At 31.8% G+C, this 144,179-nt stretch overlaps 1 protein-coding gene across 3 annotated transcripts; it reads right to left on the bottom strand.

Moving 5' to 3' along the window:
* Positions 1-28,339: 28,339 nt before the first annotated feature.
* LOC132723765 (neuronal acetylcholine receptor subunit alpha-10-like) lies at positions 28,340-96,390 on the bottom strand. Of its 3 annotated transcripts, none has more exons than XM_060708542.1 (8): positions 96,258-96,390; positions 95,365-95,667; positions 51,673-51,899; positions 44,256-44,365; positions 43,098-43,555; positions 38,893-38,979; positions 31,642-31,760; positions 28,340-29,795 (listed from the first exon to the last, which is right to left on the bottom strand). In XM_060708542.1, exons 2-8 carry the CDS (start codon positions 95,429-95,431, stop codon positions 29,352-29,354), a joined length of 1,512 nt encoding a protein of 503 aa, XP_060564525.1. In that variant the 5' UTR covers positions 95,432-95,667; positions 96,258-96,390; the 3' UTR covers positions 28,340-29,351. The 3 variants fall into 3 exon arrangements, with proteins under 3 accessions (XP_060564525.1, XP_060564526.1, XP_060564524.1); XM_060708543.1 differs by lacking the exon at positions 43,098-43,555 and adding an exon at positions 41,343-41,800; XM_060708541.1 differs by lacking the exon at positions 43,098-43,555 and adding an exon at positions 39,954-40,411.
* Positions 96,391-144,179: the final 47,789 nt, after the last annotated feature.

Below are 144,179 nucleotides of genomic sequence, written 5' to 3'. Positions count from 1 at the left end.
GGGTCATAACCTCTTTTAATAAAACGTTTAATAATTTTAGTAAAAACAGCAGAAAAATTACCATGACCCAAAATCATGAAAACACATACATATTCTGAATTCTAAAACCCCATTCGGGAGATACTGGGTTGTTGGCAAAACATTCAGGTCATTTCCACACCAATAAAGCGACATACGGGGTTCTTAGTGAAACATTTGAAGCAAAATTGACTAAGTGTAATAATTTTCGGCTAGAAACAAAGCAACAATTCAAGTAAAAAAATATAATTAACTCCTACTGTTTAAATTATTACACGTCTGTTTGAAAATCAATGTTACTATCAAATGATATCTAGACATCAATTTTTCAAAAGTATGCACTTGTTATGTTACATGTTCATCAACCGTTGGTATCCGACAATACGTTTCTGTCACATACCTATGTTGCTATAATTTTTCAATTTTTGATTTAGAGTGTACATCAAGTAGATGCTTTTCGTGCTTTAGAAAAGAGCGTTGAATCTGAAACATTTTGTCCTGATAGCATCTAGATGTAAACAAAGTGGTATTTTGTCTTCCATTCAAGAATATCTAATAACTATAACTTATAAACTAATTTCCCTAATTCAGAAAACTTTTGCACGGGAAAAAGTTACCTTTCTAGCATGTAATTCTAACAAAGCTTTTTTTACTAATGGTATTGTTAAACATTATACTATGTGGACCTGTGACGAAGTTTGTAGAGCACTCTCTTTTCTTTTGGACAATATTTATGTCAGGTTTGGTAATACCCTATTTAAACAGATCATAGGAATTCCTATGGGTACTAATTGTGCACCCCTGGTCGCCGATTTGTTTTTGTACTGCTATGAAAGAGACTTTATGTTGAGTCTCTCTGAAGATAAACAACAAGATGTTATAGTCCGCATTTAATAATACTTCCAGATACCTTGATGATATTTTTGATTTAGATAATCCTTATTTTGATCAAATGGTGTCTGACATTTATCGACATGAACTACAACTTAATAAAACGAACTCTTGTATTTTAGTATACATCATTTTTGGATCTTCATATTACTATCAACAAACAATTCTATTCACACGAAAAATCTATGATAAAAGAGATGACTTTGACTTTTGTACAGTTAATTATCCACATTTAGATGGAGACGTACCCCATGCAACATCTTACGGGTTTATGTTTCTCAGTTAATTTTAGATTCGCTAGAGCTTGTAGCAACGTAAAGGATTTTAACGAGCGGAATATTTTTATTACCAACAAGCTTTCTAAAACAGGGCTACCGCTATCATAAATTACGGAAATATTATACTAAATTTTACAATCGTAAATTTGATTTAATTTCTAAATTCAATAGTGATTTAAAAACTCTTCTGCGACAAGGGATAAGCCAGCCTGGTTTTTATGGCGATGTGATTTACAAACTTCGTAAGATTTTGGGTCATGGTAATTTTTCTGCTGTTTTTTACTAAAATCATTAAACGTTTTATTAAAAGAGGTTATGACCCTACTATTTTAAGACATACTGCATGTTTAGTGTTCAAACCCCTTTTACAGTTGGACACTAACGCTTTCCTCTTTTGATTACATCTGACGGACCAAGTGGGAAGACTCTATGATGGATATGTTCGTAAAGCCCCTTTGGGACTGAATTGTCTTAATGTTCGTCTTCTGCCTTGCTTCGTCGGGCCCTTGTAGGTGATTTTCTTGTTGCTCTGTCTTCCTTTAGGACATTGAGTACTTTTGTTATGGTCATTGGGTTTACTTTTATATGTTTCTACATGATCATTTTAGTGTTTTACTTACTTAACCTTTTGTAACCATGACAACTGTTAGAATTTCACTTGGCGGGGATTCATTTTATTTACACTGTCTCGTTTATAGGAACATGGTGGGGCTAAGAGCGAGGTTTGGTTCCAATATTCCTACTTGAATAATGTTGAATCACCCTTAGGATATGTTGCCTGCTTTTTAAATTTGTCTTTTGACGTCTTATCTGTGATACGCAGGCTTCATAACCTCTGATCCCCTTTCAAAATTCCATTTTATTTGGTTCCGCCCATTGTTTTCTCGTTTAGGGCACACGCTTTTTATTACTTGGGGACCATACGCCGCTTTTCATGGAATGGCACGGAAGTGTCACATTGAAGGTTTCCATGATAACCGCCGTATGAACACATTCTGCGGAATGTTTCTAAATTCAAGATTTTTACTAATTTCACGTTTAAATGTTGAATTCTGCTTAAGCCGGTGCTAGGGGGCGTGGACGGTAACTTGCACTTTCCAGTACCGTCCATGAACAGGCCTCAAATCAAACGAGCCTGCAACATTTTCAATTTTGCCGTGTTTGGCTTTCTTTATGGATTCTGTATTTATCTATTTGGTGCACCATTAACCGGTTTAAACTCCCCAGCAGTCATTATTATGCTGCTGACCGTTCCAAGGCGGCGCCCCTCTGTGTTCCTCAGATGTATGTCTATGTCGTTTCTTACTGTTTTGGTGACACTTTGCTTGTGTCCCTTGTTGTTTTCTCGTCCAGGGTAAGTATCTTCCCCATTGCCTCTAGTTTTTATTTCTTTGGTTAACGCCCCCCCCCCACCTCCCCGGTCTTCTGTCCCCATCCCTTTGTGGGGCATAATATTCTTTTCTTTTAATTCCTAATCAGTTACAAATTATTTATCATTTAATGATTAACCCGTCCGTGCTCTGTCTTTGCCCTGTCCTGTTTTTGTTTGGGGTCCGCCTGGGCTCCTTGCCACTGGTTCTTGTTGCTGGGTCATATGGGGGTTGCGTTCATTGAACGCCGCCTTTCCTTGTTGATCTTGTTTATCATATTTCATGGATGATCAAAATGCAAATGGAAAAAAAATGGGTCAGCTATAAAGCCAATGAGTACCCTTTCAAAACGTGTACTAACTTGAAAATAAGAAGCTTTCGGGAAACAAAAAAATTTATAGAACTCATCGAGGCCATCTGAAACGGTAATCATCCGAATAAATGTAGTATTTACATATTTATCTATTCAAGACATTTACTTTATAAGTCAAAATGTTGCTAGAGCTATAAAAACTAAATCATCAATATATGTATATTACAGTCAGGTAATATAATATAATTATCTTTAAATAAATCACTAAAGGTTTTTCAAATATTTGGCTATGATAAAGTAGGCAGCCATTACAGATGTGTCATGTATCACGTGGTACAAAATCAGAATGTTTGATTGGACGAGAAGTTACTGGAGTCAAGAATTTAAGTTTGATGTAAATAGCGAGTTACGGGTTTGTGGAATTGGAAATAACATATTTAGGTTAGTTCTACAACTACATAAATATGTTCACTGTGAAGAGCTCACTGAGACGAAAAAAATGATATAAAAATCTCAATTTTGCCAAAAATCGAGTTACGGGGTTGTAGAATTAACCCGACGAGTTGATTGCAGTAATTTAAATGTAGATTTGTTTAGAAACTATTTACGTCAAAATCCATTCTGTGACTGTGGTAGTGGAATAGAAGATGCTGAGCACTATTTTTTCAAATGTAAACAGTTTACCGAACAAAGACGCATCTTATTTTTAGGTATTAGACCTTTTCACCCCTTAAAATGCAGAAAAAAATATTTAGAAACTCATTACTTACTGCTGTCGAAATTGAATTTATATTTTGTGAAGTACATAAATTGATTAAACTTTCTTTAAGATTTAGATATAAGTAATACTTATATATCAAAATAGCCTAAATTAGCATCATACAAGTAACAACCAGATCAGGACTTGAATGTTGAATACTTCACAACAGCAGGTGTCAAGTGCTGTGTGGCAGCCGTAAAAAGTGCCCCGTACTTCAGTTCAGTGTTGTTATATTTTTCTGGTCCTTCGGGATCATTGATACCAGCACTATTAAGTGTTGAGAATTGTGTACCGCTCAAGCCGGTGCTAGGGGGCATGAGGGATGTTGCACTTATTCATTATCCCTCATGTACAGACTCAATCAAACCGAGTCTGCTATTCTTATGTAATTTTGTTGTGATTAATGCTTCCGAGGGATCACTTTGTTTCCAGATTTTTATACTTCACAACAGCAAGTGTCAAGTGTTGTGTGGCAGCCATAAAAAGTTGCCCCGTACTTCACTTCAGTGTTGTTATATTTTTCTGGTCCTTCGGGATCATTGATACCAGCACTATTAAGTGTTGAGAATTGAGTACCGCTCAACCCGGTGCTAGGGGGCGTGAGGGATGTTGCATTATTCATTATCCCTCATGTACAGACTCAATCAAACCGAGTCTGCAATTCTAATGTAATTTTGTTGTGATTAATGCTTCCGAGGGATCACTTTGTTTCCAGATTTTTGAACCACCTGAGACCTTCCTATAACCATGTCTATACAAAATAGACAAATACAGAATCCCTAAAGAGAGCCCAACACGACAAATATGAAAATGTTGCAGGCTCGGTTTGATTAAGCCTGTTCATGGACGGTACTGGAAAGTGCAAATTACCGTCCACGCCCCCTAACACCGGCTTAAGCAGAATTCAACATTTAAACATGAAGTCTAGGCTGCTCTACCGGCTGAGCTATCTGGTAAACTTGTTATTTGTAATTTTTATATGATATATATATTTTTTTACATAAATATATTACTTTTTCCTTTAATTTTCCTTTTCTGTATAATTGTTTTCCAGGTCAAATGTACTTCAACCCATTTTAAAATTTCATATTTTAAAGTGGAGCTGATAATTACTGTATACATGTAGATACTTTACTTACTTCCATTGATTGCTGTTTGCATCTGTCAATGAATATTAAAATACAAAAACACTGTGTAGAACTTTATAAAAGTTCTAACGTTTGAGATGAAAATGTCACTTCCTTGTTGACACATGTTTCCTAAAATGGGTATACGTCGTAAAAATAGTTGCATAATTCAACTTCAAAGTATTGCTGTCGACTCTATCTCTTTTTTTTTACTTGTTTGCAATTCAAGTTCAGGGGACAGGCAACGTAGGGAAACTTTTTATTTTTTATTTTTTTTTAATTTGAGTTTTTATATGTATTTATTTTTCTTGTTTGTTTAGATTTCTTTCTCCTTTTCTAACTTCCACTGTAAATTAGTTATTTGTAACTATTCTCAGGAAACTATCCGGAAAATAATTATATTGTTACAGTTAGACTTTGTGGGAAGGGCTTTGTGCCAACTAAACACTTGATATTAAGCATTTTTATAGTATCATTGAGGTGAAACAAGTTACATTATAAAGTGCACCACTGATCACAACCGCTCCTGGTAGACTTGATCTCATCAGCTGAAGCATTTTGCGAGTTTTAAGTGCTTCTGGATGAGCATAGATTAAATGGTAACAGCCATGTTTAAAATCATCTATACAAACTTCTTTTGGTAGTAGAATACTTCCTCTTTCTACAAATGTATAAGTGATATTATTACTTATATTTTACTTTATTTAGCATGTCAGTTTGTAAATCTATATGCCTCTAACAAAAAATTATCTTGAGAAACAGCATATACAAGTAAGTCTAGGAAAGACGTATATTTATAAATTATCTAGAAATTTATGGATAATATTAAACTTTACAGATTTTTCAATCTATATATTTATAGATTATGAAGATAAAGACAGATAAAAAAACAAGTTTGTCTTAAGAATCGCATGTTTAATTCAAATCTTTCTTTTTGGATAAATTAAGGTTATTTGTGAGTTTCAGCTATTAATGTGATGTTGATTTTTCAAGAAGTTGTTCACCTAAAACTTATATTTTTTATGAAATAAATTACCTTTATTTATATGTGCTGCATCTAATCAAATATATTTTATTGTGCGAGAACAATAAAGCAAATTCTATAGTTTGCATCCTCTCAATCTATACATGTAAATTTACACATTATCTATAACTTTATAGATAATCTATGAATATACAACTTTCCTAGACCTGTACAAGTACATATTTCATATGATCCAGCAAGTTGACAACTGTGCCCAACATACTGAAATGCTAAATATGTCTTGCAAAAGAATGTTGACTAAGGCCAAAAAAATAATATCTGTGGTTTAGGGGACACAGGGTTTCCATGGAATCCTGAGGGAAATTTTGACCAGTATCAACATTTTTTTTTGCCAATTTTAAGGCCAGATCCCCATGATTTTACCAGATTTGACCCATCAATAAAAACATGATGTCTTTTAGAAATATGAAGGCCCAATCAAACACCTTGGGACATGGCTTGAAAATAGGGAGGGTAGTTTTTTTTTTAATTTTCTTACTACTTAACAATAATATTGTAGAAATTTTAACATTTTATTGTAGGCATTAGACATTTAAAACAGCTAGCTATAAAGATACTATCAATTAAATGAAAACAAACACCTTATTGCTGTGTCATATTTACGGAAGAGCATTAGTGCCAGGTGTATGTTTTTTATTAACTCGAAATTTCGAGTTACTAACTCGAAATTTCGACATACTAACTCGAAATTTCGACTAAGTAACTCGAAATCTCGAAATTTCGAGTTACTTATCTCCAAATTTCGAGTTACTAACTCGAAATTTCGACATACTAACTCGAAATTTCGAGTTACTTATCTCGAAATTTCGACTTAGTAACTCGAAATTATTTCGACTTACATTGCACGACTTTCATTGGTTGCCGGTGAAAGCAAGGATTGAATTCAAGATACTTTCTTTCGGGTGTAGCTGTTGCACATTGACAGATGACCTTTAACATTTATTTAACAGAACAATTTAATAGGGTCAAATTGTCCTCACATACTGAACATATCCTTCGCTTTTTTGTGGAGGGGGTGTAAAATAACACTTTCCACATTTCCCTGTTAAGCGGATGTTTCTTTTTCTTAAGCACACATACAACCATCATGTGGAGAAACAACAAGTCCAAAACCCACCCTATTGTAAACTGTGCAATATCATGTGTTAAATAAGTTTTAAATTGCGTGTACGCCAGTTAGTCTGTCACGTTTCAGCACGCCCTATTTTAGCCACGCCGCGATATTTTTCTGAGATGTCCCACACGTGAAGTATAGGATCGTTTTATTCACAGGGATGAGAAGAATGTGATTAGTGAAAAGATATGTTTGAACAGGTGGGATACAATACAACGTCTGAACGTACAAATTAAAGGAAGCCTTGTGTTTTTAGGCCGGGTGTGTACGTATAAGTTAAATTTCAATTGTTTGGCCAGGCACCCGTTTCTCCATCTCCATCGTTCAACAACACCCCCTACTATATCTAATATCATCTAACTAATAACTTTGGCCATTCTTGTAATGTTGATAAGTCGAAATTTCGAGTTACTAAGTCGAAATTTCGAGTTACTAAGTCGAAATTTCGAGATAAGTAACTCGAAATTTCGAGTTAGTATGTCGAAATTTCGAGTTAGTAAGTCGAAATTTCGAGATAAGTAACTCGAAATTTCGAGTTAATATGTCGAAATTTTGAGTTACTAAGTCGAAATTTCGAGTAAGTATGTCAAAATTTCGAGTAAGTAAGTCGAAATTTCGAGATAAGTAAGTCGAAATTTCGAGTTAATAAAAAACATACATCTGGCACTAATGCTCTTCCGTACATATTAGATAGATTTTTATTTAAAGACATTTTTTATAGATCTTTATTCTTTTTTTAACCAGGTTTTCAACGAAAACCGGGTTATTGTAATGCCGAAGTCGGCGGGCGGGCAGGCGGGCGGGCGGGCGTCAACTTTTGGTTTCCGCTCAATAACTTTAGTTTGCTTTGGCCTATTGACACCAAACTTGGTGTGTAGGTAGCTTATATCAAGAGGCAGCTTGGGATTGCTACCCAGGTGTCTGTGATCAAGGTCAAGGTCACTGTTACTAAAAATAGAAATTCAGTTTCAGAAATTCAGTTTCCGCTCAATAATTTGAGTTTGCTTTGGCCTATTGACACCAAACTTGGTGTATGGATAGCTTATATCAAGAGGCAGCTTGGGATTGCTACCCAGGTGTCTGTGATCAAGGTCACTGTTACTAAAAATAGAAATTCAGTTTCCGCTCAATAACTTTAGTTTGCTTTGGCCTATTGGCACCAAACTTGGTGTGTAGGTAGCTTATATCAAGAGGCAGCTTGGGATTGCTACCAAGGTGTCTGTGATCAAGGTCAAGGTCACTGTTACTAAAAATAGAAATTCAGTTTCCGCTCAATTACTTGAGTTTGCTTTGGCCTATTGACACCAAACTTGGTGTATTGATTGCTTATATCAAGAGGCAGCTTGGGATTGCTACCCAGATGTCTGTGACCAAGGTCAAGGTCACTGTTACTAAAAATAGAAATTCAGTTTCCACACAATAACTTGAGTTTGCTTTGTCCTATTGACACCTAACTTTGTGTATGGATAGCTTATATCAAGAGGCAGCTTGGGACTGCTACCCAGGTGTCTGTTATCAAGGTCAAGGTCTCTGTTTGTTACTAAAAATAGAAATTCAGTTTCTGCGCAATAACTTGAGTTTGCTTTCGCCTATTGACACCAAACTTGATGAATGGGTAGCTTATATCAAAAGGCAGCTTGGGATTGCTACCCAGGTGTCTCTGATCAAGATTAATGTATTTAGTTTTCATGTTATAACTTGAGTTTGCTTTGACCTTTTGACACCAAACTTGCTGAGTGGCACCTTTGGATTACCACTTAGATATCTGGGAGCAAGTTCAAGTTCATTTGCTTACAATAAAATTTTCAGCTTCTACTCAATTACTTCAGTGCACTTTGATCTATTGATTGCTGTTACATCAAAACTTGGTCGTTGAAAACCTGGTTTTCGTCGCATTGCGGCGCTTCTTGTTTTTAATTTAAACTCACCAACCTTGAGTTTGATAGTCGTCACCACTGCTGTCACTCCCACTAAAAAAATCTTCAAAGCTCGAAACAGTTGCATTAGAGCTAAAAGACTGAATCTGATCTTCCATTATAGAATTCAATGGAGCTACAACAAAAACTATCATAGGGTCATTGACTCCATGCTTCATCTGCATCATGCATGGCAACAACTGGTAAATAATGCTTTTCCCAAAGCCCGTTGGTAAAATACAGATTGTGACCACTAAATTGAAAATATTTCTTAGCGCTTCTTCTTGTTCATGCTTTAGATTAAAATCTATTTTCATTTCTTTCAACATATATAACAAGCACTGATTAAAGTCCGCCATCTTTGTTTAGATCAATAAATAAAAACGGTGCTTCGCCGGGCCGTATAACAATTTGGTGTATTCATACACTTACATACGAGGTCGATCTCCGAACTTGACGGAGATTGCCGAGTTGTTACGATTGATGTGTTGCATCACAAGTTCAATAGCCCAGAGCATGGAAAATGTGCAATGTCAATACCAATTTTTGATTTTCATTTGTAAAATTGAATTCTGAATGAAAATTGGCATAGGTTTAGGAAAGAAATAATAACCATTGTTTACTTATTTTGCATGAATACTCGGAAGCAAGTCATTTACATGAAAAGAAGAAACAGGGATTTCCGATCATATACTGATTGAAAAGCAAATCATTAAATTTATTGATTTATTCAAGTTTTCTCACTGAAAATGTTTCTGATAAACAATTCTAAGCTCATGCAAAATTTAAAACTAATTCTGTTATACTTTTCTGCCAATATAGAAATCATAGAAAAAGCTTTTAAAAATCACAAAAAAATCTAACAACTCAATGAGCTAATATATTTTATGAAAATATAAGGAATATGTCTTGGAATTCAACAGTGAGTAACACAACAGATCAGATTGTCATGCAAAATTTCTTCATGTTATTACAAGTGTAAATAACTCCAGTCAATGAATAGTAAGTAAAGAAATTGTCTATATATGGGTAATATAAATAATACCATCCTAATTTGTAACCTACTTGTAGAAATCAGTTAATTTTAGATCACTGTCATAATTGCAGCCTTCTGTCACCACTAGTGCCGGAAATACGGTGTGCAAACTTGCATAATTCTCATTACATTGTCATTCCTCATTACATTGTCTGTATGACCCGTTTGACCATTAAGAATATAAAAAATAGTAAGTAAAATAATATACAATGTTGATGGTTTATTGGTGATGCTTAATGTATTTCGTCATTGGTAAAGCCGTTAAACTACTTCTTTTTTATGAATATGAAAGCTAGTTCACATGTATACAATTTTCTAAGAGAACACATGAAATGATTTTAACTAAAAACTGTTCTTGATACGTTTTATGCCTATATTTCAATTCCCTAAAAGTGTTTATCATTTGTATGCACGCTGAATAAAATAATTTCAAAAAATATAGAAAAACAGAATCCCTAAGAAAGCACAACACGACAAAACAAACATTCAGATATATGTCGACCAAACTAATACCTTTAATTGGCGGCATAAAAGCGTCTGAATCAAGATCTTAATCAGTTGTCCTTGGTTTCCTGTGTTTGCATGGGTTCCAGATTGCTTATTGCTTTTTTAAGGTTATTATATGACACAAGTATCCATTTCAAAATGCGTTTATAAAATCAAAATCTAAATAAATCTTTAATCAGCCTTCATGTCTTTTACAATTATGTAGATGATTTGTTTGTAATTTGAGTTTTATAAATGATAGAGTCATGTTTGTTTAGGAATTATATGCCTAAAAAAGCCATCAACGGTACAAAAACTGTCCTGCTCTCAAACTCTTTGATACATTAATACCAACTGTGCTCACTTTATGTTTCCTGAAGGATGATCTATAGATTTTGTTTTGGTTGTTCGTGTGTCTGTATTTTCTGCCCGGTCATTAATTATGTCACCTACGAATGGAGTTTTAACTGTAGCACGTGAAGATGATGTGTCTGTCGTATGCATGCAAAAAATCTTTCTTGTCAAAAATTAAGGTCACAATTACACTTGAAAGGAATTTTCGATTTCAGATTATATTGTCCGGTATACAAATCTGACATTTCTTGATGGATTTTTAAAAGAAAACTTAGTATAAATGGATTGAACATGATGTTGACGTGTCGCACTCAAGAACCAGACACAATAAGGCACTTGAGTACAACTACCAATGTGCCGTAAACTAGCTGAAAAGCTTCCTCACAAAAAAGAGTCCAAAGTTCTTGACAACAAGATTCGAACCCACAGCGGGGAAGGTTAAGTGGTTAGGGACGCCCCTATCAGGTTGTTGCTTAAAGGTCATGGTAACTCTTCACTTGAATGAAAACATGTTCCTGTCCCAATTACGGCTACTAGTACAAATATCTTTTTACAACGTGTCTTGTCTTATATCTTTCTATAAAGTCCTTTTGACGATCAATACACAGAATAGTTATCATTTTTCAAAACATGCCTGGTATAGAAAGCTTTATAAATATCCAGATAACATGCCTTAAGATTTAAATACCATTTTAGTTTAGATTTTTTTCGATATCAGGAATGATGACAGGAATTCTCACGTGGTCTTGTGTAAAGCATTATTTATGATACGTTTGTGTCTCATATTTCTTATTTGGTATCTACTTAGGAGAAAGTATATATGAATACATGCTAGCAAAATGAAAATGTCAGTTGTAAGCTCTTTTATTTAAAATCAAAGTATGATATAAACATTAAATGTAATAGAGGCTGTTTTTACAGATTTGTACTGTGTTTCTCTACCAACAATGTTCTGTGGAGCAGTGACTAAGGTATGTATTTCTCAACCAAGCGGTCGATGGTTTGGATAGAGAAAAAAAAACCTTTTGAACGAATGCACAAGCAGGACTGGACATACATGGGCTAAGCGTTTATTTTGATAGGTATTGATATGCAGATAAGATAGCCTATTTGAGATCATGACGCCCGACAAACAAAACAAAATTAAAACGAAGCATAGTTTGAATATTCTTATTCATACAGAAGTAATTGTATGGGTTCATGTAATATAAGACTTGACCAGATTACAAAATACTGAACTTTGCCTTTCTTATTAGTTAATGGATAAATAAGATTTATCACTAAAAGCAAAAACTCAGAAATACTTATTTTTCTACAAATGTGTATGCTGCTAAAAACGCTTTCATGTATAAAATGAATAAATGAGACATACTTTTATACTGACAAAATCTTGCTCTTTGCCAATTATATTTGGCTGGCTTACAAGTTCTGCATTTTACTTTATCAGCACAAAATGTTTTGCACCTTGTAAATATCCATTACATTAATTGTTTGTACAAATATTTGTTACCAAAGTGGAACCCTTCTCTTGAAATGCACATTTGGATATCAATAATTTTTCATCGTTATGTATGAATATGCTAAAAATGGAAAAGAGGTGATCAATCGGAGGCAAGAAAACAATTTAAAAATAGTGTTATAATAATTATATTATTATAACATTGAAGTTAAGTATGGGGAAACTTTACACAGTTGTCATTAGGCACTTCTAACATCCGCTTTTTGTGAAGTATAAAAATTGAAAGGTGGTAATCCCTCGAACAAGAAAAATAACAACATCATACGAAATTGACGATTTGCTTTGATTGAATCTGTTCATGAGAGATAATGTTAAAAAATATCTAAAGTCCTACTAAAAGATAATTTTGATTTTTTTAATTAACATTTTCAATTGTATTAATGCATTTTTGATGGCTATTTGTGAATTGAATATAAACTATAGATCTAAATGATATAAAATGACAATGTTCAATGAATAAATATGTGTTAGCTTATTTAAATTGTTTAAAGTATCAATAAATAAGTGTATTATTAATTAACGAAATTGATTATATTTTTCAAAAGATATTAAAATGTGTATTTGGAAAGTTCGTAGACTTTTAGTAAAGCGTTATTATTATCTATCACATTACTATTAAACTTAGATTAACGTTGATTAACCATTTTGCACAAGCGTGCATTTGCATAATACATAAATTTTGTATTATTCCCTGAGTAATCAGTTTTCATTGCAACACGCATAGGTGGTCCTGTAACACGTCACAAGTTAGACGTTTTGTCACTTTTTTAAATAGATTTGTATCTTGTTAGAACCTTAATTCATTTATATGATATTTTGATATAAAGAGATTCTTTGTTATTTCATAGCGCCAATCTACAAATATGTTAGTATCACTTACATAATTTCAGAATTGTGCTCCGTTACAATGATTTCACTGTGCAACAAATATTAAATACGCACAAGTATTAGAGTAAATGTAAAGTCACCTTTTCCAACGTGGGTGTTATATTTGCAAATAAAACCTGAAGGATAGAATTATTACCAAAGAATAGAACTTTACATGATTAACAGAAACATTTTAAGCCAAATAAATTTGGGGTTATGTGCCTGTTTTTCGCGTTATCTGTGCTTAAAGCATTTCAATTTATTAATGAAATTGATCGGACCTTATATTAAAGGGACTCCACTGAGGTTTAAAAGCCTAAAAACATAACATTTGAATTTCTTACATGAGTTAGCTGGGGCACTTTAAACAGAAAAACATGCAAAAATAGTTAAGGAATATACTTTAAAATAAATTGAAAATCGTATTTTTATGCTTTTGATTTTGGGTCATTTTTTTACAATTTGAATAATTATTCTGGAAAAACAAAGTGCGTGAATGATCTGAAACTTTGCACAACGATTAGTGGTTTAAACCTACATCAAATGGTAAATTTATCTGGAAAAAATATTTTCAGTCCAAACCTCAGTGAAGTACCTTTAACTAACAAATTATGTTATTTGTGTTTTAGATACGACCATAAAAAGTGATAAATGTTGTAGCCTTGTAATATTGAAATCTTTCTTGTTGCGTAAACAATAGACTTAACTTTAACAATAAAACACAATCATTACTAATGTCAATAAACTAAAATCTCATTTTAATATTTATGTATACACTATTATTAACTTGCGCTTTTTATAATATAATGGAGATTTCGGATCAGCATCAAATGTTTTTAAAACCGTTAGTCAAATAAAATGTATGTTCATTTCTAACCTACACAACAAGTAAATAGTAGAATTTTGCAATGCAAAATTCAAATCCATTCAAACAGAAAAATACTTTGTAGCTAATATTGTTTTCCATAACATTTCATAATATACTGAGAAGAATTGATGCATTGTAAACTGTATGGCTTTAAGTTTTTGCAACTAACATTGCGCTAATCTATTTATTTATCAAATAGCTCTGAATATACCTTTCTTTTAAGTATATTTCTTTCTGTTTGTATTGTACAAACTGAATACTTGGGAAAATTAAAATTCAAAATTTAAGTTTCTAATGCAATGATTTTAGAATTTCATTTACATCAATTGCAATTTTAATGGTTTTATGTAACACAGCTTATTCATAGTTTCTTGAAAAATAATATATGTGATACTCATATCTAATCTAGAATATTAGAAATTTATCATTGTAAATGTGCATACGAATTATTCGTATTATTTCCAACTGTATTCCGAAATTTAGATTAAAATCATTCCAATGACTAAAACATTTGTTAGTTTTAGATATATTGATTAACTCTAAAAATGAAGACTTTCAATATACAGTAAAAAGGAAAATGTGGTTTATTACTGACTGTAATACTATTTTTCTGTTTTCAAATCTTACATATAGGAAATTGGTAGCCATAAATACATGCTTTTGAATCTCCTTTTGTCTGAAATAATGACAATAGAGTGATTTAAATGGAAAGCTATGTAATAAAACGGATTATATTTCCATTTGACGCTCTCATTCATCAGGAAAAAAATATTTGGTCTTTTTTCAACTTCAACTTTGTCGTACAAGAATCTATCATCCTATATTCCTTGCTAAAACATTATCCAGTAAAATCATTTATGAAGCGCACAAAATCGATAGAAGTATAATTAAATTCCGTAAATAAAACGAAAGTTTGTTACTATCGTATATTCAAATAAACTACATGATCATAATATTAATATATGATTGACTGCAAATGATGGCATTACAAAACGATTACCTCTGAACCCCTTTCAAAATTTAATTTAATTTAATTTTACTCATTGTTTTTCTCCATTAGGGCTCACGCATTTTTACTTAGGGACCGTATGCCGCTTTTCATGGAATGACACTTACGTGATAACCACCATATGAACACATTTGCGAATGTTTCAAAAATTTTAATTTTACCAGTTCATGTTGAATTCCGCTAAAGTCTAGGACGTTAAGTTAAACTTCCCAGTGTCATTCATGAACAAGTTCAAACATGCCTTCAACATTTCAATTTTGTCTTTTTGGCGTTCTATAAGGATTATTTTTTATTCTTTTTTTATTAAAATAATTAAACAAACAATGTACTTTTTACAGTATCGTATGATTACGTACTAATATTTTGATGTACAGTATAATTATAGTTTTATAGAAGTTAAGCTACAATACGTTCCATGATAAATAACCATATGTGAGAGTATAATTCAAGTTAATATCTTCAAAATGATACAACAACAGTACATCACTATATCTAACCATCACACTATCATCTACAAATAGGATTGTTTCATTGTATTGGTTGTCAGAGCTAATTCATTTCTTAATTATAGTGTGTGTTACGGTGTTAGATGTTTGACTCATGAGAATTGCGTGCTGTGAAATTACTGACATATGTATGTTATATGAGAATAAGAGCTTAATTCCCACATATATCAAATTCAAAATAGGATGATAAGTTTAAAGGGAGCCAACTATCATGTTCACGTGTACGTTGTATTCTCTTGTACTGTGATGACTCAAGTGGCAAAATGTTTATCATTAAACCATTTAAAAATATGTCTGCGGCTAAAAACTTGAACAGAACTAAGCTATACAACGTATTATATTGTTAAACAGGAATAAAAATGCCCAATATATTGAATTTATATAATTTTAATCACTGCTACAAAAATAGTTAAACACTATAAGTAATAAATTTGACGCTGCCTGTTGCAAATGATACTTTATGATTACTTCTTTATAATGGAAACAGGAGCAATATGAAATAAAATATTGGAACAAACAAAAAAAGGCAGATCGGCATGTATAACAAACAATAGTCACATAGGAACCCTCGGAAAGGCATCCTGCACAGCACAATACATAAAGCAAATGAATACACTAAAGATAGACATAAAAAGAGTGTTTTTAACAGATTATAAAGCAACTAACTTCTAACTAAAGTAATAAGTTCTAAATGGTGTACTTATAAATTAAAGAAATTGGGGGAGGGGCGATCACGGCGAAATGGCCATAATAAGCAAAGATCGCTCACTAGACACTCGTGTCCTATGGGCACATTACTAGTTACAAAATTTTTTTATATAATGAATTATTGACATTGATTTAATGCTTTGAATTTCAATCTGCAAACAACAATATATGGGGGAAATGTTACCTAGGAATATACCTTACTTACATGTATATATTATAAAATTTGGGTCTGAGAGCCAAGCATTTTTATAACTTATGAACACCGTCTAGACCACATAAACCGAAACCCTCTCGAGAGAGAGTCTCGTCTGATGCTTTTATTTGGCTTTACACTGACTAAATGAATACATTGGTTTACACTAATTAGCATTAGGATGGATAAAGCTTTCAGACTTAAACAGACATATAAGATTAAATAACAGAATATTTAAACAGAAGTTGTCTATAAAGCTAAAATTGATATTACACAGTCATTAAAAAACTTTCAAATTGATAAATATAATCGTTAGATCTTGACTGATATCATGTGAGATTAAACTGTTGATGCAGTGTCTGGGGAATTAAAATAAACAGAAGTCGTAAAAACAACTCGCCATTTATACTTTTAAGACATGTTAGAATGAATAATTCTGTTCAAAAAATTAAACCATGATGTTTATATATTTCAGAGATATTGATATTGTTATTGACAAGCACGCCTTGCAGACACGTGAACAGCTTTATAACAGGTATCCTTAAATGTTCAATAGTGATGAACTATTCATTACATAGCGAATTGGTCCTATATATTTATAAGATACTTTATACTTTTTATCTGATCTATACAATGTTCAGTTTCGGAGAATTCTTTGTATCCTGTCACACAAGTTCGAAATACGTTCTAAAAATGTGGCCGAAGAAGCTGTCACGATCGTTGTCGAAATTTTTACGGTTTTCTTACGGATATCATTGACGGATACAGATGAGTTTAATCGGGAATGTTGCTTCAGAACTCTGAGGTTACTCAAAATTATTGGTCCAGCAGTAAGACTGATCTTCAAAGTTTTTAAAGCGTCATGTCTCCAGACGAGTCAAAATATTTCAAGAAAATCAAACTTGAGAAAAATGTACTATGATTTTAAGAAAAGTGAAAAGGTTCGATATTCAAGTATAATCTAATAATTTGCATGTAATGTGCAATCAAGTATTTATCACCATATTTTTACTGGCAATAAAGATTTTTTTTTTGTTTTCTGTCCCCTCTTTTGCCCTTTTTTACCCTTTTGGTAATTTAAGTTAATTATAAGTGTCCTTGCAATGTGTAAATTACTATTTTGTTCACTCTACAATAATCTACTTTTAAAAATATTTTCCAACTTTTCATGAAAATTAGCATGTAGCTACGACATGATGCTTTAAAATGAACCTACTTTGCGATCGAATTTTCTAATTGTTATGCTTCAAAATAAGACGCTATATTCGGATGCGATGTCACGGATAATTTCGCCACGCCCAAGTAATGAATCAACGATCCGTGTATTACAAATCCAATGCTTCCGCTACTGAGCTTAGTGGGCGGACCAAATTGGCTCTTTATTTTTGCTTTTTTGCTTATTATAAAACTGTTTAATGGGTTGCTCTTGAGAATTTTGTGTTGTTAAATTACTTACATATGTATGATTTTGAAGAATTAGAACTGAATTCCCACAGGTATTCGATTCAAAAGAAGATAAGTGCAAAAGCAGCGAAACATCATATTCACATCTATCATGTTCAAATTAGATTTGTATTACGTTAAGTGTAATGTATAGTGCCAAGAGGAACAACCAAATATCTAAATTTCTAAAGTGCAAAGTTTATAAATGCATATTTAGGAACCTGATTGCAGCTTAAACAAATTTGATACGTTCATAGATTTGGTGCTATCTTAGAACTCTGCTGTGGTGTATGGGTTGTGTCGAGACAGCATTCTGTGAACGCCTCATTGCCTTCGTTCTTTTTCTCTCTTTATAACTTTACTGTTTTTTAAAGAAATACAAAGGTATGTAGAATGTGATTTCAATTCGGTAATTTAAAAGATCAATGTCAATTTAGAAAACAACTAGATAAGCCCAAGCCTGCGGCACTGAACATTCAAATAAATACATTGCAAAATGTTTCGCATTGCAGAAATTTCAATATAGACTTACCATTCTATTTAACATAAAACCGAACAATTACAATACTTCAATGGGCCTTATTTAGAATACTCTCACAAATCATACTTTTTTTGTTTGTAATGCACCAAATCTTTCAGATCGACGATATAGCACTAAACCATGTGGTGTTTTATGTCACTTAAAGACGTTGGTTTATTGATAACATTCTCAAAAAGATTTAGAATTCTTATTGAACAGACTATCTATATATGTGCTGAACTGTATGCGAAAAGGAACTTCACAGAATTGAGAATACTAGATCGAGCTAGAAGTGAACACAGACGTAAGGTTTTAATCAAGTTGATTGCTGGATGTTGTAATGAGTGCAGATGACTGTCAGATACCGGCTAATGAACAGTCCCGACGGACAATATTGTATACTATATAAGAACTTCTACATGTCTGTAAGGTCTGTTTTCTAACTATATAAAGTACGAGTATGTGAACCGATAGATTGTAAGTAAGTAAGATTTTCTTCTAGTTTTAAGATATATATGTGTTTATTAGATATAGGTGTTATTCTTACTTGAATAATGTTGAATCACCCTTAGTAGTGTAGGAAACGAGGACCCTACCGGTCTATGTCTAGGAACAGTAAGTTTTATATACCAAAATGTTCACAAGGGTTCGCAGAATACGAGACGGTATTTTGTTTTTACCCAAATGGTCGGATAATCAAGAAATCTAAGCTGGCGTCCAAGATGGCCGCCAAAATTCCGCAAAAACCTTAATTATCATTATTTGGCAATTTTTAAAAAGAATTTCTAAGGCACTTTTGTCTTTAGATATAAATATGATAGAAAATACATGTTTACTGTAAATAAATTGGTTTTTGATCACTTTTATGGGAGAAATGTAAAATATTTGAAAGAATATCATGGAAAATGTATTAAAATGACCTAAAAATAAAATTTTGATATAAATTTTCATTTCCATGACAACACATTTCAATTTTTATTTCCATATTGTACTTTTGTGCAAAAATTCAACTTCAACTCTTGTCATTTATGTCAATTTAAATGTTAATGGACACTTCTCCTATGGACGTATTATGATTTTAAACGGGTGGGTATAATTAAATTCAGCTAAAATTAACATCTCTAAAATTGCGCCTATTTCTGATAATTTATTTTCCAATTTTTTGTATTTGTTCTGTTATTGACTGACTTGTTTTCTAATAGAAAGTGTGATGTTAGCAAATATTGAAATTTTCATCAGTTTTCATAGTTGCCATGGTAAATTTTTATAAAAAGATAACATTTTATAGAAATATAAATCTTACGTTATAGAAATAAAACCTTAAACACATTTAAGCAACATTTTACAAACTAACAATGATTCATAATCACCACATTTTTCAAATTTTCAAATGACCATAGGTGTAATAATAAATTAATTGTCTTCTCTTGACACTTCACGATTTGTAATAATAGGGCTTAAGATCTACTGCAGATTACATTGGTTTGCATAAATATCAGTGAGGCCCCGACTGAGTCTGCCGAAACCACAGAATCTGTATTAAGAGAATTTCTGGTTGAAAAATGAAAATTGCACAAGATTTAGTGACTCAAATGTCTTTTGAAAGAGTTCATCGGATGGGTATCAAAAGAGACGGGCGAATCCGCAACATTGTAGCCAAATTTACAATGTATAAGGAGAAAGAGTTTGTTAGAAAGCAGTGGAAATCATTTTAAGGTACCCCTTATTTTGTGAATGAACAGTTCCCAAAAGAGATTGTTGATAAGAGGAAATCCCTTCTACCTAAAATGAAAGAGGCCAGGCGTGAAGGTAAAACATCATGGATATCTTACGATACACTTTACATCAACGGGAAACCTGTACGAGACTAGGGATACGAGGAGGATGATCTGTCTATATTATCATGGAACATCAATGGATTAAGTAGAACTAAGCGGGACAATTCGGAATTAGTAAACATCTTGGCCCAACATGATATTATATTTCTATATGAAACATGGGCTTATAGTGACAGTAATTTAGAATTAACAGGTTATAATGTTCACAACTTCTACAGAAAATTTCAACACCGAAGAGCAAAGAGAGCCAGCGGAGGGGTTGCATTATATTATAAAACTGACTGGTATTTCAGTGATAAAAAATCAATTCGATACCATAATATGGATTAAATTAGACAAATGTTTTTTTTTTTCATTTTGAAAATGACGTTTATTTATGTGGGGTTTATCTCTGGGGTGATGATTCTCCAGCGTACAATACAGTTAATGTAGACTTATTTGAATGCATTGAAAATGATATAGCATATTTTGAAAGTAGAGGCTCTATTTATCTGATAGGGGATTATAATTCAAGGGTTGGAGTTAAAAGAGATTTTGTTGTACTGGACCGAATTAATGAATGCTTTGATGATTTTGATTACGTTCCGGATAATGACCTTGTGCGGGCCTCAATGGATAAACTATGTAATGCTTTTGGTACAAAACTGCTTGATCTTTGTATATCAAATAATCTACGTATAGTTAACGGTAGATTAGGGAGTGACTTTAATATTGGCTCGTATACTTATGTAACAAATAACGGAGCATCCGTAATAGATTATCTTTTAACTCATGAAAAGAATTTCCCAAATATTTGTAATTTTATTATACATTCTGTAAATGAATGGAGTGACCATAGTCCCGTTAGTTTTTCACTGTTTTGTAACAATATAAAACCGGTGGTGAATGAAAATGTTTTTGTACGCTATAAATGGAATGATAATCATGTAAATACATTTCGAAACAGTCTGATCGCTAAATTTCCAGAATTTAATAGGTTGACCTGCGCTATTGAAAATGGTAATCGTTTATCTATAAATGATGCACTTAATAATTTTACTAGCCTAATAAGAAATGTGGCAGATCCTTTATTCTCAAAAAACATTCCTAATAGAATTAATCATTCATTTTCCGACACGACCCCGGCAAAAGAGGCAGACTGGTTCGACAATGAATGTAAAAGAACAAAAGCGACATATTTAGACGCTTTGCATGCGTTTAATGCATGTAAAACAAGATCAAGTAGAGAATATTTTTGTAGATGTAAACAAGAATATAAGAATATAATAAGAAAAAAGAAAAATATTTACTTAAGAAGTAAATATGCAGATATAGAAAAATTAAGGTTCAGCAAACCGAAACAATTTTGGAAGTACATATGTTAAAAACAAACTTTAGCACAAAACAATGAAATTACAGTAGAAAATTTTTATAGTCATTTTAAACATTTATATAACGACGTCTTTGAATGTAATAATGAAGAAGCAAATGATTTTTGTGAACATAATTTTTATGATTCTTGCTGTGCTTTCGATGAATTGAATATACCAATTACAATTACTGAAATTTTGGAAGCTGTCAAATCTCTTAAAAGGGAAAAATCTGCAGGTCCCGATTTTCTCTTAAATGAATACTTTATATACAATCAATAGATATCTTGGGTTCACATATGTGTGATATATTTAATGCAATTTTTGAGTCTGGGATTTTTCCAGATAAATGGACCGAAGGAATAATTGTTCCTATACATAAAAAGGGCGATGTTAATAATGTACAAAATTATAGAGGAATTACCCTCGTAAGTTGTCTTTCTAAACTTTTTACATCTATTTTAAATAAACGATTAGAAGCATTTTGTGAAAATTATCATGTAATCTCAGATGCTCAATTTGGATTTAGAAAAGGCAGGTCTACTGTTGATGCCATATTTATTTTACATTCAATTATACAACATTATATAAACAACAATAAACGATTATAAAAATTATGTTGGATTTATTGACTTGAAATCTTGTTTTGACAGTATAAATAGAAATTGTCTATGGTTAAAATTATATAAGTGTGGTGTTTAAGGTAAAATCTTGTGTATTATTAAAGATATGTACGATAAAGTTAAATCTTGTGTACGTTCCTGCAGTTCATATTCCGATTTCTTCATGTATGCAGTGGGTCTAAGACAAGGGGAGGTAATTTCACCTCTGATGTTTTCAGTATTTGTTGAAGACTTAGAGTTATATCTTCAAAATGATATCAATGTAGGTTTACAAATTGATGATATAGTTATATTGTTGTTGTTATTTGCTGACGATATGGCAATACTAGGTAAAACACCAGAAGATCTCCAGACAAGTTTAGATAATCTATATGATTACTGCAACTGTTGGGGACTAGAAGTTAATACGTTAAAAACTAAGGTTATGGTTTTTAGGAAAAGAGGTAGGGTACGTGCAAATGAAACATGGTACTACAATGGGCAACAATTAGAAACAGTTGATAATTTTAACTACCTGGGTACTATTTTCAATTATACAGGCAACTTTGCTTTAAACCAGGAACACTTAATTGGCAAAGGCCTTAAGGCATTAAATGTTTTACTATATAATTGTAAAAATATGATATAAAACCTAAACTCAAATGCCAACTGTTCGATTCATTTGTTGGTTCTATCTTAAATTACTCTGCTGAAGTATGGGGACATTCTAAATCTAAAGAAATTGAAGGTATTCACCTTAAATTTTGCAAAAATGTTCTAAATGTCAGAACAAGTACATGTAATGCAGGGGTTTACGGTGAATTAGGAAGATGGCCATTATATATTGCCCGTTTTGTTAAAGTAATCAAGTTTTGGTGTAAAACAATCCAAACTGATAATATAATTATGAAAAAAGTTTATGAACAAAGTGTTATTGATTGTGAACATGGATATAATAACTGGGTCTCAAACGTTAAACGGTTATTGTATACATTTGGCTTTGCTGATTGTTTTATATATAGTGATAATGTTGATGGTAAATTATTTCCTAGAATATTTAAACAAAGACTAATTGATAATTATGTACAAGATTGGCATGGTAATATATTGAAAATAATAATGTTTTAGATCTATATAAAAATTGCAAAACTAATTTATCGTATGAAATTTACCTCGACCTTTTACCACGTAGTTTAAGAATGTATATTTCCAAAATAAGATTATCAGCCCATTCTCTCTGAATACAAACTGGTAGATATAGTAGACATAGATTACCACGAAACGAGAGATATTGTCAGTGCTGTAATACCCTTGATATCGAAGATGAATATCATTTTGTTCTGGTTTGTCCTTGTTATAATAATATTCGTAAGACATATATAAAAAAATATTTTTATGTTAGACCATCGATGTTCAAATTTATTCAGTTATTGCAAACTTCAAGCAAGCTTTTATTGATGAATTTAGCAAGATACATTAAAGAAAGTTTGGCAATCAGAAATACTCTCTTAAATATTTGATTTTTTAACATCCTCTTGGAAAATAATTTTTTTTTACTATTCTCATATATTATAACATCATGTTTTTTTGTGTAATCATGCATTGTTCTTAAATAATAAAGGTATTTTCTCTTATTTGATACATTATCATATGATATTTGTGTGTTAACATGTATAACTTTTAATGATACTGTTCTCTATCTAGAAAGAAACTGCTCAATAAGTATTTAGTTTTGCTGCTGGTTTCGCCTTTACCGGGAGGGAGTTTTACTTTCAGTGGGATGGTTAAACTCACTGGGTAAAATATGGTATACAATATCCTGTGAGGTTGCCAGTAGAATTTCTATTACTGCTATGATTGAGAAAATATTTACTTATTACTCATAACAATGTAAATTCTATTATATATTCTAAGTATCATATTGTACTTTGTGTTACCATGATCACGTGACGTGATAATTGTTTTATTTATCTATATGCATGACGATGTACTATGTACAAGTCTAAATAAAACGTATGTTCTGTTCTGTTAATAAAAAAGATGATGCTGTAAAAAGGTTACATAACATTGTCATAAATCCAAGTAGGTATTATTATTAATGTTGTTTTATCATTATTATATGTATATACAGAAATTAATTGAAGGCTATGTTTAAGATTTAGTAAAGTATCGCATGAATATTAAACAAGTGTCATAGTACTCTGATATGCTTAAATTTGCCACTTGAATTATATGTTTAAAATCAAAATAATACAATGTCTGAACATATAGGAAGGGTTCATAGAAAGTTTTTAAAATGGGTTTTAAATGTAAAAATGACTACATGTAATGCTGCCTTGTACGGTGCAAATTGGTCGTTTTCCGCTTTTTATAATACGGAAAATAAGAATTGTAAAATATTTTTTGAAATTACACTTAGAAAAAAGTAATAATTGTTTGCTAGAAAATGTAATTTTGTCACTTAGATATATTGCTGATAGAGATGCAAATCAAACTAACTGGGCTTCTAAAGTTAAGCAATTGTTACAAGGAACAGGATTTAATGATGTTTGGTTATTTCCTGAATCTGTCAATGTTGATATTTTTATTCCAATACTTAGAGACTTATAGATATTTATATCAGTAACTGGAGACAAGATGTAAATAATAAAAGCTCACTCTCTTTGTTTAAAGAATTAAAAAATAACTTTGAATTATCAAATTATTTAAATAAAATGTTTTGCACAAAATTGAGAAATACAATAGCTAAACTAAGATTGTCTTCGCACCGTTTAAATATAGAGACTGGTAGACATAGAAACATTGTGAGATCGGAAAGAAAATGTACATTTTGCAACCTAAACGACAATGAAGACGAATATCATTTTTTTTTTAATTTGTCCTACTTATTCAGATTTAAGAAAATTGTATATACCACGTTATTACTATAGGCATCCCAGTATGGTTAAATTTATTGATCTGTTAAATACATGTAATACAAATACTTTAAATAGATCAGCAATATTTTGTAATAAAGCATTTAGTATTAGAAATGAAAATATGAATAATGTATATGACTAGTATGATAATATCAAATATTAAATTTGTATGTTTGTGTTTCACTCTCGCTGTATTTAATGTATGCTGTATATTTGTGTAATGACGAGGAACTGTTATGTTCAAGTCATATTGAATAATAAAATCTGTTCTGTTCTGATATTACCACACGGATGATAATATTGACACTGAGAACAGACACACCCTTAATTTTTGTCCTCGTACCTTGCATACCTTATCTATTACAATATAACAAAAAATGAAAAAAGTCTATTAATTTTTTTTTAATATATGGATATAATATTACATGAATAACAAGATTAAAGTTATTTTAGGTCACCTAGGTGCGACTAGCACCTTTGGTTGAAAATATATAATCTTATTCTCAATATGACACGCTGTTCAGAACCGACTATATTATTTTTTTTGTAAATAAAAATCTGTTTTAGTTTTCCGTTATCTAATTTATCATTATCACGATATCATTGCAATGTTTGGTTTTGGAACTATTTGAGAAAGTATTTGAAAGATTTGTTCTATGGATACATTGAGCACATTTCTCATGTCCCCCGCCGCTGAATTAAGTGATACTCATGTAGGAGTGAAAATATTACCGGGAATGTGTTATTTTAGATAATGTGTAGTGACACGCTACTTGTATATAGCAGAAAGAATCTGTTTCAAACGGATAAAATCACCATTTAATCAATCGTAACTGTTTTGCATTATTCAGAAGATGCTTACCTCTCGTGCAAAGAAAACCACTGTTTTTCGGTCATTATATTGTTCTACTTGAGTGTAGTGTCATTTGTATTATGGTGTCATTAAGTCCTCTAAAAGGAGTTCGGGGGATATTGCTTTCTTCCTGAGTCATTTATTATTTAACCACCTAATTTTGTTACCTTTTGCGAGGAACTATTTACACTCCGAATACTACTAAATGTAGTTTATTTGTCCTACCAAAAAAACACAGCTCTCAAGTAACTTCTTTATATTCTGAAAATGTACCGTTTTTCTCCTTTCGTGATTTATTGGACATTTTTAGATTATGTATGGAACTTTTCATATTAAATAAATGCAAATTCATTGCTTATATTTAGCTGGCTAAATTTTGAAATCAAAAATACTTTAAACAATTATCAACAAGATTATCTATTCCATATTTTCTTTAGTTCACGCGTTACACAGATAAAGGATCACCTAAACAAAATTCTAATATAATATATGACAAACATCAAATGATAGAGCTGTGTTATAAACATATCCAATTGGTTTTTCTAAACGATTGTTTCATCTAAATCAACAACAAACACATTGGTAAGCAGCTAAAATTTTATTTGTGTGATACCCGATATTCATTTTACATTATACCAGATTCAACTTACAACATAAAAATTAATAACATTCAATACAAAACATTAAATAGTTGCATAAGTATTGTCTTCCAAATATTATGATTCTTGTATCATATTACAAATACTAATATTGCTTATAATAATTATAGGGTTACTGAGGGTTACTGGGACATATTTTACTATGCTAACACAAATATATTTCGGTCATTATTTCATCTTTTGGATAACATTTAAAGTGAATTTTCGAATATTGTTAACTGTGACTCGCGTGCCTTAGCTGCCATCATGTTTTTGAATTTATTGATTTGTATTGAAGTATTTTTCATTGTTTAAGCAGGACTTTTGGACAATAAATACCAAATATTTAATTTAAGCAATGTATGTATAACAGGTTCATTGTACATTTGCAGTCAAACATAAAAAAGTACTTTGTTTTCGACTACAAAAGCAGATTAAATTAAATTCAGAGATTGTTACAATATTTACAGCTTCGTTTCTTAAAAAAACGTGAAATGGATAAATGTAATTTGATTGATGTATATTTCAAGTTGTTTATATCTGATAACAAATGACAGCATTATGGTTGCATCTGTGTCATATCGTCATATCATATTGTTAATATACTACAAAGCAAAATTCAGGTATATGATCAAACTGACAATTTTCTAATGCATGCACATGTTGTTAGATGAAATATATTACAATTAAAACAAAAACTACAATTTTATGATTCAATTAGAAGTTCAGCAAAAGGTGTTCTATTAAAATATTTTCTGTAGATAAACTAGACTTACATGTATTTAAGCTAAATTCCAGCATGCAAATGCAAGAAATAATTCAAATGTATATGAGATTTTTCAATAATTTCATGCTGTATTTATTAAATATATACCCGTGTTTCATCTATTTAACCGTTAACTTATATTCATTTAATTTTGGTGAGTATCATTTCAGTCCACCACGGGAACGCCCCAGCGACACATCTCATAAAACGCGACGTAATTTAAAACTTTATAAACAATTAAAGTGCCTGAATACAAACATGGTTCTAGTCAAAAATAAACCGGAACCGCATGTAAAACTCGGTGCTACAATATTACGCCATTTAAGCGTTCAATTATTGTGTAATAATGTTAAAACGATTTGTAGATACGACAATGTCGTAATTGAAGCATTCAGAAAATGGCGCCATGATAACCGTTTGTCAACAGTTCGAAAAGTATTCTTCTGGAAAGCAATAATATGATCAAAGAAACCCCACAGAAGTATTAAGTTAGTGGCACAAACGTTTATGAGTGGCAAAGACGTGTTTTAGACAGTTGAATATAAAGGTCGTTGGCGGGGTAGAATAATTAATATTTCTAAGCTCAGGGTATTTCTAGATTATCCGTCGTACATTGACGAAAATAGAAAATAGTCTGTATGTCATGTTAAAACAGCAGAACCGGTTCCATTTACAATGTTACACAAATGATTCAAACAAAAGGACCGAAAATTAGAAATATGGCACATTTTTTAAGTCAATGTATTATTGATAACGCACAAATTCCAAAAATAACACAAGTCTTGCTTTAATTACCAAAATAAACTTAAGTACTGTTATTAAAATCGGTTTTATTGAACATAGAATGTACAAACAAGAAACACTCAGATGTGTCTTTTCCTAATATCTACAACCGAGAATGAAGTCAAAATGAACTCGTGAAGTAAAAGGTGATACCTTTAGCGTCACTTAAATTGTGGCGGTCATTTGCTTAAAAAACATTATAAGCATAACAAGATTTAGAGCATTTATTCAAAATTAAGGTGTGAGAATACTAAAAAATTAACCTTGTAAACGAGTTCAAATATAAGTGATTTACATTCGTTTTCACTATTTTCATTGAAGTATCAAGCTAAATAAAATCCATTTACCAAACATTACAAGCACAATATCTATTGCCATATTAAAATGTAAAGATAATCTTGAAATGAACAATGTTTATGAAATGGCTCTATTGCATATATCGTTTCCGAACAAACAGCTCTATGAAAAATGTGTAATTCTGTTTCTACTTCCATTTATATTCAGTTTAATTTCTTAAAAAAACTTATTTTGATTTATTTGTGAACTCATGCGCTCATTTATTAATATATATCCCTTGCATTACTGGTGAATTTTGAAATATATCATTTCTATGCGATAAAGCAGTTTGTCAAATAAAGCTAAATTATACAATTTCCAAAAAAAGACTCTTTCAAAATCTTTCTGCAAACAATTATTCAAGTACAAAAATAATTTTGGCAGCATTATACATTACCTGCAGAAAAGGCGGCAACTTATATATATTATTATGTGATTAGCTCATCGGCCATCAATTATATTCGAACGTATAGTATTTTTTTCTTCAACGTTTTATTTTTTTCCTGGATATATTAGTATATATTGTTTTCCTTAGTTAACAACAATAATTACACAATATCTGCAGCTACAGTTTGGAAGCTTTAGTACCGTCGTTTCACCATCAGAAGATCAGAAACCAGTAGTATATCGTCATCCTGCACATTTTTTTAAATAACCAATACTATTAATACTGATATCTTAAGTAAGAAATATTTGTCCACTGTTTCTCTGTTGTTGTTGTTTATTACAAATTCCATATATTTCAATGCCTAATTTTGATAATTAACGAATCCAGTTGTGGTCAGAAACATTGTGATATTTTCATGTATAATGAACATTGTGCAAGAGTTTCTCAATAGTTAAAGGTGTATATTTCGTTCTAAATTAAAGTACATTTAAAACAAAAAAAGAGTACTTATATAAAGTGTGCATTGTGTGGATAATTACTCAAGATGGATCAGGCTGTCCAAAGAAGATAACGACGATACCGACGATATTGACCAACAGGTATGATATAAAGAACAGCCTGTCAGTGACACAACAGATCACCTTCCACTCCCGCAGGCATTTCTCCTTTAATTCAGCTTTCGCTTTCTTCTCCTTGAACTGTTCCAAGATCTCTCTTATGGTGCGAATATCGTCTGCAAACGACGTATTTAAACACAAATCTCCTAACTGATTGTTATGGACATTGTTATGCTCTACTTCATTGTAGTTTGTGTTTACACCTCTACTCTCTTGACGGCCGTTGTCAAGGAGACGAACTTTGGCATACCGTGCTTCGGCATCGGCATACTGACTTCTTTTGTAGTTGCACATATCTGTTTGGTAGTCTGGTTCTAGCAGTTGGCTCCTGAGACACAGTACTGTCGCTATACCATCTATCATCAACTGTTGAATAATCCAAATATGTTAAAGTATAATGAGTTTTGAAGCTATCTGAACGATACGAAATGTCTAAAAGAAAAAAAAAGAGTTGAGAGCAATGACCCCGGACACGTTGATTTAATATCAATTTCTTATATACACAATCATTCTTTGTCGTGTTTATCAGCTCAGTATCTTATTTTTTTCATACGACGTTGTTGTGTAAATGATCTTTGCCTTTTCGTGAAAAAGATAAACAAATGGCTTTAATGTGTGTTCGGATAATAACGTTTATTTTTGTGAATTTATAGTCTTATTTAAGGTATTTAATTATTTCAATACTTATTTCAGGTAGAAAACAACATTTTGCGAATTTTCGAGTAGCGTCTTGAAAATTGGGCCGATAGAGTTGTAATACTTATAGCAGTTCCCAATGATACGCAACGACGCCATGTTTCAAAACGGGCTTTGGTTTTCAAGTTAGAAGTCATGTGTACAATATTTGGCTGAAAAACGAAATGTAATCTGAAATACGGTCAACTTTTTAGACACAAATTTTCAAGACTCTACTGGAAAGTTCTCAAAGTGTCGCGTTCTACCTTAAAAAAGGTATTGAAATAAGGTTTTTAACTATCGAAGATATTTGTTTTTGATGTACTGGTGGACATTTAAACAGAACGTTTGATAAATGCGCCAATGAATTAGATCACATTATTTCACACATTTTAAAGCACGCGAATAAATAACAATAACGTTAACAAGTAAGTATTATTATATATTTTCAAAATCGATTTCGTAGTTATAACCTAAACCGCACGGTTAAGATATGATTTTCTCAGTTTTGGTTCTGATTTCTATGTTAAGTTTCAAAGTATTTGTATTTTTTGCAGTTTATCAGATTATAAACAGTGTGGTATATTGGGATGTTGTACTTTTATTACAAAATATGAGTACTCATGATTTCTTTTTTAAACGATGCTCAATCTTTTAAATACACAGACGCATTATCAAAATACATAGACGCATTATCATATCAAGGTACTATTTAATCAAGAAAATGGTACTTTGTGTGACACTGATAAGAAATGAAACAAATAACGTACATAATACAGCCAAATTTAGAAAAGAATATCCGTTAAAGTAATCATACTAGGAGAGCTTGCCGCGCTACTTTATTTGTAATATGTCAGCAATGTGTGATTTGCCCGTAGCGTCAGCTACCAATATTTGTAATAGGATGCGCCGATATCCTGACCATATCCTTGATTAATTTACTTATCAGGCTCTATCAGAGACAAAAAACTTCCATTTATGTGATAGGCCTATCACTTACAAAGAAGCAATTACATAAAGAAGGAATTGCCTCTCCAAACTAAGCATATTGAAGAAATAATATATTGCTTGTTTGATAATCCGAATAAATCCTGCATTGTATAACAATCACGCCGTCGTGCAATAAATTACTAGTTTGTCAAATTAATCTGTCAAAAATGAAATAGGAAAATATAAAAGAGATTTTAGTTTATCAAATTGAGCTTTAGTTTTGTATTTCATATAAGAGATTCTTATCGATGTGGAACAATGTTTTCATAAGTGAAACGCATTCGTTACACTATCTGTTTGAATTAATGGTCCTCATACACCAGTGTACAAGACAAATAATTTATCAGATGTTATAAAATTTCTAAAATGTCAAGGTTGCAAGACAATGCATCTTTAAGTATAATGTATCAATATAGTAATTGTTTTTTCTCATGTTTTGGGATCAGAAAACGAGTAAATAAAATCAAGATATAACTGACAATAATTGCAGGTCATCTAGATCTATTTTGTGCAGACAATTTAATATTTTAAAAGTAATAACTGTTACCGCTCTAAGCCAACGTGGCGCCCTGTTGATACGCACTCCTCGGAAGAACATGTTGGCAATTACTGTCGACAAAACAGTAGACATAGTGATCATCACCATGGATAAACAAAAATACGCCCCTGAAAAATATAGCAGAATATGAGCTTATATACTAAGATATTGAATTACCAATTAAATGACTGTATAACTTTGATATCTCGATTTTGTTTGGTCTACTTTGGTTAGTTTAAACAATATTTATTTCAATTTATACAACATAAATTTGAATATTTGTATATGCTTGTATATGCTTACTGTAAGCACATACAATCACACTGATAGATATCGTGGATTGAAAATTCCTTTCCACACATAAGGTACTTGCAATAAAAAATATGCACATATATGGTTAGAATAATACAGAAAACAGAAAAAAGCAAATCGGATATATAATTAAAATGAATTAGAACATTATTGTTTAGAGTTTTTGATTAAGAAAAAATATGTTTCAAGATTATTTCATAATATTGAGAGATTACTCCACAAAATAAAATATTGTTTTAACTAGTATTCAATTTAAATTAATCATTTTAGATGGTTTTATGCAGAACGTTTCGAAGAAAAAGAGACAAAAAATATTTAAACAAAGCTTTAAATTAAGATATATAAGTCTGCACATAATATTATCGGGACATGATGTGCAGAAAAAAGTTGATATTAGTTGGTAAAACGTTTGGAAGCTAAGATAAACTGTTGAACTTTAAGACTGATTTTTTCGTTCAGGTTAAAGCTCAGACTACCTTGCCGATAAAAGGCAAGTTTTGTCTTCCCGTGCTGTTAAAATAAATGTAAATGTTTGAAATATATTGGCCATCTTTAACCAACAAACAATCTTATAATATCTTTCGGTTATACAGTATTTCGTTTACTGATGCTTTAAATGCTCATCACAGACGCGGAAAATTGTCAATTTAGAAAAGTCAATGAGTCTGAAATTGAAGTTTTTTGCAACAGACCATACTTGATCATATAACAAAAAAGTTTTACCTCCTGTATACCTTTTATTACGGCTCAATTATTATCATAAAAGCTGGTTAATGTTGTTGGTTATAAGGTCCAATTTTCGAAGGAAAAGTTGAGCTTTTGTCATGACCGGACTTACCGGGAGCTATTATCGTGACCCGACTTGCTGTTAGTGGGTCGATTGATTCTCTCAAAAACTATCAAAGTTATTCTTTTAAAACTTGATATACATGTCCATTGTAAAAATATAATACCATTTCAGATAATACCTACAATTCTTTTTTACGCTATGCCATGCCCCTTTTTACTTCTTTTCTTTTCTTTATTTTTCAAAGCTTATTACTTCTAATATGCAATACTTCAATTTTAAAATTGAAAAGCATTTTTGAATTGCAGAAAACTTTATAATTTATTTTTGTCAGGTATGCCTCTTTTTGGCTGTAACCTTTTTGTTAAAGGACACCCCTAATGGGTACTATAAGGAACTGTTAAATTGACAACATAGGACAGTTATATGCCTTATAAGAAATATGTATACAAAATTTAACGTATGGTTAATGAGTTATTGGCATTTTTTGTTACTTAAACTTGGCTATTAGAACAGCTCTTTTTCAGAAAGAAGGGAACTCCAAATAATCTACAATATCATCATTATGAAAAATGTTTTCCTATTGATCATTGTTAAGAAATAAATACATTGTAATAGCATTCAGGTAACAAATGAGCAAAATGATTGTATCTACACAAAATGTTGTTACTGTTTATAAATATGTTACTCCATCCCACTTACTTTAAACACTTATTTGACCATTTCCCTATTTAGGGCGGTTTTCAAAGTTTGCCTTTGTTTTCTTAAAGTATATTTGATGATCTTGAGAAATACTTTGACCGTGTAGTTTTTATTTTAGTAGACTTTGAAAATATCTGGTATCGTATTTGCTATTAAATTTGGCATTATTTAGCTTATAAGTAACTATAATAAAATTGTATGATTATAATCAAACACTTTTTTTCCATAAGAATCTGAGATAAACATAAATTATGTTGAAAAGAATAAAAGAAAGAAAAAAAAATTGCCCCTTCTAGGGTTTTAACCCACTCCCCTCAGTTTCAATGCTGTTGACAGTAATTATAGTCTCAAAGCGGAGGTAATGCATCAGGGGTATACTCCTTAAGATTCATTTCTATAAACTATCGAATATTTTCACTTGACAGTTGAAGTTCTTGTTTACTTCCAACTTTCTTATGCATTTCTAAGGGGCAGATAATCTTGGTGGCCATGTTTGCAGAATAATTCTTTGTTTGATACAGAACATTTGTCATTTTCTTTATAACTTTTAAGACATTCACTTCAAATCTGAAATATGTGTTCACTATCAATGGTAGGAAAATCTTAACAGTTCTGCAGATTTATGCTTTTTTTTTCTATGCTTCGTTTTTTAAAACAACTGAGAACTGAGAAAAAATGTAGAACGATGTAGAAGAAAGCATAAATAGAAAAATTTCTCATGTGGAAACATTTTGTTAGATATTTAAACTTAATTCAGTTTCTCCTTCTTCGAATAAAAACATTCCAACACATATTCATCGCATTTTTTGTGTTTTTTTATTTCAAATGTACATCTTTTACTGTAAGAATAGTCCTAGGTTAAATATAGCCTCGAAATATTTTCCTTTGCTTTATGTGTGAACTCGTTTGCTATAGGGATTACAAGCATATACATACTTGTTTTTTTCTGTCTGTTATTTATGTCAATATGTCTGTTCTTTTGATACGGGAAATATTTTCTTTTATTTCAGGAGACGTTTAAAAAAGTGTCAATTATCCCGTATCATGACTGAGGCAGTTTTTTCATCTTGGGAACATTTAGCACTTTTTCTTTTCGTCTGATAAATGTATCAAGTCTAACTGGTGACGTACTCCGAAAATCGGGACAATGTAACAAAAATGTCGACCATCTTCTTGTCCCAAAAGATATATTAATGTGTCAAAGAAAAAGATGAATGTTTCCGGAAGAAAATGGTTCTGACAAATATTTGTTTCTTTTTAATTATTTTTTCATCGTTTCTGAAACTCAATATCAAGAACATGCAATTTATTGTTAATATAACACATTATTAAATTGATGTAAACATTTGACTCTATAAGATCTTAGATGGAAAAGATTTCTCTGGAGCTCAAAATTGAAACATAAATTAACGCCATATAACGTGCAGTGGAATTGAAACACTTAAAATGAAATAAAAGATCAGATTGAATTTATTTAAAAGTATTATTTATTGTCTTGTCTTTCTGACTGATTTATGAAAACGCTCACCACCTTTATAAGCAGTTTGTTTCGTTCAATAAAGAATGTTTATGTTATTTTGTATTTACACGTAGTTGCATTAAACGATGGAATTACTCTGACATTGTCTTTCAGAAGTTATGCTGGTATAAAAATATACCATCATTGATCATTCGTCTGCTGTTTAAATACATGAAGCGGGCTTTAGATATTGTTACCATAATATATCTTCAATGTTTTAGAGTTTTAGCGCAGCAATAATTTGATGCGAAAAACATTTTTTTAAAAATCATTTTTGACTGAGAGACGGTACCGTTTGATAGATGGTTTTGACAACCTTTAAATCAAATTATGTTTTAATGAAATGAGAAGTCATTGAAGACAATAGTATACTTAATCGTAATAAATGTAAATTACAGACCAGTGTCAGTCTAAACTTGCTTACTTGAAGATCACAATTTACATTATCTTAAAAAATATGCTTAATACTGAATAAATTTGAAAAAAAATAATTTGTTATAATAAGAAGATAACAATGCTAAATTATTTAATGTGGGCATGATTTGTCATTGTTTTAATGCATTTTGAGTGTTCATGTTAAAAAAATCAAACTTAAAGAACAATAAAGAACAACGAATTGTGCTTTGTTTTTTTTAACAAATAAAAGATTAAAAAAAAATGTTTAAAATGTTAAATCATTAACCTGCTATAAGGGAGAATGATTAGATTTGCCATCAGTATAGAGCCAAGCCAGCCTGCACTTGTTATATCTTGTTTGGCTGTATACTGATGGTGTTTTGTTGATATTTTTTTTTAATCCCTTAAACATTGAATGGACTATTCCAAATTCAAAACACGACAAATTCATTTAAAAAACATAACAGGATAATGATAAAACTGATAGTTTGATGTAAGTTTGAGAACACAGTCAATAAACAGGAACTATCGAAGAACTTCTCTTCAAAGCTTACAAATGCCATATAATTTCGCTACATTTACACAACCTATTTATGATTACACTATATTATCAAATGGTTTTGTTTAAATACACAATCTTCTCTGAAAAGAGGAAAATAATGCCTGACAAATTGCGATTTTTTGAGAGCAGGGCAATGCTTCTGCTTTTTAGAGAAACTAAAAGTTTACATATAATAATAAAATTATGAATGTAATAATGATAATTATAATAATAATTATAATTAGAATAACAATGAATCTTTACAACTAAAATATCAATAATAATTATTCTCTTACAATAACATTTTGATTGATATGTTTATCAGTGTCATCAAATTTGTTATTCATCTTTTTGCGGAAATTAATTTCGTGATTTCGTTTTAAAATAAACGTTAAAGAATATAAAAAATGCTATGCATTCTTTGATTTTCATCCCGAATATTTTCAATCAAGCATCGTTAACTGTAGTTTTCATTCTCTTTTTGTAGTCGACCATTTTCATGTTTCGTTTCAATTTGATTAATGTTTGTATTTTGAATAGACAAAGGTTGTTTATGTTCTACTTTCAATACCATCTACCCTGTCAGATATAAATCTCATCAGACTGTAGCATGTCCTTGTGCAGTAATCAAACGTGAATTAAATATTTATATAACGTGAGAATGTAGACGCCGAATTGTAATTGAAGAGAATAATAGCACGGTCAATTTTCTGACTATACGCAGTAAGTCTTTGCAATGGAATATAAAGTCATGTTACTCTCATTAAGTATTCATGACGGATGGTACGTAATTGCGCACCTGTGAATACTCACACTGTGGCATCCTAGAGAGCCTCTAAAGCGAATGTCAGCACACACACATTTTATTGTTTCATATGTGTTTTTGGAACATTTTCATATCTCAAGAGTATAGTTCGCCCCAAACGTCTCTCATATCGGTCTGAGTTATCGTATTTTCTGTCATATTTTGGATCAATGCCTTATGTATGTTTATAATGAAGTGAAACTTTGCCACTGGCACATGTTACTACTTGTTTGAAAATCTTATTAATTTCCTAACTATTTGTAAACATTTTGGAACTATTATTTCATTATCTTTATTCATAATTACATTATGGGGGTGTATATACATGGCAGATTGCTAACCTTTGTCACCATAAGAATAACAAATATACATATGGACAAATATAGCATCACGGATTCTAGTGGTGTTTTGATGGTATTGATAACATAGATTTTGTGCATCATTTAGATTTTCATGAATGTACTTATGGCCAACAGGTAAATTAGACTTAGAAAGTTCCATATTGTTATCTTATAAAATTTAAAAAAGACAATGTTAGGAAAGTATATGATTATAATGTTGTTGTGTGCAGTATCAGCAACTTATCTTAAGCATATAATGCTAAAAATACTCGTATATCAATTATATCAAAATTAGACAAATATTTTGACACAAAGAAATTAACGTTGGAACTAGCCATTTGCATGATATCATTGTTTCGGATATTTTGCGACGGGTTACGTCATATTACAAAATATGGCCTAATAGAAAAGAAAAAAACACTCAATCCTAAATTAAACTTATTGTTGAATGGTTAAAATGTTAAATTTCTTTACATTTAATTGTGAGGGATGTTTCGGATATAACTTGGGTAGACGAAGGGTGCATCAGAGGATAAGGTTGGTGCTTAAAGTGCAGCATATAGTGATATAAAGTTTTACACCTGTCGTCTGTCCTTTTGTCTGTTAGCAAATATTCACAGCATTGACTTTAGCGTCCTTTGGTCAATGTCGCGCTTAGTCATTATGAATAATTTTCAAAATTTGTGCCCTCTCTGTTTCCTTTTGAAAAAATTCAGGAAATTATAGTTATTGAGAGAAGAATAAAAATAATAATTAAACGATGTGCAGAACACAGGTTCAGACTTCCTCAGATCAAATGCTCTGCCACAGGGTCACTCATTTAACACAAACTAATTTAAGAAAATACAGATTGAAACTACACTGTACGTGTACAAAAAAACTCAACGCTTATTTGTAGTTTACTTTTGATATTCATTATGTACAGGCCACTTTTCTAGTTGTTTACAGTCAGCATCTATAAATACAAATTCACCACACCCTTAAAATTAGTAATTTTGTGACAAGAGCTAAGGTATATGACAGGTAAATATAAAGACCCGACAAAAGTTACATGAATCAAACTTACAATTGCAGTCACTGATATCTCACTTGGTATCATAAGGATAATTAACATAAATCATGTTCCGAATAAGTTAAATGAATGGGCCTCTCATTTGATTTAAGTTTTTTTTGTATTTAAATAGATTTGTATTGGGGGGAAATATTGCACTATCTTTTAAACGCTTGCATTATAATATTGGAATCACATAATTGAAATTTAGAATGTGTTTTTTACCTGTCACATAGCAAAAGTTAACAGCACATTGGTTCGAGCACGTTTGTCATTATGATTGTTTTTGAATATGAAACAAAATTTTTAATTCCTGGCTTTGATTTTGTCACGTTATTGATGATTATTATTGTATTCAAACAAAGCAAAAAACAAAGAATAATACACATAGTCATACGTTAAATACTAGAGTTTCATAGAATAAGATATTTCGATAGATTTTCCTTGTTTATATTCCATTTATTATGTGCCATTTGGTAGTGTCAACTGATGTTAGAATTCAGTGTCTATTCTAGGAGGGGGATGGGGGTTTCACTCATTCATCCCTTTTATCTCAGAGGCAGGGAAAAACCTTTACATAGAACAAGAAAGAAAGAAAGAAAGAAAGAAAGAAAGAAAGAAAGAAAGAAAAAGATCAACAAATGTAATAAATTCTCACTTTTCGATAAAAATTCCCTGTTTTTGAATCATTTTAAAACTAAATAAAATGCAAGGAAAGCAAATTCCACATCACTGAATATTTCGTAAATAATATTGCATGAACATTGCAGTTCATTCAATCATAGTCTATAAAAAAACCAACTTACCAATAAGAGGGATAGACTCTGCAGCTTTCGGTGTTGATTCGGACAATAACAGCAGCAAGACAAAAAATGCAACAAATATATTCATCCCTGAAATCACACAATTGTTTCAAACATAAACTTATTTCTTTTGAAGATTTAACTATCCTTAGTTTTATATTCAATAATTTTGAAGATATTTTAGTCAAGGTATTTATCATATAACTTTTTTTATTTTGAGACTTTTTACAGATGTTAAACTTGAATATTAAATATCTCGATGTATATTTTGTAATTTTCTTTCAATTTAATAGCAAAATTATTGCAATAATGTAGAAAAGCTGTATCCTATGAGTATTTTTTCACTGTTTTTCCCTCTTTTTTGTCTCAAATTAAAACGAAGTTGTAGTTTTAAATAAAAACATTTAAGTGTTCCCTACATGCCTGAATAATGTACATGCATCGTTTAAATTCCTTTATACAAATATGATTTATCTAATGTATCTACGGCTATATGAAATACATTGATTTTATATATTTAAATATATTGTCTTAGCTGCTTGCCAGAAAGACATGAAAATCTTTGTTGAAAATACTTCCTACACAACATGTTCTATCATTTTTATGGTTAGGTAACACAAAACAAGCTGCAGTTCATTTACCCTGATGCATTTTTTTAAGAAATTCAAATTATTTGAACTATTACAATTTCATTATTATCACAACTATATCATTCATAGATAAAATTGTGTCAATGCAAAAATATACCGTGTTTACACATGATGCATATGTGAAATCATTCTTAAAATAACTAGGCAAACGTCGGGTTTTATAAACAAAATGATTGAAATGTTTCATAACTATCACTACTGTGTTAAACGAATATTTAACTGAAAAGGCAAGCAAAACAATGAATGAAACTGGATTGAATGATATGAATGATCTTAATGTTACATCATCTTATGTCTAATGTGGAGTACCACAGCATGTCATTGCATACTTGAGTCGATATAATTACGTAAACAGGCAGCTTTTGCACGCTGACATTTATATGTTGATATTTTAATGAGCTGATGAGTACTTACCTAGACTTAATTTGGCAGGAGCTTCGGGTGGAACCCAGAATATCACAAGAGTTAAACACGTCAAAAGTGCACAAGGCATAATTAAGATAAATGTATAGAAGGCCACTCTTCGTCTCACAGTAAGATGAAATTTTAAATCAAGGTAAGGCACATCTTTACAACATTCGTATAATTTAACGTTTCTTTCGCCTCTGTTGTCCAGAATATCCCATTCGTTGCTTTTGATATAATCTTCTACCATAAACCGTGATATATTTTGGAAGAACTGTAAGTCTAAGTAGGTACCATCATGTGTCCAAGAACCAAATTGTAGGTAGCATGATTGGGTATCAAACGGAAAAAACTTTGTCTCAAATGCACAAGAACTGCGAAGGATAGCTTGAGGAATCCATAGTATGTCCCCTGTGTATTCTACGTTTACGAGGGCCGGCCGCTGTTCCAGTAATCTATCATCTGCGCTAAATAGCAGGCAGAATAAAACTATTAAGAAAGAGCATGGAAATCACGTCCGCTCTTGCTAACATACGTAAATTCTAAAATAAGCAACATTCAAGACAGAAATATTAAAACAAAGTATAAACAATAAAATGACTACTTTTCCATTCGTTTATTATTTTAAATCTACGCTAAGTGACATGCAAATATATGTTGGCTATCTAAAGAAGGTAAACAAAGGAAACGTTCTGTTACAAACGATTCTGTCTTGAAAGTTGCTTATTAATCTGATATGTGGCTGTTGAAATGATATCTTATATATCGACAAGAAATGACAAAACGTGAATAAACGTGTAGACACGTGACAAACAATAAACACAGATCTGAGACGAAAGCGCTGTTGCATTCTACGTTTAACGGTGATTTCATACTGCGGAAAGTCCATCCCTGTGCATTGAATCGCGGTTGTGTGTCCATTGTCATAATACTTGCTTCGGGTTATCTGTTATCCTACGTAAGTGTTGTATGTTGTTTTTTTTCCAATGTTTTTATGTGACACATATTTTTGTTTCTAATCGTTCCTTTACAAAGCTAGATACATTGTCTTGTAAAGCAAATTAAAAGGTAAAAGACCTCCTTTAAGTGATGAAAATGAATAATAAATAACCATAAGCTTAACAAATGAAGGCATACTAGGGAAATCTTAAAAGATTCAAAAAGCCATGAACATTAAAAACGAACACACTATACATGAAAAAGAGGTGTTTACAACCGTACTTAAAACTGGGATTCGTGCAAGGAAAATAAAACGAAAGAGGTGTTCTCTAAAGGATTGTAGAAAGCTCATTGAAAGTGTAACAAAAGCTGACAAAACCAGAAGAGCGGAGCAGTATCAAAAACTATCAAGCACCTGTATTTAACGTTTTTTATGTGTGATGCAAACTGAAAACTTACCTAATTGTAGTTTAGCAGGTGATTCTGGAGGAACCCAGAATATTGTCAACGTCAAGCATGATAACAAAGCACAAGGCAGTAGTAAAATAAAACTATAGAAAGCTGTCCTGCGTTTCAAACGTATGAAAAACTTTAAGTCTAAGTAAGGAATGCCTTCGCAACATTCATAGAATTCCACATCTCTACGTCCATGATTTCCGTATAATTCCCATTCATTCCCCCTGATGAAGTCTTCTACCATAAACTTCTCCTGTTTGCCAAAAAATTGAAGATCCATTTTTGTGCCATCATGGGTCCATGAGCCAAATTTTAAATGACACTCCGTTTCATCGAAAGGAAAGTAAGTGGTGTTGAACGCGCAGGTACTTCTTAGAATTGCTTGTGGCATCCACAAAATTGTGCCATCATCAAACACATTGACTAGTGCCGGCCTCTGTTCAGTAAGACGGGAGTCAGCGCTATAAGAATAAAGCATGTCAGCATAGCGATAGTGAAGATATGTCATGCAGGCAGTCACAATACTAGTAACGTAGAATGTAATTTTCCGGCAGTTTCAAATTCACCCTTACAAAGAAGGTAATGGCCGTAGCTCTTCTTCGATGTACCTGACATTTGACACCAAAACTTTATTTGATCTATAACTTTGATTACAGTTCTTCACCTGGACAGTTAATATTTGTTAATTGAATCTTGGGACATTCTTTTTAAATTCGTCATGGAATATGTTGAATATAATATGGCCAAGACATTATATTTCCTTTTTGTGTTATAAGATATAAAGGTAAAATATCTTAATCAGCATTAGAAATACCGAATGTAATATATGATACCAAATGTCACCATTAGATTAACAAATTATAAGACTTGACCATCTACTCAATTTCAAATGATAAAATGTTTGACAAGAGAACATATGAAAGACAAAGTAGAATCTAGCTAAGTAGGATTGCTAGCAATGTGTAGTTGTTTCTATTATTATTATTAGTAGTATTATCATTTACATTCTACCCCCAACTTTTTAATTCGTAGACAGGATATATATGTATATGAGCTTGTATTGTTTTTTAAGATTCCATTTTCTATTTAATATGTATTATTCATTGTCAAGTAGTAAGGGCTTCCAGTTTGTCAAATATTAACTTATTGTCTAAACAAAGCATGTGCTACTTTTTAAGTACATTCCGTCAGCACACACGCCATTTCTAATGACACAAATAGATTCATTAGCAGCGTCCAGTTATGTCTATTTTTATAATAAAATAAATACTATACTGTAATCGCTTTTAAAATGATTTTTCTAAACAGTTTATATTATGTCCGTATTATGTGTAAAAACTGTATATAAATATTGTTTTTAATTTCATGGATCAATTCTTTATATTGATTTAAATGATTTTTAAAAATATTGATGTAAAGGTTTTCATGTCTTTCATGTATATTTTGAAGTAAAATGAGTTGAAATGACACTTTTTAACAGAGGTATCTGTTGACTAAAGTATGAGAAATGACTTACACATAGACTAATTGTAAAATATGGCGTGCGCTCAAAGATTGTGAGAATACATATTGTGCCTCATGCCAAGACATTTATTTTTGAGTAGTAACATAATAACTTAAAAAGAGTGTGGACGACAAAAACTAGCATGACATTTTCAAGAAAACATCATGCTTAATCGAAACTGTGCAACTTCTATCACACTTCTACAGATAATGTGAGTTTTAAATTGATTGTTTATAAATGTGCATTATTCTCACCAAGCATAAGTTTTGCGGGCGACTCCGGGGGCACCCAGAAGATGACCAGTGTAAGACAAGAAAGCAAGGTGCATGGTAGGAGCAAGATAAAGCTGTAAAACGCCGTCTTTCTTCTCAGCAAAATATAGAACTTCAGATCTAGGTAAGGCGTGTCCTTGCAACACTCGTAACGTTCTACAAATCTCTGTCCGCGGTTACCCACCAAATCCCATTCATTTCCAGGGATAAAATCATCGACAAGAAATTTGGACTTATTATCAAAGAACTGAAGATCCATCTGGTTACCGTCGTGAGTCCAAGAGCCGAATTTAAGATGACATTCATTCTCATCAAACGGGAAGTATTTAGTGTCGAATGCACAGGTACTTCGGAGAATAGCTTGAGGCATCCAGAGAATTGAGCCATCGTCAAACACGTTAACAAGGGCACTCCGCTGCTCTTTCAGTCGGGAATCAGCGCTAAATAGGGCAAGGGTGAGCAGAAAACAGCTCGGTGTCACATTTTGTACAACATACATTGAACGACACAAACTTATAAACAATTGATTAGTAGACACATACATTAATATTATTTTTAATAAAACGTTTTTCATAAATTACAAAATTAGTGCCAAAATGTGTTCATAAATACTGTATAAAATTATTCAAAGCAATTACAATATCGCTCATGTAAAGCTCATTATTTCAATCGTTGAACTAATTTTTTAATGATTTGTTTATTTTTAGTTTAAACAATGACCTTTAAATCACATGTTTTATTTGCCAATTACAAATATCCATATTTCTTATTTCTACACATTTTACACATATTTATTGTAGAAGCCGCATAACAGTAGTTGTAAGTGTAAAAAATAATGTTCTTTTTGTTTGAACTAATGAATGAGTATTTAATTAGAAAAAAATCCATCATAGATAACGTCTATTTCAGTCACGTGATAAATACAATATATACTTTTGGTATTTATTCATATAGATTTTGTCTAATTCGTCTGAGCGAAAGGCAGGATTCACCAGAGGTTCGCTAAGCATAATTTCTTTTGACTTACTGGGCAATTTATATGTATCAACAACTTGATGCATTTCGTTTATAATATTTTTTAATGAATAATTTTTCGTATTTATTATTTAAAGATGATGAAAAAGATATAAAAGTACTTACAAATTGTAAAGGACAATATCAGGTATCCAAACCTTGTCAGGTGGAACCATTATTTTCTTTAAACCATCAAATTTATCAGGATCCCATTTGAGTAACGCATCTTTCCATTGCTGTAAAAAAAAGAGCATGTGTTAATTGATTTTAAAGTTGAAAAGCCCACAATCTTTCGGATACTTTTTGAATTGATTTTAACATGAAAACTTCAAATGCGCAAATATACATCTTGACATAGATAGATACTTATATGATTCAAAAGTTTTATTTTGGATATGACACAAGAATGTAATCAGACATCTTAAATACAATACGTATATTTACCAGAGAGACTGCAACATATAAATATTGTGATATGCTGTCTAAGAAAATATATTGGCAATTTTCTAGAATTAATAATAGAAGATGACATATCTGAAAGTTAGCACGTTAATCACAAGACAATGGAGCATGGTTCAATCTGATTGGCGACGTTGGAATATGTCTATAACCGAATCACAATGGCATACTATTTGATGAAAGTATATAACGTGAGATACAGATATTATTTTGCATGCTATTTGCGAACTGTAGACGATTGAATTTTATATTTTGAAAGGTATTTGCGTGACTTAAAATACATATCTCAATGTAAAGAATACAAAATAGCTCAATATTTCAACTAACACCTTTCTGTAACATGATTTTATTGGTGTCAAAAGCATTTAAATAAGCATTGCTAAATTTTTAAGAACTTATTTTTATTTCTGATAGATAAACGCAATAAAAGTCGCGTCAAATAAACTTGAGTTGGAAATAAAAGAAATCGGTATTATAAAAAACCCTTCTTTTATTTTCATTACGATTCTGGCAAAGAGTGTTAAAAGCATCCAAAAATAAAATAAAATAAATAGCAGTCCAAGGATTGACACAGCAACAAGGCCAAACAAATATATTGCCTTCCGCAACTTAGCAGCTAATTGCTAAAAAATGTTCGTTAACAGTGAGGATACAGAATTTGCCAGGGGTGTGGGTTCAAACCCCCCTGGAAACAACTTGTTTTGTTCCTTTTTATTTATCTATTTTTGCCCGGTCATGCTTAGGTTTCCTTTTCTTTTTATCTATTTATGGAAAATTCTTGAATTAGGAAATATTTGCAAATTTATGTGTATATTTTTGTTTCAAATGAGTGAATATGTATGACTTATATTTCTAAATCAGGATGATAAAACTTTTTTTCTCGTATGTTTTTCACAAATGTTCGGAATTGTATCTAGATAATCATTATATGAAGATATAAAGATGCCCGTTGACAGATGACAAAAATGATCGGGTTTTTTTTCTGAACACATCTTCTTTCTTTTTTATCAAATCTGACACGTACCTGTTTCATTTAACCCTTTTTTCTTAGACAGATTTTCTTTAGGTTTGTTTCTTTTCATTTTAAAAACTATCAGTGTTTCTTACCACTTCTAAAGTGAGATAAAAATGAGACAAGTAATACTGATTTTAACAGACGAAAACATACATATTGAGGAAACATATATGTTGGAAAAAAACATGTGAGTCCAGTACTTTAAAGCGTTGAGAATTGAGTACTGCTAGAGCCGGTACAGACTCAATCAAACCGGGTCTGCAATTTTCATGTAAATTGTTGTTTTTAATGCCTCCGAGGGATCACTTTTTTCCAGATAATTATTATTGTTGTTGTTATATGTAACTAATAAAAAAGGTACACTTAAATCGTCAAAATAATGAAACAAGACGGTAAACTTGATATATTTTCTATTTCTGTCAAAAATATGATTATGATATGTAAACTTTTCAATAACTTTTATATAAACATCGTCAATTATACATCTCAATCATACATTTTCAATTGAGCCGTTATAACTCTATGCTTAACGACGCCGTAAATGGGCATATTTATTTGAATGACTTTTACAGAAAAGTGAAACCTGCCCTGTGCTTAAACTTTATTTAGTTTATTGTTTATATTTTTTATTGAATTATTTTGATCTTTCAATTACGCTAGCTATTAGACACTGGCCATAAGAAGCTTTGTTACGCTTTGTACAAAAGGGATGCCTAATGGACACTATACTTACAATATCGTAAGCAGGTATCTCTTTAACATTGGCTTTGTATTTATGAGACAGTTGTTCGTTAGTAAATAAATTCAGAAAGTAAAAAAATACAGAAGTGTATATTGAAAAAAGCAAATTGAAAATAAATTGGTTTTATAATTATTGTTCGTTTTCATTTTCAAACGCCAATGTTTAGAAACGTCGGATATACATTGTATTACAATACAAATAAAGTTCTACATCATTATACCCACGTGAAGCATATAACTAATATATAGAGATGTTTTTTATGAACGCTCGTTACTGAGCACACGTGGGTTGAGTGTATTTACGATATCAATAAGTCTCACACGGACATTTAAAAATGTCGGGGAACGTCAATATGTCACTTGTAATGGCCAAGCCCGGACGTTTCTCTCCAAAGCGCTAGAATTAGGTCATAAATGCTTTATATTTCTTGACACTGGATTCATTGTCATGTGGAAATATTTACCACCTTACTTTAAAAGCTGCATCTAGTCGGTTCTTTTTGTTTGTTTCTTTTTTTTCAAACATTTTTGATTGACCTACGCTTTAAAAAAACAACTTGAAAAGCAATCATTCCACCAGCAGTTTGTTCCACGCACATGCACTTTGTCACTTGATAAGGTTTTGAAAATGGTGCTCATCATTAATTTACCTATGTTTTTTCAAACCCTTCTAAATAAATTTAATTTAAACCATACCGATAACATTAAATAAATTCATTACAAAAACTAACTTATAGAACTAGACAGATTATCACATTTTTGCCAATTTAGAGCTCGATCTTAGATATTTTAGCTATCCATTGGTATTAACTTAAAGCCTGTACATATCATAAGTCTCATTAACTTTCAAGACGTTTTTTTTCTATTTTCTTATCATACAATGACAAGTTGCGAAGCACATTTATTGTGTCATTCTAAAAGAATTATTTTATAGTCATTAAAGTTTTAGGAAATACATCATTGCTTACTGATTCGCGTATAAAGATTCCAGTAATGCCATATACAGTATTTGAGCTGCGGCACGACAAAACCAACATGGTGCGTTTGCGACCAGCATGGATCCAGACCAGCATGCGCATCCGCGCAGTCTGAATAGGATCAATTGCTGTTCCAAAATTAACAAAATATACTTAACACAGACCTGAGAGAAACTGCTTTGGTCATACCACGCTGTCCAACATTGATCATTGAGATCTCTAGACGAGTCATTAGTATTTGGATGCGTGAACACGATGCGCTGGCTGTATGACAACGTTGATGTTAACACGCTAATTTGAATGTGTTTTAATCTATTTCTTTTTTTTTTAAACTGATTTATCTAAGTCATAATATATTTTTTAAAACTATGTTCTCTATGTAAAACATTATGATGAAATTATGAAGCAAATTTATTTATGCTCATATATGCACTAGTAATTAAGCATCGTTAGAGCTTTAAAATTTATATACAAAACAGTTTCGTTTGTTATAGAACTATAATAGAATAAAAACTTGTTGTTATTAATCACCATTTTATAAATCAAATCAATTTGTATCTCTTAATAAGTACCGATAATAAATAACAATATTAGATTATACAACATTAAGTTGATTAATATATGGAACAATATTACGTATCTTTATAATATCAATGAAGCATTAAGAATATTTCAACACATATAGAATTGATTATAATTCTACAGAAAATGAGCCAATTGTCACAACCTTTTACCTTTCAAAATTAGATATTGTGTTCAGCATTTTTCAGCACCATAACAATAAACATGCAATTTTTGGTAACATTTGTTGTTGACATAGGATGGTAAATATCCCTAGCTTTTTTATCCTGTTGTGTGTTAGAAGTACATGTAAATAAATTTTATTCATGTCGGTCCCCGGAATGTTATCAAATTTGAAAGAGAACTTGATATTCTCCTTCTACGTCATGCAAGAGTTACAAGAGTAGAAAAGTAATGTACGATATAAATGTAATAACTGTTTACTGACATCTGTTTAGTAATGTCACGTTATTCTAAGATATTTTATACAACGTACAGTAGATCAAATAAAGAAACAAATATATCAGCTATCAAACCTTCAACATCTGAAGGTACTTAAAACTTTATAATTTGGCTGATTTGTATTTTGCTTTTTAACGTTTACATTTTGGTGTAAACATCATAGATCACGTGCAATGACACATGAACTTAATTAACTATTTTTTTATAATACGCTGCGACGAGGTAATGTTATTTTCCGCTGCAGAATATGTAAATTTATACAAACCGACATACTTTTTAATTCACTATCACTATCTTAAAACAAACGGTTTATGTTACCATGTTAAAACATTTTGTTTATTTATTAGAAAAAAAATAACAATATAATGTTGGGCTACAATGTTTGCACTTTGTTGTTCATTAACTTGTTGTTATTAGGGTTATCACGCAAATGTGTATCATTGGTAATACCCTCGAGAACGTCAATGTCATACAAGCAATTAAATGTCAATATTCTTAGCATATCGTATCATCGAGATATAATTGGGACCGTTCTAAAAGAATTTTTTTTCTTCGAAAATGAAAAGAAAATAAAGTTATCAAAAAATCAAACTTCTATCAGATTGCTAAATTGTTTTCAGTTAATCTTAAATAGTTAAGCTTAAACATTTGACATGATTTCCGTTGTTTTACATCCGTACATTTTACATTTTATCAAAATTGTAGCACCAATTAAAGAACGTTTGCTTAAATGATTTAACCGCCATGCTCACGCAAACGTTTGCATTTCATACGTAATAATTATTGCATATACAGTTCAAAGTGATGGAAGAAGCATAACATACAGTTCAGTATGCTTTAATTGATTGCACCGAAATGACAAGGCTAGGAAAAGATATAATTTAGTCTGAACGGTAATTCATTCTATTACAGAAGTATCTGTAAATAAAGAAATTCGCTGCCAACACAAATTTCAATCAGTGGCTGAGACCGACTCCTAGATGGCAGGCTGTAAGTATTATTGTCTTGATTATTTTCATCTAAATTTTAAAGTTTGTCGCATATAGTCTAGTAAACGTTTTAAGATATTTTTTTATCAAATTACGGGAAATGAACTCCCTTTTTAGTACAATTTATCACGTCATTTCCGATCAAATTTTATTCAAGATCGTTTTGTTTCTTAGTGTAGAACTTATAGCTGGAACAAAAATATGATTGCTGTTTTTTAAAAAAAAACATCAATTACGTAAATATTGTTAAAACATTTTAGAAAAATACTCAATAAAAATATGATCTCATTGGGAAACGTTTTACATTTTCTAAAATGTTTTTGAAACATTTCCCATATCATTTATTCAAAGTCCCTTGGGACATTAAGAAAGTAGTAGCCTGGAGCCATTAAAACTCTTGCTTCACTGAATTATTTATATAATGGATCTGGTATAAGCTGGAAAGCCTCTTTCCGACCATCCGCAGTAATTTGATTTCCACACCACCATTGTCATTGTAAGATAAAGCCCGTATTAAATTTGTTTTGACAATTGTATATAATTGAATTCTGCCAAAAGTATAAGCCATTAAATCAAAAAGGAAAATATGTTACAAGAGAAGATAGAAGAGAGGATCAACAATTAAGAAGATTTTAATTATCCATCAATCATTCATAAGGACAGTCCATTTTTTTCTATTTATACAACACAGCGATTTCTTTTTCCCTAAAAACTGAGTATCTTTGGTTTTATTACTAGTTAGTTTGTGCTTTCTTAATAGAAAGTGACGACTAAGGAATTATTTTTGAAGAAATAAAAGACCGTTATTTTTATTTTTGATTTAAGTATTTCCATTCCCTGAACAGATATTCCAGGATCGAATGATTAATTAAGACATCGTGTTTCTACAAACATACTGGAATGTATAGTGTAATAATAAAATCTGCATTTGTAATAACCGTTTTGTTGCAGAGAGTAATGAATTATTTGCACAATCAAACAACATTAACATTAAAAATTTAACGTGACGAATGTTTTTGAAAAACATATGATATAATGCGTAATGCAGTGTGAGATAAAATAGCTTACATATGTACATAGATCAACTTATCTATAAAATAATGTATATATTTTAGACAGAGTACAATATCACATTTCCAAAATAATACTATATCTCTTAAATAAATAAATAAATAAATAAATAAATAAATAAATAAATAAATAAATAAATAAATGTTTAATACATGTATATGAACTATAAGGGTAAAAGTGATTTCATATTAGCCTGCGTTCTAGTTTATTGAACACTTAAATTGTTTTTCATATGTCTTTATATAATTGTTGCGCTGTATTTCTTTCACTTAACAAGCATGATCAATATAAATAGACTTAAAGGACAAAAGCGAAATACATGTTGAAGAAGCTATCCATCAAATACTGTATCTCATGGAAAGTATCTGGCAATATTTTCATATTACAGACTGACTTCATTATCCTTAACGCTAAGAATCTTGGCAAATTTGGCAAAGAAAAAAGTTACTGGAGCATCATGTGTATCGGACATGCCTTCAGTAGCTGTATTAGGACGGAAATTGTCTCTCAGTTTGGAACGCTGACTGCTTATTGAACTGCTCAACCTGTCAAAACCTGATTTTCTTTGTCTGGAAGGTATCTTACTTTTCAGATAAATAATTATCCTAAAATTATGTAAATATGTATCCAAACCTCGCCTTAAATTTAATTAACGTGACAGAATTGTTTCTTTCTCTTCGAGGGTGTGAACTGCTTCGTACTCATGTTCATTTATCAAATGATCAGACAGGCTAAGTATGAGATTTTGAAATTGTCAAGGGTATCATTATATTTCATCAAAGTTTTATACGATACTTCTTAAACAGCTTTGTTTAGAATTAAGTTGTCTTGTGACAAGTAAAATCCATCTGCCATTTATTTTCATTGTAAATGTTAATGTATTAGCTTAGAACCAACGTATGCAATAGAGAAATATAGCATCCCTAAAGAAAGCTCAACACAGCAAAATTGTAAAATGTTGCAGGCTCGGTTTGATTGAGCCTGTTCATGGTCGGTACTGGAAAGTGCAAGTTTCGCAATGAATATTTCTTTAGCGTGTTTCATTGGACATAATTTATATATTTATGTTAAGTGAAATATATTGTTGTTTCTTTTTTTCCTAATCGTGATTTCAAATATCTAATAGACACTGTTCATTGATAATGAAATAAAAACTATGGATTAATTATTCCTTGCGAAGGCAAAAATAATTGTCTATTTTCTTTAGTGGATCTTTATATACCACGCACCCTTATTATCATTGCTATTTGTAAGTTAATAATACTTACATACGTATACCAGACATTTGTCTCGAGAACCTGATTTTTCTCATCCACGTCCATAATTTGAACAAGACTAAGACCGAACTCGACGGTTATCAAATCCGAGGTGTTGGTTACCGGTCGACCGACTGTGGTGTAATTACTGTATCTCTCTAATAGGCATTTGATTAGTGCCTTTTCTTTTGATACCGATTCATACATACTCCAGTCGATGGGACAATCTTGTTCAAACCCTGAAAAGTGAAAAGCTTACAGTAATAAAATCAAATACGCAAATGTGTGCAACCATTATTGATTTAAATTTTAATAAACTATCTACCATAGTAATAATTAACAGTCTATATGACCTACATAAATTCCTGTAAGTATCTTCCAGATTTTTCTTTCATGAAAAGGCGGAGAACCTTTTTTTTATTTTAAGCGGTTTTTATACTTTATTCTAACTGATTGTCAATATTGATTATGTACAATCACCAATTTATCTCAATTCGACAGCGAAAATATTCTGACTTTAATGTCACTAAATTAACAAAGTTGATAAGTTTAAGAGATTTGGTTTGAAAAGCATTATATAGCGAATATGAAATGGTATGAGGAAACTTAGAGCAACACATTCAGTGAAATCAATATCACGCTGAACTGTTTCACTTTATCTCAAGTACTCTATAAATATCACTTCCGGAACTGACTTAGCATTAATAATGTCAATCACTATACCAAAATCTATTTCATCTCCCAGAAAAAAATCTCCGATTATCTCACATCAAATTATAGTGTGATTGTCTTCTAAGCTCATTTGTTTAATTCTTTTCGCAATATTTTCTCATCCAGTTAGTTGCCCTGCATCATTTGCGTTGAGATTGCTAATGGCAAGCCTCTCGACAATAAATAGAATTTTAGCAGATGTAATTATGAAAGTATTGTATATGTCACTATTATCTTGGTAGATGTCAGCCCCAGTGGACCGAATATACACAACAATCCGCGAGAAATTCATAGCCCCGGAAATAATGACACACGGGAATGGTTTACTGTGAACGTCAAGCACATGACTATCATTAATAGACAACATGTGAAGATATATTACAATGAAAAATCGCCTCACTCCGTATCAAATATGCTTTTCATTACTATAAGACTTCATGCAGACATATGAAGAAATACCGTTAATCCCCTATTGATTAGGTCGCAGACAGTAATTTCAGAGTAAAATTGATGTTAAATGAATTTTCTTACCAAACTCCAAATAGAAAACAAACAAACGTCACTTTATATTACCTTTAACGGTGTTAATTTCGAAAGTATGAGAGAAAACATGCGTCTCTGGTATTTATCAGGGAGATTTAAAGTTACTACCTCTCTGATATCTTAACACTTTATACGGCGCACGTAATTACATTTCAACACGCAAAACTTTTATCGCAACTTGCGAGTTTTTCGACAAACTTTGAAACCAGATCAATAGGGAATACGCGAATATCCAATCTAATATAAAGAGGCATTTCTCTTTTTCAATAACATAAATGATAGCATCATGTACTCCCTGATAAACTGAATCTGTGAAATCGAGGTCGTCTTTAACGCTCTCATCAAAGATAGAATGAATGCTTTACAAGACAAAATTAGTTGTTTTTCAGCCTAAACAATTATTTACCTAGTACTATATCGTGTAATTGCATAGACAACAATTACAAAATTAGATATTTGTGATTTAGTTGTTCAATCTGCCATTATCAACTATTGGTCAATCGCCATTATAAAAGCCAAACTTTTGGAAATATATTACTAACTGAACTGAACTTCACATCGAAAAAAATGAGCATAATGTCACTTTAATAATATGTTTCAAAGCTGTTATTTATAGACATAAGCTATTTTCTATTGTATATAAAGTTTAATCAAATAATTAAAAAACCAATGATAAGTAAACTTTTACCTCTAAAAGGTTTAGGAATCGTGACAGGAGGAATTAAAACAAATATTTTCACTCGATTTCCTAGGATATGAATAACTTAAATAAGCTTCAGATATGCGTACACATTTTCCACTGAAGAAATAAAAATGCAAATTTTTCTCTTAAAAATGTTTTAATAATGGAATTAGAGTATGTTTGATGCTCACCATATGAAACTTGTCATGAAAGTAACACTAGGTAAACATATTGTTTTATGTGTTCCTTGTAAAACCTGAATAACTTTACTAAACGCAAAAGATGTTTCAGCTATATGGCCAATGATTAACGTTTGTTAGGGAAGACCAATACTCAAAACTTTTTGTGAATTAGGAATAATTTCATTTTTGGGAATGAACAAACCCTTCATGAATGAATTGTCCATATGATCTAAGTCATTAAATAGACTTTCCTAAAACATTATATATGTTTACTTTATTATACCTAAGGATTTCGAACCAAATGTCGATAAAAGTCAGTAACTACATGTATCATAATAAACTTGAATCCGCTTTCGTTTTCTTTCTTTTCTTATTTGTTTTGTTCTTAACAATTTGTCCTTTTTGGTGTGTATAATTGTATTCTTGTTTTACATAAATAAAGATAACGTTACAAACTTTTTGAACGTATAGGAAGATGGATTATGGTTTAAACAAAAATTCTCAAGAACATCAATCCACATTATATTCCCATTAAAATTTGACAAATGTAGTTCCTTATTTCTTGACAATTTTATATCTCTCTGAATACAAGCTTAAAGAAAACAGATATCTTTTTAAATTAAGAGTGACAACAAGGGCTATACTCTTCTTGTTGATGAAGGGAAACTAGAATTCAAAAAACTGCTTTAAAAGTTAGTTGTTTTGATACAGATGTAAAAGAAACAATAGAAAAATGTTCGTTATATGTCAATTATTTATCTTACATTTATTATATATATTGGTAACTGTCAGATTATATTCAAGGTATTAGACGTTTACTTATATATAAAAAACCTAAAATGTATATAAAACTGAATTTTTGTTTTTGTATTTGGAGAGAAAACGTTTCTGTTTGTTTAGAAGCAACAAAAGATACTCATATCAGTGATCAAATATATAAAGATTATAGACATCACTCTAGCATATAGGAAATAAGGTGACCCAGGAGTTTTAAACTTATGCATAGACTCAACAACAACATGAAGACATCAATTATTGTTTTTGGCTTGGAAGTGAAATGGAGGAAATTTAAATAGTCTCCAGGGAAATTAGAAAGGAGGTGTTGAAGTCATTCAGTTATTGATTGTTTGGAATATCCAATTCGACGAATATTTCGAGAACGTTATGATGGATGTATTTTTAGTCTTATTTAACATTTCAATATCTAAACATGAGATCCTTCGAGAGCCATGAAAATAAAATTCAAAAGGTAAAATTATCAAACTCGGTTGTTTGAGTCTGTTCATGAGAGATAATTTTAGGTGCAACATCTGTCATGCTCTAACACCAGATGGAGCAGTAGGCGATGATGAACAGTAATCAATGAACCAGAGAGTCTAGAAAAATATAACAACATGGAAATGAAGTACGGATATATTTATAATGCATGTTTATATAACTGCGTGAACTAGTTTGAATTCAATATATTTATCCACTTTCAGTGAAAGCAGGAAAACTAGACTTGTTATAATGCTACTATTCGTGTTCACGTGATTGTGATAAATATCATTTAACGACAGTTATTTATAAACAGAATTCCCTACACAAATAAGGTAGGACAAAATAAATAGGAATGTAGTAACAATTTACAACAAGTACACTCCAATCAGAAATATTTGATTGAGTCCGGCACCAGTATGATATATTATTGCTTTGAATCCTGCTTATTTGATATTTGGGAAACATTTATGTAAAATAACATCGGTGTTTGTATTCAACACTGAATGCTGTGTTTATATTGGCCAGACAGATGCCATACATTCAAAAACTGCATCAATCAATTATGCGCCTGATTTTATTAAATATCTATTATAAACTCATTTAGTCTCTTCCCAAGTTTTATCCGAAGCAGTTGCTTTCTGTCCGAATAGTGTATTCTTCAGAACATAATTTCACTGATTACAACCAATAATTCCTTTTACCAATCCCAGATCTTACTTTATTACTAATGTTCAAAGTAGTCGAGTCCCAAAGCTATGTTTTTGCCGTTTCAAAAAAAAATATCATGAACATAAAATGAAACCTTCAAAGATGTTTAATTCACAAGACAGCTAAGTAAAAGGGGTGTCATACTCATTAATATAAGAGGTAAGATAATTTAAAGCAACTATATTATCAAATATCTCTGTTATTCTTGGGCACCTGTCAACGCAACGATTCAAATTTCATCAAGCTGAGATATCGAGTAATTAAGAAAATTTTCTCGACAACTTATCTTTGATCAAGTGTGATATTTACTTTATTCGTGAATTTTCGAAATGAATTATTCAACGTTGTTTTTTACTTCACGAATATAGGTACCTGTATCGCATTAAAATCACGCAAACAATACATTTACGGTGACGTCCACACGCACCATTTCGAGATATGGATCTCATTTTGACGTCTTCAAAACAGTATCTTAACATGATGTGTTATCTAAACGAATGACAGAACGGTATAAAAACGTTAACAGTTGTTAGTTTTTTGTTGTTCTTCTTTTTTTATCCTTTTTTTCCAAACACAGTTTATCTAAAATACTGAATTTATAATAACTGAAATAAAGATATAAATACATTATTTAATGACAGTAGACTTGATAAATATGCACAGTTTACTGTCGAATAACACACACACACACAAAAATGACATATTTATATGACATAAAATGTTGATTGTGCGCATGGCGCTAATTTAATATTACATGATGAACTGCGTGTATGCATAACAGGTTATATAAGAAAGACTGCGTAAATACACCAAGAAAGTCTACTTATCAAACTATGTCATTTCTCGTAACATTTCTGTGGACAATGTTATTTATAACTTAATTTAGTTCGGCAATGCATTTTTAAGTTCTTTATGATATTGTGTAAAATGTCATTATTATAAATGTTACAAATAAAGTTTAAAGGATCTGGTATAGAATTCATCTCAGATTTTGAAATTTTAAACATTTGAGCCGTGTCACGACAAAACCAACATAATGCGTTTGCGACCAGCATGGATCCAGACCAGCCTGCGCATCCGCGCAGTCTGATCAGGATCCATGCTGTTCGCTTACAGACCCTATAACAAGTAAAGAAACTGATAGCGAACAGCATGGATCCGGAAGCATGCTGGTCGCAAACGCACTATGTTGGTTTTGTTGTGACACAGCTCATTTAATGCAAGAAGTTTTTAGACAGTTTTGCTGTTTGACAGGAAGCATCGAGTGATTACAAAGCTTCAGTAAATGTTCATCATTCCAAAATCAATTTAAGACCCTCTAGCATGATTGTTGTAGACATTTCAATTAAAGGAATGCATTTGAACTTGAAATATTGATCGCTGATTTTAGGAATATACATCTAAATCAGCTACAATGTTTGTCTTGCTAACGTTGTTATTGTGGTCCTATAATATCATTTCTATGCTGATTGGTATTGTCCATTATCCATTCTAAATCTCATTTTCACAGTCTGTCTGCTCCTCAACTCCGAAACATTTATATATACGGCTAATTATGTAGACATATCGTCAGGTTATTCGCCAGGGACAACGTTATATTAAATACAGCAAGAAGGAAGTGTTATTACTTTAGATGAGATAAACTAGTAACGAAATTACAAATGATACGAAATATTACGAATCCGGAAACATTGACAACATGTTAGTGAAATTAACAACAGAGCTGAATATTTATTCACATGTAGATCTATAAATGAATTGACACCAATACACTGCCATACGACTAAAAAGTTTGTAACAGTTTTTTCGAGGCAATCACACAAAAGATTTGAAATATCGTCTGCTCATTCCTATTCAGATTGTATTTCTATTTTTACAAAAAATCTTGATATAATTTACTGACTTTCTATAAATATATGTTTCTCTTTTAGTTCAGTATTTGTTGATAATAGCATTTGTAAATTTCATGGTTGAAAGTAGGACCTTATGTAACTAATATCATTTGTTTGTTTGTTTTCTATTTTAAATAGGTCTAAATGCGGCCAAAATAGTTTATTTATTATTCTTTTAAACTTTTTCTCTATCAATTGTTAACATCCAAACGTATGCTTCTTTGTATTCAAGTAAAACGGACGTGAAGATAGAAAGCAAATATAATTTTCATTTTAAATTTGAAAAAAAAGATACATAAAACCATCGATGTTTTCGCGGTTTAAAAGAAAAATATTTGTTTAATTAATTTTTGCAAACCATTGAGGCATTTGTTGTTGCATTCTCAATGCAGCAAGATAATGTAAATGTAATCGTTCAAAAACAATAAAAGTCGTTTGTATCATTCTTGGACAAAAAACCTTATATAAAATCCATTTCATTGCCTACACAAAGAGATAGTTATATAAAGTATTTGATTGACTCGTGCGTGAAATAATGTTTGGATGCATTCACTTGCTCTACCCCTCGTTAACATTAGCAAATAATTATGTCCTTTTTATTTATATGACCACATACGGCGGCCGTTTCAAACTCATCTGCTATTATATGTTTTCTGTTTTTATGATGTAGAAACAAGGATCCTAACTATTTAAATTGAATCAAATTATGATTGAGACACTTAAAAGTATATGCATAGATGTATGCATACCTTCTTTCGAAACATTACTAGTCCAGCTTTATAATTTCACATTGTGTTGTGGCCGCTTTGTTTGGAATCTTAAAAATTGATAAAATAATTATATGGAAATAAGGGATCATTGTGTAAATAAGACTGAAATTCTTCTCGTATTTATACGACAGAGCTAGGATGATTGGGTGTCTAGAAAGAAGAAGTATTACACTTTCCTAATGCATCTTTCTCAGAAATTCTATTTAGATATGTCATAGAATGTTTTATCACATGCAAAGACATGTAAATGATACGTAATTATCTGGAAAGATAAAGTTTTATGTATAATGACCTAGTAATCTCATCAGATACTCCGCTTTAACGAGTAAGGTGGGTCGAATAACAGTAATGTCTACTGGTAGATTAGTAAACACACAATTTATAACACTTTATCAGGTTTGAATGTGATGTATTTCGTACCATCAGTACGCCTGAAACAGGCTAACAAGCCTGCCATTGCAGAAATGGTATGGTAATCAAAGTATGGCGTTATCAATAAGCAAGTGGCTTATTCTCAAGATATAAACGGATAATTGGATTATAACAAATTATGCTCTGGAAAGAGAAGAAAGCAAGAGAGTGATTCAAAAAAGTGTAATTTTCAGATGTTCCGTTCTGTAGTAAAAACGTTATAAAGATGAGTTGATATATTATATGTAAATGTTTGTCGTTTTTATCACATAAAATCGCTTTCTGCTTGACTTTATTCACGCAGGACATCGTGAATATTTTTGTTCAGTTAACACTGAAGATATAAAACATATTTTAGCATTAATGTTTGTGAACATACAAAGTGTTCATCGGATATGGAGATAATAAAGTTATAATAAGATTTGATATGTTATCCCTTATTGAGTTTGTACGGTTATACTTTTCTGTATTTCATGCCAACACGAGTTCATAAATATATTTCATTTCGTAATGAAATTACAGATACAGTGAATGATTACAGTAATAAATGCGATGAATAACTATCTTTAGCATAACGTATATCTCTGAAAGTTTTTATGTAGGTATCAAATGAGCCGCAATATTATGTCAACATAGCTACATTTCTGTAACAAAATATATTCAGTTTGGTTGGAAAAAAACATGTTTATGAAATACCAGTAAATAGATTCTGAAACCATCTGAACGATAGTACCGATATGTTGGGTAATGTGCAATTAAGGCCATTAGTATATTGTCTTTTAAATTCTTACTTTTTAATGTCTTCTTTTTTTCTTCCTTTTTTTTAACAATGCAATTCTCATTGTTATAAAGTATATATCCGGATAGGTTGCCGGAAAGTGTTGCGAGCAGTACATTTTTAGGCATTCATTATTGAAATTTCTAAAACACCTTTAGATATGTACATGACAATGAAAATTGCAAAATTAGAAATTCGAACCTCAAATAATGCATAACTAAAATATTAAAAAACCTTAATACTGTAATGTTATCAATACTGTTTTCTCGACAAAAAGTGCCGCAGATACTATTTTATCGTGACCTGAAATACTAAAGCCGTCGGCGCTGAAACATCTAAAATACAATTACGTTTCTTGAAAATAATTGATAAAGACAGTGTATCACCTTTTCATACGTACGGTGACCCACTTACGAAATTCGTTTAAATTTATTTAAACTAAATTTCTCCAGAGGTAAAAGATATATCGGAAGAAAATGTGAACTTAAACATAGCAGTTGAAAAGAAGTTTTCAGTATATTCAAATAGATATTATATCCTGTAGATTTTAAATATAACGTTCCAGTTTTATATCCTGTACTGAAAGTGAATAACTATATTGTTTACTTGGGGGAAATAAAAACTTTGTATTCTTTCTTAGCTGAATATCATTTCAAGTAAATCTAATTTGCAGATGTGAAAATGAAATGTCTGGTTAATATATTTACCAAACTATAATATCGTATTTTATCGGTGTTTTTATAACCTTTTTGGTGTTTTCATTACCTTTGTGGTGTTTAAAGATTTATCATCCGACGTCTTTTCACTTTTTCTGATAATAATTTCATCACACTAATATTACAATTGTTACATAAATATTTGTTCTGTAAATTGCTTTTTAGATTGTGTCTCGGGTAATGGTATTCGTTTACTTTAGATGAATTCAAAGTCATTCATATCAATATATGGAAACATATAAATATTCATGAAACACGATTTATGCGTTGACACTAAGGGATTTTTATCTAAAAAGAAAACAAATTAAGTTTTTTAGCTTTCTGACACAAGATATTGTGTACCTAATTAATTAGATTTGCATTTTGAATGAGTGTTTCGATTGAATGATGTAAACATAAGCCTTTAAAAAGCTAGAATAAAGAAAGAACTATCACTTATACAGGTTTAACCTTTGCAATGTCAGGTTCTAACAACATTTTCAGTTTTTCAATTTTTTAAAAACATCAAAGTTCAAACGTTAGAAACTATGTAAAGATTATCAACATATAGCTACTATGTTTTATGGCTACATTTATAATACGCTATTACATCTAATTTTTATGCAAAATTTATTTGAGACCAGGACTATTGCAATATTCATGCAATGTTAGTCATTTGCGGCCGGGAAAATGATTCTGATTGGATCCCACCAATGGTTGCTATACACTTAGGGCTGACAGTTTAACTGAATTTACCCATCACAATCCTCACCAAATTCTCGTTGTGATATCTCGAGATATCAACAAGAAATGATTTACAGTAACAGTGACGTTTTTTATTATTCAATTGAAATAATTCATTAAAAAATCTTGAAAACAAAGATTTTTGTCTTTTAGGAATATTCCAAATATTGTAAATGCATGTTCTTATTTATCAAAATCGTTATTGTCTCGATGTAAGATGTATTTTTTCATATTTACCCAAAGCAAACAAGGTACTCTGTGTTAATTTTAAGTCAGATCTTCAACGGCTTGGCGAAAAAATATATTATTTTTACAGCCATTATTCTGGTGTAACTTTTACAATTTTAGTAGAATTCTTAAAATTGGCTGAATTTATAAATGCGCTATAAAGAACAAATGGCAACAATTATTTAATAATAGTTTTATGATCTTAATTCAAAATTGAAAAAAATAACACTTTAAATATTTATTTATGCCCAATTGCCACTTTCAGTAGAAAGACTTGATTCATGTTTAGTCTGTGTGTTAAAGATGAGAAATTCTCAAGAGATCAAAGGTATAAGGACAAATAATCTCGAATACAAATTATCTCAATTTGCGGATGACACAACATTAATACTGGACTGGTCAAGCAATTCCGTAAATCATACTTTCGTTTTTTGTTGTTCTTTTTTTATATATATTGTGATAAGACAAACGATATTTTGACAGGGAAAAGTAATGCTCTTCACGCAATATTAAAATGCAACACAGCTCCCCTTACTTTTGACGATATTTACGTTTCAACTACCAAAAAGTTGAAACATAGAAATTGACAAATCAGTGGAAGAGAAGACTTGTCAATTAAAAATTTTCAAAACATAATTAATATTAGTTTTAAACGACCTCTATAACAGGGAGAAGAGTTATGTTTTTAATTTAGATGTATTTAAAGTTATTGAATAAAAGACAAGCTGGTTCAAAAGAATTATTTGTGATGCCAGTAGGAAGAATATTATTGCCAGTGAAATCTATTGTATATCGAAAATAAACTGAAACAGATATATCAAATACAATTAAAAATAACAAAATATTCTGGATACAATGCTTTAAAATAAGGATTATACACAAAATAATTTGCGCTTACTATTTTTACGTAAGTTTCTGGAATAGATCATTTGTTTATATTTTTATATTTGGTAGAAGACGTCTTTTTCTATTCTGGTGCCATCTTGAACGGCAGAACACATTATAATCTGATTTAGGTAAAAAGATGAATGACGTAGCTAATGTTATATAGAAAATCCAGCATGAAAAAGGTTTTCTGATGAAGAAAAATGGTTGTTACTGTTATATGCCATAAAAAGTTGTACTAGAGATATCGGTAAATTCACTTAAATCGTAGGAAATGTCGGGGGTATTTCGGCAAAGATAGTGGCTATTTGTATTTTTACATGGTATTGATAATAATGTAGATTGACGGGTAAAGTGTATGAGTTTTAAATCATTAATGGAACTTCTGGTTTGATATCAATCTTCCTATTTTGTGTGGATGAATATGAATGCTATTAAATATTACGGATATGTTGCAATTTCAACAATTGAAAAATATCGTTAGCAGCGAGAGCATTCTCTATTGAACATATTGAACATTGTTCTAATTTGTTACCTGTATTATAACAACAGAACTTGTAAACATTTGTATAAGCACATCTCTTGATACGTTACTTTTTTCAGACCAGATTATACATGTATATTCGTCCATTAAAAACCTGTAAAAACAATACATGTGCTACTTGTAGTTTTCAGAATAATCATAAAGTATAAGAGAATATTATGTTTTCTAGATATTTATTGTATCACAATGCTCTAAATAGAATAACAGACAGTACAGACATTCTTTTTAAGACTTTAAGACAGTGATCAGATATGTTATAGATAATATTTTCTTAAACAGACAATACCAGAAATCCTTCTGGCAATTCTTCAACAGTATCATTAAAATATACAAAGATAAATATGATAATGAGTCAGGTAATAACAGAACATAATATAACATAAATACAAATATATAAACTGATATCTAATTGAATTTTCGTTTTCAGGTCTGAAAATATTTTGTAGTAACTTAAAACATCAATCGATTGTTTTTGACAATTAATAGAAATATTTTTCTTTATATAACGATCACAGAATTATCTTGCTTTGAAAATATTGTTATAAAGGTAATTGCTCTGACAACATGTTATTGACTATTCAATACAAAGATCCATGTAACTGCAACAGTATACATTCAAAGTTAACCCGACCTTTATAAGCTTACGCAGAAATCATTGAATATGACTCAAATAAGGAACACCTTTAAAAACCATTTTTAAAGTCTTTATCCTAAGTATTTGAACACTCTTTCATTGTTGTTATTAAAGATATAATTTGTCATTCACAGACGGAACAAGTCCGTGTTTCCATAACTAAACAACTTATTATAAGTTGCATCTATGGAATAGGTAGAAACGAAAAAAAGAAAGTCTTTAAATTTGTTTATTTCTGGTAATCTGTTGTTGCTTTTTTTTCAGTTTTGAACTTACGTACCGAGTTTAGAGTATATTAGATATTTTTCTATTGTAAAAATGCATATGATCTTTTATGAGATTTTTTAAAATATCATTTGAAATCCATATTTCACAATTTAGCATAGTACAGAATATTTGATAATTAACTTTTCAATCTTGAATGTTTCGATTTCAGACTCCGGGTACCATCTGTGAAATTAAATCTTAGAAACTGTACATTTTCTATCAACTCTGCACGCAGTGTTTCCTGATATGAATCTAATTTATACGTCTTTGCAATGTAGCAAGTCAATATGGCAGGTTGCCCAACCTAGAACAATGTGATGTCCCAATTCCCTTTATCAGATTTTATTTCTTTACGTCTTAAATGATTAATAGCCCTAAGACTTGGCTCTTTTAATAAATATAAATCAAACGATGACTTTTTATATTTTGAAAAGTTTATTGCATTTTTCTTAAATTGTTAATTTTTTTTTTTTTTAAATTTGTAAAGCTTATTAAAATTAGATCAACTAGCGAATATGATCACAAGATATATGCAGAGTCCAAAGAAAGAAGAAAAAAAAGATGATATTGTATCTCAATAGGGATAAAGGATCATTGAAAAGAAACTGAAACATTTTTGTAAATATCTGGAAAAAAGTTTTAAATTTCAACAACAACAACATCATCAACAAAAACAACTTCAATATCAACAACGACATTATATTAATATAATCAAAATTCAAACATATTAAGGTATCTGTATATAAATGAAATCAACCCATACCACGTTAAGAACCCTTTATAGATCTTGCAAGTCGGATACAAACCATTTTCAGTGGAAATTTGACTAAATAACAAAGAGTTCAGACGATAATCAGACAAGAGCGACTGATCTTGGTATGCACTGATCGCATAATTATGCCGTCACTACATTAATAATAAAAGGGTTATTACTGCGGCTATTTGAAATTGATGTTTAGTTTTATCAAAAGGAAATGTTTTAATTTTCCTCAGTAGTAGTACTCTCAGTAATTTAACTTTTTCGCTATAATAAATCATGTGCCCCTATTTCCCCTATCTATCATTAATAAAAACAAATTGGGAGTATGGTGGTTATATGGACTATAACCTTTTCCGGTTTTATTTGTTGCTTATTCATAACTTCTATTCCCTTGAGATTAAAAACAAAAAAATCCTTTCAAACTTTTCACCTGACCCATTCTATGATATGTCAATTAATTAAGGTAGAAGCTTAAAAAATAGCATTCAACATTTTTTTAAACGAATAAAAAATGTAAACAAAATAGAGATTTTAGTAGATTTAAAAGACATAAAAATTCCTTCTTTCTTTCAAAGATTAAAATAATATACTTTAATTTTAATTTTCAAGTCTAGTTTTAATTATAAGGGCTGCTGCATATAGATCTTCAAAAAGTCCGCAAGCAACCTATTTCATAAAGTTTTAATCCGGCAAATTCATTTATACAGGAAAAAAGAGAGAAAAAATGAAGATATAAATGAGGAGTAAATATGGACTACCCTCTGTACCATCGGTTACCTAACAAAATACTTTATTATTTATGTGTATCGAAATAAACGAAAATCATGTAAAAATATTAAAAAAATAAACAAGCAACAAATGTCTGCATTTTTTTCTTTGAGCTCGCAGTAATAACAATAAGCGAGATAGGGATTGAAAGCAGTGCTTTTCAGTTTCTCGTATATGATAGTTTCTGAAATAACATTTAATCATTTGGAGAGTTGTTAAACGTTATGGAAAATATAGCATCGACATCCTTTACCAAATTATGTTGAATAACCTTATCATTGTTCTTTTCCATATTTTCCATGTAACTAATTCATTTACTGTGGTGACTTTGTATCTAAATCTTGTTCGTTTACTTTTCCTTTTTTCACAAAACATATAAAGAGACTTATACAAAAAATAATGTGAATTAAAGCTTTACGAAAAAGTATAAGCCTTGTTGGCGCTGTGCAAATCAGATATGCCATTTTCTAAACGTATCTGTAGATATGTCCAATACCGCTTTATATCATTTATAAAGAAATGTAAATGACAAGTAATCTACCGGAAAGATAAATCTATATGGATCCTTGCAAACACAAGAGATAACATGTTTTATGCGGCACTTACAGTTATGATAGTTCTCGTAAAAACTTTCTGCTGTTTCTGTTAAGTACTGTGAAGTGACATATACCCTTACATCAGAAATATCTTACATCTGGTCAGGAAAAGTCAATTAATTGTACTGTAAGTGACACTGTAGAACAGATTTCATTATTTGATATTCCAAACGATGTTATTTCCCCGTCATTTTGAAAGCGTTTGCCAGAAAATTTATAAAGTAAATTTTGCTCATTTTCTGATTTTTGATTTTTTGATTTTATATTAAATATTGATAAACATGTATCCATCAAACTTGAAACTTGAAAACTTGATTTAACGCCTATTTCTACATATAGAATACATATTCAATGGCGTTGTACAGCTATATACCTTATATGTGTACCTCCCAGTGCTACCATACACAATACTCCCAGCAGTGCGACGGTCACAGTGATTGGGTCAATCCCCACCAACATGTAACAATCTACACCCCTGCACCCCTGCACATGATAACACATGGGCTAGACTTTATTATATTATTATACATTGAAAATAATAAAAACACTAGAAATATACAAACATGCACAAAACAATTAGGAACGGACAATGCCTTCAGCGTCACTTAAAAAAGTGCAAAAAAGTCCTTGAAGTAAAATGATTTCAGTTGTCTTTTGAAAATTTCAACAGATTCACATTTTCTCATATTAATAGGTAGTTCATTCCACAATTTTGGTCCTATCGTGCTAAAAGCTCTGTCAGAAAAAGTCCTCTTCTTATTAAAAGGAACAACATAACAACCAACTGAGGATTCAGATGATCTTAAGGTTCGTTTTGACACTTGATGAGACAAAAGCTCTATTAAATATGATGGTGCGTTTCCTACCGAACAGTTATACATGTATGTCAGTATCTTGAAACTGATTCGTGCTTTAATCGGAAGCCAGTGCAGATCGAATAATGCCTGTTTAGAACTATCATACTTGGAACGACCTAACACCAGTTTGGCACACATATTTTGAATACGTTGAAGTTTGGCTAATTCATTTTGAGATATGCCGTATAGAATGATGTTGCAATAATCTAAATGGGATATTACTAAAGATAAAACAAGTGTTTCAGCGGCTTCCTTTGTCAGATACTTTCGAATGCTCTTGATCTTGAAATAGTTTAACATAGCAGTTCTACACTTTCTTTTAATGTGATCTTTGAAATTTAGAGACTCATCCAAGAAAGCACCAAGATACCGTATACAATGTTGTGTCATCAAGACGAATAATTAATTGATATACAAGTAATTTTCGAGTTCTGTTTTCAATTTCATTTGTCCAAAAGTAAAAATAGACCCAAATAGTATATTGGTGTATTTACTTTCTATATATTCTAGACAAAGATACACAGTAAAATAAAGAAGGAAACATATCATTTACTGATTCATTTTATATGATTCATCGACTAAAGTATTCCCTTGTTCTGTATGATAAAACACCAGAACTTATAATAATACATTTGTAATAAAGGTAAATATTTGTCGTAAGGATTGCTTGTCGGGCTGTTTTTTACATCTATGTAAATGCATGCAATTCCTATATATCAAATTCACATAACAAACAGGCATTAAAGATGTTTGAATCATTTCTAATATTTCGAAGTTTTTGTTCCCATTCGTTCAAGATAATTCAAAACTGAGTAATTATGTTTTGATTTAATTTCCCAAGAGTTAAATGCTATTCTACTCGTAAATCATTCAAATTCATAAGTTTGTGCTATTGAAAGACATTCATTAATATCTAAATAACTATTGCGAAATATCACACAGTTTTTCGAAGGTATCAGATAGGAGAAAAGTTTGTTTAGAAATTAGAAGCTTAAAGAAAGCACTTAATATTGGTCAAGATAATCCTTTATAATGCTGGCAATGAATACTATTTTAATAATATCTTAATATGTAAGGAATCTTAAATTTAAAACAGATAATGTTTAAAGATATTTATTTACTTTACTTCTGGCTTGACAATTTTGTACTGGTTACATCATATAAGTATAATAATTCATATTGTGGTACATTGTTCACATATTTTAACATTGTTTGTCCTCCTGAGCTTCAATCAGGCTTTTTTTCAAGACAAAACAATTAACAGTCTTCTTAAAGGTAATTGTTTTAGACAAACGATCGACATTTCACGCTTATTGCGTCTACTCAATTACGAAAGTAATTCATTATCTTAAATTAATAATGAAGTGCACAAAGAAATTTCTAAAATATTGCACTAGTTGTAGGAGTTAGACTTTCTTACGGCCAGTAAGTATCATTGAAAGGAACCTCAACTTAATTTAGATACAACTTAAGTAATTGTGAAAAAGTCCCTATGGCATTGAGGAAGGAGTGTGATTGAAAAAGTTTTGTAAATTGAAATTCTTACGTTTCGCATTGGTTTTGAACGAGCTATAGGCAATTAGAGACTTTTGAAGATTATGTTACACTTCAATACGAGTATATTGTCTCAAACTATATCAGTTAAAATACATATATCCCTTTACCATCTTTCTAATCAATTACACAATTAAACCTGCTATTTTATATATACGTATACTTCAATTGTTTTGTATTTTGGTTTTGTGTAAAGCTATCTTTTATCTTCTATATCAAACCACCATTTACATCACCATGTACATTTTACTTCTTTGTCTCTAGTCATCCTTTATTATATACATAAGATAACATAATATTTATTCAGCATTAAATGTAACGACATTTATAGCCATTTCAATATATAATACAAACATATAAGGGCAAGTACATGGTAAACAGAGAATTATATATAAATGATTTATACAAATTAATCTTAAATTATTTTTTTTAACAGAGTGAACATAATTGATTTTTAAAGTCTTTCTATAACAATATTTCTCATCATTATTATCATTTAGCTGTTGTGTCATTTCTATAGTAAAACATATTACAAAGAATATTTTTCTCTTGTTACGAGCAACATTTGAGTTCATTGAAAAACAATTCAAATATGGACCGGTTTGAGATCCATTTCATTGTGTTTATATTAACTTAAAATACTTACAAAAGTTAAAAAGAAAACAAAGCAGTGAACATCAGGTTATAATAATGTAATTCGTTTTGGAATAAAGAAGAATTATTGCATATTGAAATCTTTGTATATAAATTTGCTGACATTCAAACTACTTTTAACAGTGTCTAAATTCATAAGTGAGATAAATTTTTGCTTAGTAGGCCAATGGCAAAAATTTGAATTGAAGTAGGTTTTTCTTCAGTTAGTATATTTTGGGCATACTAAAAGAAAGTGGTACTCGTTTTCTATAACATTCATATTACAATTTGAACATATTCTTTCATTTCTGGGAATATTTAAAAGTCTTCCTTTTTCAACCATTAGAACATGGGATGATAGTCGGAATCTTGTCAGTGCTATTTTAAATTTACTATTTGGTATTACATCTAAATATATTATCGTTCTACTTTTAATTCTTTCTTATACCAACTATATGTTACTGTTACAAAAGATTACCTAAAGAGAAGTCAAATATTTCAAATTCTCTAACAGCGACATGCATCTCCCATCGATTACAGTTTTGCACTAAACAGAGATACAAGTAATTAAGAAAATTTCCTCGACAGTTTTAAGAAACCTGTTACCCTTTTATAACCAATACGGGATTAATTACGCTTGCTTGCGTTTTCTAAATGAATATTTCAAGATTGTTTATTTTCTTTCACGTATATAGATTGTGTTTGAGTATCACATCACGCTAATTCCTCTTTTACAACCACGTTCACACGCAGATCATTCAGATAAATATCTGCTTTATATGCTTTTAAAATGACAGGTTAGCTTAGCGTGTTGTCTGATCCAGAACACCATAATAACTTTCTCCCTTTTATATGACTTTACTTCATTTATGTCAGTAAAGATTTATAGTTTGATGTTTCCGTTTCTTGTAACACAGTCTAATATACTTTTTATTAGCTTTCTTTTTATTTCATAGTGTGTATACCGGTATTTGTATTAAAACATGTTAGAAGTACAACTTAAAGCAAACATAGTAACTACATGATAATAACTCAGTTGTATAATTATGCATATATGAATATATATTAAACAGATTGTTTTGTTTTGTAACATTTTCTTGGTCCTTCATGGGCATTGGTTCAAGTACTTTAAAGTTTGCTTGCCATGTGCTCTGGGAGCAAATAAAACGTTGCACTTTTCATATTTTTTCTCTCTTTAAGAGACATAGTTTAACCGAGTTTGTATTTTTTATCATTTTGTTTTCATTACTGACTTAGGATTTCCTTTCAGAATCCAATACCAACAATGAACTAATATCCAAGAAGCTTTGACATTAGAAGGAGTGATTTTGTTTGTTATAACAGTGCATTTATTGTTCTTATACATATCTACATACTTAGAACACACGAGCTTGTGTTCCTAGAAAATCAGTAACTAATATTCTTCAATGTCTTATAACTGTTTTTTTATTGCAAACCTGTCCATAACACAGACAATACCTTACACAGACTAAGTAATGTTATAAGTCTCTTGTATTGTATCAGATTAATTCCCACTGCATTCATCTTCGTATACAATAGATAATACAGAATTTTTAATTTCATTATTTGACAATTTGTTGCAGCCTTGTCTTTATATTTCACAGTCTGTCTGTTCTCTGTATACCAACCATTTGTATACTGTTAATTATAAAGATAAATTGGCTCAGCCAATCCAGGAAGAAAGAAAATGCCTTATAAAGTACAAAAAATAAGAAGTGTTATAATGGAAGAAAACCAATTTCTGATTGAATTAAAAGGAACAAATTCTACAATATGATATCCGACTGAATTAAGCTAAATTTGGTGATAGACATTTGTAATCTTATGGAAATGTATTATGTATAATTTTGACTTCAGACGACCCGTTCACATTTACGTACATTATTATGTTATTCGAAAAATAATGGTACTTAATTTAAAAAGATTCTCCACAAATCAAGCTTTACAGAAAAGATTTTGAAAAGTTTTCTGAATACATAAGGCAAAGTACACTTTAAAAGATTCTCAAATCACAACTTGGAAAAAGTATGTTTATACAATGTATATTCACCGTATTCAAAGTCAATCCTAATTTCTATTCTGTGACCGTACAATTTTCATGTGTGTCAAGTAAGAGAGACATTCTATGTTAGAATTCTTTTGGAAAAATACCATGAAATAATAGAAAGAACATAACAAACATACTTAAAAAATGTATATCTTTATACGTTTAGTGCAATAAACTCAAAGCAACATCAGTTAATTAAAACATAAATAATGAAAAGTACAAACATTGAGGTAGAATAAGTACATCAGTTTACTAGTAATGGGTATCTTTATCGTTAAACATCACATTTAGTCTATGTAATTTATTTGATGACAATGTAAAGCGTTTGAAACTGTAAGTTAAATTACGTTTTCTTTATCAAAACCTCGAAAATAATTACATTTCAATGTACGAGTATATAAATTATAGCATACTTGTTCGTTAGAACATTTGTTTATTACGATAAAGGGCAGTGTATTAAATGAAACATATCTGTTAATTCATATTGCATATAAGGAAATAAAATATATTTTATGTCCTCGATTTCAAAACATTATTCTTGCAAGATAATAATTTATTTACACAGTTGTCTTTACTTTTACGGATACAATTGGTATAATCACAGTTTATTGGCTAGATGCCTGAAAAATGATACAAATGCTAAAATGATTTAAGACTCCTGGGTTGAGTCTTGTATTTATTTCCCGATACTTAAAATGATCCAAACTCGCAAATCAATCAAAGCAGAATTTCTACTTCGCTGTGACGTTCCATCAGAAATCAGCTTTATAATTCATTTCAAATTCTTAGCATTTGTATCAATCTCCGTAAGAAAAAAACAACGCAAAGTTTTTCACCATGCAATTTATTCCAGTAGTGGAATACGTGCTGTAATTCATTAAAATAAGCAAAGTTTGCGTTCTTTTTAACTGATGACTGTAACAGTATTTCATTAATTTATAATAAATTCAATACATGTACTCGTTACATTTTCAAATATATCAATATAATATTGCACTATTTTTGTTTTCTTTTAAGTAATCACAGGTTCGAAATAAATCTTAATAAATAACTATCTATAACGGTATATTGACCCTATAGGAGAAGCTTTTCCTAACCATCACTTATGAAATAACTTCAAACTTCCTTTTCTGGTTTAAATTATTTACAGTACAATAAGGAAACCCAAAGGATAAGTTTCATATCAGCTTACATTATCATTAATCTCTCTAGTAGTATATTAATTTTATTATTGATTAACTTATTGCCAGAAGTAATAAATTGATGAGGAAATAGCCTTTTAGCACATAGGAAGTCTCAGCCATTTTATTGCCTTTAATTAATATATCATTATCCTTAATTGATTCTGACAAAAAATGTATTTTAGCAGCAAGTTATGTTTATTGTTTTATGCTGTTTACATCTTGTAGAAATTTGAAGATGGAAGACAATTAAAACATGACGACTGCTGGTAAAGTATTTTATATTTCCACACCCAAGCGTCCCTAACGGATGCATGAATGGAAATATGATAGAGTACTTATTGCTGAAAATTAGAAACCACTTAGTAATGATTTAGTTTAAAGTATTATTACACACGCAATTATCAATATTTGTCTCCAATGTATCATTTACCGACACAATAAATATATACACAAGTCATTCTTAGAAAACATTAAATGACCGATATTTTCTGTACAAATACTACTGTATACACTACATACAATTGGTCCAATCAAGGATTTGAGATATGTCCGTAGTTACAGAACTGCGTTGGTAAAAAAAGACAAACGTGTAAGTATTGATTAAATCACAAAGCTCTGATTTACTGATTTCTTTATGCCAGTTAAAGCAAATATTTTGGTATCAATGAACGCAGCAATCAGTGCGGGCAAGGTATTAGTTGAAGTCTTTGTGATAAGCAAAGCATGTTTCTTTTTAGCTTTTATAAACTATAAAATTGGTTAAAAGTAACAATACACAACATATTAATGATTAATAGTCAGTGATTTGTATAAAAAGAAATCAAAACATTCTGGTGTGCTCTATACACATAGCTTTTTTCACAAATATTTCAATTAAGATTGTGAACCAATTGTGAAAAAAGAATTTATTTCCAATTGTCTTCAATTTATTGTTTCAGGAGTCGATACAAATAGCTAATAATGTACACAAGTACGAGTAATCTATTTGCCGATCTTCTGTAGAGACATAGTAAAGTATATCGTTTCAATATAACTATGACAAATAAGTTTTAAAGTAGATGAGACAATGTTGTAATTTCTTACAGAAAGTTATCACGGGCCAGAGAGTGCTCGATCAATTTAGCCTGCTCAACAAGATCATTTCCCAGACAAACTGCTTAATCTTCATAATGGCGCTTCCGATGTGTGAAATCTGTTTCTCCATGTTCATTTAGAGAAGATCATTGATTATCTATTACCATATGAATGACTGCATGAACACATATATCCTGTATATTTATGGCTATTTAAATATCACAAACTGGATTGACCATGAATATACGACCACGACAAATATTGATCAAATAAGGGATAATCGGTATAAATCTTATACAAAAATGTATCTAGGTATCTCAAATGTTTGTTTATATGGAAATGACAATATAAAACGAGGACAGTTTACTGGCTGGGTTGTATTTCAACTTATTCGTCTGATCCTTTAAGAAGTACAGTCAAACAGTCTAAGAATATTTTATCTTCTGAAAATGCATGTAAATGATCATTAATCTGTTTGTTAATAAGCGATTTGTTACCATCCTCTGAACTACTTGCAATATCAGGTCTGGGATATGTTTTATATCTTTATTTCAAATTGCCAATGGGCGATAACTTTGAGGACTTCTCATGGAAGACATGCAGACGTACACGTTTTCTACCTAAAATTAAATATAATCAACCTCACTTGATTGTTATAGTCCCATCCAAAGAATTCATTTTGCCCTTATACAGAAAAATTATCGATGAATCCTAAGGAAACAGACCAATACAACTATCTTTAACAAAATCCAAGGATTAGCAACCTAGACAAATAGGTATTTACAGACATTTACATAAACTTCCATTTCAACAGGGCAATTCTATCTTTTATCAACAAGTTACAGATGTGTACAGATAAACATCTATAGACATATTTCACAGAATTTATTATTCGTTATAACAATATTGACAATGTGTCTTAAGAACCACAGATTTTGGTCTTTTCCTTAAGGCATAAATCTTTTCAAATATGACAGCCTTGCCAAAACATGATAAGTACTTCTAAAACCATTGTCAATATTCTGCTTTTCCTTGCTATGTAAATTTGAATAGGATATTGCATTTTCAAATTTTTTGATACTTGTTCAATTTCATCATATTGAGAACAACGATGTCAAAATCAGTACAACGTATGTGAAAACATGTAAATAAAGCTGATTGGAGATCGGTTTAAATTAAAAGAAAACTCCATTTAATTTTTTTAAACACCTTTTACTTAATTACTTAATGATACTAAATATGTGGGTAAATTATTCAACATCGCCAAATACAAAACAATGGATCAAGTAGAGTTTAGTCTTGTTTCTTGAACTTGCAACTATTGTTGACATATAAAGAAACATTGTCGTGATAGCCATCCCCCCCAGTAAGGCTCGAACCCATGATCCCTCGGTCTGGTGGCGTATTTCTTAACCACTTGGACATCGCATTCAAAATATAAAGTTAAATTATATATCAGTGACACTGAAGATATACACCGACCTTAGTTGTAATAAATTAGACATTCACATTACAAGTGGCATTAATTGCAAAGCTTTTTTATAGTGCTGCGGGGCGGTTGAGACCGCAATTTATTTATGAATTTTCTAAACACATCAACTTTGACCGGGGTTAATCAATGGTTTATAGAAGTAGGGAAATAATAAATAATATTTATCTAACAGTATGAGTCAATAGTATAAGTCTCACGTTTCATAATATATAATAAATCAGAGATTAGAAAGCAGAGTACAAATCAATTCAAGATTTAACTTTAAAATATTGTGTATGCAACTATGTGCTGTATGTAGACATTTTGTTTTTAGTACAAAGCTACATCTAGATTGTGATACAATAAATTGTTATAATCTAGTAACGACTTCTTGGTAAAAGACATGTTTAGATGTAGAAGAGATGTCAATAAATTGTTTGTCTACAATCAGCCAAGAATCTTTCACTAATACCCGCAATGATTATTCTCTAAAGACAGTAAGACGCCCCATATGTTATCTTAAAATTTATTTTCTGGGCATGAAATTGATATTCTGATCGCTTTTGACGCATCGTGACTAAAGCTCTATAATACCATGTGTCATTTTGTGGTATAGACCAAATTGTGAAACAACAAAAACCTACCGAGAAAACAAGAAACGTGTTATGTCAAATGTAACTTGATTGACTTTTAAAAAAGAAGCATGCGAGAGGTATTTTTGCAGCTGTGGAAGATTTGTTTAATTCGAAAATATTTGGAGATATTTTTGCATAAAAGGAACAATGTTTGTTTATAAATTTCAATTATTTAACAAAATAGAATTTATTATTATATAGATTAAATAAATTATCATAACAAAAGTTTGTGATACACTTCATTGTTTTTTAATATTTTGAAGATTATAAACCGGAGAAACGGCCATTTTCTTGGCGCTTTTGGTATATTTTTTTAAAAAAGGGAACAATTTCAATAATCAAATTTTCGATAAATGTTTTGGTAAGTATACGGGAACATTTCCTCTGCAACAGAGCTTTTTAAAAACGGGCAAAAGTATGTTAATGAAACAACTTTAAGTCCCAGATTTACATAAAAAATGTTATATCATTTAATTGAAATAAACGGTATATAAATCTGCATGCCTCCTGTGACAGAGGAAACATTATTTTAATTTTAAAGATAAACTGTAGAAATTTAATACTCTGCAACATCGATTTTTTTTTCTATTAGAATTCAGTGAGAGTTCTCGAAAATAGACCAACACAAAAACTCTAGTCGAATGTCCTAACAACATGTATTTATATTCATACAAACGCCGTTGAATAAACTCAAATTAACAATGAACGGCACAACAATTCATGAAATCGCAAGAATTATAAGTGAACATTATTTCATAAAAGGCATGAAATATAAAAAAAGAACGGGTCGTCAACCTGACGGTATACGTACTCAAACAGTCACAGTTTAGAAATCAAAGCACAGAAGGCGCTGAATTTGTTTGGGTCTCAGAATGTAAGAAAGGTGCAGGTTGTGAGATTATATGTTTAGTGCCACCAATGCTTTCCAGCGTTTTAATTGTAGTAAATTGGCTATAAGACTAATTGCAACACTGATATTCAATCCAATGTTTATTTGACTTTAACAATTTAAAAAAATGAGTTACCTTTACTGGGATTTGAACTCCAGACCTCTCGCTTCCTAAGCGAGCCCGAAAACCCTTCAGCCACGGTTAAATTTATATGTAAACGGCCTGAAGAAAACCATATTATTCTAAATTAGGGCTTGTAACGACTTTTAACTGTTGTTTAACACAGATGTAAATAATCCTGAAGCTTACTATAAGCATGTATATTTATAAAGAATCAAAGGGCTTCAAGTTCTTTGGTATTTTCTGATCTTTGCAATCTAAATCGTACTGTATATCTGTATGCATTTTCCTGTATAAGTTTATTTTTATGTATTATAATTCATTTTGTAAGGCACATACGGAATTCTGCATAACTAGAGTTGCATCAAAAAATCATTTATGTACTTTTTTTACAACAGCCACACTTTATCCTTGTAAATCATGGCTACTTCCTTAACAAAAACAATTAAAAAAAGAATTTAACAAAAAAAAAATTTCCTCGACTGGGATTCGAACTCGAGACCTCTCACTCACTAAGCGAGCGCGTTACCACTGTACCACGGAGAAGTTATACACAGTATGTTTGAATAATATCAAGTCATTCTAAATTTAGAACTTCAATTGCATTCAGGTTTGTAATCCTTATTAATTTCGAGGTATTTTGTTCAGGGTAAACCTGTTGTTTAAAATTGAAGTAAATATTTTAGCGAAAATCCTCTCGCCCAAACAGTCCGACATGTAGAATCTATATATTCCACTACTCGGTTTGTGTAGTATTCGGTAATGGCTAAAAATAGTATTTTCATTGATAAAATCATATTCATCCGCGTAATTTGTGATTGTGCATTTATTGACAATTCTATAAGCCAACGCTATTGTTTAACTTTAAATGCGTTGTAATTTGTTGGATACTTGTAACAAAATAAAATATTTCTTTCTTTTAAATCGCTAGTTTTAAGCTGTTTTGAGAACTACTTGTTGTTAGGTTTGTCATAAACTTCTGTGTCAGAGATTGAATGTCCGCTTTGTATTTAGTTATTTTCGATCAGAAAATACCAGAAAACAATATCAGAAATCTTCGACCATTCGGGAATTACTCTGCTTGAAAATTGATGCGCCTGTCTTTGACCATCTTTACGCAGTGATCTCCCCTGAATTTTTCGGCTTTAGTGTACATACAAAAGGGAAGTAACCGCTTCAAAAAGTGGACTACTTTCGGCATATGCAATTAAGAACATTAGACTCTGAAATTTCGCTACCATTATTTGTTTGGTCTGACGACCCAAACAAATAAAAATACAATTTAATACATGTAGAGTTTAAATGTATTGCGATCTTCACAACACCTCAAACCACAATATTTCAAGAAAATCAAACTCAAGAAAAATGTGTGTCATTTGCACCAAAAAATCTCCGTTGCGTAATTTATTCATACCGGTTCAAAAGTTAAAGGAGCAGCAAAATTCGGAACACGGTTGACTCGCATGGTGATATTGAGCAATAATGTTCGCTGTTACTATTTTTCGGAACATGAAAAAGTAAAACGCTATTCTGAAAACAATAATCGATTTACATAAACATAATGAGCCATTGCTCGTAGTGTTAAGAAAAGTAAATAGAATTTTCCGACTTTTCCTTGTACCGATTTGTTCACTTCGATGTTAATTTTTCATTTAAGTTAAGTCGTATTTTGAAGCGGAGCATGCGCATAATAATTTCTGTAGACTAGTTCAAATGAATTTAGGCTTAAATCAGTTGCATAAGCTTCTATTTAATACGCAAAAACTGGATGCCGCCAGCAATCATACTCAACACTCTGGGGCGCTCTGATGTCTGATGACCTCTCCAATTAGCAAGGTGTGTCCCATTGGCCCTGCACAGTATTTAATGCATAAGAAAATAATTGAAAAGAGTCTAATGACCACTTATGACAATGTTCATGAAACATGTAAAATATTCATGATTTTTCTACGAATGTCACCTAAAAAGAAACTGAACTGGAAGAACATTTATGTTTGAACAAAATAATACTACTTTCAAGCAGATCGTTATGCAAAGCATTATGATAAACTCGTTGTTTATTGTTCTAAAATTACAAATGCATTTAGATAAATTATATGAATATTGTAAAAGTTGGGGATTAGAAGTAAATATAGATAAAACTAAAATTGTTGTATTTAGGAAAAGAGGCGGTTTACTAGGGAATGAGTTTTGGACATATGATGGTAATGATATTGAAGTAGTGAATGATTTTAATTATCTAGGAACAGTTTTCAATTACACCGGAAATTTTACTTTAAATCAGGAATACATTGCAGGTAAAGCTTTAAATGCGCTTAATGTTTTGCTTTTAAATTGTAAAAAGTATAGTTTTAAACCAAAGTTATTATGTCAGCTATTTGATTCTTTTGTTGGCTCAATTTTGAGTTATTCGTCAGAAATATGGGGATTTACAAAATCAAAACAAATTGAATGAATACATTTAAAATTTTGTAAAAATATATTGTCAGTAAGAAATACTACCTGTACTGTTAGTGTATATGGAGAGTTGGGAAGATATCCTTTGTTCATATCCCGTTATGTACGCATTGTTAAATATTGGTTTAAGTTGCTGCACACAGACAATATTATTTTACGCTCAGTTTACCAGCTATCATTAAATGATTGTAATAAAGGATTATGTAACTGGGTAGCCTATGTTAAAAAGCTTTTGTGTGACTATGGTTTTTCAGATGTTTGGAATAACCCACATGATATTGTATTTAAAAACTTTATCCCGATATTTAGACAACGAATAATTGATTGTTTAATACAGGGGTGGCATGTATCTAAAGAAACAAGTTCTGTATTGGAATTATATAATGTGTGTAAAATTAGTTTTTGTTACGAAAATTATTTAGATATATTGCCTGATCATTTGAGACGACTTATTACTAGATTAAGAACTTCTGCACACAGCTTAAGAATACAAACTGGTAGATATGCCAGAAATAGAATACAAAGAAATGAACGGTATTGTCAATGTTGTTCTTTAAGAGACTTAGAAGATGAATTTCATTTTGTTCTTATATGTCCATGTTATACAAGTATTCGTACCCTTTATATTAAAAGATATTATTTTGTTAACCCAAGTATGTACAAATTTATTGCATTGCTGCAAAGTAATAATAGAAATGAGCTATGTAAATTAGCACTATATTACAAAAATGCTATGACTATTAGAACTACAGTGTTAAATAATGTTCAATGATAGAGCAAAATTTAGTTTATTAAAAATAAAGTTTAATGATAGATTAAAAATTAGTTTTGATATTGAATTTTCTTCTTAAATATGTTCATCCTCACTAAACTGAGGCTTAATAACAAATATCTGAAAAATGACAATTGTTACAATTACAATTTTATTTTATTAATTTCTTTATATTGATTGCACTGAAAATTACATGTTAATCAAATATTATTATGTTATGTATATGATGATGTACTATGTACAAATCAGAAATAAAAGATCTGTTCTGTTCTGTTCTGTTCTAATGCGTGAGCATAATTCTGTAATCAAGACAATATAAAAAAGAAAGAAAAAACAACAACAACAACAAAAAACCAACAAAAAACATATTATAACAAAAAGGAGACCATTTTCTAACAAAAAAATAACGATAGTTTTTCTGCAGACGTATTGCAATACATATGAGCAAAGCAGTAATCGATCGGAAAAAAGTACAATTTAGGAAATAAATCAGTCTTGGCTGTATTACACGTAACACTATTAATATTCATTGTAAACGTTTTCATACTAAATGGCAAAATAACTCTTTTGTTGCTTGGCAAGCTAAATTATCAATTTTCTTTCGAACGAATCTAAGTAAATTCTGCCAATATAAAATGTTTTGCTGCAGGCAAAAATCACTTCACAAGACTCCTTTCACAACCTAATAAAGATCAATAGGTAAGGGATTATCTTGTAATTGAGTTAGGTCACTTCGTATTGATTCCTATCTACATATCACGTACTCATTTCTACAAACATACTAATAAAATCACTCATACACATTGTTTGTTTGATGCATTCGGTGGTTATACATATATTCTAAGACTGATAAATTCTTTGAATGCATATATTTATAGATATATTATTGAGATGATAAATATTCAATTTAGCCTCCAATAGAAATGCTGACCTCTTTTAGTTTGTTCATTATTTTTGCAGTCTTTACTATTAGGATCAATGTTTGCATAATCTCCAGTTCGTTACCAAAGGTCAGCATTATAAGAATATGCCTCGGATGATTATGTTTGTTCTAAATAGCAGACATACACGCAATTTGAACAAATCATCTTATTGCTACATGTAATATCTATTTCCGTGGGATAGACTCGTCATTACTTATCATAAATGTTAAGACGTAAACAATGCGAAATTGTTTGTATTATGATGGTATGATATAGACAAAGGCATGATTGGTGTATTGCAGACAAAATTATAAATAAGGAGAAAACATCTACAAGAACAAATTCATTTCTGAAAATAAAAGGAATAACAAAAAGATTGGCAACAAGAGACTATCTTCTGGGATATGAATAGTCATAAATTTGATTAGTAGATTTATTAGCTGTCACCGGATAGATAGGAATATATAAGGTTTTATATATGTTATGTTCGGGTTTGTGAGAGACAGACAGCAGAGTTGGCGCGCACCCGCGTGCTTTTTAACTTCATCATATGATAACAAATCAGAATGTGACTTATTTTGGTTTCTTCCCGGGCAAAAGAAAGAAATAAAATAAGCACTACAATACTTCTTCTGTCTATAAATAGAATATGTCAACGTATCAGTCATAGGTCTTCTCAGTTTAACCATGTTCTTAAACATTTATAAATTTTGTTTTTATTACATTTGGGCTATTCTGTTGAGTAAATTATATAAAAAATACATTTTTATTTAGTTTATCTAGCTTTTTGTATTTGCGTTTTCATTTCCAAGGTCACATAATTGACTTGTGTCAACAGACATTAAACTCGTATATTATTTCAACTGTTTACATATTCTGCTTCTGTTCCATCATCAAATTCAACATTTATTTCAGTACATAGATTCCGTTTACTACAATACCAAATGTTATGTGTACAGAAAAACAAGAACAGTCAACAATAGAGCAGCAGGTGAAAAGATTTTATACATCAATATTATTTGAATAAACCCACACTAGCAATATATTTCAACTCTAAATATAAATATTTCCTATTAAAAATTAGTACCACTTCTTGCAAAGTTTGGACACTTCATTCTGAAGACAGTATACTTTAATAAAGTACCTCCAATTTGAAGAGTATTTAAATATGAAATTGCAGCAGTGGAGCGGGCCGTTTTGGGTTTTAACCCATGTACGGTCAACTGTTTTCCTATTTCATTTCTCTTTAAACTTTATTTATGTAACAAAAATGTAATTAAAATTCATAATCATGATAGGTATTAATAAGCTCAATAATGCTAAATTTGGTAAGTATGTAAAGTCTTGTAAAATCGAACAAGACGGTACTTTATATTTGATATTAAATCAACCAATATACGTTTGGGAAACTTCGGACAAACCCTTAACTTAGTAGATTGAAACGATGTTTTGAATTTAGCACACTAAACAAGAGTTTAAAACTGGTGTGGGTTTTGGTAAAATTTTATACAGGTTTCAAACATTATGAGTATAAACTACCTTATTCATACCAATGTTTATTGGTTGTAAAGCATTTAAGATAATATATTTTTTCTAAAAATACAATAATGACATATGTAGAATATAATGGTTGCCGCAAAATTGGTAAAAACTACATAAAAAGTTTCTTAAATCGCTGCATGAATTAAACCTTAAATATGCGCCAAGAAACCTACAAATCTCGGAAAAATAATTCAAAATGTCTGTTTACAGATGTTTAATTTGCACTTGCTGTTTGTTTTCTGAAATATGGAACGTTTAAGAGACAAACTGGTACGAATATAATAAATTGTCGACAGAAATGGGTTCTTTTGAATAATTTACATATTCATAATGCTTTCATTGCGGTATCGCATAAGACATTAGTAACGTCAGATGTATGTTGTATTGTCAGCCGATATGTCTGTTCTGTTTTAAAACTATATCACAATATAAGTTTATATTTAAAGTATTTAACAACTATAAATGTATTTATTGCTGAGCAGAAACTGATGTAATGTTGGTACCTACAAAAATATTTTAATAGATATAAAAATATATAAAGGATTAGTAATCCCTATAAAATAAAGTCTATAAATATTTTACGTAGCTAAAAATGTTATTGTTCATATTAATGATCGATAACGATTTAATGAGCTTTAAAAATAGCTTGTTTTTCACTTAAAATCCAATTTCGGTATTTATAATTCCATTCTGGGAAAAGGAATTCGTGAAACCTACCGGAAGTTGATATTGACTCGGAGTCTTTTTCTATTTTTTCTTTACTTTATGGATAAAATGCGGAGAAAGTTAATTATTTTGACTGGAATGTATCAAAATTATGTACTATATGTTTGAATCAGTCGAAATTGTACGTATCTTTGATTAATTCATCAAACGATCATGAACGCGGTAAGAGTTTAATTTCGGGAAAATGTAAGTTCGCGAAACTTTGCATTTTGATTAAAGGTAATTGGCAAGAGGAGCCGAATGTCAATTTGAATGGGTGAAACGAGAAAAACTGATTCCCGAAAAATCTGTTGACAATCAGTACTTCTGTAATCTGAAAGCGTTCTTAACCCCGACAACCGCCCATCCACAAACCCACCCACCCACACACACACACACACAAATACGCAATATGTTACAATCCAGTTTTGCAAGCAGTTGAAGTAAAGTTGAAGTACAGTTGCAGCATTCAAGTGTTACTTACACATTCATTTTCATAAAACTTTTGGAAATAAGTAGGCGTTGTTATGAGTAAGATACATCATATAAACTAAAATATCTATAAACTCCCTTTTCCAAACATGTTTTCACAAAGAACATCTACAAACACTCCTTCTGATTTCAATTCTTTAAAGGTCAAGTGTGCTGCACTTTATTCCGAGGTTCTCACCCAAATTGGCTGATAGCAGACGATATTGACAAATCATCATGAATAAGTGAATGCACTTTCTATTTGCTGACGTGTGAAAATGCATTAGTGAGAAGAGTCAACCTTTAGATTTACGTACCATTATTTTCGCTCAAATGGCTGTTCATGCTATATCATATGCTTGAGATAATTTATAGAGCACTTCACTGTATTCAATATCATGCACATCAAAACATTTTACACCTTCAGAATAATTTTGATTGATATGTTAGATATTTCTCGCTTATTTTAGATGCATCAATTGTCTCGCACCCGTTACAATCTATCAAATGGACTGAATGATACTATACAACAAATACAAAAAATAAATTTAAAGGTGAAATACCCTGTTTCCAATATTCTAAATGGATACTCTATTGTATTGATTTTGCTAAATGATAAAATATGTATCTTCGAATAACAAATGTAATGTAAACATTTGCAATTTGTACCAGACACTCCAGGAAAAATTAGAATTCAATTGCCAATGTTGCGTCAAAAGACAATACAACAAATGATTGCCGTGATTTTTTTTTACCAAATTTATTTATCATTTTATGTGTTAATCATTTTAAGCAAAGCTAGATTCAATACAAAACATTTCAAGATATTATACTTAACTGCACTTATAAAATAAATTTATTGTTATATGATATATGCAATCAAATGCCATCAGACCTGCACAAATTGTCGATAGATATTATTTTATGAAAATATGCATACATATGCAAAAATACAAGGAGTGTATGAACTAAACGCTTTAATGCTTCATACTTTATAACAATTAGAAAAAAAGGATTTTCATTTTTTTATATCAGAGTGCAAAGGATACATTCCTTGCTATCTTTAGAAGATTAAGACTTAGAAACTGAAATTGTTTTACGACTGAGCTTAAAATTTAAACAGCTTCTTACATAAGAGAATCGTTCCACTTAATCCTCTTTCTACAAGTATTTCTGATGTCTAAATTCCCAAGAATGTAGTCATACAGATTAACTAGACCTTTGCAAGAATGACATGCTAATACAACGAACTAAACTAAAGAAAAAAAAACAATAGCAAAAGCTGCAATTTGTCCTACAAACTTTATCCGGTGTCATTTAGCACATTTGTAGAATGTCAGCATAATGACAAGGTGGATATTGTATGAGACAGTGTGGTAATTCAGATTATAAGATAGCGAATGGTGTCAGTTCTATACCTGACAATCACGTCCATATAAGTATCGCAAATTTTCCTTTCTCGTTCACTGCTAATCATATAAAAGTCAATTACGACGAAATGTAAGATTGCCCGGCTACTTGAGTATCATTGAATGTCGTAGTCGCTTATTTCGCTAAAACTTTAATGTTTCTCAACAGCTCGTTCTTATTCAATTATTTGGATTTCGGAATGCAATTATTCACACTAATTTTTGCCTCTCTTCGAAGCGTGGACAGTAATTTTCTGTAATGAAATCGGCGTTACATTTCATTACGACGAAATGATGTGATTTTGGAAGGTTATTTGGCTGATAAAAGTTCCATTTACATATTTGAACAGAAGATAATGTAAAAATGCCGTAGTAGATATCAACTGAGGAATAATAAACATAATAAGTTTGAAAGAAATATGCGCATCGGTAACATTAGGGTGAAATTAGTTGTTCCCGTTTAGATTGTAGTCGTATAAAACGCGTTTATTTTCACCATTGTTAAATCTACTGAATGTGTAATTTTATGATCACGAGATTTGAAGGAATCACTTCTAGAAAGTATGAAAACACACCAACAGCGAGCATTTACTTAATATTCATTTTGTTTACATAAAACATAAATTCATTTTTTATTCAAGATCATAATAGAAATAATGAATGCATAGCTCTAATTGTCTAAATAATCTATAAACATTTCAAACAATCACAGTAAGTCTTATAAAATTAAACTCAAAACTTTAACACAATAAATGTACCTCTAAACATATTTCACTGCTGGTATTAGTACGTTGAGCCATGAATTCACTCATGTACCACTAACTTTCATGAAAGTGTTGATGCATAACACGATACAATATATTCCATAAATTTCGCACAACCTAAATAATGTGTCACAGGATGTGAAAAATTGTGCAGCATGACCGGGATTAAAACCCGGCTCTACCGACTGAGCTATCCGGCCGCTTACACGTCTTCCCACCTAAAAAGTGAACAGTTCTAAATCGTGACATACTCCCTCGCTAAAATGAAATTCGTGCTCGCATCATTCAGGGTTACAGAGCAATGTTAATTAAACTCTAGCTATATACAGTGACGACCCCACGTTGAGCGCCAAATGTCACAGGGTGAGAATAATATGCATCTTGACCGAAACTCGAACCAACAGAGCTTACACATCTCCCCCTCCCCTCAAAAAGAAAAAAAGAAAGATAAATAGTTTTAAACCTTGACAAACTGCAACATTTGCAAAAATTGTTGACACTTTTATTTGTAAAAACTTGTATAAATGTAATGTTATTTAAGAAATAGTACACATCATTGAGGGTCTCTTAAAAGTAAAAGGACCAACATAGCAGCCAACAAACATTCGCATTTGGATTTTCTATCCGGGACTAACTGGAAGATTTAAAGTGCTTTGTTTTATTTAAGAAAGAGGACACACGACTAGGACCATATAATTATAATAACCAGTCAGTCAGTCCGCAAACATTACTTTCAATATTTGGGACTGACTAGGAGGTCACTATAATGCTATAAGGTCCGAAGTACTTTGTGGTATTTCTTCTATCATATCACACTGTAATAGAACCTAATAGTATGAGTTGAGTAAGGAAGAAAATCATTATTTTTAAATGATAATTTTAAGTAAAATGTACTGAAAACTGCTGGCGATCAACTTGTATTGGTGATTTTTAATATATTCCTCGCGGTTATACGCTACTAAATTTTAGGGGTTTGACAAAAAAGACAATAGTGCCCGCTTAGGTGGTCCAAATGCATTTAGCCATCGTGAATACTACTATATCATTAAGAGGCCAGCTGACACTTATATATACAAAAGGAACACATTTATGTAAGTATAATATCATTTTTGACGAACAATTATAAATTTAATCTGGATAATTGTTTCACAGATTAAACAAAGTACATCTTTTTTGGCTGTCAAAATAAGTTGCTGACTTATTTTCCGAATTTTAATTCAAAGTGCAATGATATATATTAAGGAATAGTATCCACTCTGGCAACCATTTTACTGCATGTTGGACTGAATATTATATTATTTTAAAGCCCACTTACTCATAAGTCAAGAAGGAATTCGAATACATTAATGTAAGCTATAATGTTGTAAATTAGCCGTCTGTTCCGATCAGATATATAATGCAAATCTCTAGATTTATTCTTGGACACATTTATCACGTCTAGAAATACAATGACTTTATTTCAGAAGTAGTTCACAGCACTGGGGGCCTCACAGCGTTTAAGTGACCGTTCAGTCACCCCTCAAACATTTAATGGACCGAAGCCGAAGTGCTCCATGCTATTTTCTTATATTATACCGCAATTTGCTAGAAAATAATAGTATAGTTGGGATCCTATTGTTTTAATTTCTTGTGAAAATAACATAAAAAATATTGGCAGTCAGCTTATAATACGCGTGTTTTTGTAAAACATCCCTATAGATTTTAGCGGTCAGGCTAAAACATAATAGTGGCCGCTCAGGCGGTCACAAACCGCTGACGTCACCGTGAATATTATTAGTTATAAAGATCGTTGACAGGTTATATGGCCCTATATAAACGGCTGTTTGTAAATATAACCCGAGCCGCAAGGCGAGGGTTATATTGCAAACAGCCGTTTATATACGGCCATATATCCTGTCAACAATCTTTATTACGAATTTATAATACAGCACGCATCATTTTTTAGAGAAAAAAGTAAGATTTCTTAATGAATCGACAGAAGCCGTGTATATAAACTATATAAACGTCACGATTATCCAATGAAAAGCGACGTTACAAACGTGCAGTATTATAAAATTCTATTTAAAGTCCCGCTGACGCTTAAAATATGAAATAATCATATCAGTCTCATACGAGTTGAAACAATTTTTTAACTTGGCGTGTCATCATTCTGTTTTTTAAAAAAAGATTATTGTTTGTACATCATTTCTTTTGATATAAAAAAAGATTGTATCATAGATTGGGGACCTTTCTGTTGAAACTGTGTCAAAGTTGAATCGTATACATATACACACATAGTGCGTTAACTGGAGTCGAACTCCAGAGCATTCCCATTGATTGGCTCATTTTCTTCTGGGGTTTACTTATTGTGACAGCAAAGAAAGGGAAAGCGATAGAAATCGTTCAATGGTTCCTTTTTTCTGGGGTTTCATATTGTGACAACAGGGCACGTTTTTATGTTTGACTATGATACAAAAGAGAAAGAACATCAAAACACTCGGCAATCTGATCAATACTCGGGGGCTACGCCCCCTCGTACAAATCAGATAGCCTCGTGTTTCGATGCTCTTACTATTACTAATTATTGTTATTGTTTAAGAAAAAACTGATTCCGTAAACTTAAGAGATTCTAGAGTGTTTTAACAAAACTATCCACTCTTGTAAAAACAAATAAGTGAACAAAGATCTAAAACAAACATTCATTAATTGTTGCCTAAAATTCATCATTCGGCGCTAGAAATAATTTCCTGATACTTATGACATTCTTATACGAGTGTAATATTTTTTGTGGGCATACATAAACAAACAAAAAAAAACATGTTTTAATTCATGATTAAGAAGGCTAGACTGTTCCTTTGCCTACACAGTTCGACAAAGATAGAGTAAGAGAAAAATTGGCAAACAAATTATTGCTCTAGATCTTTCTTATATGGTACACAAATCTTTTACAAATATTTACAGTCCCTTCAAGACAATTTTTTTGAAGGAGTTCCTTTAATTCCAACAAGATATTTTAATCATCTTTGCGCCCATGTTTAATAGGCACTTATAACAATAAAAAACGGACAAAACATAGTTTTTATCTGGGTAAAACGAGATGTGATAATATTTACAGTTGTCTACAAACGTTAAAATTGCTTTGAAATTGTTTTAAACAAATAAGAAGAACCCTTTTACCTTTCTGTTTGATATTTCAAATAATAGTTACCAATATTGACCCAGTAAGACAGTATAATTCTATCTCTTTACATGTGAATGAAAATCCTTAAATAAAATTGTTCTTTAATCAAGCCTACTTATCTTTTTCAATAGATCTATCGACATTAAAGACAAATTAAATGCGTATCATGAGATACAATCAATTCGTAATGAGTTCCATAAATATTTGGAGTATTCAAAGGTCAAATAAACTACTATCCTGCGAATAGAGAATCGACTTTCTCCCTGGTACAGTTAATCAAATCAGTTGTCCAAACAAGGCAATGATTCAATCTTCACTACTAGTATAGTCACACCATGCGGTAGTCGAACCTTTAATTGATCAAATATCACCTTTAAACAACGCTATAAGAGGCATACGAGTGTAAATAAACGCATTTTCTCTTATGTTTAAGCTATAAAAGTCCTGCAAAAGTCAAATAAGTTAAAGAAGGTTGTTTTTTAAAAGTAATAAAGATACAAAATGTGATTTGAACCTAATGGTATAAATGTCCATATCTTAATTATGTAATGCTGAAATAGCTTAATAAAATGCAAATCTATGAGGAAGGGCGAGAGGGGTGGGGTGGATAACAGCCATTTGTGTGGTAATTGCATATGCCATGCATACCTACATGTATTTATTGCGGGTGGGTGTGATAGCCATATGCAACTTGTAGGATATGTTAAACTAGGATATGTATAAATACAATATGTATTAAAGTGTTTAATGTGTCTGCTTCTCAACCAAGGGATCATGTGTTCAAACCAAAATCGGGTCACGAATATATTTCTTCACATGGCACCAGTACTGGTTGGTTCCAGGAAGCGAACACGAAAGTGATTAATATAAGTTGCAACAGCTTAAATACATATGTTTAAACCAATATATACTTGTAGGTTAAAGAGAATCAAATTGTACGTGACAGATATGATGGTGGTGGATAATACATGTGATACATGTAATAGTATTTATAACTATAAATGCCTGCAAAACATTTTATAACTAAGGGGTTGTGTTTTATTTCATAGTTATTAATAGGCTATACAAATGTATGGGGAGAAGTAAACATTTTGGTATATGACAGGTATTTCTAGCTATGAGAACAAGGAACAAAGAGATGTTGTTATAGAGGTATTTATCTCTGAAAGAAGGGAGAATAATGCTATATGTGATTGTCATTTATATCAATGAGCTAACAGAGAATAATGTCATAGGCAACATATGCTTTTCATATAAATGAGCCGCGTCATGACAAAACCAACATAATGGGTTTGCGACCAGCATGGATCCAGACCAGCCTGCGCATCCGCGCAGTCTGATCAGGATCCACGCTGTTCGCTATCAGTTTCATTACTTGTTATAGGGTTTGTAAGCGGATGCGAAGGCTGGTCTGGATCCATGCTGGTCGCAAACACATTACGTTGGTATTGTCATGATGCGGCTCAAATAGGGATTGATGATACTGGTATGACGAATATTGGCAAAATATGATGGTAAGTAAAAACTAAGTGACGGCAACAATGATGTTAGTTGATTAACTAGGCAACAACAAGTTTCGTTGGGAATGAAATGTGAATTAATAAATGCTTTTTAGCGGTAATATAGTTAGTTGAGAATTAAAATATTCCACACAGTCCTATTACATATAATATTTGTTACAATGAGGCATTAATTGTCAAAACTTCACAAAGTGTATCAATGTATGGAAGTAATTTATAAGTTTCAGAATAATTTATTTATTTTAATATCTAACAAAAATATAGATCAAATGTTTATCCTATCCAGGACAGAATAAAGTATTTCATATTTAACATTCGGTGCATGTTAAAAAAAGAGGTGACATTAAGCCAAAATGTTACGTTATGCTAAGTGTACCAGGTCTCTGTTTTGAGATGTTTGCACGATTTGGTAACTCAGTTCACAATGCACATAGGAAAAGTAATCAAATCTTATTTAATATTTATTTCTGGACCATATCTGGAAATTTCCTATCTCCTCCAAGTATTTGTTTACAGGGGAAAGTAAGTTGGCGACAGAACGTAGAAGAAATATGTTACAGAGATCCGTAATGACACCCTAGTGTAGTATTGCTAGTGGCAACATAAAACACTTATGCATCACAACTATATCAATGACATTATTCATTCCTGTAATATGTTGTTGTTTGAATCTTATTGTTTAATACAAACGATTCTGACATTTGACTTTTCGTTTTTCTTGGAAACTACTTGATCTAAAATAAGGCAAGGTCGTGTTTTTTTCTATAAACGAAACAAAGAATCGATTTCAGTTGTCTACTTTTTTGCTATGCAGGATCACTAATTAGTTAATTAGATAAAGGGGGAAAATAATATCAGGTTTGGGAATATAGTTTTCTTCATATAGTCTTCTTTTATACATTCTTTGTAAAATTCTTTCTTGTGTACTTGTAGTTACAAGTATTTCATTTTTCTAGAGGAATTTTCACTTTGTTTATGTAAGAAGCAGGTCCAATGTGTGTTATTTTTAATACTTCCACACATATTATAGCTAACGTATATGAGTACATTATCGACACTGCATAAGGTAAATTTACGTTAAATTATGGTATGTCAACGGTCCATAAAGAACGCAAATTATGTTTGTATAAAAAGCTTTACTTTCGTACACTTAATAAAAAGACAATCATTCAAAACTGCATTTTTATTATTTGCGCACAACTTTAAAACTATTAATATAAACTAAGTACTGAGTATGTCTGTTCATACACGTTGTCGCATTACCATGTTTTTTTTCAACTTTTTACATATATCGTATTACTTTACCAATTATAATTTATAATTGATTTTAAGGTGTTTATATAACGGACATTCAAATATCGTTGTATTTGTCATATAATCCTCGTATATTGTTAACATTATAAACATTTTATGTTAATAAAATACCTTTAGGAAATCGAGGCGAAATATATTCAAACACTTTCATTGTACTTTATTTCAATAAAGTGGTATGTCTAACAATTATGATTTTTTTTCCTTTTTCTATTTATATATATATTTTTTTTTTGTGAAATATTTTCTTTTTCATTTATTTTATATAGGCACAGTAAACCTTTGAAATGATTGTTTTCCACTCTATAGAAAGGGCAATCATGTGTTTTATATTTAATTTATAATGCTGTAACAATGTGTTCAGAACATGCTTATGCTTATAATCTGAAGAAAATAACGCTGAATGTGAAATAATTTTGTGGCTGGGGTAGCAAAATGTAAACAAAGTTGTATATCAAATTTCATACATATTATATTATAAATATACTTATTGCCAAAATGCAAATGATATAAAAGATGGCTCAGCTGTATGAATAAGGTGAAACATTTTGGGAACTTTGTGAACTAATAGTAATCCAAATTTAAAAAGGGCTTTGGATATTAAAGAAATTAGCTTTTTTTCATAATGTGCCTTTTAGTTATTTTGCTCTCAATTTTTTCTTTTTGTAATTGTTGTATTTTTTTATGTTTTGATGTTGTTTTTTTCATTTTATAAAGTTTTGATTTAAAATAATTTGTATATTTTAGATGATACTGAAAAGTTCCAAATTAACCTAAAAGATATCTAAATACATAGGCAAGTATCTTTCTGTGAACAGTCATTATATCGGATATCAAAATAGATATTTATATTTATATTATATATCTCAGAATACATCACAAAACTGATGGAGCACAGTAAAGAAACAAATAAGACTAAGTTCTATCCAATATAAACTATGGCTTCCATGCAATTAATGGCACTGAATTTTCCCCACTTTTGATATGACCGTGTTTGAAGAATCAAGCTTTTCAAGCCTTTGAAATGAAAAGAAATGATTCGTCTAGCACTTTATAAGCCTTCCTCGCTAGAATTTTATCTTAGACTATCTATCCATTTAAATATGAGCCGCGTCACGACAAAACCAACATTGTGCGTTTGCGACCAGCATGGATCCAGACCAGCCTGCGCATCCGCGCAGTCTGATCAGGATCCATGCTGTTCGATATCATATTCTCTACTTGTAAAAGGGTTGGTAAGCGAACAGCATGGATTCTGATCAGACTGCGCGGATGCGCAGGCTGGTCTGGATCCATGCTGGTTGCAAACGCACTATGTTGGTTTTGTCGTGACGCGGGTCATATAGTGTATATATCAAAGCAAGCATTTTAGGGAGTCATCAAGAAAGAATAAGTCAATCTAAGTTGTGTACCCATAACAACTATGATTTATTTATTTATGTATATTTGATTAATTCTAAAAGTCAGTGGGTCGCAATAAATGCTGTATTGACATATAAAATATTATTATTTATTTTGATAAACATGTTATTAAAACTAGTAAAATGAAGTTTTATTAAAGTTGAGATTAAAGTTCCTTTTAAAGTACAGTTAAATATTTAAGGTACATAATGTACATAGTAATTTCCTGCTATTTATTTAAAAAAGAATGCCATCAAACAACATAAAATATTAAGTTCCGGTGTTAAAAATTCTCACTTTAAATTAAATTTACTTAATAAACTATATAAAATGAATCCATCAAATTTCAGTGACACTATTTAACAACAATATATTAAATAAATACTAGGAAAAATAAGCATTTAGATAAACATCTTTAGTAATTAAGTATTTATAACAATGTCTCATAGTTTGCATGAATTTATTTTTTCTATCAGACGATGCCAAATGTAAATTTTCTAATGTTTTCCTGACTATAAAATAACTCTCGTGATTAATGTAAATTAATCATTTGTTACGTGATATTTTCACAGTACAAGATTCCCGAAGGTCTGGACAGAATTTACTGGGTGTTATTCAGTCGAGTTATTCTTTCTATACTTTCTTATTACTTTATTCTATCTTGGTTGATTTTCCATTTTTTAATGCTTTCTTTTTCAAATACGGTAGATTTTCATTTCAAAGAAAGTCAGCATGTGGCTGTTGTTTACCTGTTTTACGTGAATACGTTATGGTAAACACGTCTATATGCGATGAAAAAATCTTATGATTAAATATTGTTTCGTAAATTCATTTTTCACATTGACCGGCCATTGAAAATGATCTTTATCGGGGCATTATTAGAACTGCTTCGAAATGAATGTTTGATTTTAAAAGTGCCAAATTATTGTTATTATTGTTGTTCTTTTCTTTTTACAGATGTAGTACTAAATAAGTAATTGCCGGATGTATTATAATACTTCTTTGATTTAAACAATATTTATTTTCCAAATAGATTTACACACATGTTATACAATTACAGTATACACAAACAGAACTATAATAAAAACAATCATTGTGTAAGTATAGCATACATAATAGAGGATAAAGCTTTGTAGGTTATACTAAGCCTCGCTTCTGTCTGTCATAAGAATCTGCACTGACGATGTAACTTCATTTGAAACATTTATGAATATTACTTCTTTATTCTCGTAATATCTATATTATTTGATATATAACCTCAATAGTAACAATGGTTCAATTAGCATTGATTGTATATTTGTAGAGATCAAATATGCGTGTAAAAGGCCAATTAGTTTATAAGGTGAAATGTGAATAATTCATGCATTCTTATATCACTAAATTAACTGATTAATTCTTGAGTCATTGTTCTACAGTAGATAATGTTGACAGATATGATATTATACATGTATATAATATACATTATTCTAGTCCAAGAATGTTTATAGTATTTAGTTGGGTATTTTTTATGCATGTATATTTTACTGTTTAAGGATAACCATGCTTGTCTGTAACCCACCCAACTCTGTGTGCACTTATTTTCGTAATATTTTCTTTGTTTCAATTTGAGTTTGATAATAATTATACAAATCATATACAGCCAGTATAAATGTATAATCAAAGAACAAGGGAACCTTCTTTAAAATGTAATTATTTTTAAAAAAATATCTACAATCAAAATAGATGTGTTTCGTGTTTTTCATCCAAAGTTGAATCCAAATTATTTGACAATCATAAATCATCTTAATTTAGATAGTTTACAAGACTCTTCAAGTTAAAAAATCCTCAGAGATTTTTATAAATCAAAATTTGAATACGAAAACATGTTTAAGTCATTTCATACAGTCGATGCTTTTTGAGAAATAAACGGGTTTTCTGTTGATTTCTGTTAATCTCACGAGAGATTTAGAGGAGCAAACCTATTACAAAGACGATAGAATACTATAAATTTCTCGGAATAATTTAAGAATAACGAATATCATCTGCAAGCGCATGCCTCATTCATCTCATGGAGAATTAATTGAAACAAAGTGTTTCCTATTTTGGAAAGATACTGTTTGTAAATTCATGATTCTGTTATACACGTTTGCCTTTACGGCCAAGATAATAAAGATAGAATTGTATGTATAACTATTCAGTTACAAATATTTGATTAATTGAAAGCTTTTTTATTCAGTACAAAATAACCAAGAATATAGGTGAATTCTACATACTACATTACGGTTACATAACTTGAAGATATTTGTTCTCATTTCTGATTTCTCTACCATATTTTTGGTAATTGACATTCTGTAAATAAGAACTTTGCTCCTTCACTAGGGAATAATCGGCTATATCTATTTATTATTCGGATTAGAAAATCATTATTATATATCTAAAACGTAAAGATGTACTATACTGTAGGTCATAATCTTCGGAAATATTTTAATAAAATACAATCTTTTTAAATTTCACCAACATTTTCATTTGAAACATTCAGATAAGAATGACCGTTATCTATGAAATATACAAATAAAATCATTATTCAATTTCAGCACATTTTTGGAAGTTTTTCACTGATTTGTTATCGAAATGATTTATTACATACAGTTCCCTGTTGTTCTTTTTTTCCTAACGGAAACAATTGCTGTCAAATATCCCAGTCAAGACATTTAAAGTCATCAAAATTAGCAAATTGGCTACTTACCATGAATGAGTTCAAATATTCCCATAAACAGTAGGTAGCACAGATCGATCCATCTCAGTAAGCGCATTTTGCAATGATTATAGCTATGTACAAGCGGAGAAAATTAATCCTTGTCTAGTTAATTTGACAAGTTAAATACTTTATGTCGGTGGTCCCCTATCGATTCTTATTGAGTGCTCTGTTCCAAAACAGAAGTGTAGCTCGTGCATCTCTATCTTTACCCATACTTGGTCGCGCGCACTATGAGCGATGTTACCGACTGTGCGAAACTTTCAATGGTGTCTACAGAGTCACGTGATTGTACTGAAATACAGAGTGGAGGAGTTACAATATTGGTTTGTGGTTTTAAAACAATAGATAATTGTGCGCACAGCTATTGGCAAGTTAGATGAGTTACTTGTTGAAACTAAGCGCGATTCAAGTGAATTTGTGCTGAAAATTTACGGTGACAAGTTTAAACGAAAAAGAAAATATTTCAATAGTATTTAGTTTATCGGTATGTAAAACCCCATATGTTATACAAACAGATTTCTGGTGCTATTTAAATATCTCGTATTTAAGTAGCAATATCATTTATGGACATCTGTGACAGAAAGAAATTAGAAATCTATTTTTACTTTATCAAACATATTTGGTACCAATAAATTCCAGAACATCATAACATTGAACGGTAGGTTAGAAGAGAAGAAAAATACACCAGAGATCAATATATAGGTACGGTTTATTCTAAACACTTCAAAAAAAAAAACAATTCAAACAAATTGAGAATAGAATTAAATATTGTTAAATGGAAACAATAAGATTGATCAAAGTCTATATGTTTAGTTATCGCCAAATTATATGCAATAGAAATAATGAAGTGTATACATGGATCGTAAAAATAAAACCAATACCATTCCATATGGGTTTAAATGTTTTATTCCTGTTTTAGTGTCTTCTTTCCATTAAACAATAAAAATGTATCCTTCCGGTTTCACGACAAGTACTTTTAATATTAATTCTATATTTGACAACGCGTGTTCTCCGTGTAAAATCAATCAATTCTCTCGTTCTATTATGATATTAATAAAACAGAAACCGTGAATGGTTTATTGCGACATATCAATATATTGAATATAATTTATTTAAATAAAAAACTAATGCATATACAAGTATCAAACGATTTCCCGTGTTCGGCTCTTAAGTTAATATTTGGTGAGTAAGTTCTCTAATTAATAATTTATAAAAGAAACAAGAAAGTTCCCTATGTATCACCACCATAATTTACCTATCAGTAATAGTCAAATTATCATAGTCATTAACTTTCAGTGTTAAAATGATAAAAAATGGAAGAAAGAACTTAAAAAACTATATAAGTTATTTAGGTAAAACTTCTATTTTTCATAAGACCATTCTGTCTCAAAATTGAGATTGAAAACTGGACTTAATCATGATATATTTCATTATTTCTGATAAATGTCAGTAAGAAACTGTTCTATATTCAGATTATACAATACTTGTAAAATAAATTGCTTTAATTCAATTAAAAATACTTTTTTCGATCATAGTTGTTTTGTAATGTACATATTTTGTAATAAGCAGACACGTTTGCTGACAGGAATTCATTGCATATTCATGTACACTACAAATTCTAGGAAATCGATATGAATTTCGGTCCATTAATCAGCATCTGTCTAATTACTGATTGTTTTATGATATAATTTCTTTTGTTTATATGTAACATAATCTTTGAAATGTATCTTGAATGTAGTAATGACGTTAAGATGTGTCTGCCAGCACTACAAACATGGTAATAAAGTCATTATACATCACAGAACACGAAATGAGTAGTTCGACATTAGCATTCCAATACCTGTTTTATTTGAGCAATAACCAATATCAGAAACGTGAAACATGTTACATTGTATGACGTCGGGTTAAATAATTTAACAATAATGAAATTTACAAGGATAAGTACGATTATCAAAGTCCAAAGATTGACAGATTGGTTTACGTAATAGAAAGAGCATCGTTGATACAAATTTATTTTGTTGTGTGGAACATACATTCTGTATGGTATTACTCTCCGTGCATTATCATTGACACAGGCTTGATAAAACTTAGAATTTATACGTGTTAAATCTTACTAAAACTATTCGCCAAACCGCTTGGTATCGACTGCATATAAGAAGAAATCCGGAAAAAATCCGTGACCTTAACAGCAAACACATATGGACTGGATAAAATAATTAGAGTAGAAACTAATTTTAAAGTGACATTATGCACATCAAAGGGTATATAATTCACTTTCCATAAACAATAAATAATGTACAGATCCAAATAAAATTTCTGTATATCTATTAGAATTTACCTATATAACGCTCAGTTAATAAAAAGAGTTGGGCAGTCTTTTTATATTTTAGGCAGATTTAGGAAATAGATATCAATTATGAGTGCATTGTTGTAGAATAATGCACGGTTTGAGTTCAAATAAAAATACTAATAATAAATCCGAGTAGAGTTTGAGATATTTCACACACTGAACAAATAAATTATTATTTGAAAGCAAATTATAGTAAAAATGTCAGCAACAAAAGGGATGAAAGGATTTAGATTCGGTATAATATAACAAATAAAACATGGCCTTTCGGGCAAAATGCAAGTTTACGGACTGGTTGGTCAGACCTCGGAAGGTATATGTCCCTCAGCTGCGCTTCGGGCCATATACCTTCCTCAGTCTGACCAATCAGTCCGTAAACTTGCATATTGCCCTCAAGGCCATGTATTATTTGTTAAATAATGCACGAAGAAATAATATCTATTTCCATTCTAACACGTCAAGAAAAAATAAAGTTATCATTATAAAGTTCGACTTTATGTTTGGTGGTTAAATTTGTTTTCGCCAGAAACGTTCTTTAAAGGCTGTTCCAGTGGGTTGAAAAAATTGTCGTTAAATAGAAACATTTTGAGAATAACGAATTTTGAAAACGTTGATAAAACTTTGTTTGTTTATTTTATTTCACTTTATAATTTTTCGAGCGAAAAACAAATTATTAAAAGTGAAATAAATGTAAAACTTAACTCGTTTGCGACATTAAAATAGCCTACTTGATTCGATTGTTTGCGACATTAAAATAGCCTACTTGATTTGATTGTTTTGCACGTGCTGTTTGGCGCTGCATTGTGACGTCACGTAAACAACACTTTAAACGTCTGTACAGCGTTAACGACTGAATTAATATTGGTGTTCGGATTCATTTTCTTAGTTAGACCATTTTCTTTCATTCTAGATAGTTTTCACAACAAAATTCGACAAAAAATTGTTTTTTTATCAGATTTTTCAAACAAAATGGCGCCTTCAATGTGATAATACACAGGGAGATAATAAGAACGGCGAGTGCATTGTTGTAGAATAATGCACGCTTCGGACCTTCTTTGTTTTTCTTGCATGTCAGACAGGATTATCTACCGTTTACACTCACACACTAAAGAAAAATAATGCAACCATGCGAGAAGCATACATGCAACACCAATCTAACTCAATGGAAAGTCCCCACCCCAGCGAAATAGACAAAGGACACACGCACCAAACTAACATGTCTCAAGAAAATACACTGAATGGTTCTTCAGACGAAGAGGTATATATCGACCGGACTGCTGGCCGTAAGCACACGAATCGTGAACGCAGCCCGAAACGATCACCACGTAGTAACTATCGCCCACCACGTATAAACAATGGAACACCAGTTACTCGTGCAAATGCATCAAGTGGTAAAACTTCGGCAATACGTGGGAAGGGTCCATTACTAGACAAACATCGTAACACCCAGGTCGTTAGTCCAAAACCGCAACAGGCAGATGATGGCATAGAGGATATCCCCTTGGTCGCGAACTCGACGCATGACTCTGATTCGGATGGATAGCATGTGACGGGGACAGTGCTCAGATCTGATTTGTTTTCCGGAACTAGAACGGACATAAACATGAATACTTCTCAAACAAACGATGACTATACATATATCAGGGACGTCTTTTTATGTGATTTGTGTTTAAATAAGCCATGTTCTTCTAAAACAATAATATGTGGTCATTATATTCAACAACAAGGTAACGAAACTATTACTAGTTGCGATACAAGTACTACAAAAATTTCCAATAAGTTAGACAAAAATTGTGCATGTATTGAAAACCTTAAAAAAACCAGAATTTTTCCTTTGGCGTTTCGTCAGATAAAACAAATTTAAAGATCGGAAGTCTTAACGTCTGTGGACTTAAAAGTAAATGTAATTACCCCGATTTCATAGAATTGGTACATAATTATGATATATTTTGTATTTGTGAGACTAAAGTTGACTTTTATGATGTTATTCAAATACCTGGATACACATTTTATTCTAAGCCACGGAATGAGGTATATATTCGAAAATCGGGAGGTATTGGTTTCTTAGTTAAAAACTCAGTTACTGACTATATCGAAATTAAGAAGTCTGAATGCGAATATATTTTTTGGCTTAAAATTTATAAATCTCTGTTTACTGATGTAGACGAAGATTTGTTTATCGGTGCTATATATATCCCTCCCCAACAGTCGCGTTTTTACAATGATGACGAATTTTTCAAATTCGAAAACGAGGTTTCTACTACATGTAGTAACAACAAATATTGTATTATCCTGGGCGATGCAAACGCACACACTGCCGATTTACCTGATTACGTGATTTTTGATGAATTTCTTCAAAAACATTTTGATTTTAGTGAGGACTTTTTAGGCGAATTTAGCTCTACAGAGATTCTAACCAATAATGATATCCCATTGAATAGGACATCTAAAGATAAAAAAACAAATGCTTTAGGGTTTAAATTCTTAGAGTTATGCAAATGCAGTAACATTTTTATTTTAAATGGGCGTATAGGCAATGATTATAGAGTTGGTGAATTTACTTTTAGAGATACTTCTACCATAGACTACGTAGTGTCAACAATTAACTGTTTTAAATTTTTTGCAAATTTTGAAATAATAAACACTGATCCCCTGTTTTCTGACGGCCATTCCCTCCTTTCAGTTATTGTCAATTGTTCTTTTAATTTTCCCCAACCGAATGGCGACATCGAAACCACCAAAATGGCAAAATAAGTTAACAAATGAATTCGTAGAAAACTTACGTGACGAAAAAATCAACGATGTTAAAAATATGGTTAAAAATATATCACCTAATGCCTCTAAACACGAAATAAATTTGGTCTCGGAGCATATTGCGGAACTTTTTCATGATTCGGCGACATCGACATTTCCTAACAATGACACATCTTTTTCAATAAATAAAAATAATTCTAAACCGTGGTTCGGGCCTCTCTGCGCTAAATATAGGCGGCGATACCACGCGGCGAGAAAGAGATATAATTTGCATAAGTCTGACCTATATAGGCGCGAACTAAATAGGGCGAGTAAAGTTTATAAACAAACGATGAATACATTTATACAAAAACACAGATCGAAAAACGAACGAAAACTCCGTCATATGCATTCAAACCGGCCTAAGGATTTCTGGAAAATTTTGAATAGTTTTAATACTGAATCTAAACAAAATAAAATGCCAGACATCCAGAATTTCTACGAATATTATAAAAATACTAATGTCGATACGGAATATGATGACAACTTTAATTTTGACTTTGACATAAATTCACAAGAAAACAATGATATCCTTAATGGTAAAATCTCTTGTGCAGAAATAAGTAAAGCGATTCGGAAATGTAATAACTCAAAAGCTGCATCACCACAAGACTATATATATAACGAATATTTAAAGAGTACTGAACATATAATGACACCAATTTACTGCGACTATTTTAACAAAATACTTGATTCCGGTATTCTACCTGACAGCTGGTTAATAGGAAATATAACCCCAATTTTTAAAAAGAAAGGGTCCCCACTCGCAGTGGAAAATTATAGACCAATAACAATATTAAGCTGTTTGGAAAATTGTTTACTGCAATTTTAAATGAAACAATAAATAAGTTCCTTTTAATCAATAACGCATTGAACGAAAATCAAGCAGGTTTTAGATCTAACTATTCAACGTCAGACCACGTTTTTACGTTAAAATTTCTTATAGATAAGTTAAGAGCCAAAAAGAAAAAACTTTTTTGTTCGTTCATTGATTTTTCTGCAGCTTTCGACAAAATTTGGAGGGTGGGTTTATGGAGTAAGTTGTTACAAACCGGTATCAATGGGAAACTCTTCCAGGTCATTTTTAACATGTATGCAGATATTAAGTCATGTGTCACATTAAATAATAATATTTCTCCGTTTTTTAAAAGCCAGTGTGGCGTCAGGCAAGGTGAAAATATGTCCCCGATCCTGTTTTCTATCTATCTTAACGATCTAGAATCAAATCTTGCTATAAACAACAACGGAATTTTAATTGAACGTCCAAATACTGATATTGACCTATATTTAAAATTGTTTATCCTGCTCTATGCAGACGACACTGTTATCATCAGCGAAAATGCAGATACATTTCAAAAATTTATTAAACGATTTTCATAAATATTGTCAAACTTGGAAATTAACTATAAACATGAGTAAAACAAAAATAATCGTATTTGGAACTAACAAACCGGAAAGATTTAACTTTTTTTTTAATGGAGAACAAATTGAAATCGTTAAAGAATATAAATACCTAGGAGTTTTATTTTCATCTTCAGGAAGCTTCCTTAGTGCTAGAAATTTAATTTCCAGTCAAGCAAACAAAGCAATGCATGTATTATATACAAAAAATATTTAACCTTGATCTTCCTATAGATATTCAACTTAAATTATTCGATCAGACTATACTACCAGTACTCACGTATAATTGCGAGGTCTGGGGTTTTGAGAATATTGACATTATTGAAAAAGTACATAACGACTTCCTCAAAAAAATTACGAAAAGTAAGAAAAGTACGCCCCTCTATATGCTTTACGGAGAACTAGGCAGATATCCTCTAGAAATTATAATTAAATCAAAAATAATTAAATTCTGGGGCAAATTAGTCTCCGGAAATCAAAATAAAATATCTAAAATATGTTACGATAATATGTTAAACTCTAATATTAATAACAAATGGTTGAATTTTGTCAAAGATATTCTTAACTCCACGGGGAACACCTTTTTTTGGATACACCAAAATACCTATAACCTTAAAAATGTTGATAAATTATTAAACGTACTCTTATTGATAAGTTTTTACAAAAATGGGATAACCAGCTGACCAATTCGTCAAAAGGCACCAACTATAGAATTTATAAAACTGACGTAAAACTTGAACCATATCTAAAAATCTTACCAAGCCATTTGAGACTGACTTTATTTCATTTTAGAACTGGTAATCATAAACTACCGGTTGAAACGGGGCGATGGTACAACTCCCACTTCCAATATGAAAATAGAAAATGCGTTTTGTGCCCTCTTAACGAAATCGGTGATGAATTCCACTATTTATTTAAATGTCCCTTTTTTTAGACAAGCGAGAATAAAATTTATCCCGAAAACTTACTATAATAGACCGAACGTCCCGAAGTTCGCGGAACTGTTTTCCTCCGATTCACCAAACCTATTATTAAACATAACGCACATGTCGCGACAAATAATGAACCATTTTCGTAATTAAATAACAAAGGTTAACCTAAAAATATAACGCGTGTAAATATTGAACATAATTATTAACACTTATGTCTTGCTTACCTTTCGTTAATCCAAAGAGCCCGAATCAATATTAATATTCATATGAACAATAAATCCATTTATTATTTTTCACACTGACTAGTACGCGAGCACTTTTGACTTGTACTTCGATTCTCGGCCACACCGTTGCTTGGTTACGCCGAAAGATTTTCAGTCTTGGCCACGCCTTCTTTAGATAATCTATGAATGAAAAACCATGCTTCCCGTGCGCCAAGCACATTGATATAGTAAAAGTTGTAATAATTATTTCTCAACGGTGTATTGATTTCAGTTTGTCCCGTTAGATTTGAATTTAACTATTCAATTTGTTTTTATATACGAAGATACTTTATTTATTTGGGAAAAAAAACCTTACTACTACAATTACACATTGTATCTTGTTAAATTGTTACATACGAAAACTTTACATATTGTATTTTGTTAAATTGTTACATACGAAAACTACTGTCCCCACCTATTCCATATATCATTTTCATTATAGCTATAGTCATTCTATGTTATTGGATATAGTTTGAAAATATAATTAAAATGCCCACAATTAGAAAAAATCTTTTTGATCATGTTGTTGCATTTATGTGACCTGATTCTAAATAAAAGTATTTGTTGTTGTTGCTAGAATATAGAGGATATTTGTTTGTTTGTGTGTAAGATGAAATTTTATTTCATCGAGTGGGCTTTAAAAAACAGTATTCTCACGAGTGGCTACGCCACTCGTGAGAATACTGTTTTTAAAGTTCACGAGATGAAATAAAATTACATCTTACACAACAAACAAACAAATTTTCTTTTCATTTTATGCTTAAAAACAAGTAAAAACGAAATTTCCATATTTTTAACGTTAATATTAAAGTCTGTTTTCCCCATTGAGAGCCCCATTTAGTCGGAATTTCTCATTAAAAACACGAAGTCTTGAGCTGAAAAGAAGTCTGCCAATCAACGTTAAATGACGGCGATATTTATTCATTTTATTAAAAAAATATGAATGATCGCTTGTTTTAATAATAAAAACAAACAATTCTTGTAGGAGAAAAAGTCCAACCATCCATCCATATTTCTGTTACTTACTGCGAATTTATATTAGACCTGGCTTTGTAAAATGTAAGCGGCAGCCATTTTTTAAAGTTGTGTATTTCATGGGAGGAAAATAATTGTGTAAGATTCAGAGGGATATAATTTGGATTGGTTAGTCATACACCTTTTTAAAAGAAAGAAAACTTATTTGAGGATTGTAACAAACAAAAAATAAGTATTGACAGATGTGAAAACATTCAAAAAAGGAGCTAGGAATATGGAGAACTTGGAAGCTTGCTCAGGAACGCTGGGTTGTTTTACTTATTTTTCGAGTGATGGCTGTCATTGCTTTTCAATTTTTCATAAAGCATACGGCAGTTATTGCTCGTAGGATACTTTAATATGCCCAAATGTCATCAAGAGCAGTTTTGCATGGGGAAGGAATGTATTTTTCAGACTGTAAAAATGAAACAAAACAATTTAGAGACAAAATTTGGTGATTGGAATTTGAATGAATAGAAGTAAGTTTTCCTTTTTTTTTATTACTTTTGACATTTAAGTTATTTATCAATTTCAGCTTTGCTTTTTCTTTACACAGCCTGACATTGTCAGAATTGTCAGCAAAAATAAAATTGAGGTATCACATGGGGAAAATCTTAAAAAAGTAGTTTCGTCATTGAAAAGTGTGAAATTATATTTTGATAATTTTCACTGTGAAATTATCAAATATAATTTTCACGGATAAATCAGTAATCCACTGAAAAGCATAAAATAAATAAGAATCTTACACCGGCTGCTGGTACAGACAGGATTATCTAGCTCGAGGGTAACTGTTTACTGCGGTAACGAGGCTCTGCCGAGTTTCCGCAAAACAGTTACCCGAGAGCTAGATATTCCCGTCTGTATCAACAGCCGGTGTTTGATTATTTTTCTTGCATATTGCGTGTCAATTATTTTCGGAACAGAAATTTTGAAAACTAATATTCTCATTACGCACTTTTTTCTTATAGTAGCGTATGAACATACAACTTCATCATAACGGAAAAATGACGTCATCCTAAGAACGCGATTCATTCATAAAAGGCGCGCGTCAATGACGTCATTTAAAGCACGCGACTTGTCTTACCTGGGGGTGTAAGACTATAAGAATCTTACACAGGCTGCCGGTACAGACCGGAATATCTAGCTCGAGGGTGACTGTTTACAGCGGTAACGAGGCTCTGCCGAGTTTCCGCTAAACAGTTACCCGAGAGCTAGATATTCCCGTCTGTACCGACAGCTGGTGTTTGATTCTTTTTCTTGCATATTACATGCCAATTGTTTTCGGAACAGAATTTGTGAAAACTGATATTCTCATTACGCACTTTTTTCTTATAGTAGCGTATGAACTTGCAACTTCATTCATAACCGTTAAATGACGTCATCCGAAGAACGCAATTCATTCATAAAATGCGCGCGGCAATGACGTCATTTAAAGCACGCGACTTGTCTTACATGGGGGGTGTAAGACAGGGTTTTCTAGCACCGGTGTAAACGGTAGATAATCCTGTCTGATATGCAAGAAAACCCTGTCTTACACCCCAATGTCAAACTCCTCACAGTGATTACCTCCCTTGGAAGAATTGTAATCACTGCCTTCAGTCACATGATGACGAAAGTCACATGACGTAACGTCGAAATTCAAATGTAAATATCGACCGTTAAATAGAAAATCTAACGTCATTTTTCTCTTTCTGTTTTATTTTTAACTTTTCGTACCTACGTTCGATATAGTTTATCAAAAAATTATCAAAAGTATACAAAATAACGAAAAATAATTCAAAAGTTAAAAAATAAAAATATCAAAATATTGTCTCGGTAGAAAATATTCTCATAATTTTTAAAATTATTTCTAAATATTCATATTATTTATTTATTTATTCATAAACATTGTTTTATCAGTGAGAAAAAAACTTAACTGATAGATAAAAGCAGTAGATAAAACAATTTAAAAAATATAGTATATCAGAAATTCTGATATATCGGACCGTGGTGGCAGAGATCTACGCCAAAGAATTAAGGGGAGATCACTGCGTGGAGATTACCCCCATGTAAGACAAGTCGCATGCTTTAAATGATGTCATTGCTGCGCGCCTTTTATGAATGAATTTCGTTCTTAGGATGGCGTCACTTAACCGTTATGAATGAAGTTGTAAGTTCATACGCTACTATAAGAAAAAAGGGCGTAATGAAAATATCAGGTTTCGTAATTTCTGTTTTGAAAATAATTGGTATGTAATATGCAAGAAAAAGAATCAAACACCGGCTGTCGGTAGAGACGGGAATATCTAGCTCTCGGGTAACTGTTTAAGCGGAAACTTACCGCCGTAAACAGTTACCCTCGAGCTAGATATTCCGGTCTGTACCGGCAGCCAGTGTAAGATTCTTATAATATATAGTGTTAGAATTAGGAAATATATATCAATTCTGAGTACATTGTTGTAGAATAATGCACGGTTTGAGTTCAAATGCGTAGTAATATAATCACGAAGGCCGATAGATAGATGATTAATTACAAAGCATTAGAACGAAAAACGTGCATTATTATATATTCTAACACGACCCGCCTTTTTCCCTATTGAACATAGAAGAACTGAAAGTGTGTTATTATGCTATAAAATCACTGTTTGACGTTCTATATTTAGACATGTGACGTAATCATTATACACGTGACGTAAACACTAAAACTGTGACGAGCTGACAATAAGTACGGAAACAAATCAGGCGCAATTTAGGTAATTATACTGTGACGGCGAAGTATTATTCTAAGGTGAATAAATTTATTTATAATCTATAATAAGATATTCATTATTATGTCAATACATTACCTAATAATTATTTATATTTGTGTAAGTAATTATGAAAATAAATTATTTACTTATTTACTTTACTTTACTACATTTACTTATGATGGTATTTCTTTATGCTTTCAGATTCTGAGACGCGATTTTATGAGGGCGATGAGAAAGAAGCGGGCCACGAAAATCGCCGACACGATATTTCATCACGACAACGCACCGTCTCATCGTGCGACCGAAACACAGTACACAATCAGGAAACTCGGCTTCGAAGTCCTCGAGCACCCGGCCTACATCCCTGACCTCGCACCATGCGATTTCTTTCTGTTCCCGACACTGAAGAACGTCCTGCGGGGAGAACACTTTGATGATGTGGACGAGTTGTCCTACGCGGTGCAAGGTGCAATTTCAGAGATAAATAATGGCTCCTACTTAAATAGTTATCAACCGTTGTAAAAAGTGTGTTTCCTTTCACGGAGAGTATTTCGAGAAGGACTAGGTGCGTGTTTTGGGTGACTCTCATACATGCGTTGAGCGTGACATCGTTACGACGTTGGGCCGGTTTCACTGCGATTACCTTAGAAATACTTGAAATTGTACTATTAATTTTTATCCGATTTTATTGAAATTTTGTGAACATGTTTATCATATGTTTATTTACAAAAATGTAAAGAGAACGTCAATTTACAATGAATATTAAAAATATGGCAGCACTTTTCCGCGTATTTATTAAACAGCCCTCGTAATGTACGACAGCATTTATTTGTTGATGTCGTGTTAGAATCGAAATAATATATCCAAATCGGTGATTTTATTGCTTGATAACATCACTGTTTGTCGTTCGGATGCGCATCATTATATCACTCGGGCTACGCCCTCGTGATATAACTCCCCGCATCCGAACTCCAAACAGTGATGTTATTGAGCAATAAAATCACAATTTGGGAAATATTATTTCTAAAATAATGCACGAAGAATTAATATCTATTTCCATTCTAACACGTCCAGAAAAAATATAATTATTATTATAAAGTTCGACTTTATGTTTGGTGGTTAAATTTGTTTTCGCCTCAGAGTTTCCAATAGAAACGGTCTTTTAAGGCTGTTCCAGTGGGTTGAAAAAACTGTCGTTAAATCTACCGTGTGTAGAAACATTTTGAGAATAACGAATTTTGAAAACGTTGATAAAACTTTCTTTGTTTATTTTATTTCACTTTATAATTTTCAAGCGAAAAACAAATTATTAAAAGTGAAATAAATGTAACACTTAACTCGTTTGCGACATTAAAATAGCGTACTTGATTTGATTGTTTTGCACGTGCTGTTTGGCGCTACATTGTGGCGTCACGTAAACAACAATTTAAACGTCTGTACAGCGTTAACGACTGAATTAAAGATATTGGTGTTCGGATTCATTTTCTTAGTTAGACCATTTTCTTTCATTCTAGATTGTTTTCACAACAAAATACGACAACAAATTGTTTTTTATTTATCAGATTTTTCAAACTCAATGTGAAAATACACAGGGGCGAGTGCATTGTTGTAGAATAATGCACGCTTCGGGTCTTCTTTGTTCATATAAAAAAAAATCCGATAGTGTTAGAATATTACTTCGGACCGGGAAAATGTAGTGGTGAAGAAGATGTTTACAAAACGGGCGTTACGCTGAGTGCCAAAGGATTTTAGTACATTTGACTAGAAATGTTGATTTTTAAACAATATAATCTTTCCCCGTTATGTTCTACTAAAGTGCGGTAAAATATAAGAAATACGAGAATGTCAATCGCAATTTTTTGCCCTTTTTGTAAGTCTTCAGATAAGGATCTCGAACACAATAGTATGAATACACAGAACAGATACGGTATTTCGGTCCAACCTACGCTAAGAAACTAAACATGTAAACAAATAGTAATTTAATGCTGGGAGTTGTTGACAAGTTTATTTCCAATGTATCAAGTAAAAGTCCACCTAAAAATACATGAATTCATATATGCAAAAGCAAACAATGCATTATTTATATATTTATTGTTCTGGTTGTAGAAAATTCCAACCTGTTGACATTAAGTCGGATTTGTTTAAAATCGTACATCAGTGGGCATATTTAAATTAAAAATGTTTGTCAGACATATTTGCAATCATAATTGTACCGAAACAGACTTTATTTTCCTTTGGATGTCAAATAAATACGTTCGTTTTTCATTATTGAAAATTACACTCTCTGTTTCTGACCACGCAGTAGAACTACTTTCAATCCGTATTAACTCCGAGGTTATTATGGATAATAGCCGAGGGCATTCCGATTGATAGAACGTAGTACTCTCGGGGTCCGTCAAATGTTTGCAAGATGACTGATCGGTCACTTTTATACTATGAGGCTCTCAGAGCTAGAAACTATTTCCAAATTACTGAAAGTTTACTTACAGGCATTCATTTCAAATTTTGTTTTCGCATGTAAAACAATTAATAGTCCTTCAGAATCAACAATAAAAAAACTGATTTATGTACAACTTCATGGAAATGAAAGACTATTTTGATTCAACAAATAGCTCTCGGACGTTTAATTGGTTTGTTTCTGGTTCCGCTCATTTTCAATATAGTCTAGACCGCGTTGTTCAGATGAGCAAGAATATGTTTTTTGTCAAGAATATGTGAATAGGAATGCCATATTTCAGACTTTATACTAAATTTGTATCATATTTTGGGGACCTTTTTGTTGAAAATGTGTCAGAGTAAAATTGTATACATATACATGAACAGTGTGTTAACTGGAGAGCAGGTATTAGTTACCCACACCCCAAAGCATGCCAATTGATTTGGCTCAATTTTTTCTGGGGATTACTTACTGTGACGACAGAGAAAGGGATAGCGATAGAAATATCATATTCAGATGCTCGTTCATTGGTACTTTTTATGGGGTTTCATATTGTGACAACAGGGAACTTGTTTTTATTTTTGCCTATGATACACAAGAGAAAAAAACCCAAAACACTCGGCCATCTGATTTATACTCGAGGGCTATGTCCCCTCGTGAAAATCAGATAGCCTCTTGTTTCAATGCTCTTGCTATTACGTAGTGCTATCAAGAACTCACAATGGGATTGTATCTGAAAAAAAGTTTCCAAATACCCATATACATATATCGATGAAAACTACTGAACATTGTAATACAGTGAACATTAGAACAATCAATAATGTACATGACACATCAGTTTAAACCATTACAATGCGGAAAACGGTTGAAGGAAATCCAGTGATAATCACATTTTACGTCAGTATTTGTAATTATCTTGATTACTTTTTCAATTAATTAAAGAATCTGCATTATGAATCATCCCAGTCGAGTAAAATGACATTTTTATGAAATGCATAATCGCCTAATCACACGAAGACAATTTCAATTCTATTCATCGTTGTGTTGTGATATATGTTACATGACTTGTATTTCTTGAAATTAACTACTTTAAACTGATGCAGTATGGTCGAGTTATTTTGTAATTACATATACACGAGAGTATATTATATTTATAAGAATGCATTAAAATAGCGTCTTTCATAAGTCATCACGAACAATATGTGCATCACATGGTCTCCTCACTAAACTAAACGAGTATAATTCGTCAATATTCACCATAAGTAAAATATATCAGAAAAATGTTTACTGTATAAGAAGTTTCATATTTAACCGGATATATGCTTTTCATGAGAAGGATATTGCTGTTGCTTGCGAGGATTCAAAAAAGGACAATAATCAGATTTATTGTCTATATGTCAGTTCATTGCTCAATGTGCATCACTTTTAACATTCTATGTTTTTATATTTATTAATGTAAAGCTTTACCATATAAGTTAAGCAAAATGCGATCAATTTCAATGAAAATAAAATCTTAATCATTTGATACTGATCCTGATTGTTCTCTTTTTTCTTAGTGAACACGGAGACAGAGTAAGAGGGCATCACGGTTAGAGTTTCATATATTTACGAAGGCATATACCACTACAAACATTCAAGCATAAGCTAGCAAATCTAACACGCTGTCATTATTAAAATTCGACGGCAGAAGTGTGTCTAATAGTATACACATTTATAATTTAGTATTACGAATATAAACAGGTACACAATCTTTTGTTTGTTTTGTTTGTTTCATTTTACGCCTTTTCCCAACAGTATTTCAGTCATATAGGCGGTTAGTTTCCTAACCATCGTTCCTGGAGAGTTACACCAGTACTAGACTACCTTCCTCCGTGCTAAACTACCGATTGCTATACCAAATATTACTGGAAACTCTTCATTCTGCTCATCAGAAATAAAAGCGTTATTTTTATTGTTTGAGTTAATTATTCATGAGGTCATTGTGCCATATGACGTTAAAATAAAACTGAATGTATCATGAATCATTTATAGACATTACAAACACATACACGTGTTGGTTTGCAATAACACTAATTTGATAAATAAGTAGAGTTGAGATATTTTTTATTTATTGAAGCATTTACTAACACATTCTTTTGATAGAAAGTTTGTTATAACAACTGCTGTTAATGCATTTCACATTTTTTTCCATGAATGCAAGTGTACAAATAAGTCCATTTAAAAATTCACGTGGCAAATGTGTATTTATTATTAACTAAATAAAATGGAAACTTTTTACGCAAAAATGTGCGATACTGTATATAAAATGTTCTATTAGAAGCATGACCCAGACATATCAATTTAAAATATAATACAATATGCATATCCGAATATGAGGATAAAAACAAAATAATTTTTCATTTAGGGATCCCTCACTTCGGCCAATAATGAGGAATTTGATGATGCGAAGAAGTTGGCTGGCATTTATATGGTTAAAAAAACTTGGATAAATGTTGTTTTCTTTTTGTTTCTCTATTATGGCTGACATATTACATAAAGGCAATAAAACAAACAACGTCAACTAAAACCTGACAAAAAAGAAAGAAAATGCATATATACATATAGAGCCTAAGAATTAATGTTTTACATGCATCGAACGAAGCATGTACAGAGACGGAACACTTTCAATGTTATCGAATTAAATGGAAGCAAACATGCACTCTAAACGTTTCCTAAAACAGTGGAATTATAAGTTTGTCAAGCTAAAGCTAATTAAGATTGTAAATGTCATTTAAAGTGGAATATTTACATTAATAATCAATTATGATCAGAAAAACAAATACATGTTAGACAACTAAGAATTCAACACGAAAATTGTTTTGCTTTGTCATTTAATACTGCATTCTAAAGCAAGTCGCTTGACAAATGTTATGACACATCTGGAAAGCCTTAAAAACATATGTAGAGTTTCGGAAGAAAATGTGTAAAAGATATTTTTTTCACAAAGTTACATGCTTCGTCAATTTGCAATTCCTTAAACGGTATAATAATAATAATAATAATAATAAAAATAATAATAATAATAATAATAATATAATAATAATAATAATAATAATAATAATAAAGACTTTATTTAACGAGAGAACTCATATGAACAAACATATCAATCTCCCATGAGGCCCTCAACAAGGAACAATATAAATTTAACATATTCAAACTAGAACTGCCACTGTCATGGCGTGAATACCCCCGCATACCACTTTGTCAGAATCAACAATGGCCATTTAGAGCCCAAGGACAACGTCCCTGCCAAATCTGAGGTTACTAAGCCAGTACTATGTATTCTACATGCTTCAAATGTGAAAATGTCAAAATCAATAAACTGCGCACAGGCATTCTTAAGCAATTGAGGGGAAAAGCTTTTTTAGTCGACCTTTGACCCAGTGACCCTAAAAATCAATAGGGGTCACCTTATAGTCATGATCAACCTCCATGCCAAATATGAAGACTGTGGGTCAAAGGAATATTAAGTTATTGGGTGGACAATCTTTTTTGAAGTCAAAGTCCCAGTGACCTTAAAATATATAGGGGTCACCTACTTATCATGACTAACCTCCATGCCAAATATGAAGACTGTGGGTCAAAGGAATCTTAAGTTATTGAGCGGACATGGTTTTTTAGTCAAGGCCCCTGTGACCTTGACCTTTGACCCAGTGTAATAAAAATAAATACGGGTCATCTACTTCTCATGACTAACCTCCATGCCAAATATGAAGACTGAGGGTCAAAGGTTTCTTAAGTTATTGGGCCGCCAAACTATTTGAAATCAAGGCCCCTGTGACCTTGACCTTTCACCCAGTGAGCTCAAAATCAAAAGGGATCATCTACTAATCATGACTAACCTCCATGCGAAATATGAAGACTGTGGGTCAAAAGAATCTTAAGTTATTGGGCAGACAAGCTTTTTAAAGTCAAGGCCCCTGTGACCTTGACCTTTGATCCAGTCAACTTAAAATCATTAGGGGTTATCTACTAATCATGACTAACCTCCATGCCAAATATGAAGACTGTGGATCAAAGGTTTCTTAATTTATTGGGCGGACAAACTTTTTAAAGTCATAGTCCCTGTGACTTGACCGGACCAATCAATAGGTCATCTATATCTATGTACACCATGCAATATGAAGATGTGGTCAAGGAATCTAGTTAATGGCGAAACTTTTTGAAGTAAGGCCATTGACCTTAGCCTGGTGACCTCAATCAATAGGTATCTACTTATCATGACTAACCTCCATGCCAAATATGAAGACTGTGGGTCAAAGGAATCTTAAGTTATTGGGCGGACAAGCTTTTTGCTTGTTTGTTTGGATTTTACGGCACGTCAACACATAAATGGCCATATCGTGCCGAATGCTATAATAGGCTTAAAATGTTATGTAAAACTTTGTAAATGACAATAGAAATGAACCAATTAGATCCTAGAATACAAGTTTATCCCTTTCAAATAATCAATTATGTTTTTTGATGGAATTTGATTAAAAAGTTCTTTGAGTGAATTTACAGAATAAAATCTATTACGGGCCTGTGAAAAATCATGACATTCAAGAAGAAAATGCTTGACAGTAAAATTTTCATTACAACCTACACAGAAAGGGGCATTGTCATTTGTAAGGAGATAAGAATGGGTAATTTTAGTGTGTCCAATTCGGCATCGAAGAAGAACTGTTTGATCACGGCGGTTTGACAGAGATAGAGATGGTGACACATCAAGAGATGGGTTTATATCGTGAAGTTTATTAAAAACGGCATTGTCCCAATTTGCTTTCCATTCAGATGATACGAGTTTATTTATAGCCGGTCTAAAATCACAAGCAGGTAACAATAAGTCAGTTTTTTGAAAATTTAATGATTGTTTAGCTAAAGCATCTACTTTTTCATTTCCTCGTATTCCTACTTTTTGCAGTCAAGGCCCCTGTGACCTTGACCTTTGACCTGGTGACCTCAAAATCAATAGGGGTCATATATTCGTCATGACCAACCTCCATGGCAAATATGAAGACTGTGGGTCAAAGGAATCTTAAGTTATTGGGCGGACAAGCTTTTTGAAGTCAAGGCCCCTGTGACATTGACCTTTGACCTGGTGACCTCAAAATCAATAGAGGTCATCTACTCGCATGACTAACCTCCATGCCAAATATGAAGACTGTGGGTCAAAGGAATCTTAAGTTATTAGGTGGACAAGAAAAAACCGACGGACGCCCGACGGCCGGACGGACAAGCTGATTCCAGTAAACCCCCTTACAACTTTGTTGTGCGGGTGTATAACTATTAAAATACATACATGTAAAAACATACAGGAGACTATCAATTTATATACATCAATGTGTGATAAAACCTCAAGTATAAGGTTTAAAAATGGTTAACAGATGTATCAGACTTAATATAATTAGGAAGGCCGTTCCAAATACAAGATCCAGAATAAACAAAAGACTTACGAAATTGGTCAGTATTTGGTCTCGGGGTATAAAGTTGAAAATCAGATGATGAACGCAAAATGCGAGTATGAACATCTGACGATAAAATGAAATTATTCAATAAATAGGAAGGCGTCTGATTATTCATTATTTTAAACATCATAATAGCTTTTTGAAAAACAACCCTCTGTGAAAAGGTCATCCAGCGGAGTTCAGAAAAAAGTTCAGCAGATGAAGTGTTATTATCTTTGTCTAGAATTAGTCTTGCAGCTCTCTTTTGGAACTTAATGAGTTTATCTTCTAGAAAAGACGTACAGTTACCGTAAATTATGCAACAATAATCAAGATGTGGTAAAATATATGCATTGTAAAACATTTTACTTACAGGTATAGATATGAATAATTTTATACGTGATAATAAATGTAACAATGAGTTACACTTTTTAAAAACATTATCAATATGGCTTTGCCAAGACAAGGTGTTATTAATTGTAATACCCAATAATTTTTCTTCAGAGCTACAAAAAATTGCTCAGTTTTATATAAAATACAAGGATTACTTTCATGAATATAATTTTGCTTGTGTTTTGAGGAAATATACATGACCTTAGACATGCGATTCAAATCACACCATTTGTTGACATTTAAAAGATCATGAGTAAGAGATTCAACTACTCTGTTTAGGGATACATCAGAGGTTGAAAGGGTGGTGTTATCAGCAAAAATATCAGTTTCTGTTTTTTCCATAGACAAAGGCAGGTCATTGATATAGATTAAAAACAGTATAGGACCTAGCATTGAGCCCTGAGGAACTCCAGTAGTTACTGAACTTGACTCTGAATATAAACCGGATATGTAAGTTTGTTGGGTTCTGCAATCTAAATAGGAGGAAAACCAAGCAACTGATGAAGGGTCTAGGTTATACATTCTAAGCTTTTTAATAATAATAGAGTGATCCACATAGTCAAAAGCTTTAGACAGACCAAGGAAAATTGAACCAACTATTTCTTTTTTGTCAATAGCTGTAATCCAATCATCAATAATTCTAATCAATGCTGTTTGACATTAATTATTTGACCTGAATCCAGAAAGACGTTGGTAAAGAAGTTGATTTTTCTCAAGGTATTGCTTTAAATGTGAACTGACATGACGTTCAAGAATAAGTGATATCAAGGAAAGTATGGAAATTGGCCTATAGTTTCTTTTATTACTTTTAGAACCCTTTTTATGTATAGGAATGACTTGCATTTTTGAATGATTTAGGAAATGTATTGTTTAGAATACTGTTATTGAATATAGTGGTAAGTATGGGAGCAATAATAATTATGAGCCTATAACTTTAGAAACCTTGCACTGAGACCATCTGACCCACATGACTTTGTAATATCAATCGATGGTTCAACACATAAGAGAGCTCTATTTTAGGTATTTTGAAAGGGGGTATATGCTGAAGTTTAGATGCATTTAGTTCAACAAGCTCAGGATTTTCATAAACAGTCTGATTAATGGTATGATGGGATTGGTGGAGTATAAATCAGAAAATAATCAATTTTACATATGGTCAAATATTTTAATCCACTTTGTTTTCGGTTTCTATTTGTAAACACACATTGGCGAGTTACATGTATTTATATATTTATTCACAGATAAGGTCATAAAGCAGTTTATAATCACAGCAGTTTAACATATTTTAAGTATTAGCATACATAATCATGATAATCTATAATAGCATTTAGTCGATATGTCCTATCTTGTCCTATATAATAATGTAATGTTAAGCTTATACTGAGAGATGCAAACATATGAAAAAACGTGCAAACTTACAACAAGACGGTCTGATGAACATGCAAAGGTGTTTCTGCTATACTCACATTTTTTTTTGGAATGCGTTAATGCTGTAAAAAGTACGAAAACTGATATGAATCTTCCTCGAATTTAAAACATCATTTTAGCATTGATAAGAACAAACAACTTACAATGTTATAAAGAGAAGTATTGCAAAAATTTGAATATGGGACTGTATATGTGCGTCCTTAGCAATCTGATAATGCTAACAAACGACAACAATAGACGCCATATAAACATTGCAATATTGTTGATAAAATACGGAAAAAAAAGCTAATTTGTGCAAGTTAAATTGGAAAATCATTGACCTCTTAAAGTCTTTTAACGTATGAATGATACGTAAATTTCACTTATATATACAAAATAAACGAAAAATACCTCGGCATTCCCATTTATATGCTAATTAGCGTGCTATTAGAAAACAATTTTTTATTTATCTATTTTCGGTACATGGTGTCATCTTACGTCATAACCGTTAGGGGTCGCGCCAAATTTCCATATCAACGTAACGGTTCACGAAGCACGAAAAGACACAGAAGATGAAAGGGGTTTATGAGTTAAAGTAGTGTCAATAAATTAGAACTAAATATTTAGCATTTGATGTCAGGTGACAATACACTTTCCATACAGAAACAGTTCAAACTCTCAGATTAATAATGCTGTCTATCTTTCTGTTAAGTCTCTTGTCAACGTAGACAGTTTTGACATTTTCTTTCTGACTTTTGATAATAATTAAATGCACAAGAGCAAAAGAAACGCGGTTCAACAAACAGTTGTCATACATTTCAAAATCATTGAAACCAAAATTCAACTTGCCATGTTAAATTCTTCTTAGTATGATACTTAATGGCTCAGAGAAAATAATTATCATACCTTTTCGGATTTAGACTTAACTAAAAAGGTTCTCTTGGTCACTTTTGCCCCCTCCCCCCTCGATCGATCAGCCTTCCTCAGTGGTATATTTCCATATTTATTCACATTTGATAAGGTAAAAAATATGTAATCATTTGAGTAATATCCAACAAATTAAGGCTTCTCAAGTTATTTATCGGAAAAGAACAAAGTGTCACTGAGACAAAATGACCTATTCTACTGGCCATGTGCAAAATCACTACCAAGTTAAATAATCGTACGCTTATAAATTTTTAATTTAATGATCAAACAAGAATTTCACATAGGTTTGGCTGTAACCTTGACCTTATAACATAAAGTTAATAGGTGTTGTCTACTGGCTATGATCATTGTCATTAACAACAACGTTTAATTTCTGTTTAAATGATCAGAACTTGGTCACCACCACATTGACTTTAAACATAATTATGTCATTAAGATTCATCTATTGGCTGTTGGCCAAGTTAGATACATAAATCAAGGTTTATTACTGTTCAAGTTATATATCGACCAAGAATGACAAGACGTACTTATGAACGAACAAACAGAATACACACTACATAAAGCTCCCAACTTTTAAGTAGGAACATAATACAACCAAAACCAAGCTTTTTAACGCAACAAGTGATTATTTCAATGCAGTTGAAAAATAAAACATTGACATTATCAAATTATATATCAAAGTGTTTATGTAAAAATGTGTAATTTGTTTTAATTATTTCTCGGAAACAATAGTTCCATATTTAGAAATCATTTCGTATTGTACAAAATATTGTTGTAGAATGAAAAACAAAATGAAACAAATTAACTGCGACGTTTATATGGCCACGTCACAAGGAATCGAAACAATGCTATTCTGTTCATACCTTAATTAATGTCAATGCGAAACAAAATAATAAAAGTGTGTCGAAATAGGAAGAAACAGAAACAAGTAATTTTAAGAAATTGTCTTACTTTAGAGCCATTTGAACTTTTCGTTATTAAGTCAGTAAGATTGATTAACTTATAAATGTAAGAAAATGTTGTCATATGCCTTCATTTATAATGATAGTTTAGCATGTCAAAACATTGATATTCCACCAAAATGAACAGTAAGAATTGAATTACTAGCTGTACCACGTTCATGTTAAAATATATTTAGATCAGCACGCTATAAATATTTTTGAACGTTCAAAGACCTTAATTTTCAAGGCATGTAGTTTAAATCCTTTTTTTAGAAATATAAGTGGATGGAAATATAAACATTCATAAGTAGTTCCAAGACTGAAAGAATCTGATCGGTCAAATACGAATATACATAGATGAAATAAAGCATGATATAACGTTTGCACCAGTCAAAGTTCCTCCGCTAAATCTAAGGGGAAAAGCGCGGTTTGACTTTTAAATTTTTAAACCTAAGAGTTAAGCTTTGCCCTGCTACGACTTTGAAAGGATACAGTTCCCGCAAACCCAACTGCATGACAAGTCACGCTATTTTGGTATCAAAATCAAACCCATGACACGAGGACATACGAAAACACTCCAGTTCTTGCTACCAGTTGTCCATTGGACTGCTCCAAATTGAAGCTGCTGTTACAATTTACTAATAAATTTATTAAAAGCAACTTATAAATTGTAGAGAATAGTATTTATTCTCTTATGGTATATTTTGATGGGTTTTTCTTTTACAAATAAGTGTTAAAGCGTATGAGTTTCAAATTTTGCACACAACCATTAAAATGCCATAAAACTTCATATTTTAAGGTTGTATAAATCATTCTGTGTCCTTTAACTATAAAAAACGATACTTGAATCTCAACAGCATTTTACCTAAAAAGTTAATTCAGTTAACTTTACTAGCAACTTTGTTACTACCAAAAAATTAAAATGTTATTTCCAATGCTTTAATAAATTATTCATGAGTTTTCCGTATCATATGACGTTAAAATAAAACTGGATGTAACAGTTACATTTGTTTGACATAAACAACACATACAAGTGTCATATTACAATAATACTAATGCTATAAATAAATAGAGCGTTGAAAGCTTTTTTAAACATATTTTTAAAAATAATACAACTTGTTACAATTCCTAATAGCTGTTGAACAGTTTTCCCAACCATTTTTATAAATACACTAATAAACAAGTATGCTCCAACACTGCAGGCGTCTGAACATGTTAAAAATGCTGTTAAAAATGCTAATCAATTTTGTAGCTTTTACACATTACGATACTCTTGATAGTGAGAGCCTTCGCATGTACTCACTTCATGAAACCAATTCAGCATTTTTTTTATTCCTCGGTATTAACGGAATTCACATTTTCAGAATTGAAGATACGTATTATTTTACTTAGATTTTACATAGCACCTTTCAATCTTATAAATAGTAAAAATACAATTTTAAAACAGAAATATAGGACTTTTTTATTATAATTTTATTGATATCTGTTTTGTTAATTAATTTGATATTAATTTTGGTATATGTTACAGTAATAAATTTCTGCACTTAAACATTTATAAAATATGTATGTCCTTGTGATGATCAACACACCGCCATTGTTCCCCAAAATTGGCTAGTAAACAACGGCACAGGCAAGCTTTATGACCAATATGCTATAAGAATAAAAGAAGAATAGATAGCCTTAGGGCATTGAGAAATGTAAATGAGTCTGGGGAACACTGGCCATTTTCCCCAATAAAGATAATGTGTTCATGGAAGAATCTTCAAGTTTATCTTTTTTTCTAAAACGTAATCGGGATTCCACAAAATAGGTTTTTTTTCTGTATGTTAACATAAATGTCATGAAAATAAAATGTTGTTTACTCCTGTGCTAAACAGTTCTGATGTGCAGTGTACAGATGGCAGTGTAATGTGAGAAGTATTGTATACATGTAAAAATATAAACTCATTTCATGGTCACTTTACATAGAATACCGGAGAGATAACTTTTAAAATAAAAATTGTTGCACCATTCATAAATTTCATAACTTATGTAAGGCATGGATCAAGAAGTTGGGTAGGAAGATCAGTTGTTTTCAAAAAATTAAATACATATAATTAGCAGCAAAGACTAATTTCATTTTAATATTAGAATATGACAGAACGGTAAGGACTTGCATGATGGATTCTCTCAATTGATTAACAGAGTCATAAAGTGTAAAGAGAGCGGCTAAAAAGGACAGGGACTGAATCTGATCTAAGGATGTCATGAACATCTAACAGTTCACTTGAGGATGATTTCCGATGTCACAAAAGGAAGAGGCAGTAGGCTTGTTATCTATGTCTCTGTTTCAGAATGATAAAATAACAAGATAATTTATTTGCCGCTTTTATTGTCCCCCGCCTTTTCGAAGAAAAAAGGGGGATATAGAAATAGGCTCCGTCCGTCTGTCCGTCACACTTTCGTGTCCGGTCCATAACTTTGTCATTTATCAAAGGAATCTGAAATAACTTGGCACAAATGTTTGTTATAATAGAGATTTACGCGCTATAGTCGGACATGGATGTGGACAACGGACACACTACACATATTGGGGGTTTTCTCAAGATATTTTTGTTTACGTTTTTCTAAGGCCAAGCAAATTTGTTGCATTGTTTTTTTTTACAAAAAAGAAATAAACATTTTGTCATCATATTTTAATTATGCACTGGTTTACAGGGTTTAATTCAATCACCCTCAGTGTCAGAACTTATGCCTAGCTCTCTCAAAATCTTGGGCATTTTTTTCTTCATAAATTTGTTGTACTGGGTATGATTTTCCCTGACCAGATCTGCCAGTGGCCTCTTCCGCGGCCAACGCCTTTGTCTAGGTTCCTGATTCCTGATCCTGGTCACTCTCACTTGAAATTGCGGCAGCGATCTCATTTCGCGGGTCTTGTGCAGGACGTGGCTCTGGGTTGGGAACTGCTGGTGCTACAGCAGGAGCTGCTGCATTTTCTTGCTGTGGAGGTTGAGGCTGTGGTTGCACGTGAACCAATTGCCGCTCCATGTTCCTGATGTCATTCAATGCTTTTCTGAAAGAAAGGAACACACAAATATAAACATAAAGCTAATTTACAGCAGGAACAGTCTAGCTTTTGAACATAACAAGGGCTACTAAAATGCGCAACGTTTGTTACGTAGCTTAATATATTAGACGGTATACATGAGAATAAACAATCACGACACAAGCTATTTTACTAGTAACATCGCGACTTTCGTGTACATATTCTACATTCTCTAAATGTTGATGCAAAATAGTAAAGGACAAGTAAATCTGGTAAGTATTAGACCATTAGGTTTTTTATGAACATTGGCAGAATTCTATATTACAAAACAATCACCTTATTGATTCACTTTCTATTTTTTTTGCCTCTTAGACATGAATGAACTAAATTTCGTCGACATGCGGCCCCTCAATTGTTTGTTTGTGGCTGAACTATACAGATCTATGGTTGCTTGTTCAAGCTGATCTATGTTCGCCTTCACATCATTAATTATCTCTGACCATTTGCTCGGGTGAGTGAGGTAGGCCCGTAAAATTAACAGAATTTCCTGTTCTGAGAATTTCACCGTTCTTTTACGTCTTTGCAATATGGTTTCTGAAAATATAAGAAAATGTTTATAATTGCTTTAGCAATGGAACCCAATATAAGATTTCAATGTTTACTTGGCCTAATGACAATGACTACACGTGCGATATGTAGTAATAACAGATAACATTAGTATTATATGGATAGGAATAAATGAAACTTTAATTGATATAAGGTAATTTATTATATATGTTATAATATTATATAAAACAAATGACAAATTAGTAATAGTTCTTACCTTCATCGTTTTCCATTTTAACAATTCAAATTCAACTTTTTGTAAACCAATATGATGATTTTAAACTACACTCAATGATGGTTTATGCTGCTACTTATATTTCGTGAAAATCGTGCAAAATTTACTACCAACAATATTACATAGTACTGTAATTTAGGATGTTAGTTTTTCGGGTACTTCAATGTGTGTATTCAATCTTTTCACTATTTGTTTTTTTTAGAATAAGATGGACCGCCAACGACGAAGACGAATGTTACGAGCAGTTATTTTGTTTGCCCAACTTCCGCCCGATTTTACAGAATACCAGAAATGTGTTATGAGATCGCTAGTTCTTGTCTGTCGCCTACCTCCAGATCCTCTACTAGATGTAAGAAACAGGTTTTTTACCCAACTCCGACGGTCCATGTACTGGTAGAAATGTGTTTGGCTTGATCTCAGATCGGCGATACGAGTTCTTTTAAACCACTGGAGAAAGTCCTGAGACTTTCCTAGAACTTGTAAATATCATACCTCTTCATGATAACATTTTGTCTAAAAGAAATCGGGTTTTACTTGTTTTGATTTGGTTACGAACTTACCATTCTTACAGAGTACTAGCTGTTTGGTTTAACATTAGTGTGACGAATGTACAAGAGGACATAAAACATGCACTACCATTTTTTGATGCATCATTATCTGACTATATTCACTGGCCAAATTTGCATGAATGGAATAATTTGCGTGGAAACTGGGCCAAGATTGATGCTACTGTTGGGGCAATAGATGGAACTAGCCACGAAATTTATAGACCAACAGCGAACCAACAACAATATTATTCTGGTCATAGGCATTATCACTGTTTACATTCACAGGTCATAGTTGATAATACGGGTAAAATAGTTTACGTTGAATCTGGGTTTTTGGGACATCAAACTGATGCACAGCAATTTGGCTTAATGCAACAAATTGGTAGAGAATTACAATTTCCTGATAAATGCTTTTTGTTAGGTGACAAAATCTACCCAAACGGGTATCCCGTTCTTACTCCATATTCCGCTGCACAGATAAGAAGATAACATGGTGTAGAACGACGGCAGTCATTACGTTTTAATCGTTACGTAAAGCGTTATAGAGTTTTGGTGGAACACGCTATCGGAGAGATTTAATGTTACACAAATGTTAGTACCGTATGGCGCCACCCGAGGCGATTGCTAGCTAGAACTGTTAAGATATGTGATGCACTTGTATGCAGAAGGAAGCAAATTGGACTTATTATGTAAAGTTCAAATTAAAGTACGAAAAATAAAGATTTATGAAAACTCTTCGTTTTATGGTATTACGTTAACTCAATGTGTATTTTGAGATAGTCCCTAAACGATGTCCTTAATCCGATGTCCACTACTGCAGTCCGCTTCAGACCGTACATCTCTAAGACGATGTGTCATGCGCAACAACCAGACCCGTACCTCCAGGGTCAATGTCGCACTTGCTCATTCAAGGTCAACATTGTCTATTTGAGGGTATATGTCGTTTCCGGTCCATAACTTTCTTATCTTTGAAGGGGTTTTGTAAATACTTGCCACACTTGTTTAAAATAATGAGACGATGTGTCATGCGCAAAACCGGTCACCTACTTTCAAAGTCAAGGTCACACTTGGAGGTCAAAGATCAACATATTCTGTTTTAGAGTATATTTTGTGTCCGGTCCATAACTTTTTATAGATCAAAGGATTTTGTAAATACTTGCCACAAATAGTCACTATAATAAGAGGATGTGTCATACGCATCACCTGCATCCCTACCTCCAAGTTTAAGGTCACTCTTAGAGGTCAAAAATTAACATAGTCTGTTTTAGGGTATACTTTGTGTCCGATCTTGAACTTTTTGAAATAACTTGGCACAAATTGTCACAATAATAAGAGGATATGTCAAGTACAACACCTGTAATCCTACCTCCAAGGTCAAGGTCACACTTAGAGGTCAAAGGTTAGCAGAGTCTGTAATATGGTATATTTTGTATCCCGTATATAACTTCTTCATAGATCAAGGGATTTTGAATATACTTGGCACAAATAGTCACAATGATAAGATGGTATGTCATGCGTAACCTGTGTCCCTACCTCCAAGGTCAAGGTCACACTTAGAGGTCAAAGATTTACATAGTCTGTTATAGGGTATATTTTGTGTCAAGTCCATACTTTTTTCATAGATCAAGGGATTTGAAAAATACTTTGCACAAATAATTACAATAATAAGACGATATGTCAGGCGCAAAACATGGGTTCCTACCTCCAAGGTCACACTTAGAGGTCAAAAATTAACATAGTCTGTAATAGGGTATATTTTATGTCCGATCTATAACTTCTTTATAGTGTAAGGGATTTTGAAAATACTTAGCACAAATAGTCACAATAATAAGACGATATGTCATGCACAACACCAGCACCCCTACCTCCAAGGTCAAGGTCACACTTACAGGTCAAAGCTTAATATGATAGATTTTTTAAATTCCGAATATCATTTTTGTGTCGCCTCTACGGAGTAGTGGCGACATATAGGGATCACTTCTCCGTCGTCTGTCTGTCCGTCTGTCTGTCTGTCTGTCCGTCCGTCCGTCACAAAACTTGTCCGGACTACTCCTCATAAACTACTGGTGCAATTTCATCCAAACTTTACAGGAATGATCAGTATCAAGTCTAGTTGTGCATATTGTCAGGATTTTCCGGTTCAATGATTTTTGTCAGAGTTATGGCCCTTTAATAATTTTTAATTTTAAAGTTTGTCCGGACTACTTCTCTTATACCACTAATGCAATTTCAATGAAACTTTACAGGATTGATCTGTAGCTCAAGTCCTTGCGCATATTGCACGGGTTTTCCGGTTGAATGATTTTTGGCCGAGTTATGGCCCTTTGATAAAAAGGTTTCTTTTTCTGTGTGTTGCCAGATACACAAAAGCTTGTCCGGACTACTCCTCATAAACTACTGGTGCAATTTCATCCAAACTTTACAGGAATGATCAGTACCAAGTCTAGTTGTGCATATTGTCAGCATTTTCCGGTTCAATGATTTTTGTTTGAGTTATGGCCCTTTAATAATTTTTATTTTTTTAGTTTGTCCAGGCTACTTCTCTTATACCACTTATGCAATTTCAATGAAACTTTACAGGATTGATCTGTAGCTCAAGTCCTTGCGCATATTGCACGAGTTTTCCGGTTGAATGATTTTTGGCCGAGTTATGGCCCTTTGATAAAAAGGTGCTTTTTTCTGTGTGTTGCCAGATACGCAAAAGCTTGTCCGGACTACTCCTCATAAACTACTGGTGCAATTTTATCCAAATTTTACAGGAATGATCAGTACAAAGTGGTTAGTCTAGTTGTGCACTGTCTGTCCTTCTGTCACAAAATTTGTCCCAACATGAAATTGGCCATCATGAGGCGACACATGTGATTACTGATCGCTCTTGTATTTCTTTAAAAAAAATTATTATTGCATTTGCATTAATCATAATTTTGGAGTGCAAGTCCTGAGCGTCATACCTCAATCTTTTGAATTAGCACAATTTAATGCTTCATATAAAACTTCCCCGAGGCGGGGGGCGTTGGTAACTCTGTTACAAATTCTTGTTCATACACAAAAAAATGAGTGATTGAAAATAGTACGTACTGTATAAAAATTCAGAGCTCCAGCACAGTTATTTCTATCATAAGAACAAAATTTACCGATAAAGGCAGAGAAACCCACTCTTCCCAGTAGGCTATCATCACTGAAACTATCGCAATGCAGTAGTTACCTGCCAACATTAATGACAACACCAACAATTTGCTCACCCACTTTGACAGTGACTCCGTGTTTCTCCAGTTTCGCAACAAAGTGTAACGCCACAACCTCATTTACTAAAGTCACAGCGTCGACCGTTACTCCAGCTCCGCAACACAACCTTGACAGGGAATAAAAAAGGCTGTATAAGCGAATATGTACAAGTCTATTATTGGTACCCTAGACCTTGACACACTAACCCCAACGCGATCAAAAGGAAGAATACCATGCAAGTTATCTTCCTACCAAACATGAAATAAATTTGTAAATAAACAAAAGCTGTATTGGCAAAGGTGTAAAAATCTATTTTTGGCACGGGTGACCTTGATCCAACTGACCCCTTACCCTATCCAAAAGAAGAATATTTCTCGATGGTATGTTCCTACTAATTTTGAAACAATAAGGTTTTATTAGTAAAATATATTTTTGACATTGGTGACCTTGTTGAGATGTTGCACTTATTCATGTACAGACTCAATCAAACCGAGTCTGCAATTCTTATGTAATTTTGTTGTGATTAATGCTTCCGAGGGATCACTTTGTTTTCAGAATTTTGACCTAAATGACCCGTAACTACACCTTAAGGAAGAAGACCTCCCTAGGCATGTCTGTATTTAAAATGAAAGGCATCAATTTAACAAGAGGGCCATGATGGCCCTGAGGTCGCTCACCTGTACATAGGCCCCCCAACGTTGCAGGGCCAATTAAACCCAAGGGCTTTTATTTGCACAAACTTGGTAGACACCCATAAGAAGATGTTTCATGCTAAACATCTAAGCTCTAGCTCATTGGGCTTTTTAAAAGAAGATTTTTTTTTAAAGTTTTTACTATACACATATATTTAAAAACAATGACACCCCTGGGACCGGGCCAGTTTTGACCCCAGGGCTTTTATTTGAACACACTTTGTAGACACTTACTAGAAGATGTTTCATGCTTAATATCTAAACTCTAGCTATTTGGGTTTTTTCAAAGAAGATTTTAAGTTTTTGCTATACACATATAAAGAAAATCAATGACCCCCCGGGGCGGGGCCAATTTTGACCCCAGGTCTTTTATTTGAACAAACTTTGTAGACACTCACTAAAAGATGTTTCATGCTTAATATCTTAACTCTAGCTATTTGGGTTTTTTCAAAGAAGATTTTTAAGTTTTTGCTATACACATATATGGAAAATCAATGACCCCAGGGGCGGTGCCAATTTTGACCCCAGGGCTTTTATTTGAACAAACTTGGTAGACACATATTAGAACATGTTTGATGCTAAATATCTTAGCCATAGCTCTTTCAGTTCTTTAAAAGAAGATTTTTTAAGTTTTTACTATATGCATATAGGGAAAATCAATGACCCCCGGGGCGGAGCCAATTTTGACCCCAGGGATTTTATTTGAACAAACTTGGTAGACACCTATTAGAACATGTTTCATGCTAAATATCTTAGCTCTAACTCTTTTGGTTCTTCAAAAGAAGATTTTTTAAGTTTTTACTATATGCATATAGGGAAAATCAATGAACCCCTGGGGCGGGGCCAATTTTGACCCCAGGACTTTTATTTGAACCAACTTGGTAGACACCTATTAGAACATGTTTGATGCTCAATATCTAAGCCATAGCTCTTTGAGTTATTTAAAAGAAGATTTTTTAAGTTTTTACTATATGCATATTGGGAAAATCATTGACCCCCCGGGGCGGGGCCAATTTTGACCCCAGGGCTTTTATTTGAACAAACTTGGTAGACATCCATTAGAACATGTTTCATGCTAAATATCTTAGCTCTAGCTCTTTGGATTCTTTAAAAGAAGATTTTTTAAGTGTTTACTATAAGCATATAGGGAAAATCAATGACCCCCCGGGGCGGAGCCAATTTTGACCCCAGGGCTTTTATTTAAACAAACTTGGTAGACACTCATTAGAAGATTTTTCATGCCAAATATCTAAGCTCTAGCTCTTATGGTTTTTTAAAAGAAGATATTTAAAGTTTTATCTTTCGGTTGCCATGGCAACCAGAGTTCTGCATAGAATTAAATTCTTTGAACAATTTTTAAAGGTGACCACCAAAGGAACATTCCTGTGAAGTTTGGATGAAATTGGCTCAGTGGTTTATGAGGAGATGTCATTTAAAGTAAAAGTTTACGAACGGACGACGGACGGACGCCGGACGAAAAGCGATCACAAAAGCTAAAAAGGCTATATGAGCACAAAATGCTTCAATTTATGTTTTATATCAGTGGCGTTCACCTTAGTGCTAGTGACCCCTTATTCTACAAGAAGTAGGTATCAATCTACCAAATATTGAATATGTCATTAAATAAATGAAGTAATTAGAAGAAGTTTAAGATAAATTTAACTTACCTGGAAAGGTAAACCATGCAATGCCCTATTTTCAAAAGGGACATTACTGGGATAAAAAAAGATGGCACAACAATAGAATATGACCGAAAGGGAAATTATTAGGGCAGGATGCAAAGAACCTGTCAATTCTCAAGGTCAAAGTTGTTACATGTTAACTATAGAGGTCAGGTCTGCCAAGTCTGACAGTAACACTTCACATGAATCAGAATGTTTACCAGGTCCATCCAATAAAGATAGTAATGTCTGCTTGAACAAAAATTAGGATAGCTCACACACAAAACTTAACATCTTTAAAATTATTGATTCACGTATTAATTTTTATCGTGGAAATGAACATCTTTTGCCACCTAAACCAAGACTTACTTTAAGACATCTGAAAAAAGATATTCTAGCTTTTCATTCAAAATTTGTTTTGGTGCCAGCAGACAAGGCGGCTAATAATATTATAATTGTATGACGAATCCAGTACATAAACGTTTTGCATAAGGAACTAAATAGTACTAATGCGTATTCTAAAACCCCTGCCTCCGAAAAAGACATTGTAAACAATCATATTACTAATATTTCCAATCTTAAAGTCCAAATTAATGAAAAAGAACTTAAACTTCCTATTATGTATTGGATTCCTAAATTACATAAAAAACCTTACAAAGCCAGATTCATTGGCTAATTCTACATCTTGCACTACAAGTAAACTTTCTATTTTATTGACGTCTTGTTTGACTGCCATTAAAACACATGTAATTAGATATTGTGATAAAGTCTATGAAAACACAGGAAAACATTTCTTTTGGTCAATTAAAAATTCTGGTGAAATCTTGGATAAATTCAAAATTAAGAACTTTCAAGCTTCAACTGTCAGTACATACGATTTTTCTACACTTTATACAACTTTGCCACATAAATTAATCAATGATAAACTAATTTCCCTTATTCAGAAAACTTTTGCGCGGGAAAAAGTTACCTTTCTAGCATGTAATTCTAACAAAGCTTTATTTACTAACGGTATTGTTAAACATTATACTATGTGGACGTGTGACGAAGTTTGTAGAGCACTCTCTTTTCTGTTAGACAACATTTATGTCAGGTTTGGTAATACCCTATTTAAACAGATCATAGGAATTCCTATTGGTACTAATTGTGCACCCCTGGTCGCCGATTTGTTTTTGTACTGCTATGAAAGAGACTTTATGTTGAGTCTCTCTGAAGATAAACAACAAGATGTTAAAGTCGCATTTAATAATACTTCCAGATACCTTGATGATATTTTTAATTTAAATAATCCTTTTTTTGATCAGATGGTGTTTGACATTTATCCGCATGAACAACAACTTAATAAAACGAACTCTTGAAATTTTAGTACATCATTTTTGGATCTTCATATTACTATCAACAACAATTTTATTCACACGAAAATCTATGATAAAAGAGATGACTTTGACTTTTGTATAGTTAATTTTCCACATTTAGATGGAGACGTACCCCATGCAACATCTTACGGGGTTTATGTTTCTCAGTTAATTAGATTCGCTAGAGCTTGTAGCAACGTCAAGGATTTCAACGAGCGGAATATTTTTATTACCAGCAAGCTTCTAAAACAGGGCTACCGCTATATCATAAAATTACGGAAATATTTTACTAAATTTTACAATCGTAACTTGATTTAATTTCTAAATTCAATAGTGATTTAAAAACTCTTCTGCGACAAGGGATTAGCCAGCCTGGTTTTTATGGCGATGTGATTTACAAACTTCGTAAGATTTTGGGTCATGGTAATTTTTTACTGTTTTTACTAAAATCATTAAACGTTTTATTAATTGAATAATGTTGAATCACCCTTAGGATATGTTGCCTGCTTTTTAAATTTGTTTTTTGACGCCTTATCTGTGATACGCAGGCTTCATAACCTCTGATCCCCTTTCAAAATTCCATTTTATTTATTTCCGCCCATTGTTTTCTCGTTTAGGGCACACGCTTTTTATTACTTGGGGACCATACGCCGCTTTTCATGGAATGGCACGGAAGTGTCACATTGAAGGTTCCATGATAACCGCCGTATGAACACATCTGCGGATGTTTATTAATTCAAAATTTTACTATTTCACGTTTAAATGTTGAATTCTGCTTAAGCCGGTGCTAGGGGGCGTGGACGGTAACTTGCACTTTCCAGTACCGTCCATGAAACAGGCTCAATCAAACCGAGCCTGCAACATTTTCAATTTTGCCGTGTTGGGCTTTCTTTAGGGATTCTGTATTTATCTATTTTATGATCACATCCGTGTTATTTGTGCCGTGTGGCGGCTGTAAAACGTCTCCCCGTACATTTAATCAATGATGTTATATTTTCGATCCTTGAAGATCGTTCAGCACGACATTATTGTTGTGCTTGTGGTATTTTTAGTTTCAACTTTTCGGCATTTTCTATTTGGGTGGTTCCAATATTCCTACTTGAATAATGTTGAATCACCCTTAGGATATGTTGCCTGCTTTTTAAATTTGTCTTTTGACGTCTTATCTGTGATACGCAGGCTTCATAACCTCTGATCCCCTTTCAAAATTCCATTTTATTTAGTTCCGCCCATTGTTTTCTCGTTTAGGGCACACGCTTTTTATTACTTGGGGACCATACGCCGCTTTTCATGGAATGGCACGGAAGTGTGACATTGAAGGTTCCATGATAACTGCGGTATGAACACATCTGCGGATGTTTATTAATTCAAAATTTTACTATTTCACGTTTAAATGTTGAATTCTGCTTAGGCCAGTGCTAGGGGGCGTGGACGGTAACTTGCACTTTCCAGTACCGTCCATGAAACAGGCTCAATCAAACCGAGCCTGCAACATTTTCAATTTTGCCGTGTTAGGCTTTCTTTAGGGATTCTGTATTTATCTATTTTATGATCACATCCGTGTTATTTGTGCCGTGTGGCGGCTGTAAAACGTCTCCCCGTACATTTAATCAATGATGTTATATTTTCGATCCTTGAAGATCGTTCAGCACGACATTATTGTTGTGCTTGTGGTATTTTTAGTTTCAACTTTTCGGCATTTTCTATTTGGGTGGTTCCAATATTCCTACTTGAATAATGTTGAATCACCCTTAGGATATGTTGCCTGCTTTTTAAATTTGTCTTTTGACGTCTTATCTGTGATACGCAGGCTTCATAACCTCTGATCCCCTTTCAAAATTCCATTTTATTTAGTTCCGCCCATTGTTTTCTCGTTTAGGGCACACGCTTTTTATTACTTGGGGACCATACGCCGCTTTTCATGGAATGGCACGGAAGTGTCACATTGAAGGTTCCATGATAACCGCCGTATGAACACATCTGCGGATGTTTATTAATTCAAAATTTTACTATTTCACGTTTAAATGTTGAATTCTGCTTAAGCCGGTGCTAGGGGGCGTGGACGGTAACTTGCACTTTCCAGTACCGTCCATGAACAGGCTCAATCAAACCGAGCCTGCAACATTTTCAATTTTGCCGTGTTGGGCTTTCTTTAGGGATTCTGTATTTATCTATTTTTTGGTTTAGGTGGCAAAAGATGTTCATTTCCACGATAAAAATTAATACGTGAATCAATAATTTTAAAGATGTTACGTTTCCATGTAACTAGAGCATTACTATCCGCATTTTCACGGCGACACCATTTGACCGAAAAATCCTCTATAGATTCAGCAAGTTGGTTTCTAAAATATATCCCAGTATAGAATAGAATAGTGTTTATTATCAATCATGGGCCTTCTTAGGCATACAATTATATAAAATAAAAATCAGTACATTAAATGTAAATGTACATAAACAAAACAATAATAAGATAACATAAGCTAATTCTGATTTGATACCACAATCAAAAAAGGACTAGTAACTATATGCATTCAACAAAGGCATTTTAAATGACAACACATAAAAGAAATAGAATTTGTAAAAAAAACTCAACAAATAACTAACCCACAATATCTTTGGAGATGCACATTGACAAAGACTGATGATGTTAATTAATAACTATAATTACTAATTAAGCATAAAAATTCTATTTATTGTTGTACTGTATAAGTGTACTTGACTAAAACGACCATTTATACAATCACCTATTAATGCATATTAACATGTTTTACATAGCCGGTGCTAGGGGGCGTGGACGGTAGTTTGCACTTGACAGTACCGTCCATGAACAGGCTCAATCAAACCTAGCCTTGAACATTTTCAATTTTGCCGTGTTGGTCTTTCTTTGGGGATTCTTATTTTCTCTAATTTACACACATTTGAAGGTATTTGACCCCTCACTAGTATGTGGGAAAGATACTTCTATAGCCTTTACTATGTAGATTGGAAAATAATCTCACAATTATTTGGCATTTTTAACCAGGTTTATTATGCTGCTGACCGTTCAAAGGCGGCGCCCCTCTGTGTTCCTCAGATGTATGTCTATATTGTTTCATACTGTTTTGGTGACACTTTTTGCTTGTGTGCCTTGTTGTTTTCTCGTCTACGGTAAGTATCTTCCCCATTGCCTCTAGTTTTTATTTCTTTGATTAACCCTTCCCCCGGTCTCCTCTCCCCTTCCCCTTTGTGGGCCTGTTATTCTTTTCTTTGAATTCCTCATCAGTTACAAATTATATATTATTTAATGATTAACCTGTCCGTGCTCTGTCTTTGCCCTGTCCTGTTTTTGTTTGGGGTCCGCCTGGGCTCCTTGCCACTGGTTTTTGTTGCTGGGTCATATGCAATGTGGCCATACCACGTGACTTTTCGGGTACGGAACACGCCGATTTTTCACCCGATTCAGGTATGTTTTTTATTCACAACTTATTTATTACTCAACCGATTTTGATCAGATAAGGCGCAGAGTACCCGTAATTATATCAGCTATCCACGGTATATCAAAATTCTGAAAACCCCTAAATGGTTTTTGAGAACATTCGAGTACAGTTTTCTTTTCATAGCCTGGGCCGAGGGGAACGGTACACACTCATTTGGCATAACAAGCAATTTCTACCAAGTCATATGTTTTTTAACACTATTTCATAGAAAAATACATGTTAAATCTGATATATTTACTATGTCCAATGTATCGAGTGAATGAAGTGATGTTTTAGCATATTTTCATTAAGTAATGTTGAAATGGTACGGAACACACTGTTATTTCAAAAGATACGGTACACACATAATTTCTGTCTTTGTAATAATTCTAAAATAAAATATATCAAAATTTAATTTAAATTATTATGTGAGTGATTTTTTTCATAGTTATACATTTTATTAATTTAAACGAGAACCCAGGGACCTGTTTTGCAATGTATCATAATGCTTACTTTTAATGTTTATATGTATTAGTGCACTATATTTCAAGAGATCACGCTTAACATTTACAACCTCCATGTAATTGTCCTATTTAAAATCACCTAGGGTATGTTAAATACTTCGATCTTCACAAAATCAGTGAGTTGCGCTCTATAGAAAGAAAATGTTGTAATAAAATGCTATGTTTATTGTTTTGTTTATTGTTGTTTTTTTATTTATTTTAGTTTAAGTGAAGTAATATATGTCTTTTTGCTTCATCCTGAAAAAATAAAACAAGGTCATGACCTAAATCGCTGAAAAGTATCATTACTTGATAACAATTTATATATATTTATATTTTTTTAATAATAAGCAAGTCATTAGGTACAATTTTGCAATATCAAGGTCATGTTTAATTAAATCAAATCACAGAAGGCGCTGAATTTGTTTGGGTCTCAGAATGTCAGAAAGGTGAAGGCTGTGAGATTGTAAACCAATTTGTTTTTGTATAGTGCCACCAATAATGTTTCAAGTAACATAACTGTAGTAAATTGGCTATAAGGCTTATTGCAACACTGATATGTAATTCATTGTTTATTTGGCTTAAACAATTAAAAACAAAGACAAAAAAACATGAGTTGCCTTAACTTGGATTTGAACTCAGGACATCTCTCTTCCTAAACGAGCGTGTAATCCTTCGACCACGGGGAAGTTATAAGATAACAGCCTGAAGAAAACCATATCATTCTAAATTAGGGTTTGTAACCCTTATTAATTTCGTTTGACACTGATGTAAATAATCATGGAGCTAAATATCACATGTATATCTGTAAAGAATTATACAATATTTGAAATATTTGACCAATTGGGAACTACTTTTTCTTCTCCCGAGAAGGCTTGAAAATTAATGCGCCCGTCAACACAGTGACCCCCCCCCCTTTATTTTTTTTCAGCGTAAGAGTACATATAAAGGGGTTCGGACTACTTTCTTATTTTGCAAATAAGCATATCAGAGCCTGAAATTTCGCTACCATTATTTGTTTGGTCTGACGACCCAAACAAATAAAAATGTAGTCGCCATTGCTTAAATTTTTAATGTTTAAAGGCATGAAGCTTTAAAGATAACTTTTAATTCATGTAATTAGGTCAGTTTTGGTTTGGTTTCATGGCTCATTATACTGACATTATCATGTGGCGACTTTCGAGTTTTACAAGTGCCCCTTTGGGTATAAATAAAGGAACGAACGGGCACCTGAGTAAAACGACCTACATTCTCTTCTGTAGTAAGAAAACTTTCTCGCATGAAATATCGAAACATCGAAGTCACTTGTGGTCTCGTACGTACTTCATGTAGTATATAAAACAGAATGCAGCCTCCAAAATCCATAGCATTTGATTGACAAAATGGGTATTATTAAAATATCATTTTATTTTTAACACAAACACGCAAGCACACATATCCATGAACTCGAGTGTTAAATGCATCTTGAATGAAAGTCCAAGATAGGCATAATTTTACCAAATTTCCTAACATGTATATCCTTACATGTATATGTAACAAGGTTACCTTGTATAAACTACGTTACGTTATATAACAGGCCTTGTTCCCATATGGGTTCTTCAAATGATCAAATTATTAATTTTGATTGCACGTAAAACTGCGAAATATTTGTCCATATGTAGATAATTTGATAATTTAGATACATGCAGTTAGTTTGGGACCCTGGCAGATGATTCATACCAAATATCATGTGGCCGAAAAAAATTTAAACTTTCCGTGATTTAAAAAGATCCACTTACATCAAAACCAACGTTTTTTCTCCAAATTCGATTATTTAAACGACATTTTGCAAGGAACATATATTTCCAACTTACTCTTAACTTCTTGTTTGTTTATAAATTCATACTATGTTTAGACAGTCATTTATATATTCGAACAAACAAATTAAATGAAATAATAATTGCACATAACAGATGTCCTTGAATTTCACAATTCGTTTTATAATCCAAAAGAATATACCTAATTTTTTTCAAATGAAAATCAAAACAAAACAAAATTTTGAATGTCTTCCGTATCCCTCCCTAAAATTTTAAACATTTTATAGCCAAATATTAATTGCTCAACATATAAAATCGAATTTTGCGCAACGTACTCTTAAAATGTTCTTTTATTTTTTTAATAATCCTGTTTACATCAAACTGTAGGCATAATGATACTTTGCAAAACAGGTCCCAGGGTTCTCGTTTAAATAAATAAAATGTATAACTATGAAAAAATCACTCACATTATAGTTTAAATTATTTTTTTTATATATTTTATTTTAGAATTGTTTCAAAGACAGAAATTGTGTGTGTACCGTATCTTTTGAAATAACAGTGTGTTCCGTACCATTTCAACATAACTTTATGAAAATATGCTAAAACATCACTTCATTCACTCGATACATTGGACATAGTAAATATATCAGATTTAACATGTATTTTTCTATGAAATAGTGTTAAAAAACATATGACTTGCTAGAAATTGCTTGTTATGCCAAATGAGTGTGTACCGTTCCCCTGGCCCAGGCTATGAAAAGAAAACTGTACTCGAATGTTCTCAAAAACCATTCAGAGGTTTTTCAGAATTTTATATACCGTGGATAACTGATATAATTACGGGTACTCTGCGCCTTATTTGATCAAAATCGGTTGAGTAATAAATAAGTTGTGAATAAAAAACATACCTGAATCGGGTGAAAATCGGCGTGTTCCGTACCCGAAAAGTCACGTGGTATGGCCACATTGATATGGGGGTTGCGTTCATTGAACGCCGCCTTTCCTTGTTGATCTTGTTTATCATATTTTCAACAAAAACCGGGTTATTGTAATGCCGAAGTCGGCGGGCGGGCGTCAACTTTTGGTTTCCGCTCAATAACTTGAGTTTGCTTTGGCCTATTGACACCAAACCTGGTGTGTAGGTAGCTTATATCAAAAGGCAGCTTGGGATTGCTACCCAGGTGTCTGTGATCAAGGTCAAGGTCACTGTTACTAAAAATAGAAATTCAGTTTCCGCTCAATAACTTGAGTTTGCTTTGGCCTATTGACACCAAACTTGGTGTGTAGGTAGCTTATATCAAAAGGCAGCTTTGGATTGCTACCCAGGTGTCTGTGATTAAGGTCAAGGTCACTGTTACTAAAAATAGAAATTCAGTTTCCGCTCAATAACTTGAGTTTGCTTTGGCCTATTGACACCGAACTTGGTGTATGGAAAGCTTATATGAAGAGGCAGCTTAGGTGTTGTTATAGTTTCTGGTCCTTCGGGATCATTGATGCCAACACTATAAAGTGTTGAGAATTGAGTACCGCTCAAGCCGGTGCTAGGGGGCGTGAGGGATGTTGCACTTATTCATTATCGCTCATGTACAGACTCAATCAAACCGAGTCTGCAATTCTTATGTTATTTTGTTGTGATTAATGCTTCCGAGGGATTACTTTGTTTCCAGAATTTTGCTACCCAGGTGTCTGTGATCAAGGCCCAGGTCACTGTTACTTAAAATAGAAATTCAGTTTCCGCCTAATAACTTTAGTTTGCTTTGGCTTATTGACACCAAACTTGGTGTATAAATAGCTTATATCAAGAGGCAGCTTAGGATTGCTATCCAGGTGTCTGTGATCAAGGTCACTGTTACTAAGAATAGAAATTCAGGTTCCGCTCAATAACTTGAGTTTGCTTTGACCTATTGACACCAAACTTGATGTATGGATAGCTTATTGGCGTCCGCGCCGAAGCGCGGCGCCTATTATGGAATGAAATCAGATTTTGTGAAAGGGCGACAGCAACTTCTCGAGCCTTTTATAGCTGTTCATAATAAAAGCCGATCATTCCGATCGGTATGAGTGTGCTTGATTATTATTTAGTCGCGATATGTACAATAAATGGCGAACTGGAGAATTTCGCAATGCAAACATTTTCAAATGAAATAACCTTTTCCGTCAATAAATCGCGCTCTTCGGGGTATTTTTGTAGTACACAGTGGGCTATATGGTATGTTATTCCGAAAGCTGTTAATAGAATGATGAGTTGATGACCTAAATATTCCGAAAATCTATTTATTGAGGGATGTACTCCTATCGGTAATTCCCGGTCTCTCCCGGGATTTACTAGTGACCGGCGAATAGTACCACACGTTTATTGTCCGGTCTCTTCCGGTTTTGGAGTAGATGTTTGATATCGTTACAGAACAGAACAAGTATTTTACAGATAAATAAGCTTTTTTTCAAAATGAATGTTTGTCACTTAGTTTGGTTACAATAATTAATAAACACAGATCAACTCTCAAATTTATTGATTATTATTATACATAAACATACAATTCGAAAAAAAAAAACCCAACAAGACAAATCGCATGTTTTATTTTATCTATATGAGATAAAAGCAATAAATATGTACAATAATTGAGAAAAAAGTACATTTTTATGGCATTAATATGACACTATCAACTTTGAAACATTTTATTTAATTTGTTATTCGTGTTTAGTAAAGATGCTGAGGAATTATTCAAAGTTACAAATCAGATTTTATTGATTGATAATTTAAAAAATGATAAAGAAAAATACAAATGTACATGTATATGGTTTAAGAATAAAAGTTTTGTCTTATAATCGTCGGTCAATATGACAACTGAATTCTTAAAATAGTGTTCGTAAAAACTCAGTATTAAAATAGCGCATATAACACAAAAAAGAAAAGAAAACAATATTCATAAAATCTGTATTTTTTATTAAAATAGATATTACAATTATTGTATAATAAACAATTATGCTCAACATGATCAACATGGTAATATAACAAGTGTCATATTGTTACTAAGTGTGACAGATACCTTAAGAGGGGGGTCTTCGCTAATAGCGATAACATAATAAGGGACAATTACACAAGTTTGGTGTTGATCATGCGTTACAAATATGGATTATAAATGATTGTATACATGTATATCCGTTGCTATTAATAACCGCGATCATAAAGAAATAACAAGTAATATTCTAATTTCTAGCATGCCAATCAAAGTTATAAATAATGAACAATGCCTTTCGTCCGTTCATTCATAAGTGATATACAATTCTGGTAAAAACCAATGAACCATTGAAAAGTTTATAAGAATATCTTGTCATCATATATCTACTAGTTCATCTGCACCTGCTGCATTTCTTGCTTGGACGCCCTTTGATGCTTTGCATCAATGCTTTTCTTGTATATATCTATAGGCAGCTTGGGATTGCTACCCAGGTGTCTGTGATTAATGTCAAGGTCACTGTTACTAAAAATAGAAATTCAGTTTCAGTTCAATTACTTGAGTTTGCTTTGGCCTATTGACACTAAACTTGGTGTATGGATAGCTTATATTAAGAGGCAGCTTGGGATTGCTACCCAGGTGTCTGTGATTAAGGTCAAGGTCATTGTTACTAAAAATAGAAATTCAATTTCTGCTCAATAACTTGAGTTTGCTTTGGCCCATTGACACCAAACTTGGTGTATGGATAGCTTATATCAAGAGGCAGCTTGGAATTGCTATCCAGGTGTCTGTGATCAATGTCGCTGTTACTAAAAATAGAAATTCAGTTTCTGGTCAATAACTTGAGTTTGCTTTGGCCTATTGACACCAAACTTGATGAATGGGTAGCTTATATCAAGAGACAGCTTGGGATTGAGATTTGACCTTTTGACACCAAACTTGCTGAGTGGCAGCTTTGGATTGCCACTTAGATATCTGAGAGCAAGGTCAAGGTCATTTGCTTACAATAGAATTTTCAGCTTCTACTCAATAACTTAGTGCATTTTGACCTATTGATTGCTGTCACATCAAAACTTGGTCGTTGAAAACCTGGTTTTCGTCGCATTGCGGCGCTTCTTGTTTAAGTTGTTGTAATTGTAAGTGATCGTATGTTATAACGCTGCCATGTATAAGATGCAGTAAGTTCAATACACTTTTCATTTTCATTGCTAAGCAAAAATACAAATTAACTTTACAATTGCGTGTAGCAAAGTTTTTACATAAATCAGCACATTCTTTAAGGTAAATGCTTCTAAAAATCAAAGCACTGAAAGCACTGTTGGAAGGAAATTTTCATAGAAATTCCCAATGCGTGTGAATTAAAAACAAAGGAATATGTGCAAGCTTCAATCTACAGCTAGCTGATTTGGGCCCAGGGCCCCAAACCCATAAGTTGTGACACTCATAATCAGTTGAAATCATAGGCAATTATGTTACTAATATAGTAATAAGTGAATTAATAGATAATACTACTGCATTATGAACACAAAGAACCACTCAGTTTGACTTAAATCGGCCATGACATATATAACTACTTCATAGGACCTCAAGACCATGCCATAAGCATTATTTAATCATTGTTAATGAAGAGACTTTTTATTTTAAACTCAAGGACAAGAAAAGCTCATCATGTGCTTACATGTGTCAGTTCAAACATGACTAATTGTGTTTTTGTATGAAATTGATGTACATGCTGTTAAAGTCATAGCAAAACAAAGAACAATGATTTAAAATAAACTTTATTGTTAAAACTTGCATAAAAGTAAAAATATATGTGATATAAAAAATAAATGCTTAAAGTAAATATATGGAGATAATGAAATTTAGTTTGTCAGATAAACTGTGTAAAAGGAACTCCACTGAGGTTTTTTGACATGATGAGACTGAAATTTATTTTTCTAGATTAATGTACCACTTGATGTATGTTTTGACCACTAATCTTTGAGAAAAATTTCAGATCATTTGCGCACTTCGTTTTTCAAGAATAATTATTCAAATTGTAAAAAAATGACCCAAAATGAAAGCGTTTAAACACATTTCACGCAGATCAGGCTGAGAAAAGCATAAAAAAATCGATTTTCAATTTATTTCAAAGTATATTTCTTCACTATCTGTGCATATATTTCTGTATCAAGTGCCCCGGCTCATTTCTGTAGAAATTCAAATGTTATGTTTTAGGCTTTTAAACCTCAATGGAGTGAGTCCCTTTAAATTATTGGTACATATTGAGGTGACACAAGTTATAACAATCTGAATGAAAGAAGCTTTAATGCAAACGGCCAGTGGTATAGGAGGTGCTGTTTAAGGATTTTTTACATACAAGACTGACATTATACAACAAAATATAGTAAAAAGTAGAAATGTGCCCATAGGACTTGAATGCCTGCGTTAAGAACAATGCTTATATTGAGTGGGTAATCAAAATATGTACATAATTAGACAAGCCCACTGGCAGCATATCGAGCCTGTTGCCTTTATTCAGAACTGAACCTTAAAGCTTCAGATTGGGGAGAAAGATGTATACATAAGTGAACATTTGTGATAAATGTTATGAAAATCCAGCCATGTATATAGAAATATACTCTCATGTTTTAATTTATTATTTGACTTTTGATCCAAAGTAGTGACTTTGATCTTTGCAACAGACACCTGATTTTTCATACTACACTCCAACTCACTAAAGACTGTTAAATTTTGTCCAGCGTTATATGAAAAATCTTCATAGATTTCAAAAGCATTCAAATATTATCAGTTAGAAATCAATTTTTTGCATATGATTTGGTAATGTTGTATAAATTTTGTGGAATGTAACTGAAATCATACTTGACCTGTGTTTTGATATATTGTTGAATATACCAATTATAAATTGAATCATTAAAAGGTGTACAAATCTTATTGGTTGGAAACTAAAATTTCAGTGGAAATTTCACATACTGACCGGACTGACAGACAGGGTAACACTTAATGCCCTGTCACCATTCTTTAAATGGCATGGGCATATAAACTTAGAACAGGTTAGCTTGCAAGAGCATTTCTGTTTTCATATTTTACTAGATAAAGTACAAAGAAATGATATTGTTATATGAGCCATCACATCAAACCGTGATCAATGTATACTTAAGGACAATGAAAACGCACGGTCGGAAAAAATTGCATTTTAACAAGTAAAATATATCTCTTTTAAATATTTTTTATCTGTTTCATAAAACCGAATGCATTCCGGTCATTTAGATACCAAAGTTATGAAAAATTGTTGCATTTTAATGAAGTTATTGCATAATAAAGACCGTACCCGAAATATCAAAAGTAGCACTTTTGGCGAATTGTGATAAGATTACAACAGAAAAACAGATTGATCCAATTCATGGTTACTTTATAAAATGAAATTATTTATTTTTTTAAACTGTTAATTATTAACTTGTTTTTCACACCTTTCTAGAAATGTTAGGCACAAATGAGTAATTAGAATCTTTATAAAAATGAATATTATACTATGCCAATGGTCAGTTTTAGAAATCGTAAAAGCTCACATGGAAATTGCATACACACACTTTTCCTCTATAAAAGGTGCTTGATCTAAACACTACTGAATAGTATGCAGTGTTTCTACAAAGAAATAACCGCTGTGTAGATTTAGGACAGCTTCAGTCTGGTCTATCTTACAAAAAAGCGCCAACCGTTTTGGTGTCCATCGGTTTACAATTACTCGGCTTCACCAGCGTTTTCGCACTACACTACAGGCCGAATGTCGTCAGATTCCACAGGCGACTATCCGCACCTTAAGGTCTATAAGGCGACGATGTACATCTGTAAGAGACGCTGATGGAGGACATTGTCGTTTCTAAAGATCCCGACGGTGACATCAGACATTTATGAGTGACTTTGTTTTGGATTTTCATTTTGGATTTTGGTTTTTTCCTTTGTTAAGTTTGCATTACTGTGATGAAAAAGTGTGATTTTGGGATTTTCACCTTAGCTTCATCGATTTACTGCTGTACATTTGATTTCAAACATTTTGAATTATTTTCAGTTGTTTTGTATTAAAGATATGATATATATGTAATGGAATCGTTAGTGTTTTGTTTTCATGTAATAAAATGCATATAGTGCGGGCGTGCGTTTTCATTGTCCTTAAGTATAATATGAAGTATGGGAAAATACAACTAAACCTCAATGGAGTGAGTCCCTTTAAATTTTAATTTTAAATTTTAATTAAATTTTAATTTAAGTAACAAGAAGTGCATGCTTAACTAAAACAGAATGTATGATTCAGAGGAACACTGTAAAAATAAAGTAAATAATGTTGGCAATAAAAGGCAAAAAAAAAAAAAAAAAAATAAAAAAGTTGACCATCATTTGGACTTGTCATGAGTTGGCCATGCTAATCTTAGGATAAGAACATAAATAAAATACAACATTGTTCAAAAGGTAGTACAAAAATACAATGATCAAAAGTTTGAAAGTGAACACTTGTTGGTAAAATAAACAAGAATTTGTAACAGAGTTACCAACGCCCCCCGCCTCAGGGAAGTTTTATATGAAGCAAAAAATTGTGCTATTTCAAAAGATTGAGGCAGGGATATAAGGATTTTCAGTCCAAAATTATGATCAATGCTAGATCTGCAAATGCAACAATAAATTTATTAAAGAAATAAAGTAAAATACTGAATTTCAAAATCTATCATGTTAAGCTTTGCAGGGATTTTTTGGCTTATTTATAGCCATTATTGGGACATATTCCCAATTGAAGATAGTATATTATTTTCCCAATCCACAGGAAAATATTCCCAATTGAAAGTTACAAAAATATAAATATTGAATAAAGAATTCTAAAATCTTTGAAAACAAGGGCTTCTTCACTGTAATAGTGTTTAAATGTTTGAAGAAGCCATCCTAGGCAGTGATTGCTTGCATACATTTAATCACTGCAAAATTTCAGTCATACATTTTTCCCAATTTTTAACAAAATATCGCTGAAATTCCCAGTTCCATGGGTATGGGTTATGTTCCCAAAATCCTGGAAAAAATCCCTGCATTGACCTTTAAGTGTGACCTTGACCTTGGAGGTAGGGGTGCAGGTGTTGTGCAAAACCTATCATCTTATCATTGTAACTATTTGTGCCAAGTATTTTCAAAATCCCTTCATCTATGAAGAAGTTATGGACGGGGCATAAAATATACCATATAACAGACTTTGTTACCTTTATACCTCTAAGTGTGACCTTGACCTTGGAGGCAGGGTTGCAGGTGTTGTACTTGACATATCGTCTTATTATTGTGACTATTTGTGCCAAGTTATTTCAAAATCCCTTGAACTATGAAGAAGTTCTACATTGGCCACAATATATAAACTCTTTAAAAGACTATGTTAATTTTTTACCTCGAAATGTGACCCTGACCTTGGAGGTAGGGATGTAGGTGTTGCGCATGACACATTGTCTTATAATAGTGAATATTTGTGCCAAGTGTTTTCAAAATCCTTTGATATACGAAAAAGTTATGGACCGGACAAAAAAAAACCTATCATAGGATATGTTAATCTTAGACCTCCAAGTGTGACCTTGACCTTGAAGGGTGGTGACCGATTGTTGCGCATGACACATCATCTCATTGTTGTGAACAATTATGGCAAGTATTTACAAAATCCCTTCAAAGAT

The sequence above is a fragment of the Ruditapes philippinarum genome, unplaced genomic scaffold (assembly GCF_026571515.1).
Source record: "Ruditapes philippinarum isolate M1 unplaced genomic scaffold, ASM2657151v2 ctg561_1_1_1_1, whole genome shotgun sequence".
In the NCBI taxonomy this organism is placed as follows: Eukaryota; Metazoa; Mollusca; class Bivalvia; order Venerida; family Veneridae; genus Ruditapes; species Ruditapes philippinarum.
Note: the sequence above shows the minus strand (reverse complement) of the source record. Positions and strands in the feature narration are given on the sequence as shown.

Excerpts from the sequence above, each read along its gene's own strand:
- LOC132723765 (XM_060708542.1), bottom strand. The coding sequence starts at position 95,431 with ATGCGCTTACTGAGATGGATCGATCTGTGCTACCTACTGTTTATGGGA. Across the intron at positions 51,900-95,364 it reads AATATTTGAACTCATTCATG|GGTTTGAACAAGATTGTCCC; the intron begins GTAAGTAGCCAA and ends TTCACTTTTCAG. Across the intron at positions 29,796-31,641 it reads CGCCACGTTGGCTTAGAGCG|TTGATGATAGATGGTATAGC; the intron begins GTAACAGTTATT and ends ATTATTCAACAG.